General features: G+C 44.8%; 1 protein-coding gene and 1 pseudogene across 2 annotated transcripts; one reads left to right on the forward strand and one right to left on the reverse strand.

Moving 5' to 3' along the window:
* Positions 1–19,861: 19,861 nt before the first annotated feature.
* Positions 19,862–20,778, reverse strand: LOC309838188 (receptor-binding cancer antigen expressed on SiSo cells-like; annotated as a pseudogene). The gene has a single exon. The product of its transcript is annotated as a receptor-binding cancer antigen expressed on SiSo cells-like (transcript).
* A 13,450-nt stretch (positions 20,779–34,228) lies between these two features.
* Positions 34,229–91,118, forward strand: SLC47A1 (solute carrier family 47 member 1; the record flags this gene model as incomplete). The annotated part of the gene is made up of 17 exons (XM_082679443.1): positions 34,229–34,405; positions 34,638–34,739; positions 39,701–39,769; positions 42,629–42,777; positions 43,552–43,594; positions 44,602–44,646; positions 46,828–46,925; positions 48,989–49,086; positions 54,905–55,018; positions 55,879–55,946; positions 62,307–62,415; positions 63,222–63,297; positions 78,447–78,516; positions 79,259–79,391; positions 89,000–89,094; positions 90,149–90,203; positions 90,463–91,118. 17 exons carry the CDS (start codon positions 34,229–34,231, stop codon positions 90,690–90,692), a joined length of 1,731 nt encoding a protein of 576 aa, XP_082535569.1. The 3' UTR covers positions 90,693–91,118.
* Positions 91,119–128,399: the final 37,281 nt, after the last annotated feature.

Consider the following 128,399-nt stretch of genomic DNA (forward strand, 5'->3'; position numbering starts at 1 on the left):
GTGGCCTCTCCCGCTGCGGAGCACAGGCCCCGGACGCACAGGCCCAGCGACCATGGCTCACGGGCTCAGCCGCTCTGTGGCATGTGGGATCCTCCTGGACCAGGGCGTGAACCCGTGTCCCTCGCACCGGCAGGTGGACCCTCAACCACTGCACCACCAGGGAAGCCCAATCTCCCAAATTTTTGAAGGACAGTTTTGCTGGGTATAGAATTCTCAGATGACAGCTTTTCCCCCCAATACTTTAACTTTGTCATCTCACTGCCTTCTGGCCTCCAAGAATACTGCTGAGAAATGACTGATAATCACACTGAGGATCGCTAGGGCTAGCAGCTTCCTAATCTGCCATTTTGCTCACACATGTAAGCCTTTAAAACAGTGTTTTAACGTGTATCACTTAAGAGTAATGAACTACACCCTTTCCCACAATGTTTCACAGAGATAATGCTGTGCTCATTTACAAAGGCACCTAGTTCAGCTAACAAGGAATCTAGGCCTTTATCAAATGAAATATGTGAACGACACACTTCTAAACACAAATTTTCGAAGACATAACACTATATTCATTCACATGCTTCATTCTGTTAAACACAGTGATTAAATATATATTGCTGAAAAATGGAGCATGTGAGCCACACCCATGACACAGCATTCCACACATAGCATCGTACTTCTTCACTTATCCACTTGTCTCAATTCAATCATAGTTCAAATGTGTATCCCTTAAGAATGAAGCACTTGAACCACACACTTCTACTCGAGTATCGTCATACACTTACCAACCAGCTTGTTAAACACAGTGTTCAGAATAACAAGCTACCTGAACCACATACTCGGTGACACAGTCTCAGCTCACGTCACTACAGAAAAGAGTTTTTGCACCACACGGTGACTGACTCGGTGATAGAGACAGCCCTACAGGATCAGTCACGCACCCAGTTCAGTTAGACACGAGTCTCAACACACGTCACTAAGGAAAGCAGTACACACAGCACATGTTGCTAATAACAGGGCGTCACAGACACATCTTGCACTGAAGGAGTAACTGCACCACCAGCTGATAAATACAGAATTCTCAGAGATACCACCATGCAGAGTCATTCACGCTCATGTCTCTGTTAAACACAAGCTTCAACATCTGACACGACGCGAATAGTACATGTACTGTGCCCTGCTGACCACAGTGCTTCAGAGATATCCTAACGACATAGGTCAGGAAGGAAAGCAGTTTGTGCACTGTACATGGGTAAAGGGTTTCAAAAAATCACCCTACTGAGCCTTTCGTGGCCCTCACACTGTCAAAGAGTTTTCTACAAAGGTCACTAATCAAAGTACTGCCTGCGGGACTTCCCTGGTGGCGCGGTGGTTAAGAATCCACCTGCCGATGCAGGGGACACGGGCTTGATCCCTGGTCCAGGAAGACCCCACATGCCACGGAGCAACAAAGCCCGTGTGCCACAACTACTGAGCCTGCGCTCCACAACTACTGAAGCCCACACGCCTAGAGCAACAAGAGAAGCCACCACCATGAGAAGCCCACACACCTCAACACAGAGTAGCCTCTGCTTGCCGCAACTAGAGAAAGCCCATGTGCTGCAACGAAGACCCAACACAGCCAAAAATAAATAAAATAAATAAATTTATTTTTAAAAAAAGTACTACCTGCACATCCCAGCATCTCACAGCTATAGCATAACCACAGTAACAGTGCACCTAGTTCTATTTTTATTGGTGTTTCAACAATATCACTACACTAAAAACATACAACAAAGTGCACGGTACAAGATCAACACACAAATATTAGTTATATTGCTATACGATAACAGTGAGTAACCCAAAAGGGAAATTAAGAGGACACTTGTACTTAACATAGCATCCAAAAGAATGAAATGCTTGGGAGTAAATTTAACCAAGGAAGTGTAATAGTCATACTTTAAAAAGTACAAACAGGGCTTCCCTGGTGGCACAGTGGTTGGGAGTCTGCCCGCCAATGCGGGGGACATGGGTTCGGGCCCTGGTCCGGGAGGATCCCACGTGCCACGGAGCGTCTGGGCCCGTGCTCCACAACTACTGAACCTGTGCTCTAGAGCCCGCGAGCCACAACTACTGAGCCCGTGAGCCACAACTACTGAAGCCCACGTGCCTAGAGCCTGTGCTCTGCCATGGGAGAAGCCACCACAGTGAGAAACCCATGCACCGCAACAAAGTGTAGCCCCCACTCACCGCAACTAGAAAAAAGCCCACGCACAGCAACAAAGACCTAAGGCAACCAAAATTATAAATAAATAAATTTTTTTTAAAAAGTACAAACATTGCTGAGAGCAATTAAAGATCTAAATAAATGGAAAGACATCCTGTGTTCATGGACTGGAAGGCTTAATATTGTTACAATGACATTCTTCCCTGGTGACTTATTGATTCAAGACAATCTCTCTCAAAACCCCATCAGCATTGTTGTGCAAAAATGGAAAATCTGGCCCTAAAATTTATACAGATCCCTGCTTTCCAGGTTCACAGGGCTCAGATTGTCCCTACTGCCAGTGTGTGGGTAACTGTCACAGATACCCAGGAGTGATATTTGTGCAGGGTTATGAGAGCAAGAGCTATACAGTATAAAATAGGGTCCCTTCCTCTCTCCCCACCAAAAGGAGAAAATGTATGAGAAGAGTGAGGTGAAAGATATGACAGTGTGAGGGACAATGTGGACCCACTTGCCAGTGAAACTGGTGAAAATGATAAAAGCACAACCATTTAAAGTCTCTAGATGGGAACTCCCTGGTGGTCCAGTGCTTTCACTGCTGTGGCCTGGGTTCAATCCCTGGTCAGGGAACTAAGATCCTGCAAGCCACGTGGTGCAGCCAGTAGTAGTAGTCGTAGTAGTAATAATAGTAATAATAATAATAATAATAATAATAATAATAATGTCTCTAGAATAGTTTAGGGGCATAGAGAAAATGAAGAAATATTCAAGAAAATCTACTAGAGCTCAACAAGCATGCCAGGAGTCGGTAGTGGGTTTTTGGGTTTTTAAAAAATATTAATTTATTTATTTGGTTGCACTGGGTCTTAGTTGTGGCAGGCGGGCTCCTTAGTTGTGGCACGCAGGCTACTTAGTTGTGGCATGTGGGATCTAGTTCCCTGACCAGGGATCAAACCCGGGCCCCCCCACGCATTGGGAGTGCGGAGTCTTAACCACTGTGCTGCCAGGGAAGTCCCGAAGTTGGTGGTGTTTGAAGCAAAATGCACTTCCTCCCTGCTCTCAGCTCAGGGCTCCCCCCCACCCCAGCTCCCACCGGAAGGTCTATCTTCCCAGCAAGGAAAGGGCTTCAGCATTTCTCCATCCTGTCCTCAGCTACCTGCTGTGGAAGCTACATTCTGCACAGGTGTGGCCAAGAGGTGGGGGTCACTTCTTCCCCAGGTTCCACTGGTGGGACAGGAGCTCTACCTTGGGATCAGTGCCACAAAGAACCCTGAGGCCCTGATTGCCCTTGTCTGAATCGGGAAGGCGGTACTTCCACATTTGGAGAGACAAGCCAAGAAGACCTGAGTCAACTGCCCTTCCCCTCTGCTGAGTGCCCAGCTCCTCCTGGGGCCATTGTTCTCACCCTCAGCTCCAGACCCTGGCTCTGAGATTTTGCCTGGGGGGAGCGTCAGGCCATCAAGCAGATAAATGCTCATCTCTTCCCGGAGGAACTGACTTCATCTGCAGTAGAGTGTGGAGAAGTTCAATCCTAAGAGGGCTCTCAGCAGTGGAGCAGGTGGTGAAAGGCAGTTGGAAGGAGATTGGTGGGATCACTGGACACATAAGCTAACTGTAGGCTGGCTGGTTTACCCCCAAACCAGGAAGAGAGACAGCTGGGAGGAGACCACCTGGGATGAGAACAGATCTCAAACACTGACCTCTACAAATATCCATTCAAAGGAGTGGGGGCTTGATGAGTTCAGGCTATGGAGCAAGTTATGCCCCCTGGGTATTTTTGAAAACAGTAGAGGAATCCGCAGGCAATTAGTGGGGTTTAACAGCTGGGTGTACTCAGGGAAAGAGACAGTCAAAGAGAGCCCTGACAAAACCAGTGTCATTCCAAGGTGAGAGCATGCACGTCCAAGGCTGTGCCCCAGAAACCTTACAGGCTCAACACCGCAGGGATGGAAATAGACTCCACTAAAATAACCCAGCTAGTCAAGAAACCAAAAGAGCTAATAACAATAACAAGCCAGGAGGAGGGCCAGTACCCAGAGCTGCTATCATGTATCATCCAAAATGTTCAGGGTCCAATAAAAGAATTATGAGACGTGCAAATAAACTGGGAAGTATCACCCATTCACCAGGGGAAAAAAAAAAAAAAAAGGAAAGCAGGCACAGAAACTGACAGCGAATGAGACCAGATGTTGCTTTGAAAAGAGAAAGCCTTCAAAGTAGCCGTTATAAATACCATCAAGGAGTAAAGGAAGGCATGATGACAAGGATGCATTCAACAGAGAGTAAAAACAAAGAGATAGAATTGTCTTTAAAAAAGAACCAAATGGATATTCGGGAATTGAAAGGACAAGAGCTGAAATAAAAAATGAGGGGAGCTCGGCAGTGGATTTTAACTGGCAGAAGAAAGAACTTTTGAAGTTAAGGATAAGGTCCATAGAGATTGTACTACGTACAGTTACATAGCAGTAAAAATGTTGAAAGCCAAAGACAGGGAAACAGTTTTGAAAGCAGCCGCGACTAAGAGTCTGCATGCCGCAACTAAGAAGTCTGCGTGCTGCAACTAAGACCCAGTGCAGCCAAAATAAATAAATGAATGAATGAATAAATAAATATTTTTTTAAGAAGAAGGATATACATGGTAACCAAATAACTAAAAAATATATAGTGAAAAAATCATTAAATAAATTAAAATATTATATTAGAAAATATCCATGTAATGCAAAAGAAAGCAATTAAGGAGAAATAAAGGAACACAAAAGACATGAGACACAGATACAAAAAAAAGCAAATGTCAGAGGAAAATCCAAGTATATTAATAGTAATATAAAATATAAGGGGCTTCCCTGGTGGTGCAGTGGTTGAGAGTCCGCCTGCCGATGCAGGGGACACGGGTTCGTGCCCCGGTCTGGGAAGATCCCACATGCCGCGAAGCGGCTGGGCCCGTGAGCCATGGCCGCTGAGCCTGCGCGTCCGGAGCCTGTACTCCGCAATGGGAGAGGCCGCAACAGTGAAAGCCCCGCGTACCGCAAAAAACAAACAAACAAACAAAAAAACCAAAAAAACCCCATAAAATATAAATGGATTAAACAATCCGAAGATTAGGCAAAGATTTTTGCACTGGATTTAAAAAAAAAAAAAGATCCAACTCTATGCTGTCTACAGGAGATACACTTTAAAGATACAAACAGATTGAAAGTAGAAAGGTGGAAAAAGATGTATCATACAAACAGTAACCACAAATAGGCTTGAATGGCTATTACTAAAACAGACCAAATAAACTTTAAAATAAACAATGTTACTTGAGATATGAAGGGACATTTTATAATGATAAAAGGGTCAATCCATCAGAAGCCATAACAATTTTAAACATTCTTGTACTTAATAACAGCATCAGAATGTATTGCAAATTTTGACAGAAATGAAGGGAGAAGCAGACAATTCAATATTAATCACTGGAGATTAAAATGAACATCACCATAAACCAGTTAGACCCAACAGACAGCTATGGAACACTCCACCAAACAACAGCAGAATACACATTCTTCTCAAATGCCCATGGAACATTCCCCAGGGTAGACCATATGCTGGGCCATAAAACAGATCTAAGATGGCTAGAATAAAATAAAAAGTTAAATAACAAACTAAAAAAGAAGGTACCTAGCCTTACATCCTCCTTACCTTTTGACCTACTAATATCACCATAATCTTGATAATCTGTATACTTTTAAAAATCCTATACCAGCATTTAAAGTGATTTATGGGACTTCCCTCGTGGCGCAGTGGTTAAGAATCTGCCTGCCAATGCAGGGGACATGGGTTCGAGCCCTGGTCTGGGAAGATGCCACCTGCTGCCGAGCAACAAAGCCCGTGCACCACAACTACTGAGCCTACAAGCCACAACTACTGAGCCCGCGTGTCACAACTACTGAAGCCCGCACGCCTAGATCCTGTGCTCTGCAACAAGAGAAGCCACCACAATGAGAAGCTCGTGCACTGCAACATAGAGTAGCCCCCACTCGCACAGCAACGAAGACCCAACGCAGCCAAAAATAAATAGATAAATAAATTTATTTTTTAAAAAGTGATGTATGTATCACCATTACAGTATTACAGGAGTCCCTATGTGTCTATGTATTTGCCTTTACCAGAAACCTTCATATTTTCATATGCTTTCATGTTCCTCTCTAGCATCATTCATTTCAACTTGAGGGACTCCCTTTAGCAATTCTTATACAGTAGGTCTAGGGGTGATGAACAACCTCAGCTTTTGTTTACCTGGGAAGGTCCTTATTTCTCCTTCATTTTTAAAAAACTTTATTTATTATTTGGCTGTGTTGGGTCTTAGTTGCAGCATGTGGGATCTTCATTGAGGCATGTACGATATTTTTCATTGTGGTGTGGGCTCTTCATTGTGGCACACGGGCTCCTCTCTAGTTGTGGTGTGCAGGTTTTCTTTCTCTAGTTCCAGGGCACATGGGCTCTCTAGTTGTGGTGTGCAGGTTTTCTCTCTCTAGTTGAGACACACTGGCTCAGTAGTTGTGGCATGTGGGCTTAGTTGCCCCATGGCATGTGGGATCTTAGTTCCCTGACCAGGGATCGAGCCCACGTCCCTTTCATTGGAAGGCAGATTCTTTACCACTGGACCACCAGGGCAGTCCCTCTCCTTCATTTTTGAGAGATAGTTGTGTCAGTTATAGTATTCTTGGTTGGCAGGGTTTTTTTCTCTCATTACTGTGACTATGTCAATCCACTCCCTTCTGGCCTGTAATATTTCTGCTGAGAAACGTGCTGATAACCTAACGGGAGCTCCCTTGAATATGACAGGTCACTTTTCTCTTGCTGCTTTCAAGATTATCTCTTTTACTTTTGACAGTTCAATTAAAATGTGTCTCAGTGTAGGCTTCTTTGTATTTATCTTATTTGCAGTTTTTTGAACATCTTAAATTTGGATGTTCATTTCCTTCCTCAGAGTTGGACCATTGTATCCTCAAGTAAGCTTTCTGTTCCTTTCTCTCTCTCTGTCTTCTCCTTCTGGAACTCCCATAATATCTATGTTGTCACCTTGAAGGGGTCCTATAAGTTCCTTAGTCCTTCTTCACTTTTCTTCATTCTTTCCTTTTTTTTTTTTGCGGTACGTGGGCCTCTCACTGCTGCGGACTCTCCCGTTGCGGAGCACAGGCTCCGGACGCGCAGGCTCAGCGGCCATGGCTCACGGGCCCAGCCGCTCCACGGCATGTGGGAACTTCCCGGACCGGGGCACGAACCCGTGTCCCCTGCATCGGCAGGCGGACTCCCAACCACTGCGCCACCAGGGAAGCCCCAGTCTTTCTTTGTTTTGTAACTTCAGATGACTTGTCTCTGAGTTTTCTGATTCTTTCCTTCACTCGATCGAGTTGGCTATTGAACCCCTCTACTGAATTTTTTAATTCAGTTATTGTATTCTTCAGTTCAGTTCTTTTTTAATAGTTTCTTTGTTGATATTCTCATTTCGTTCATGCATCGTTTTCCTGATTTTGTTTAGTTGTCTATCTGTGTTCCCTTGTAGATCACTGAGCTTCTTTAACACAATTATTTTGACTTATTTGACAGATAATTCAGAGATCTCCTTTTTTTCTTTTTGGTTTCGTTTCTGGAGATTAATTTTGTTCCATTGATTGGGACATCTTTCCTTGTTTGTTCACGTGCCTTGCGATTATTTGCTGAGTTTTATGCTTTGAAAAAAGTCACCACTCCCAGGCTTTATACAGGGGAATACCCTCACCAGTTAGCCCAGCCAGATATTCTGAGGCCTCTGAAATCTTTTGATGGGAGGCGGGTAGGTGCACGTTCTCTGGGCTTGTGCCCGTAACTTCCCAATTAGGTTTGCCAGGTTCTTTTTTTTTTTTTTTTTTGCGGTACACGGGCCTCTCACTGTTGTGGTCTCTCCCGTTGCGGAGCACAGGCTCCGGACCGGGGCACAAACCCGTGTCCCCCGCATCAGTAGGCAGACTCTCAACCACTGCACCACCAGGGAAGCCCTGCCGGGTTCTTTTTAAGGAGCATGAAATTCCTTGATCCCTCTGGTGCCTGTCTAAGGTACTGCATGTTCCCTGGCTCTCCTCTGTTCTCAGCAGCCCCCAGGCATCTGAAGCATGCCAGCTGCCTGTCAGCTCCCCAAAGCAGGCAGGATAGATAGCAGTCCTCAGGCGCATCTCCAAAAAGCCAGAATGCTGTACTCGTGCTCTGCCCTTCTCTCTCCCTCCTGGGGGAGAAGCTACGAAGTTGGGCATCTTCTGATCACACCAAGCTGCCCTGGCCTCTGTCTGCAGTACCACAGGCCCTCTGGTGCTGCGGAAAGCTGCCCTCACTCCTCCTTGCTTTTGGCAGCCTCCAGACATCCAAACTGCATTGGTTCTGTTAGCCCTCAAGTCAGGAGAGACAGAAACCAGTGCCTCGGGCAGCCCTCTGAAAGCTGGAATGATGACGTACATTTCATGTTCTCTTCCCCACACCCCACCCCGCACCCCAGGTACAAGCTGTGCTGGCCTGGCGGGGGTGGCAATCACAGATAAAGTGAAATGGCTCTTCTTACGCTTTTCAATGTGGCTGTTCTTGGCTTTGTATTTGCCTGGGGTACTGCAACTTCTTAGCTGGTTTCTGGAGTTCTCATAATGATCTTTTGGTATTTCTAGTGTTACTTTGATGTCCCCGTTGGGGATGAGGGCTGAGACTTCCTATCCTGCTATCTTGCTGGCATCACCTTGATTACTCTGTTCTTTGCCCAAAAGATCACATGAGGTGTCAAGATGTATAGAGGCCAGTGTCTAAAAGGTGCTCAACACAAATGCATTGAATGAAAGGCTGAGTGAGTGAGGCAGACCAGACAAAGACCATACCTCCTTTAACTAGTGAGGAAACTAAAGATTAGGAAGGCTACGGAATATGCCCAAAGTCAAAGTCTTAGTCTGTAGCAGGATGGCAGAGACCCAGGCCATCTGCAAGCAAGAGATGGGTCTGTAAGGGGTTGAATAGTGTCACCCAAAAAGACATGCCCACCATGAACCTCAGTTGTCACCTTACTTGGAAATAATAGGATCTTTGCAGACGTAATCCAGTTAAAGATCTCAAATGAGATCATCCTGGATTTAAGGTAGGTCATAATTCCACTGACTGATGTCCTCATAAGAGAAAGGAGGGGGATATTCGAGAAAGAGATGCAGGACTGAGGATGTCTCATGAAGATGGAGGCAGAGATGGGAGGGATGTGGCTACAAGGCAAGGATTGCTAGCAACCCTGGAAGCCGGGAAAGAGGCACGGAACAGACGCTCCATCAGCGCCTCCAGAGAGGAGCAACCCTGCTGCCACCTTGACTTTGGACTGCCGGCCTCCAGGACTGTGAGAGAATAAATGTCTGTGTTTTGAGACACCCAGTTTGTGGCTCTTTGTTACGGCAGCCCTAGGAATCTAACATAGGATCTAGCTTCCCTGTCAGAGGTGTAACTCCTTTTTTTTTTAAAATAAATTTATTTATTTATTTTTTTGGCTGTTTTGGGTCTTCGTTGCTGCGTGCTGGCTTTCTCTAGTTGCGGCGAGCAGGGGCTACTCTTCGTTGCGGTGCGCGGGCTTCTCATTGTGGTGGCTTCTCTTGTTGTGGAGCACTGGCTCTAGGCGCGCGGGCTTCAGTAGTTGTGGCACGTGGGCTCAGTAGTTGTGTCTCGCGGGCTCTAGAGCACAGGCTCAGTAGTTGTGGCGCACGGGCTTCGTTGCTCCGCGGCATGTGGGATCTTTGCGGACCAGGGCTCGAACCCGTGTCCCCTACATTGGCAGGCAGATTCTTAACCACTGCGCCACCAAGGAAGCCCTAGCTGCACGTTTTTGTCATTCATCTTCAAGTTCCCAGATCTGTTCTCACTCGCCTGCTTCCCGCAGGACGTCCTCAGTCTGAGCCCACCACTCCCAGCAGCAGCTGCTTGAGTGAGTACATCTGCCCTGTCACCTCTAAAAAGAGGAAGATGGGCAAACGTGAACGAGTCCCGCCAATGGCACCTCTGAATGAAGACGTTGACAAGATGAATCAAGGGAGAAGGGCTGTCATTTGGCACAAAGTCGTGAACCCAGGGCTGTTTTTAATATTGCAGTAGATCATAAAAAAGCTGACAGAGCACAGGTATGTTTGGAGTGCTTTATTGGTTCTTACGCTAACCTCCCAGTAGCCCTGAGTGAGGCTCCTCTTTATATGTAGACGGTGAGAGCGAGAGGGAGTTTAAGACACATCCTCGACCCACGAGAGCCAGTGACAGGTGGGGACTTCAGTCCAGGCAGCCCAGCTCCAAAGCCCCTCGATTACGCTGTCTGGATGTGGGCAGGAAGTCCTCCAGCTCAGTGCCTTTAGATGGATCGGGGCGGGAAGGAGCAGCGGGTCAGTCAGGGGGCGTCAGGAAACGTTTCCGTGACCACTTGCACCTCTTGCCCACCTCACACAGACCCCTTCGTGGACTTCGCTTTGGGAACACGGAGAGGGTTAGGGCCTTCGGGGGCAACACTTGCGACTCTCATCCGGCCTTAATTACTCACTCGGCGGGGACAGTGTTCACTCTCCACTAGGAGCCAACATGCGCCACGTTTAAGAGCTCACAAAATCCATGCTCAGCAAGTAAGAGTGGACCTTGAGGCACAGCACCTCATTTCCTGCGCTCTCAGATTCCCCTTGCAGCTTTCCTAAGTCAGCTCATCTGCGGCCTCAGGGGCAATAGGCCTCGATAAACTCAATGATAAGTTTAACAATAACCTGGTGACGTCGCACTGGACAGAGGCGGAGAGTCCTCGGGATGCAGAAAGGAGGGTGAAGGGCAGGCTGGGAGGACTTCCGGGATGAGTCACGTGGGGCCGCATGACGTCACTGACGCTCCATTGTGACGCACGTGGAGCCGCAGCGGGATTGGTCGGCCGGGTGCAGGGCGGGGCTAAAAGCCGAGCTCGTGCACCTGAGGCTGTGCTAGTCACGCAGGTGCGTCCTGCCTGCGCCCAGCTGAGTCCAGCCCTCGCCCACCGCCTGTCCAGGCCCGGGCCGCTGCCTCCGGCAGTTGAGTCTCTCGGGCCCACCCTTGCCTTCGCACCTGCTCTTGCCTCCCTCCTGGCCTCGTTCGTGAAGGTCCGGGGAGCCAGGAGTGGGGCGCAGCCTGGAGCAGAACTGCCCTGGGAAGGACGGGCGGCGTAGGCACAAACAGAACAGCGGGACAGCTCTAGAGCCTTGGAACAAACTTATTCTGGACCTCACTGAACTTCTGGAAATATCCATAAAAGAAACTGAGTTGAGAGTGTGGGAAGTAAAAGAAGGGTCCCGCCTGTAGAGGAAACTGAAGAAGAGAACCAGGAACTAGGTCTTGGGAGTGTCTAAAAGTTTTGACAGGTGCAGACAGGATGTCCTCCTGGATAAGAAATGTCAGAAGCTCAAAATAGGGCTTAGCCCCCAGCTCTCAAAGGCGTGGAGAGCGCAGTTCTTTCCCGAGGTTCCCCAGGATTGGTTGGCTGGTTGACTCCTGAGGGAGATGGGGACCTCAGTCCTCGGCCAGACTTTCTAGAAGAGTTCGGGAGCCTATAGTAATTCCTATTTTATTCTTAGGAACACTTCCCTTCAGGAAGAGAAGATATCAACAGACTGAACAACAGATTAAACATTCGAAAATATCTCTGTAAAAATGGCAGAGTCCTTATACTATCAAAATATGAATGGAAGCCCAAAGCAGAAAAATCTCTTTGGGAAAGTTAAAAAATAACACAAGGCTCTTCCAAGGGAGTTATTTCACGTGAGCAAAAATGGAGAAAAATGAATAAAGACCGTTGTTGGGCTGCACACCTCAGTCCTGCAGTCCTTGTAATTGCCCAGCGGTGAAGATGGAAGAAAGGGCCAGGAGACAGCCACAGAGGCATCTGTTTATTGGACGGGGAATCTTACACGGCAGAGGCAAAGGTCCTGGAGTGACACCGCACTGTGTACGGCACAGGGCAGGCAGGACACGGTGGCAATCTTCACTGTGGGGAGGAGAGCTCTCAGGTTTACAGAGCATGAGGTCAGAAGCACCCCTTGGTCAATGGGGGAGCTGCTTGAAGGAACAGGTCTCGCACAGCTCTGAGTTAGCAACCATCATGAGGGTCGATGTTTCCTGGCAATGACTGAACACACTGGAGCCGCTCCAGTCCGAGGGCTAGAACGATCATTAGCTGGGGGTCAGGCTGATCACGCGGATAGTTACTGATTAAACTTTCAGATTAAGATGGGGAGGCAATCACGCGCATAAGGTAGGGGTGAGGCAGGGCCGGGGTGGGCAGGGGACGAACAGAGAGCAAGAGAGCAGCCATTTATGGGGCCTGACCATTCAACCATCAAAGAAGGCAAAGTCCAATGAAGAATTAAAGAGCGTATTGGTTGTGAAGATTAAATGAAGTAACACATAAAATACCTACCACGGTGCCAGGGGCATAGTAGGTCCTCATAAAAGTGATAAAATTGCAAAGATCTGAGTTTCCAGGCCACTTGTAGGTTTATGAGTCGTTTTGTGGTGATGCCTCCCCAATTTACACATCCATCAGATAGTCCAAGATCACACTGGCTGCTCTGGGGATGCAATTAGGGTGATTCGGTTGGACTCCGTTAAAGCCTAATCAGAGAAGAACAATATATTCGAGAGAAAGGAGAGGGGGAAACAACAGAAGAAGGTAAAGTGGAAAAGGGAGCTGTGCCGTAGCCATCTGCTGGCTTATGCGACTCTGGTGTAAGTATTGACAGCAGGCTTAGTTACTACTCGCACTTAGAGAGAGCCTAGAAGTAGGTTAAATCACATCTTGCCCCACAGTCCTGGGCAGCCCTGGCAACTCCGAAGTCCTAGATTCTGACATGTCCGCGGAAGCCTAGTAGACATGCTAAGAATTAGGAAACAAAACATTGTGCTCTCTGGAACCCATTTCCAGAGCATTCCTTGGCTTGTCCTTCCCAACAGCCCTTTGAGATCGGTTACATCACAGTTTAGAATTGAGGACTCTAGGGCAAAGAAACGTCAGGTGACCTATCCAGCGGCACACAGTTAGTAGGCAGCGAGGACAGGGCTGGTATGCTTGCCACCTGCTTGGTAGAGGGAATCTTCCACAGTAATCCTTTCTTGTCTAAGGCAGTTTAAGCCCATGTTTAAATTCTGATGAATAGGGAAACGGCTCTCCCTTTTATAGTTCTTCCATGTTGGAAGACAGCTGTTTTAGTCCCCAAAACATGGCATTGTCTTCCTCTGACTGTTGATGGAGTTACAGGGTCCTGTCTGCCATCGAGACCTCTGTGTGTAGCCCCAGTTGCCATCAGTGGCATCTGGCGGGTGACAGCAAGCAGGGCTTTTGGGTTTAGTGAAATGCCGAGTCAAGATCTCTAGGCTGCAAAACATCTCCAACATTGTCACATGGGGCAAAGTTGAGAAAGTCACATTTATTGTCACGTGGGGACTAGCTGGACAGGACCCTTGTCTCTTGCTAGGTACACCCACAGCCGATACCCTGCAGACAGAACTTTCTGCTTCTGGCTCTCCATTTATCCAAGGTAAAGGGCATCCACACTGCCCCAGTCTCTTCTGACCACGAACAAGTGTGGCAACCTTTTCATTAGATCATTGAAGACATTCGAGCCCAGCCAAACTTACTCGGGTTTATACTGAAGTATGTCCTCAGCAAAACCAAAACCTAATAGGGTCACAGAAACTTTAAAAGGGGAAGGACAGGCAGGGAGGTGCAGACTTTCCAACTGTAATCCTCTTGGATTTTCCCATCTTAAGGGAGGGTTTCTTTCCTAATCAAGGTTTTTGAGGCACATAGCAAAGGAGGAAAACCTGGCATAAAACAAAATCGTCGGGACTTCCCTGGCGGTCCAGTGGCTAAGACTCCACGCTCCCAATGCAGGCGGTCCAGATTTGATCCCTGGTCAGGGAACTAGATCCCACATGCCGCAGTTAAGACCCAGGGCGGCCAAATAAATAAAAAAAAATTTTTAAAAACCAAAAAAAACCGAAAATCTAAATGCCTGAAGTTCACGGACTCCCTGTTGACACAAATAATCAATAACCAAACTATAATGGGAATGGAAAAGAGTTTTATTTGAGCCAAACTGAGGACTGTAGCCCGGGAGACAGGCTCTCAGTAGCTCTGAGGATCTGCTACAGAGAAGCATGGTTTTCAGCGCAGTTTTATATCTTGTCAGAACGAACAACATCAAACAAGTCAGGGACACATTCCTTCAAAAAAAACGGACCAGCAAATACAAAGTGAGTCAGGGTGGCCTTGGCACCTGTGAAGGGAGTCTTACCATCAAAGGAGAAACCAGCGCCGGCGTCCCAGAAAGGGAGGCATTTCATCTTTATTTTTAATATGGACATTCTTTACTTCCGGTCAGTGCACCCTTTTCTTTACAGCAGATGTGCAGTATATGTTGGACAGCACACACAGGCTGTTTGGTTAGCATATAATTCGAGTTAGCTCGTGTATAACCAGAATGACTTCCCCACCCCACCTCAATATGTGAAAACTTCTTCCATTCTCCCCAAATCTGCAGTTTTTTCCCTCTATGCGGCGGCCAGGGGCTTCCATCTCTCGTCACGGGCTGTGACTGGCCTTTCTCGTCAATCAGGAGGCCACAGCTTGGAGGAGTCCTGTCCTCGGCCCGGGGCTCCGGGTTACGCAACGTTGGCTGCCGGTATTTGTAATGAACAATTTAAATGTTCCATGCCAGCATCCTTGCTCCACGGCAGTTATTCCTAGAGTCTGAGTACGACATCCCTTTATTCGGGTAGCTCCTAGATGCCGGCACTTGCCAAGGCCAGCTCCCCTGCTCATTCGCTTGGAAATCCAGACTGAGCTTGTAAAATGGAACAGTCCAGCTGGCTCCTGGGCTTCGCCGTTACAAGCACAACTTTGACGCGAACAATCTTTTTTTCTTTTTTTTGCGGTACGCGGGCCTCTCACTGCTGTGGCCTCTCCTGTTGCGGAGCACAGGCTCCGGACGCGCAGGCCCAGCAGCCACGGCTCACGGGCCCAGCCGCTCCGTGGCATGTGGGATCCTGCCGGACCGGGGCACGAACCCGTGTCCCCTGCATCGGCAGGCGTACTCTCAACCACTGTGCCACCAGGGAAGCCCTGTGGGTGGTTTTTTTTTTGGGGGGGGGGGAGTTGTTTTGTTTTGTTTTTGTTGTTTGGTGTAATATAGTGTTTAGACCTAAAATAAGGAAGCAGTTCTTTGCGATTTCTAGGCATCAGCAGAATTTTGGTGAGCAGCAAGGCCGGAACTAGGGTGAGGTGAGTGAGGCATTCTCCCGGGGGTAGGGACACCAAAAACCTCAGGAGTTAAGATAAATTTTTAAAATTCAGTATTTTGAAAAACAAAAATTGGGGGACTTCCCTGGCGGGCCAGTGGTTAACACTCCGTGCCCCCAATGCCCAGGGCACGGGTTCATGCTGCACGGCCCAAAAAAACTCAAAAAGCAGTAAAACCACAAAAGACGACGTGACCCTGCACAACTGCATGACCCCTGCACTGCTGCACTCTGGTCTGTTCTGGCAGGCAGGGCTCTCACTTTCCAAAGGGGTCCCTGTACACTACCTGCACCAACCTCTTTAATCCCTTTGTCCATTTGCGTCACCACACTGTCCTGTAGGGGTGCAGCCACAGCACAATTAAACATCAGGTTTTGCTTCCACATCCCAGGAGAAGAGGGGCCGGGACGTGTGTATCCAAAATTCTGAGCAGGATTTCAAGAGCGTCTCTGGTCTTTCCTTGTGGGTGAGGCGTTCCTCCCAGTGGATTCTGGGCCCTTGGCCTCCGTGGGAAGGGCACTGGCTCTTCCTCACAGTGACTTTGCTGTGTGGCCAAGGCTGGAGGGCTAGCGGGGGGAGAAGGGAAAGGAGTGTGTGATCAGCCTGAAGGTGAATCCAAACCTGGGGACTCCACCTCATTCACTGCCTCCACTCGCTTGGTCCCCCCATTCCTCCCCCCGCCCCCTGTCAGGGTCCACGTCACCCCTGGGCCACCAAAAGCAATAAGGAGGTGACTCTGGTCTCTCGCTACTTGGAATCTGGACATGGCATCAGCAATCATGCTGTGAGCTGGCTGGCTCTTCCCTCGGGAGCACAGGGATAGAGCCTCCTGGCCTCTGCTTCTCTAACAGCCCTGGGGTCAATTCCAAATGCCGCTAGTGTCACACGTGGCCACAAACACAGAAGCAGCCGCGCCTCCTTTCCTGTTAGACAGTAGATGCTCTGGCGGTCTCAGCTGCCCCCAACCCCAAGTTCACGGAGAGCATCAGACGGCAAAGGCGGGGGAGAGCATCAGACAGCAAAGGCGGGGCGGCTCCATCTCTCTAAAGAACACCAGGCCCTGCGGGTGTTGTATTTATTGAGTTAATGGATACTTCTTGTTCTTAAGCAGACCAGGATAGCGCTCTTTCTTTCTTAGTAGCTTTTTTACTTAAAAGCGTATTTACTCCCTTATTTAATAGTTTTATTTTTCTTATTTAATAAAAAGGGAAAAGTACTATCCAGAAGCAGGGTCTTAGGACTCCCATGAGGTGGACAATGGACCCTTTAACATTATGCTAGAAAACATATCAACTAAAATATGCGGACAGTACAGTGAGAAGTGAGAATATTAAAATGTTAGGTACAATATAATCTCATCTCAAAATTGGATTTGAAGCGACTGGAAGGGGCGGGTGCTAATGTCTTTCTCCATTTGGGCGCCGGATACACAAGTATTTGCCCTCTGTGAAAATTCATGGCTACTTTTCCGGATGTGTGCTGTCAGCTGAAAGTCCATAACATATTTGGGATGTGGATGTAGCCGGTAAAAATCTGCAAAAAGAAATACCGCACATGGAAGTATTAGCAGTGGTTATGTCTGGATGGTGGATGGTCAAAGATTCTAATTTTCTTCCAGGCGCTGTTCTGGCTTTCCTCAAAGACAATGTTTATTTTTATAGTTTAAATATAATCATTGTAAATCAACTATACTTCAGTTTTTAAAAATTGACAAATGCAGTGAGCTGATTTGCAAAGTGAAAAAAAATAGTCAAGTCCTTGCGTTTATCAAGCTCGTTTATTAAGTCCTTAGTTTCCCGGCGATGGGAGATGCCCACTCCCTTTCTTTTTGGGGGGTCTCTGGAAGGAGTCGGGGCCCCGGCCTCGGCCACGCCCCGCACTCGCTCGCGGCGCCCCTCCCCCGGTCGCGCAGGCGCGTGGCGGCCGGCTCCTCCTCCGAGCTGGGGCGGGCGACGCGGAGACAGCGCCTGCGTCTCCGGGGCCGCGCGACGGCGCCGCCTCAGCGAGGCCTTTAATGACACGGACGCTCACGCTCGCTGTGACCTCGTGGCGCAATGGTAGCGCGTCTGACTCCAGATCAGAAGGTTGCGTGTTCAAGTCACGTCGGGGTCAAGCCGGCTTTTTTCTTCTGAAGTGCAGGGGCTCGTGAGGAGCGGAGTGGCCGCCCCACGCGAGGGATTTGGCCTCACGGAGGTTAATTATCCTGTCAGCTGCTCGGAAAACCCACTCTTTTTCTTCCCAGCGGGAACATAGGGCTGATAAACGCGCAGCTCCTCCCAGGACCGGCAGGGGGCGGTGCGTCGAGCCTTGGCGCGCCCCTCCCCGCCCCCACCCTTTCCGCCCCGCCCGTCTCCCCGCCCCCACCCCGCAGCCCCGAGTGACCTCGTCCCCGGAGGGTGTCCCGGCGGGAAGTGGACCCCCCCCCGCCCCGGGAGGCGCCGCGCCTTCTGCACGTGACCCCGCAGGTGGCCCTCATCTGACCGCCCCGCGGGCTCGGCCGCACGTGGACGCGGCAGGACGTTCGCGTCCGCAGGTCTGGCCGCAGGTGGAGCCCGCACGGGGGCCTGGACGGCGGCGGGGTCTGCTCGTGCTCCCCCGGGCCCTGGGCGCGGCCTCGCACACGCGGGGGGGCGTCCACACCCGCCGCGGGGACGGCAGCCTACGGGGGCCTCGGAGCGACGGCCGAGCTCTGCGCAGCCCCGCGGTCCCGAGATGCCCCGGGAGGGGAGAACCGGGCTTCCCCGCAGGCGCTCCACGCCCTCGCCCCTGACGGCGGTCGCACCCGCTCGGGCGGCGAGCCCGCTCCTGCGCGGTCTTGCGCGGCTGTCCCCGGAGACCAGGACCGGCCCTGTTCCTATGTGGGCAGAAGAGCCAGACAAGAAGAAAGCGTTTGGAATCTTAAATGACAGGAAGCCCTTAAGCCTCTGGTGTTAGTATCTGTGGCTGCAAGCTAGGAGCAGATCTGCTGAGGGGGCCTGCAGAAAATCAGGGGTCTCAGGAGCTGTATGGCCAGGCCACGCAAGATGGCTGTTCTCTTGCTGTCTGCACGTTCCCCTGCCCGGCCAGGGCCTGTTTCACCTACCCCTATGCCCAGGACCCAGCTGGTGACAGCTTACCATAAGGGCGGTGAGAGGCCTGCCCCTCCACTGGTTTCCCTGGTAACTAATGAGGCCACCTGATGTAATTCCCTCTAAAAAGGGCCCGCTCCCCTTCGCCTTGGGAGCGGAGGCTACCACCTTGTCCTGCCTTCAGTTTGCAGCCCACCGTGGGGTGTCGCTCCAGGGCCTTGCTTCAGACGTGTAAGCTATCCATTGAACCATGAATGTCTCTGTTGCTGACTCCGGGCGCACACCTGTGCATTCAGAGAATTCACACGTGGAAAGGAAAAACATGTCAAGGGGTTCCTTGAAGGGGACGGTGAGGGTGCAGGGAGCATGGTAGTCCTGGGTGAGCACGTACATCAGGTTGGAAGAATTGGTGGATTTTAGGTCCAAAGGGAGCAGCCGCTACTTTTGTGAATAACGATGTAAAAAAACCCTTCTGGGTTCCTGCAAAAAGAGTAAAACCCCCAGGATCCACTCTTCCCCCACAGTTGTTCAATTCCCCTTGCCTTCAGAAGAGAAAGGAACACTGAAAGATAGACACAGAATGATCCGGTTACAGGAGCTAATCTTATGGCGGTTACTAGAAAACACGGTGAAGGTGATTCTCAAAAATGATTTGCTCTGCCACTGAATAATTTTTATTGCATATTGTCAGTGAAATTTCTGTATGTTATTACCGTCAGGTTTGAGTACATGAGCTGTGCATGAAACAAAAAATTAACATGATTTTTAAATTTTTAATAGAATATCAAATGTATGCAGCATTATTGCATTTATTTTCTTTTAAAATTCTCGTAAATTAAAAACAACAGCAGAAAACGAATTACTAAATAAAATAAATTTTTTTCTCCGAAAAAAATTTTTTGCACAAAAACTTTATTTTTTTGTGATATATTATTTTTTTGTGATATATTATTGCATTTAATGTCATTTTCTTGAAAACCAAAATTACCAAATTCCTTAATGTTGTATCAAACATGAACAGTGCCAGTTCAAGTTAGAGGAAATGTACGTCAACACCAGCTTCTGACAACAGAAATGAGAAGTTAAAGGTTTGTCTGATTTAGGTCAGGTAATCATGGAAACAAAAGAATATTTAAAATAATTCATTTTATCATTATGCACATTGAAGGAAATCATTATAGACAGGAGAGTTGTTTCCCACCGTAAAATGATTTACACCCATTTATTAAGCTAGAAACACCAGCTTGAAAAGGTACTGATATATGGCATTTGTAATAATTTCTCTACAGCAAACAATTGTCTTACAGTTGGAACATGTTGAAGGAAATATTATCGCGTAAGTCTTTTTTGTTCTTTGAGTCTCAATCACTAAGAGTTCAAGGGACTTTTGAGAGATTCCTGGTGTCCTGGGTGGCCTGATGAATGCATTAAAGTCAAACAGTGTATCTGTATTCTGAAAATACTCTTAGCTCCATGCGAACGTTGCTTGGGTTGTGGAGCTCTTATTTCTCCCACTGGCACCGTGACATCTGAAGAACATTTGTTACGAAAGTTTCACACCAGTTGTGTTTTGTTCCTTCTTCATTAGCCGCTGTGCTTCCTTTTCCATTTCCTTCCTTTGTTGTTCTGCTGCTCTCTTTTCTCTGTCTGCTGTCTTCTGCTGCCTCAGAACTTCTTCGGCTTGCCGCATCGTCTTCTTCCTATGCATTGGTATTTTCCTGCCAGGTATCCATGTCACCTAATTCAGGAGATTGGTGAATAAAAGGCATATCTTGTGTAGCTGCTAGGCTATTAGAGAAACCTGTGCTGCCATCTGGGATGCCGAAATTTAATGGTTCTCTCTTCTTAATAATGATTTTCTGAGTTTTCCTTAAAGTTGGTGTCATGTCCTTAAAATACTCAGGTTCCAGTTTTTCTAAAGCTTGTTGTTGTGTTGCCACATTCCTATTCCCTCCTTTAATCTTTACACTTGTGGGTGTATCTGCATCTCAAGAAGTCCACTCTTCAACGTCTGTCTGTTTAGCAACTGATGAATAATCAACTGTAGCTGGGAAAGTTATTTAGTCTCCACTTAATTTCCGTCCCCTGCCACATCTGCATATTAATCTCTTTAGGAATGAGAATACTGTTGCTAGGCAGGTACAAACTTTAAATAACCGAAACTGTGTGACAGCCATGGTGGGAATCGAAACCTGAAATTGACTGATGAGAAAAAAAAGAATCATACCCACTGTACAGATGCGAAAAATGACAGGAGCGTTTTTCAGTTTACACAGTCTGATGCCATATGCACGGCGTTTGGTGAAACGCTCTCAATTGCTCCAAGTGGGTGCCTAGTGGGCTGGGATTTGGATTTTGGAAAAATCTGCCTGGGAAGGAGCAAGGCCTGCCCCTCCCCCTCTGCACAAAAACTTTAAACACACAAAGAATGTAAACACATACTATACATGTTAATGGATATATGCTTAATATGTATCCGTGTTGGACTGTGCATCGGAATTATACACACCAGCTCTGGGAATGAGGAGGAAGAGGGGACAGAAGCAGGTTCTACTTTAAAAAAATTTTTTAATGAAAGTAGCCAAGACATTAATATTTATTAAATCTGGTTAGAAGTTCATGAGATCTAACTTCATGAAACGTGAGTTTCAGGTCAGCGTTCACTCTACAGGCATAGTCCAAAATCTCCAAGTCAAGAAGTTAATGGACAATTCCCCAGTCAGTAGGACCCCCAGCATGCTGGCAGAAGTAAATTCTCTCTGAAAAAAATACATCCTCAAAACAGGCCTTCTGTGGGGCGGGGGATGAATTGGGAGATGGGGATTGACATATATACACTATTTTTTTTAATTAATTTAATTTCTTTATTTTGGGCTGGGTTTTGTCTTCGTTGCTTCATGCGGGCTTTCTCCAGTTGTGGTGAGCAGGGGCTACTCTTCATTGTGGTGCACGGGCTCTAGGCATGTGGGCTCAGTAGTTGTGGCACACAGGCCCAGTTGCTTCACGGCATGTGGGATCTTCCCAGACCAGGGCTCAAACCCATGTCCCCTGCATTTGCAGACGGATTCTTAACCACTGTGCCACCAGGGAAGTCCCAACATATATACACTATTGATACTATGTATAAAATAGGTAACTAATGAGAAACTACTGTATAGTGCAGGGAACTCTACTCAGTGCTCTGCAGTGACCTAAATGGGAAGGAAATCCGAAAAAGAGGGAATATATGCATCCGTCTAGCTGGTTCACTGTGCTCTACAGTAGAAACTAACACAACATTGTACAGAAACTATACTCCAATTAAAAAAAAAAAAAACAGTCCATCTAGTTTTAGCATATAAAGTCCCAGGCAAAATGTGCTCATAATATATTTTATTTTATTTATTTATTTTTTTGCGGTATGCGGGCCTCTCACTGTCGTGGCCTCTCCCGTTGTGGAGCACAGGCTCCGGACGCACAGGCTCAGCGGCCATGGCTCACGGGCCCAGCCGCTCCGTGGCATTTGGGATCTTCCCAGGGCTCAAACCCGTGTCCCCTGCCTTGGCAGGCAGATTCTTAACGACTGCGCCACCAGGGAAGCCCTCATAGTATATTTTAAAAGAAAATAAATCAAGAGAATACCTATATTACCACATAAAGAAATGCACAGTAGAGAAAGTAAGGATTTTAGAAACGACTAGAGGGGGAAAAAAAGATTATTTAAAAAAAAAAAAAAAAAACTAACACCTAGACTGAAGCAGAGTTCTCAGCAGCAGCAATGGAAGCCAGGAAAAGTGCACTAATACTTCCAAACTACTGAAAGAAAGTAACTGCCAACCTACGATTATATACTTGGGAAATTATCTTTCAAGAACAGAGGTATTTTCAAGTAAATGAAACCACCAGCATCCCTCCCTGAAGGACTATGTGAAGGATGTACTTCAGGAAGAAGGAAAATGACCCAAGACAAAGATCTGGGAGGCAAGGACTAGGACCAAAGAAAATGAAAATGGGTAGAGCTAAAAGCCGAGACCATAAATAAACAATAGCGGGGCTGCCCTGGTGGCGCAGTGGTTGAGAGTCTGCCTGCCGATGCAGGGGACACGGGTTCGTGCCCTGGTCCGGGAAGATCCCACGTGCCGCAGAGTGGCTGGGCCCGTGAGCCATGGCCGCTGAGCCTGCGCGTCCGGAGCCTCTGCTCCGCAACGGGAGAGGCCACAACAGTGAGAGGCCCGCGTACTGCAAAAAAAAAAAAAAAAAAAGATATAAAGATTTGGGGAGATTGGTGCAAGATGGCAGAGTAGAAGGACGTGCGCTCACTCCCTCTTGTGAGAGCACCGGAATCACAACTAACTGCTGAACAATCATCAACAGGAAGACACTGGAACTCACCAAAAAAGATACCCCACATCCAAAGACAAAGGAGAAGCTGCAATGAGACGGTAGGAGGGGCTCAATCACAATAAAATCAAATCCCATAACTGCTGGGTGGGTGACTCACAAACTGGAGAACACTTATACCACAGAAGTCCACCCACTGGAGTGAAGGTTCTGAGCCCCACGTCAGGCTTCCCAACCTGGGGGTCTGGCAACGGGAGGAGGAATTCCTAGAGAATCAGACTTTGAAGGTTAGCGGGATTTGATTGCAGGACTTTGACAGGATTGGGGGAAACAGATACTCCACTCTTGGAGGGCACACACAAAGTAGTGTGTGCATCAGGACCCAGGGGAAGGAGTAGTGACTCCAGGGGAGACTGAACCAGACCTACCTGCTAGTGTTGGTGGAGGGTCTCCTGCAGAGGCGGGGGGTGGCTGCGGCTCACCGTGGGGACAAGGACACTGGCAGCAGAAGTTCTGGGAAGTACTCCCTGGCGTGAGCCCTCCCAGAGTCCACCATTAGCCCCACCAAAGGGCCGGGTAGACTCCAGTGCTGGGTCGCCTCAGGCCAAACAACCAACAGGGAGGGAACCCAGCCCCACCCATCAGCAGACAAGCAGATTAAAGTTTTACTGAGCTCTGCCCACCAGAACAACACCAAGCTCTACCTACCACCAGTCCCTCCCATCAGGAAGCTGGCACAAGCCTCTTAGATAGCCTCATCCACCAGAGGGCAGACAGCAGAAGCAAGAAGAACTACAATCCTGCAGCCTGTGGAACAAAAACCACATTGACCGAAAGATAGATAAGGTGAAAAGGCAGAGGACTTTGTACCAGATGAAGGAACAAGATAAAACCCCAGAAAAACAACTAAATGAAGTGGAGATAGGCAACCTTGCAGAAAAAGAATTCAGAATAATGATAGTGAAGATGATCCAGGACCTCAGAAAAAAATGGAGGCAAAGATCGGAGAAGATGGAAGAAATGTTTAACAAAGACCTAGAAGAATTAAAGGACAAACACCTAGAAGAATTAAAGAACGAACAAACAGAGACGAACAATACAAAAACTGAAATGAAAAGTACACTAGAAGGAATCAATAGCAGAATAACTGAGGCAGAATGGATAAGTGACCTGGAAGACAGAATGGTGGAATTCACTGCTGTGGAACAGAATAAAGAAAAAAGAATGAAAAGAAATGAAGACAGCCTAAGAGACCTCTGGGACAACATTAAACACACCAACGTTCACATTAGAGGGGTCCCAGAAGGAGAAGAGAGAGAGAAAGGACCCAAGAAAATATTTAAGGAGATTATAGTCAAAAACTTCCCTAATATGGGAAAGGAAATAGCCATCCAAGTCCAGGAAGTGCAGAGAGTCCCGGGCAGGATAAACCCAAGGAGAAACATGTTGAGACACATAGTAATCAAATTGACAAAAATTAAAGACAAAGAAAAATTATTGAAAGCAACAAGGGAAAAACGATGAATAACATACAAGGGAACTCCCATAAGGTTAACAGCTGATTTCTCAGCAGAAACTCTACAAGCCAGAAGGGAGTGGCATGATATATTGAAAGTGGTGAAAGGGAAGAACCTACAACCAAGATTACTCTAACTGACGAGGATCTCATTCAGATTTGATGCAGAAATCAAAAGCTTTACAGACAAGCAAAAGCTAAGAGAATTCAGCACCACCAAACCAGCTCTACAGTAAATGCTAAGGGAACTTCTCTAAGTGGGAAACACAAGAGGAGGAAAGGACCTACAAAAACAAACACATTACAATTAAGAAAATGGTAATAGAAACATACATATTGATACTTACCTTAAACATGAATGGATTAAATGCTCCAACCAAAAGACACAGGCTCGCTGAATGGATACAAAAATAAGACCCATATATATGCTGTCTACAAGAGACCCACTTCCGACCTAGGACACATACAGACAAAGTGAGAGGATGGAAAAAGATATTGCATGCGAATGGAAACCAAAAGAAAGCTGGAGTAGCAATACTCACATCAGATAAAATAGACTTTAAAATAGAGAATGTTACAAGAAACAAGGAAGGACACTACATAATGATCAAGGGATCAATCCAAGAAGAAGATATAACAATTATATATGCACCCAACATAGGAGCACCTCAATACTTAAGGCAACTGCTAACAGCTATAAAAGAGGAAATCGACAGTAACACAATAATAGTGGGGGACTTTAACACCTCACTTACACCAATGGACAGATCATCCAGACAGAAAATTAATAAGGAAACACAAGCCTTAAATGACACCACAGACCAGATAGATTTAATTGATGTTTATAGGACGTTCCATCCAAAACCAGCAGATTACACTTTCTTCTCAAGTGCACATGGAACATTCTCCAGGATAGATCACATCTTGAGTCACAAATCAAGCCTCGGTAAATTTACGAAAACTGAAATCATGTCAAGCATTTTTTCTGACCACAACGCTATGAGATTAGAAATCAATTACAGGGAGAAAAATGTAAAAAACACAAACACATGGAGGCTAAACAATTCATTACTAAATAGTCAAGAGATCACTGAAGAAATAAAAAAATACCTAGAGACAAATTACAATGAAAACACGATGATCCAAAACCTATGGGATGCATAGGTTTTAGAACCCTCCGTAACATCATTCACAAAAATAAACTCAAAATGGATTTGAGACCTAAATGTAAGACCGGACACTATAAAACTCTTAGAGGAAAACATAGGAAGAACACTCTTTGACATAAATCACAGCAAGATCTTTTTTGATCCACCTCCTAGAGTAATGGAAATAAAAACAAAAATAAACAAATGGAACCTAGTGAAACTTAAAAGCTTTTGCAAAGCAAACTACAATCAAGACGAAAAGGCAGCCCTCAGAATGGGAGAAAATATTTGCAAACAAATCAATGGACAAAGGATTAATCTCTAAAGTATATAAACAGCTCATGCAGCTCAATATTAAAAAACTAAACAACCCAATCAAAAAATGGGCAGAAGGGCTTCCCTGGTGGCGCAGTGGTTGAGAGTCCGCCTGCCGATGCAGGGGACACGGGTTCGTGCCCCGGTCCGGGAAGATCCCACATGCCGTGGAGCGGCTGTGCCCGTGAGCCATGGCCGCTGAGCCTGCGCGTCCGGAGCCTGTGCTCCACAACGGGAGAGGCCACAACAGTGAGAGGCCCGCGTACCACAAAAAAAAAAAAAAAGGGCAGAAGACCTAAAAGGACATTTCTCCAAAGAAGACATACAGATGGCCAAGAAGCACATGAAAAGCTGCTCAACATCACTAATGATTAGAGAAATGCAAATCAGAACTACAATGAGGTATCACCTCACACCGATTAGAATGGGCATCATCAGAAAATCTACGAACAAATGCTGGAGAGGGCGTGGAGAAAAGGGAACCCTCTTGCACTGTTGGTGGGAATGTAAATTGATACAGCCACTATGGAGAACAGTATGGAGGTTCCTTAAAAAACTAAAAATAGAACTTCCATACGACCCAGCAATCCCACTACTGGGCCTATACCCAGAGAAAACCATAATTCAAAAAGACACGTGCACCCCAATGTTCATTGCAGCTCTATTTACAATAGCCAGGTCATGGAAGCAACCTAAATGCCCATCGACGGATCAATGGATAAAGAAGATATGGTACATATATACGATGGAATATTACTCAGCCATAAAAGTGAAAGAAATTGGGTCATTTGCAGACGTGGATGGATCTAGAGACCGTCATACAGAGTGAAGAAAGTCAGAAAGAGAAAAACAAATATCGTATATTAATGCATAAATGTGGAACCTAGAAAAATGGTACAGGTGAACCTGTTTGCAGGGCAGAAATATAGACACAGGTGTAGAGAACAAAAGTATGGACATCAAGCAGGGAAAGTGGCGGGGGCGTGGTGTGGTGGTGGGATGAATTGGGAGATTGGAATTGACATGTATACACTAATATGTATAAAATAGATAACTAATAAGAACCTGCTGTATAATAAAATAAAATTCAAAAATTAAAGAAAAAGATTTGAATAATAAAATTAACAATGTTGATCAAATGGACACAGAGAGAACTCTGCATACAATAATTAGAGAGCAACATTCTTGAGTCACATGGAACATTTTATAAAAATGTGATCCCCTTCTAGAATAGAAACTAAATCTCAACAAACTTCAAAGCATATGTATTACTCAGGTCACTTTCTCTGAGCCAATTACGATGAAGCTAGAAATCAGTCAGAAAAAGCTTACCAAAATTAGGATATTTGAAAACACCTCTGGGAGTTCCCCGGTGGTCCAGTAGTTAGGACTCGGTACTGTCACTGCCAGTGGCCCCTGGTTCAGGGAACTAAGATTCCACAAGCAGCGTGGCTCAGCCAGAAAACCAAAAAAACAGTTCTAAGTTACTTCCTAGGTCAAAGACAAAAGCAAGCGTACACTTAGACAATTAAAAAAAAAAGTATAAACATGGCAAAGGAGCAGATAAAACTACTGTCATTATTTACAGAAGATGATTTCATAACTCAAGGACCTAAAATGACTGAAAAATTACTGAAAGCAAAAGACATCAGGTAGATGGTGAAATACGGAAGTAATGTACAGAAACTGATAGTTTGTATAAAAGACACCAACAACTAGTTAGAAGGAATAAGGTCAGAGAGGGCAAAGGTGGGAACCAAATGCTTCACACGCATTTTTATGATGTTTTGATTTTTTTGCCACAAAGTGAATATACTATCTCACCCAAAAAAAGTTATTCACACGGGTGGACGCTGTAGGACACAGGAAGACCTTCCCAAGGACACTTGGGTGTGGACAGTTTTTAATGACAGGTTGTTGGGCAGGTGGGAAATGCAGACAGTAAAAAGCCTCAGGGACTAAGGGACCCGGGCACCTGAGGGGCACAGGCAGAGAAGACGTTTCTAGAGCAAAACTTCTGACATCCGTGTCTAGGCTCCGGGATGGGAGGCCCCTGGCGGTGGCTTGTGTGGGGACAGGTGGAGCAGATGAGGGCTCCTCCGGAGGCCCCTGCGTGACCCCGTGGGTGACTTCCATGTGTCACAGGTGTGACCCGTTGTCCCTGACCCCGTCCTAATGTGACATCTCTCCTGGGTCTCCCATTTGTGACGTCAACGTTTACAGCTCCCTCTGTGTCTGACCCAGTGTATGACCCTCCCATGTGATGCCTCTATGCACCGGTCACTGTGACCCTTGCCCTCTGGCTTCCAACTGAGTTTGGCTGGTGTGGAGGAAGGAACTAGAAGGTGTGAACATAAATGCAGACCAAGCAAAGGGGACCAGCAGAGGCTCTTCATGCCCAGCTGTGTGTGTGTGTGTGTGTGTGTGTGTGTGTCGGGGGGTGTGTGTGTGTGTGTCAGCCACTAGCCCTGGAATCTGGCAGACTCCAAGGCGGGTCGAGGAGAAGGAAGGATTCACGGCGGGACAGAGGGGAGGCTCAGGGCCGCCCTGCTGGAGGCTGCTGGCCTGGGGGGGCTGGAGGCCGGCTGACCGGAAGTGGAGTGTCCTGTGTGCTTGGTCAGGGGCCACGTCTCCCTTTCTCTGGCTGGTCCTGAGTTGGAAACAGGGACAACAATTAGGGAAGCTGTCAGTTACTGATGGCGGCTTGGACATCTTGGGTCAGTTATTGCAGAAGTGATTATTTAGCTTCTTGGATTATCCCTAGAGATAGGGAGCTGCCTCTCACGAGGCTGACGTAGGCTGGCTTCTGGGTTGTTTATTGTAGATAAGGGGTTGGCTTTCTGGGCAGGTTGCTGTAGATTGTGGGTCCGAGTTCTATCTTTGTATATAGTCTGAGCACTGTGGCCACTGTCCACGTGTAGGTTCAGGCTCTCCCAGCTTGGAGTTTCTGATTCTGCTGTGGGTTCACTCTTGGCCAAAAGAACTCTCGTCACCTGGGGTCTCCCTCTGGGTCCTGTGTGGGTTAATGGGGTGGAGTTTTTAACGGTACTTTGAGACCGGCGAGGCTTCTCCCGTCCTCCACTCCCACTCAGCCACTCCTGTGTAGTCACCTGTCTGGGGATAATCCTGCCCTGGGATCTACTGCAGTCAGGGCAAGTCAGGTCCTGCACGAAGTTCCGTGGGAGGGAGTGTAGGTCCTTTACAGGGCTGGCGACACGTGCATTTTTGGGGGGTGGGGGGACGTGCCATGCGGCTTGTGAGACCTTAGCTCCCCGGCCAGGGATTGAACCCAGGCCCTCGGCAGTGAAAGACTGCCGAGTCCCCTGGACCGCCAGGAGACTCCCAACATCTGCAATCCCCTTTGGTGAGGAAAACGGGGCATAGTAGTTTGGAAGTACTGTTAGCGAGTATCAATAGTTTGTCTTCGAGTATTTCCTTATAATTGGCAGTTTTCTTAAAGCCAAATGTTATGGCCAAAAATAGCCTCTGAATGTTTGTTCTGAGATCCAGAAACCTGGAAGGTGGCCTCAGGGGTTTCTGGGCTTCCTGGAACCTTCTGGTAACTAACAGGGAGAGCAGGGTGGAGGTTTCTGGCTCACCTTGGGCTCCACCTCAGCCATGAAAGCAGATTCTCAGAAGTACTTAGGAGAAACATACACCCCAGGGCGGCTGGTTTTCCACTGAATCAACCTCTATTAAATATTTCCACTTCCAGGTCTGTGGTTAGGGATCATCATCTGTGCTGTCTCTCAGGCTGTGTATTTTCTAGGCTTTATTGCCCGGCTAAATTGCAAAAAGCCTGTCAGCAGGTAACTACACTTGTTGCTGTCCTCTCCTGGCAAACACACAGATCCAGCTTTACCTCTCTCTCCCTTAGTTTGGAAGGTTCTTTTCTCTTTTATTATAAACGCTACTTTTTTGTCATTGTTGTTTTATTTTATATTATTATAGTTGATTTACAATGTTGTGTTAGTTTCAGCTGTACAGCACAGTGATTTAGTTATACATATATATATACACACACACACACACCATATATATATATATATATATATATATATAGTGTGTGTGTATATTCTTTTTCAGATTCTTTCCCCTTATACAAATACTGAGTATATGTCATTTTTTTTTTTTTTTTTTTGTGGTACGGGGGCCTCTCACTGTTGTGGCCCCTCCTGTTGTGGAGCACAGGCTCCGGACGTGCAGGCTCAGCGGCCGTGGCTCATGGGCCCAGTCGCTCCGCGGCATGTGGGATCTTCCCAGACCGGGCACTAACCCGCATCCCCTGCATCGGCAGGCGGACTCTCAACCACTGCGCCACCAGGGAAGCCCTATGTCATTGTTTTAACTGGACTTAATTCAGATGTGAAGGGCCGGTGAGCCTGGCTTTATTCTCCTTTGTTTATTCATCAGATAGAAAAACAGGGGGGGCTCTTTTCTCCCCTGGGTCCTATGCTAAACTTCTGCCTCTGTTCCTGAAAAGCCAATTTCAGGACCAGCTTTAGACCTGGAGAGAAAGGTGGAATGCCATCAAATGTATCCTGATATTCATCCTGTTTTTATGATCTCCCAGTGTTTCATTAAGATACCTGTGGGCATCTTTGTCTGTAAACTTCCTAGGGTCAGCGTAGGGTGTTAGATAGGTGATGGAGAAAAGAGGTGAAGGACGAGGAAAGGAGAATTCTACAGGATCCGGTCCCTGACCTGCTCTCATCTTTTTTCCATCCAACCTTCCCCACCCACTGACCCCACGTCAATCGTTACAAAAGATGATCCTGTACTTGTTAACTAGAGAGGCTCCCATGTTACACGTCAGTTGAAGAAAATGGCTCCACTGGGGAATTAAGCAAGTGTTTGATGAGCACTGTGGTGAAACCTGTGGATTGACTTTGTCTCGTTTTCTAGGCTCAGGTACATGCCAGTTTGAAACGAAATGCGGCCCAGGACAGGATTGCTGCTTTCTCCCAGGACCCACTTCGCCCAGGTATGACACAGCTGCCCCTGGTCTTGGGACGGGCCTGTCTAGGTGTTCACAACTAGATTTGCTGTGCTGAGCTCCCACTTAAATAGGGCAATAATGTCTCAGAAACAAATGATAAGGAACACCCAATTTCAAGGTAAACAGCTGAAGTCTGTTTGCTTTTTTTTTTAGTTTTAATTTTTGGCTGCGTTGGGTCTTAGTTGCTGCGCGTGGGCTTTTTCTAGTTGCAGCAAGTGGGGGCTACTCTTCGTTGCGGTGCGTGGGCATCTCATTGCGGTGGCTTCTCTTGTTGTGGAGCACGGGCTCTAGGCGCATGGGCTTCAGTAGTGTGGCATGTGGGCTCAGTAGTTGTGGCACGCGAGCTCTAGAGCGCAGGCTCAGTAGTTGTGGCGCACAGGCTTAGTCGCTCGGCCGCCATGTGGGATCTTCCTGGGCCAGGGCTCGAACCCGTGTCCCTTGCATTGGCAGGTGGATTCCCAACCACTGCGCCACCAGGGAAGCCCCCGAAGTTTGTTTGCTTTAATTGCAGACACGGACACACTGCTACAGATCATTAAAAGCTGCAGGTGATCAATTCAGTACTGATGCAAGCATTTAGGGTATTTTCCTTATTGTTACTCTTCTGAGGCATGCTGAGACTAAATCTAGGTCTGGGTCACTATCCTGCCTGGTACTTAGCAGGCCCTCTGATGGGAAGACTCACATCTCTCCCCAGTGCTGTGAACGGCCTTGAATCATTTCTTAGATCATCTTTCTCCTCCGCTGGCCTTATTCTCCTTCTGAGATGCTAATTCAGTGAGTGCTGGCCCCTTGAACATTCCCCCGAAGCCTCTTAACCTAAAGAGCTACCTTATTTGTTGCGTTACTTGGTGGGGCAGAGCCCCTGAGGACCCCAGCTGACCGCAGCGGGATCCAGTCCGTGTCTGTGGGTAAGTGGACAGCACCTGACATAGGATTTCCTTTCATCTCCATGGTAGCAACTGCTTCTTGAATTACCGTTCTCCCAGCTAGTAGCGCATATATGCATCTCCTTTTATACAGAAGAAAAACACCCTTTTAAGGCACTGAGTTCCTTTTCATCTCCAGCAGGCCCTGGAAACCATGGAGGAATGTGGATAAGAGATGTTGGGAAAAAGAGAGGCGATTCAGTCGGATCAGCAGACACGCCAGGAAGAGTGTCTTGAGGTTCATCCAGGGGCCACGTGGAAATTGTCTGGGAGACAGCTGGTGCTGTGGTGAGGGCTTCCGTTCTTTGGGGTCATTGTCATCTTGCTGGTGGGGATTTTAGTGAGAGTCTATGTCAGAATTCAGTGATGTGGCGAGACAGAGAGAGAGAGAGAGAGAGGGAGAGAGAGAGGGAGAGAGAGAGAGGGAGAGAGAGAGAGTAGGCCAAGGGATGCTTCTGACCTTACCGACAAAAATTCATTGGCCTAAAGGTGGCAGTTCATTTTCAGTTAACGTTATTCAGCTGTGCCCATGGAGGTCAAGAACTGAGAGTTCCAAGATATATTTTCTGATGAAGAAAAGGAAGGAAGGTAAAAAGTACGTTTTAGTCCAAAACAACATCTGGAAGATTACATCCACCACCATGTCAACCGAAGACAACCACTGTGTACTGTGTACTGTATCGATGTATGGCTTTGTATATTTCTTCTGCTTACTGTTTTTTTTTTAGACAAACCCATATACCAAGGACTTAAGGATTCTTACTATGTGAATTTTTTTTTTTTTTTTTGCGGTACGCGGGCCTCTCACTGTTGTGGCCTCTCCCGTTGCGGAGCACAGGCTCCGGACGTGCAGGCTCAGCGGCCATGGCTCACGGGCCCAGCCGCTCCGCGGCATGTGGGATCTTCCCGGACCGGGGCACGAACCCGCGTCCCCTGCATCGGCAGGCGGACTCTCAACCACTGCGCCACCCGGGAAGCCCACTATGTGAATTATTTAAAATACATTTTACAATATATCTTCCCTTGGATTATTATTCAGCGGGAAACATTTGTTAATATTCATTTGGTACCAAGGGTAGTAGACATGCTTAAGGAACTTAAAAGGGGAGAAGACAGATTACCAAGAAGAAAGGAGTCAGGTGGCATCAATTAGCATGCTTCCTGTCAAGGGCCTGTCTTAACACGGGTTTGGATTGACATGCTGGCAGGCGCAGGGAGGGAGGAAGGACCAGCGCTTTGTTTTTGAGTGGTGGGCATCCCACGGAGAGAAATACAGGCTTCGAAGAGCTAACCCAGGCAAACTGGAGGGAAAAATCAGACCCTGTCTTATTTTGATAGAAGGAAGGGTTGATAAAGTTGGAAGGCAGCAAAAATGAAGAGTGTTCTATGAGAGGGGAGGATGGGGTCCTGGGCAGGCCCTATTCGTCTTGTTTGGGCCTGTCCTCATCTTAAAAAAGCTGCAGGCTTTTAGTGGCAGAGACGCGGTATATCCAGAAGGTTTTGTGCGGCCCCATCTCAAAAAGATGAGGTCTTAATGAATGCGCTCTTCTCCTTGGCCTTGGCAATTATTGGGAAAGTCTTTGGAGCTGTGAAAATGCAATCACTGCTAACTCATCTTGGCGGGTGGGAGGGCGAGTCAACAGCGGCCTTGGATTAAGGGGTCATTCTTGCATGCCGCGTTGCCGGGCTAGCTCCACGCTGTTCGCTTAGCAAGCCTTCCTACCTACTAAGTACGCTGCCTTCTGGGGTGGATACAAACTGCTAGGCGTGCCGAACAGATAATGGAAAAAATGAGAAAAGGCAGCTCCTCTGGGTGAAAAACACCCCAGGGCAGATTTCGGCGGGGGTGGGTGGGTGGAGGTACTCCCTTAAGGCATCTCCACCCTCAGCGCTTCGTTCCTCTTGGGTCAGTTAAATGGAGGGTCACCTTCCAGGGACCAAGACGAAGGCTGGACCCAAGGTGGCCCTCGCGGTGGGGCCCCAGCAAAGCCCCAGTCCCGGCTTTTCTTTCCCTCTCCACCGGGCACGGGGGCTCGTCCTACCCGCTGCAAATTGCGGGCGGCAGGGAGCGCAACCCCCCGGGGAGTAAATTCTTTGACCCAGCCTGGGGGGAGACATCACCCGGAAACCAGCGAAGGCTAACTCGGCGCCCCCTGCACTGTTCCCACCTGCCCCTTCCGCGCCCCCCAACCAAGGCCGCCCCTCCCCCGAGTCCCGTGGGCCACGGAAGGCGGGGGCCGGGTCGGCGGCGGTAGGGGGCGGGGCGGGCGGGGCGGGGCCTCCCCACCCCCAATCCCGCTACCGCCCGCCGCCCCGCCCACCCAGCCCACACCATATCAGGCCCACCGCCCCCGCCGCCTCCCGCGCACTCTCGGAGCTGGCGCGTCCGCCGCCGACCCGTCACGCGACCGCATGGAGAACCCCCTCGCCCCTGCGCCGCTCGCCGCCGAGAGCCCCTCGTCCGCCCGCGACGGCGCCCAGCGGCCCGGGACCCCCGGCTGGCGCGAATGCCTGCGGCCTCTGCGGGGCGCGCTGCCGCCCGACGTGGGGCGCGAGACGGCGGAGCTGGCGGCGCTCGCGGGCCCAGTGGTGAGTGCGCGGCCCCGCGCCGCCCTCCCCGCGGTCCCCCCGGTCCCCCGTGGTCCCTCTCCCCGCGGTTCCCCCCCCCCCACCCCCCCGTCCACCGCGGTCCCTCATCCCGTGGTTCCTCTCCCCGCGGTCACCCCGTCCCCCTCGGTCCGGCCGGTGGACCAGCGCCGTCCCGCGCCGTCTCGGGCGGGAGGGTCGGTGTAACGCGCTGGCCTCCGCTTTCCTCCCCCAGTTCCTCGCGCAGCTGCTGATCTTTCTCATCAGCCTCGTCAGCTCCGTATTCTGCGGACACCTGGGCAAGGTCGAGTTGGACGCGGTTACGCTTGCTGTCTCGGTAGGTTTTTACATTCTTTTGCGGGGGAGGGGGGCTGACGACTTGGAAAAGCCTGGAATGTGAATTGTGTGATGTCTGACACCTGCACCTTCACGCGGTCCGAGCTTGACCCGGGGGTTCCATTACCCTATCGTTAGATTTGGAAGGAGATTGTGTCAACTACTTAGAAAAGGTGTTCTCCGTACTCTCAAACCATCCCACTGACTCTAAGTGGTCTGGGGACCAGGTATTGCAAAGAATTCGTAGCAATGAGGCGAAGTCTGCTGGTAGAACTAAAAGAACTGCATTTTTTTTTTTCTATTATGAAGTTAAACCAGATAACATATCTAGAACTAGGTTGACTGCTGTTAGTTTGAATTACACAGCTCGTTAAGGTGGTGTTATTTCAGCCTTGTAATAAAGTGTCTCCCTGCCACCATGGATTGAAATTACACCCCCTTTGAAGTCCCTGTATTTTTGTTGGTGATGTAGTGGAAAGCCGCCTCTCTCCTGCATTTACATCCATGCTTTCAAAGAAGGTGAAAAGCTGCTGCTGGTAATGGCAGACGGTCTTTCCCAGTCTCAGAAAATGCCCCTCCTGTTCCCACCCAGGTGGGTAGAGCGCTAAGATCATGGCGGGGCCACAGAAGTTTTCCTTATGGTTGACACCACCTTGGTATGTGGAATCATACATTTTAGTTACAGGTCTATTATTGGGTGAACCCGTTTGGTAGGTTGCCTTTTCATTTTGTTGATGGTTTCCTTTGCTGTGCAGCAGCTTTTCAGTTTCATGTAGTCCCGTTTACTTTTGCTTTTCTTGCCTCTGATTTTGGTGTCAGATCCAAAAAATCATGCCCAAGACTTGTTAAAGGAGCTTACCGCCTAAGTCTTCTTCCAGGAGTTTTATGGTTTCAGGTCTTATGCTCAAGTCTTTCACCCATTTTGAGTTGATTTTGTGTATGGTGTGAGATAGGGGTCCAGCTTCATTCTTTTGCATGCAGACTCTCCTTTCCCAGCACCCAGTTTTGGACAACCTACCTGGTACACCATCCTGTACTTTTCCTTGTTGATGATCTGTACGTGGCCTCTTCTGTGTTCACTGACAACCTCAGGACCTGAGGGCTTGTCTCCGCCTCCCTCCATCTCGCTGGCTTCCAGGACCACCGAATGCACATCGGGCTCCACACCCTGCACATTTCCAGCCCGCCGTGTGCACCCACAGTAGAAGCTTTAAACTTTACACTTCCGCTCACCACCCTTTATCCCTGGAGCCCTGTCAAGTCCGCACACCCTTGCTGCCTGTCCTTTGCCCTCATGGGGGTTTCCCATGCTGGGATCCCTCCGTCCTCGCTCGCTCTGCAGCCCCCGCTTGGTCCCCTCTCAGAATCCAGGGCCAGTCAGTGCCTGATTCCCCCTGCTCTTCCTTCAGCCCTTCCACCTGGGTCCTCATCACTCTTCTCCCTCTCTTTTTTAAAAATTTATTTATTTAATTTTTGGCTGCACTGATTGGGTCTTTGTTGCTGCGCGCGGGCTTTTCTCTAGTTGCGGTGGGCGGGGGCTACTCTTTGTTGAGGTGCGTGGGCTTCTCATTATGGTGGCTTGTTGCACCGGCTCTAGGCACGTGGGCTCAGTAGTTGTGGCTCATGGGCTTAGCTGCTCTGCGGCATGTGGGATCTTCCCAGACCAGGGCTCGATTCAGTGCCCCCTGCATTGGCAGGCGGATTCTTAACCACTGCGCCACCAGGGAAGTCTCTCATCACTTTTTTCTTTGAGACCAGCCTTCTACCTGGGCTCAGAACCATCCTTTCTTCTCCAGCCCCTTCCCTTTCACTAGTGCTACTGAATTATGATAAAGTACCCAAGTCTCTCCTTGTGCAGCCCCCTCTCTGGCCTCTATCCACTTAACACTCTGCCAGAAAGTCTACACTGCGTCTTCATTTTCCTTTTCTCCCCATTGCAAACTGGCCTGTTTCCCCACTGTTCCACTTAACCTACTCTTCTGAAAGTTGCCAGGGACCCCCCCCCCCGCCCCCAATCTCCAGAGAACTTGCCCTCACCTGGCCGCCTTCCCCCACCTCTCTCCTGGGAACTCTTCGCACCTGCCAGTCCTCCCTGGTTCCCCTTCTGGTAGTTGTGCTGCTTCTTCTCTTCCCCCTCCTCCTCTGTTTGTGGGTGACCATCCTGCCCTGGGAGCACCCTACACATGGCCCCCTGTCTGCATCAGTCAGCAAGCCCTGCTGCCTTAATTTCCCACATTTCTTAAACTCACTTTTTTTCTGTTTCCTGCTACTACACTCTCCCAGCGCGGCTTTCATCCCTCCTGCCAGCCGCAGGGCCTCCCCTCCTCCCGCCCTGACTGCATCCTGCCCCCGCCCCCCCATTCTACAGCCAGAGTCGCGCCCCTCCCGGCTTCTGACCTCCGGGACTTTCTGTTACCTGCTTGCGAGGTCCGGGTGTGTCTGCCTAGACAGGGCAGGGTCACCTGCACAAAACTGTCCCTGAGGACTCGCAGGCAGCCCAGAGCCCCCCCCCTCCGGGCTGTGCTGGTCTGTCTCTGCCTGCTTTCTTGTGATCGGCGGCTCCTGTTAATTTCTGCTGAGCCTGGTACCAGCAGAGATGCGGCCCCAGCAGACGTCTCAGAAATGCGTAACTTCGGAGACCCGAGCAGCCGACTCTCACCCAGGCATCCCCTGAATGTATGTTTTTCTTCTCAGCTCTGCGCCTTTATGTTTTCCCATCTGTAACGTGGCGAGGGTTTAAAGCATGATGATTGCGTACGCCTGTAGAATCCCACGGTGCCTGGTTTTTCATTTATTTCACCAAAACTATTTTGAAACCTATCTTGGGAAGGGGATTCAGATTTTATGTGTTTTTTGGTGATTCCTTCCCCCTTTTTGTTTTTCCCCTAAAGCACTCAATGATAAGAGGGTAACGGAAGAGTTCCTAGTTTTTGAAGTAAAAATAAAATAGGAATACACCCAGCGAGGTCCTACTGTACAGCACAGCAGACTATACTCAATACCCTGTGATAAACCATAATGGAAAAGAATCTGAAAGAGAATAGATACACATACACATATATAAAACGGAATCACTTTGCTGTACGCCTGAAACCAACACAACATTGTAAATCAAAATTGTATATTTCAATAAAAACAAAGATTTGGTGGGTGACTAACCAAAAAAAATAATACAGTAGATACAAACCTAAAATTATACAGACAGGCTTGAAAAGGGCATGTGGGAAGGTGGGTATGTTCCAAAGTCGGGCATTTCTGTGGATAAGGTCTTAGATAAGGGGGTCTGTGCCTGTCTTATCGGGCAGTGGGTGGCCAGACTTTTGCTTTTAATCGGCTGTTAAATTGTAACAAATTGCTAGGGAGACAGTAGACTCATTTCAAGAAAACTCTATTTATTTATTTTTTTGCGGTACGTGGGCCTCTCACTGTTGTGGCCTCTCCCGTTGCGGAGCACAGGCTCTGGACGCGCAGGCTCAGCGGCCATGGCTCACGGGCCCAGCCGCTCCGCAGCATGTGGGATCTTCCCAGACCGGGGCACGAACCCGTGTCCCCTACATCGGCAGGCAGACTCTCAACCACTGTGCCACCAGGGAAGCCCAAAGTGTTTGGTTTTAAAAGCAAAGAACATTTCTATATACCCACCTTGTTCCACAAAGCATTTGAGTTGGTTTATAAAAATACTTTCAAGGCAGATAGAGTTGGGTCCAAGACACACGGGTGGAAGACGACGCAAGGTGGGGTGGTGGAGACTGGCATCTGAGGGGCTGCACATCTGCTCGAACTCCCCACTCATGTGGCTCCCCCAAGGGTCCCTGAGCCATCTCTCAGGGAAGAGCAGCTTTTCTCGATGCTGAGTCGTAGGGAGTTTCTCTTGCAGAGTTTCATAAAGTGGAAACCCGGGTCCCAGATGACGTGCTCTGAGAGATACAGTAGCAGCTCCTGTGCATCTTTTATCACTGGCTGCTGGGAGGGGAAAGTGTGACATCAGGGCTGGGCTGGTAAAAAGCTCGTTGGCTTTAACCAAAGCCGTCTCTGAATAGTAACTTGACCCAGATGGACTTGAAGTAGTAGAGGAAGAATGACACCAAAGTGCATTCATTTACCCAAAAAAGGCTCACGTGTGACATTGTTTTTCAATACAAAACTCTTGAGAAATTGGCATGCTTCCTCTTTCTCTCTTCCTGGAAAGCCCAGGTGTTCTGGGGCTTTTGCCCTGACGCTGTCCTGGGTGGACTCAGCAGAGAGCATCTTGGGGTGGATGTCCCCTCCTGCTCTGAGGGTGGCCTGTCACCCACTCCTGGGGGCTCGGCCGAGAAGGTCATCCCGGGGCTGCCGTCACTGCTAAATGTGAGCCCAGGATGGAAATGAGGGTCTTAGCTCCCCCCACCCAGCTCTGCTGGGCTCTGACCCTTACCTGCAGGTTACCGCTTGTGCCCCTGGTTGTCGGGGGCACTGGGTGGGGTCTGGGCGAGAGGCTGACACAAAAGTTGTGCCGTTCCTCACTGGAGGACCAGAGCCTGGGGCCAGGCTGCCCAGCTTCAGGTCACCATCTGAGTGATGTAACTTGCTGTGACTCAGATGACCCATAAAACGGGAGTGGTGATCGCAGCACTGTGTGTGTGACGGGCTGGGGACGGCCCTGCACGAAGCACGTGCTCAGTCCAGGTTTGCTGTCATTGTCGTTCAATGCACACCGCAGATCAGGGGTATCACCTTCAGGTGTTAACCGCAACGGTACTTTTATTAAATACAGAAGTGGTAATGCGCCGTGGGTTTAGGAAAAACTAGGTTGTTGGCTCCCCTGGTCGACGCAGATGACTGTGATCCTTTAGTTAGACTGTACGTTCTGTGTGACAGTCGACAAGGACAGATGTGGACACCATGTGATCTGAGACACAGATCACCAGCTGCTCCCGCCTGGTCCCCGGACGCTTGCCACACCTGGTCTGCTGTCCCTTGCAGGTTGTGAATGTCGCCGGGATTTCCGTTGGAACTGGCTTGGCCTCCGCTTGTGACACGCTCATGTCTCAGGTGAGGACCACCCTGCCCCACAGACCTTTCTTTGTCAGTGATCTTTCGTCGTAGACCCAATCTAGGGGACTGAGGTCAGGCTGTGGTTTTGCGGCCTTTTGTTTGTCGGCCACCCCGCTGCTGATGGCTGTAAATGGCGCGGAGCTGGCTTTACTAACCCTGTCCTCTGGTCCATCTACTCAGGGCTGTTTTCCTTTTTCCGTCCTGTCTGATCCCTCCCACCCTAAAACCGTCCTCCTTCATCCACTGCCCCTCCGTCTCTCCTCTCCTTCAAACCAAGCTGCTTGAAGGTGTCCCTTGTGGTCCCTGTCTGGACACCGCCCTGGACTCGGCACCCATCACTGATTCCGTTCCTGCGTGTCCCCCCCGCCCCCCCCCCACCCCCCGCCCGATCCTGGTCCTTAACCTGCGCAGCCACCGCCACTCTCCACCACTCCCTGGTTGCCACGGTTGCGGATCCTGCCAGTGGTCCAGCCACCTCTCCGGTGGCTCCTTCTCAGTCTGTGCTGTCTGTTCTTCTTCTTCCTGCCCCTTGGAGCCCCCTGCCCGCACGTCCCTCCCACTGTGGTACATCCTCCCCCGGCTGCTGTCTCCCCCGCCGCCAGCGGTGGTGAAGACTCACGTCGCCATCTCCTGCCCCCATCCCTTCCCAGAGGGCCAGGCTCCATTCTGTCCTCAGACCCAGCTCATCCAGGATTAAGCTCACCAGTGTTCCCCTGTAGAGTTCCCTCTCTCAGGAATACACCACCCGCCACTCAAGCCAGAAGCCGTCTGCTTCCTCCCCCATCTCCACACGTTAGCAGAACTGCTGACGGCTCTTGACTTGAACTCGTAGTGTTTCTTGACTCTGCTCGTTTCTCTCCATCCTTATGCCTGTCCTGGGATTGGGAGCTCTGGGCTGGTGTACGGGCATCACCAGCGCAGGAACGGATGCCAGTCAAGGCCTTTTCCTCCCGGCTCTGGCTCTTATCTCACCCACCTGATCTATAACCAGAGTGGTTTTCCCTCTAGACTCTGAGCTCCTTAGGGAGAAAGGCTGTGTCCCTTTCAGTCTCTGAAGCCCTGTGGTTCAGCATTGTGCTTGCTGTAGAGCAAGTACCTTGGAAATTTGTTGAATGGGTGAGGAGGTGGCAGAGATGGGGGGGTGGATGAATGGGTGAGTGGATGAGTGGCTGTATGATGAATGAGTGTGTGGATGAATGAATGGGTTGGGTGTATGATGGATGGATGGATGGATGGATGATGGATGGATGAATGGGTGGGTGGGGATATGATGCATGAGTGGATGAATGAGTGGGTGGGTGGGTGGATGGTCGGATGGATGAATGAATGGCTGGGGCGGGGTGGTATATGATGGATGAGTCCTACCTTTAAACCCAAAGCCTGGGAGAATGAGGACAGGGTTACATGCCAAGGAAGGAGCAGTGCTAAGCGAATGTAGTATCTCCTGAGCTGCTGCCCTCGGCTCCCATCAGGTAATGCGTGAGGGTTTCCCGAGATCGTTTTTCCAGGCTAAGCTGAACACGGCTCTGAAGGACTTAATGTAATTTAGGCCAAAGCTAACTCTGGTTTGGCATGATACAGGATATGAAATTTTATTTCAAAAGAGTTTTTTGGGTTCCTTTTTTTTTTTTTTGCACCATTTCAACATTTCAGTCATTTTCATTTATACACATATATACTTTAACAAAAAGGCTGTATCTTGTTTCCCCACTTATCGTATAATGGACATCTTTCTGTATTATTAAATGTACTTCCATAGTGGCACATTGTTGCCCAAATTTTAAATAGCTTTTTAAAAAGATTATAAAGGCCAAACACATATAGAAATTTTAGGTTATCTAGAAAAGTATTTTAAAAAGTGGAAAAAATCACTAAAATTTACCCCCGCCCATCCCCCAGTTACCTCTATCAACTTTTTGGTGAATATCCTACAGATATTTCAATCTGTGTACATTTATGCACCCACACAACTCTAGAATTTACATATGGGTTTTTTTTCCCTCCCCTTCAACAGTGTTTGGAGAATGTTCTGTTTCAATGAAGTCAGTGTATACTTTCCCATTTAATATTTGCGTGATATTCTGTAATATGTCACTGGTATTTCCATTCTTCCGTTACCGGGTGTTTAATTTAGTCCCATTGTCTCTTTTAATGTGTGTTGAGGTCGGTCGCTTTTGGTTGAAGAAAGAGTCATTCCGTTACTTGCAGAGAGAGGAGGCCTGGGCCGGGGCACTGGGGAGCGGCCTGTCCACCTCCCTGCTCTCTGTGCTCTGGCCTCCCACCTGCCCCTCCGTCGCGCCGCTCGTGGGGTTCCTCTGCTTGGAGCTGTCCAGTGACCCCTCCCCCTCCCCTCCCTCCCCCACTCTGTTCCAGCCCTGCAGCGCCCCCAGGCTGCTCCCGCTCACTCTCTTGCCATCAGCCCCTGGGTGAGGCCCCCCCCATCACCAGGTCAAGAGCTGTGCTCACCACCACCCCAACACTCCTTCCTCTTCCCCTTCCCGGATTGACTTTTTCCTATGAGAGCAGGGACTTTGCTCCCTGCTGAGTTAGCTCCCAGGCCTCACGGCTGTCTGGCACGTAGTAGGTGTTGTAGAAGTATCTGCTGAATGAATCCGGAAGGCTCCAACATGCGCCCAGTTCTTCTGACACCTTTTAAGCTCAGCTCTTTCCTGCCCGGTTCCCTGGAGCAGGGGACCAGTCGTCCCGGGCAACCAGCTCAGTGGCTGGGGTGGGAGCAGATAGCAGGAAGCACCGGCAGGGCTGCTGGAGGCGGGCAGGGCACTTCCGGTGGAGGTCTGTTGGTGGGGCAGGTGGCCCAGGCGCTGCATTCTCCATCACTGTATTTGTGTTCCCAAGTCCTTTGGAGCCAAGAACCTAAAGCGTGTGGGGATCGTCCTTCAGAGAAGCATCCTCGTCCTGATGCTGTGCTGCTTCCCGTGCTGGGCCCTCCTCCTCAACACCGAGAGCCTCCTCCTGTTCCTGAAGCAAGACCCCGAGGTCTCCAGGTCAGCCGGATCTCTAGCGTCACAAGCGCAGGGTCACGGTCAGTGGCTGCTTGGTTATCTTGCCTGTGTTGACATTTTCGGTCAGTCACCTGGACTTGAACCCTGTGGAAGGTGGAAGCTGTGACTCTGGCCTGCGGGACCCTGGGCTGGTGGGGACCCCCCGATGCAGATGCACGGGGACCCTGCCCTCCGGGAGGCATGGCCCCACCTGCCCTTCACGGAGTTTCTCCGTTTGGAGTTTTGCACACGCACAGAGTGTCTTTCCCTGACGCGCAGAAGAGGGCAACGTGGTCGCCTCACGCTTGTTTTTAGAGTTGGGATTGTTAACCCTCAGTTCTAGCAGGCTCCCCAGTGATGTCAGGGATGCCGGATGCAGGGGGAGCTGTCCTTTCTGGAGATGCAGGCTGTCCTTTTTGGAGACTGTTGGTCGTGCCTCCTTGTGAGGTACAGCTGCAGTCCTGGCTCTTGCAAGAGGCTTCCGAATTTTGCCCAACTTTCAGTTCATTTGGCTGTGTTCCTTCCAGCTTTTCTGCCTAGGATGACCTGAAAAACATCAAGTCCAGCTCCCCTGAGTAAGCAGACATTTAGCAGGCCTGATGTGATGTCGACTTACTTTGCAAAGAAACAGTCACTTACAAGTGTTACTAACTTTCTCCCACATAAATTATTTTTAGTTTTAATTTTTTAGAACATACTCTGTGGATTCAGCTTGAAGACAGCATGACCAGCAATTGTTTTAATATTAACTGGAGGCCCTTTTGTTGTCTGTTTTAGGATAGCCCAGATCTATGTGATGATTTTAATCCCTTCTCTTCCGGTAAGTGTCAAGAACATCCTTGTGTTTCGTGAACGGGGGCCTCCCCTCCTTTTGTTTGTTTATTTTATCAATGTGCTATTCATGCAAAAGTTGAAAATTTCTTGGACCTGTCGTCCCCACCCCACTGATCCTCAGAGCTTGTGCCACTTTGATGTCCAAGAGCTTAAATTAAATATAAACACTGATAAGGGGAAGACATTTCCTTCCTTATTCTAGGGTTACTTTTTTTTAAAATTAATTTTTATTGGGGTATAGTTGCTTTACAATGTTGTGTTAGTTTCTACTGTATAGCAAAGCGAATCAGCCATATGTATACATATGTCCCCTCTTGTCTGGATTTCCTTCCCGTTTAGGTCACCAAAAAGCATTGAGTTGAGTAGAGTTCCCTGAGCTATACAGTAGGTTCTCATTAGTTATCTATTTCATACACTATTTTATATCAACAGTGTATAGATGACAATCCCAACTTCCCAATTCATCCCACCCCGTCCTCCACTTTCCCCTCTTGGTGTCCATATGTTTGTCCTCTACGTCTGTGTCTCTATTTCTGTTTTGCAAATAAGATCATCTGTACCATTTTTCTAGATTCCACATATATGCATTAATATACGGTATTTGTTTTTCTCCTTCTGACTGACTTCACTCTGCATGAGGGTCTCTAGGTTAGGGTTACCTTTGATTCCAAATTAATCAGGATGCTTCCTGGGCTCCGCCTGGATTTGGGGAAGGACCGCCAGCTGTCACCCTCGGAGCCATTCAGACGTCAAGGCAGCGAGCGGCTTCTCTCGAGCTGGTTAGAATTCGCTTTTGTCCTCACGGAGTCCGCTGGGAAAATCCAAATAGGTAGCATTTGATTATCCTAGCATTTGGTTAGCGTGGGTCTGAGTCTCTGAATTTGAGGTCACATAACAAGATAAATATCTTACTAAAAACCAGAACCGACGTAAACTGTGGGAATGAGACTTTTTTTTAATCAACAAGAGCTGTTTTTCTATTTTATCTTACAGGCCACATTCCTGTTCCAGCTGCAGGCAAAGTATTTACAAAGTCAGGTACAGATTCTTTAATAGTTTTACTCCATAATACTGGAAATGTGTACTCAGTGTTTTTTTCCCTAACTCGACGTGGTATTTCTGTTTTATTTATTTATTAACAATAATTTTACTCTGTGCCAGATACTGTTCTAACTGCCTCATAAATACATTAACTTAATTCTAATAACAATGTGAGTAGGCTCTAGCCTTTCCATTTTTAGATAAGAAAACTAAGGTATGTAGATGAGGTGACTTGCCCAAGGTCATACAGATTGTAAGCCAGGGAGCTGGGGTTTGAACTCAGCCTGGCTCCAAAGTCTGATCTAAAGTTTTCAATATTTAAAAGTCTGTATTTCAGGGGCGGGCTTTTCCCTAGCTTTCCCCAGTTTGGGTTTTAGGCAGACACGCCCAACAGCGCGCTGAGAGTCATTTCTCGCAATCTTGCAAGAAAGTAATTATCTTACCCAGCTTCACAGAGGAGGAGAGTTAGGGCTGAAGAGGGTAGGTTCTGAGTTGGCATTTGCTAGATCTTTTTCTACAAACTATCCTGCCTTAAGGATCTGCTTCGAGTATTTCTCTTTCCAACACGACAGCCCAGTGCTGGGCTAGGCCTGAGGGTTACGGTGGAAGGCGGGCTTCAAGGTGGAATGGGCTGAGGGTCCGAGGCTCTGGACCCTGGGCTGTCCCAGCTCACACCGCCCCTTCCCCCAGGCTCAGTGAGACTCGGGAGCCAGACCGAACCAAACGTGTGGCTCCTCGAAGTGGGGGCCACCTGGGACCTGTCCCCCACCGGGCTGCACCTGTAGCCCCACCGTCGCGCGTCCATCTCGCCCATCCTTAACGCCCCCTTCCTCGCTCTGTGCCCCGACCCTGACTGTGCTTAGACAGAGATGCACTCGAGTGAGAACACTGAGGCTCCAGCAGAGGCCTTGTTGCGCTGAGGTCCCCAGGGTAGTGGGCTCTGGTCCAAGCTCCAGGCTGAGCGCTGTCACCACCTGCGTGTCCACAGCCTGCTTCCTGGCCCCGCGGGACTGGCCAGAGTGCCACGCTGCCAGCCGGGCCACCGCCCACCCACCCCAACCCCCCAGTAAATATCTTAGGGAATTTTCCATAAAAGTAATGGACAATTTTTTCCGAGGTTCTACCCGAGCTCTGTCTGGGTGGAGTCTTGTGGATGGATGTGCCCTGCCCTAGAGAGATGCCCGGCCCCGTCACATCCTCTAGGCCACCTGGTTTCTGGCTTTGCACCGGCCTCAGACTGACTGGCACCTGTTTTAGAGGAGGAGGACCCAGTGTCCCACGGCCACCACCGCAGCCATGTGCAGGGCCCCCCGGGGCCTCGTGTAGCACAGGGCAGGGTGGGTGCGGGCAGAGTTGAGAGGCGCTCCAGCCCACCGAACTGAGCCTCCAATGCCTGCATGTCACCGTTTGTCCACGAAGCCATTGCACTTTGACAGTGGTCAGCCGTTTAAATGCAGGGGGAAAATGCAGAAGTCTTACTTAAAGAAAGTACCAGTGTCGCGTGGGCAGCAGATACAAACGAAGTGAGTAAAGTAAGAATAAAGGGATGGGCGTTCACGGTACCCCTGCTCCGCCACGGGCATCGCTGGGTACTCTGGGTGAGGTGACCTCGTGTGCCCCCAGCCTTGGTCCTGGCGCTCGCAGGTGGTCTTTCCTTATAGACCTCACGCTGGGACCTGGCTGGCGTGGTTGTCCTCTCTCTTTTCTCGCTGGGATTCTGTGCCTGTGTGCACCCGCCTGGAAGCTCCCTGAAGCCCACGCTGTTGGGACTTTATGGAGGTGTCCTCACAAGGGCGTCCTCGTTCATTAGCTCCATTTCCAGCCCGTCCCCCCTCTCGAGAGTGGGGGTGGGGAGCCTGAAAACCGTGGTGACCGGAGCCCATCCCGGAGCCCATCCTGGGTCGCCTCATTAGAACAAAAGATACTCTTGGTACTCTTTATAACTAAGGAATTCATAAGGCTTTCAGGAGCTCTGTGTCAGAGCTGGGGTCAAAGACCAGATATTAGAATAAGAGATGCCCCTGGTGCTCTTAGCACTGAGGGAATGGCAAGGGTTTTAGGAGCCCTGTGCTGGGAGCCGGGCGGCGGAGGCCGATGTATGTTCCTTGCTCGCTCGCACCACCCAGCTGACAGGCTGTTGAAAGTGCTCATGTTTCCCTGTGTGCCTGGGGCTCTTAGGGCATCATCCTGCCTCAAGTGGTTACCGGCATTGCAGCGAACGTCCTCAACGTGGGCATGAATGCCCTCCTGCTGTACGCCCTGGACTTCGGAGTGGCGTGAGTAGTGACCCCTCCGTTCCCCACGTACTGAGTGCCTTCTGTGTGCCGGCTGGGATGCAGGGGAGGGGGCAGCCCAGTGGGGAATGCCAAGCTGTGTTCATGGGCAGCGGGTGCCCTGGAACCCAGGAGGGGGGAACGTTGGGGCTTAGTCCGGGGAGAGCGGGGAGCTGACACCCACCCGGAGGAGGGCGATCCCGAGCCTGGGCACACAGGGAGGGGTGACCCCAGCAAAGGCAGGAGGTGGGCAGAGGCCTGTAGGGATTTTCCCGTTGTCCCTGGATTGTAAAGGAATGGAGCCAGATTCCGTCTCGAAGGAGCTCGAGCAGGCGGGGGTCACACAGAGTAAGACCTCCCCGGGCGGGTGCCACGTGCTGGTCCCCCCTCACTTGAGGCCCCCAGAGCCTGCTTCCTCCGTGTGGCTGGCGTGATCTCACCAGCACTCGTGGACCGGGCCCCGGCAGTTTTGAGGTGCTTTAGGGCAGTGTGTTCTTTCTTTTTTTCCGCTGTGCTGCACAGCTTGTGGGATCTTAGTTCCCCCACCAGGGACTGAACCTGGGCCACTGCAGTGAAAGCGCAGAGTCCTAACCACTGGACCGCCAGGGAGTTCCCTAGGGCAGTGTGTTTCTTTATAAATGAAAACTGGTTTCGTGGGTCATGACCAGCACTTTGAAAGATTAAATATATTATGAATGAAATAAGATGAAATAGAATAGGAAATAGAACATGGCCTGGGGGTGTTTTTCATGAGATGTTTGCTTCTATGGCATGTGAGTACTGGATAATGACGGAAATTTAATTCTGTCGGTTGCAGTAAAAAATATATACAGTGGGCATCCCTGGTGGCGCAGTGGTTGAGAGTCTGCCTGCCGATGCTGGGGACATGGGTTCGTGCCCCGTCCGGGAAGATCCCACATGCCGTGGAGCAGCTGGGCCCGTGAGCCATGGCCACTGAGCCTGTGCGTCCGGAGCCTCTACTCCTCAGCGGGAGAGACCACAACAGTGAGAGGCCCGCGTACCGCAAAAAAAAAAAAAATAAAAAGAATATATGTACACACACACACACACACACACACACACACACACACACACACACACGCCATTAATTGAAGGATTATGCAGAGTTGGAACACAGACCAATCAATGAAAAAACATTTGTAACACCTTCCAGAAAACCGAAAGAGGCTTTGGCCGTGGGGGAGTGAAGAGTCAGGGGCCAAGTTTGCGAAGCGGTGACACTGACCCACGTAAGCATCTCAGCAGGCTTCTCTGAAGGTGAAGCTCAGAGACTGTCTTTTAGAAGGTTTTTTTAAACATATACAGAGGGCAGTTTGGGAACAGGTGGGTAAGAGGAGAAAAACACAGGGATGGATTAAGAAATGAAAAACTGTGAGAACTGGTCAGGAGAGTGAAATGAAGAAACAGAAGAGAATCAGAGTTCCTGGTCTCTGCGCCAGGACAGGGTACATTCTATTTGTGGGGCTAAAATGTCATCCATTGACGATGCTCTCAGGTTATTTCCCAAGACAAAACAAATTTGTTATAATCCTGGGAAATAAAACTACTATGACCCTAGACCAGTTGTTGAACACAGTTGCTGTCTGCCATAGCTTGCTTTATTTATTTATTTATCATCTATCTATCTATCTTTTGCTGTGCTGGGTCTCAGTTGCGGCATGCATGTGGGATCTAGTTCCCCGACCAGGGATCGAACCCTGGCCCCCTGCATTGGGAGTGCGGAGTCTTACCCACTGGACCACCAGGGAAATCCCTGCCATAGCCTTTGAACTAAGTATGTTTAAGAATTTATTTGATGGTTTATTTAAGGCTATCAGAACAAGGAAGGGTGATAAGTCTTTATGTCCTTTTGCTTTTCTAGTAGCATTGGGTTTTTCCACAAAAATTCAATCTTGATGAAAAGAAAACAAGTCTATTATAAGTGGATCTGGTGTTGAAAAAGAAGATAGTCCAGGAGCTATGGGCTCATCTAATCACTGTGAGAGCGAAAGCTTATTATTTGGGAGGAATGTACTCACGGGTGACGATAGCTTTTTCTCCTTCAGAGGATCTGCCTGGGCGAACACCACTTCCCAGTTCTCCCTGTCTGCTCTTCTCTTCCTGTACGTGTGGTGGAAAAAAATCCACGTCCACACCTGGGGAGGTAATGAGGACATTACTTTCTTATGTTATTTATTGTTCAGAAAGATGTGATTCTGGTCTCTGAATTTTTTTTTCCCTCAGACTTTTTTTGTTTTTATCTTTTGGGAAATTTAAAAATTCTATAAAATATTTAAGTTACTGAAAATATAAAAGTTACAGGTTCAACGTGAGTTTTTTTTTTTTTTTTTACATCTACGAAGGCAGCTTTTGTTCATAGAAACCTACTGGTTTGTAAGAATTAATATTAAGTGAGTTAAAATTGCAAATACAAAATCCTAGCTGTTTCTTGCAAATCACTCTGCTCTGTTCAAGTGAAGTTTGATTAATGTCTTATCAAATCACATGAACAGATGGAACTCTTAAACAGTCAGCACCACTTTCAACTTAGCTAAAGTCCCTTAAGTATCCTAACATCCATTTATAAATTTAGTAAAATAGATCTGTTTTTTTTTTTTCTTCCCTGGTACGCGGGCCTCTCACTGTTGTGGCCTCTCCCGTTGCGGAGCACAGGCTCTGGACGCGCAGGCTCAGCAGCCATGGCTCACGGGCCCAGCCGCTCCGCGGCACGTGGGATCTTCCCAGACCGGGGCACGAACCCGTGTCCCCTGCATCGGCAGGCGGACTCTCAACCACTGCACCACCAAGGGATGCCCAATAGATCTGTTTTTGTTTTCTTTTTTTTTTTTTTTTGGTTTTTGATTGTGGTACGCGGGCCTCTCACTGTTGTGGCCTCTCCCGCTGCGGAGCACAGGCTCCGGACGCACAGGCTCAGCGGCCACGGCTCACGGGCCCAGCCACTCCGCGGCATGTGGGATCCTCCCAGACCGGGGCACGAACCCGTGTCCCCTGCATCGGCAGGCAGACTCTCAACCACTGCGCCACCAGGGAAGCCCTGTTTTCTATTTTTTGAATTGTAGTAAAATATATGTAATATAAAATTTGACATTTTAACCGTTTTTAAATGTACAATTTAGTGCCCTTAAGTACATTCACAGTGTTATGCAATTATCACCACCATCCATTTCTAAAACATTTTTCTCTCTCCAAATAGAAACTCTACCCATTAAGCAGTAAGTTCCCATTTTCCCTCTGCCCAGCCCTGGGTAACCTCTACTTTCTGTCCCTTTCTGTTGATCTTGTACCTGACACTTTGCTGAACTGATCTGTTCTTTCTAGGAGCTTTCTTGTGGATTCTTTGGGTAGGTATAGGATGGTGTCATGTGTGAAGAGAGAATTTTACTTTTTCCTTTCCAGTCTTTTTTTTTTTTTTAAGAATTCTTTTTTCTGTGTGGTTTTTTAAAAAAAAATTATTTATTTTATTTTTGGCTGCGTTGGGTTTTTGTTGCTGTGCGTGGGCTTTCTCTAGTTGCGGTGAACGGGGTCTACTCTTCATCGCAGTGCGCAGGCTTCTCATTGCAGTGGCTTCTCTTGTTGCAGAGCATGGGCTCTAGGCATGCAGGCTTCAGTAGTTGCAGCACGCAGGCTCGGCAGTTGTGGCTCACGGGCTCTAGAGTGCAGGCTCAGTAGTTGTGGTGCATGGGCTTAGTTGCTCCGCGGCATGTGGGATCTTCCCGGACCAGGGATTAAACCCGTGTCCCCCTGCATTGGCAGGTGGATTCTTAACCACTGCGCCACCAGGGAAGCCCCTCCTTTCCAGTCTTGATGGGAAGGAACAAGTAAAATTCTTTTCATTACTCTTTACAATTTAGGTATAGTGAATTTTTGATTTTAGTTTCAGGTGTACAGTATAGTGATAGAAAAATTTTATAGATTATACTCCATTTATAGTTATTATAAAATATTGGCTATATTCCCTGTGCTGTACAATATATCTTGGTAGCTTATTTATTTTATACACAATAGTTTGTACCCTTTATCCCCTACCTTTATTTTGCCCCTTCCCCTTCTCTCTCCCTACTGATAACCCCTAGTTTGTTCTCTGTATCTGTGAGTCTGTTTCATTATATTCACTAGTTTTATTTTTTAGACATATAAGTGGTACCATACAGTATTTGTCTTCCTCTGTTTCACTTATTTCATCAAGCATAATACCCTCCAGGTCCATCCATGTTGCTGCAAATGGCATTATTTCATTTTTTTATGGCCAAGTAATATTCCATTGTACATACGTACCACATCTTCTTTATCCATTCTTCTGCTGATGGACATTTAGGTTGTTTCCATGTCTTCGCTATTGTGAATAGTGCTGCTTTGAACATTGGGGTGCATATATCTTTTGAATTAGTCTTTTCCTTATTTTTTGGATATATACCCAGGAGTGGGATTGCTGGATCATATATAGTAGTTCTATTTTCAGAATTTTGAGGAAACTCCATACTGTTCTCCGTAGTGGCTGCACCAATTTACATTTTCACCAACAGTGCAAGAGGGTTCCCTTTTCTCCACATCCTTGCCAACATTTGTTATCTGTGGTCTTCTTTGATGATGGCCATTCTGACCTGTGTGAGGTGATATCTCATTGCAGTTTTAATCTGCATTTCTCTTGATGATTAGTGATGTTGAGCATCTTTTCATGTGCCTGTTGGCCATCTGTATGTCTTTGGAAAAATGTCTATTCAAGTCTTCTGCCTATTAATCAAAAAATTTTTTATTATTTATTTTTGGCTGCTTTGGGTCTTCATTGCTGTGCACGGGCTTTCTCTATTTGCGGTGAGCGGGGGCTACTCTTCATTGCTATGCGCGGGCTTCTCATTGCAGTGGCTTCTCTTGTTGCAGAGCACGGGCTCTAGGCACTCGGGCTTCAGTAGTTGTGGCACACAGGCTCAGTAGTTGTGGCTCGCGGGCTCCAGAGCGCAGGTTCAGTAGTTGTGGCGCACGGGCTTAGTTGCTCCGCGGCATGTGGGATATTCCTGGACCAGGGCTCGAACCCATGTCCCCTGCGTTGGCAGGCGGATTCTTAACCACTGCGCCACCAGGGAAGTCCCAGGATTGTTTATTTATTTATTTATTTATTTTGCGGTACGTGGGCCTCTCACTGTTGTGGCCTCTCCCGTTGTGGAGCACAGGCTCTGGGCGCGCAGGCTCAGCGGCCATGGCTCACAGGCCCAGCCGCTCCGCGGCATGTGGGATCTTCCCGGACCAGGGTACGAACCTGTGTCCCCTGCATTGGCAGGTGGACTCTCAACCACTGCACCACCAGAGAAGCCCAGGATTGTTTGTTTTTTGATGTTCAGTTGTATGAGTTCTTTGTATATTTTGGATATTAATCCCTTATCATATATATGGTTTGCAAATATCTTCTTATTTTATTTGGGTCCTCTCTCTTTTCTTCTTGGTGAGCCTGGCTAAAGGTTTATCAGTTTTGTTTATCTTTTCAAAAAACCAGCTCTGGGTTTCATTGATCTTTTCTATTGTGGTTTTTTTTTTTTTAAATCTCTCTTTCATTTATTTCCCCTCTGATCTTTACTTCCTTTCTTCTGCTGACTTTGGGCTTTGTTTTTCTTTTTCTAATTCTTTTAGGTGGGAGGTTAGGTAGTTTATTTGAGATTTTTCTTGTTTCTTGAGGAAGGCCTGTGTGGCTATAAACTTCCGTCTGCTTGTGCTGTATACCATAGATTTTTGCAGTGTTGTGTTTCCATTTTCATTTGTATCAAGTTATTTTCTGATTTCCTCTTTGATTTCTTAATTGACCCATTGGTTTTTTAGTAGCATGTTTTTCAGTCTCCATGTGTTTCTTCTTTTCCCATTTTTCTTTCTAAGTTGTTTTCTAGTTTCATACTGTTGTGGTTGGAAAAAAATGCTTGATATATAATTTCTGTCCTCTTACATTTGTTGTTACAAATTGTTGTTACATTTGTTGAGGCTTGTTTTGTGGCTCAGCATGTGATCGATCCTGCAGAATGTCCATTGTGCACTTGAAAAGAATGTATAATTCTGCTGTTTTTGGTTGTAATGTCCTGTAGATATCTGTTAAGTCCAACTGGTGTATTGTGTCATTTAAGACCACATTGATTTTCTGTCCACTGATGTAAGTGGGGTGTTACTACTACTATTGTATTATTGTCAATTTCTCCCCATATGTCAGTATCCATTTAACAATTCTCCATGCTCCCTTCCCCCAGCTCCTGGCAACCACTGTCTTCCTTTCTGATTCTGTGAGTTTGACTACTCTTGATATCTCACATAAGTAAAATTATACAGTATGTGTCTTCTGTGCCTTTGTCTTATGTGTTAGCGTAATGACCTCGAGGTTCATCCATTCTGTAGCATATGTCAGAATTTCCTTCCTTTATTAAGTTTGGATAATATTCCATTGTATGTATAGACCACATTTGGCTTATTCATTCATCTGTGAGTGGACGTTTGGGTTGCTTCTACCTTTTGGCTGTTGTGAATAATACTGCTATGAACGTGGGTATACAAATATCTCTTTGAGATCCTGCTTTCAATTCTTTTATACATATACATATCCAGAAATGATTTTGCTGGACCGTGTGGTAGTTCTGTTTTTAATTTTTTGAGGAACCACCATACTGTTTTCCCATAGCGGCTGCATCATTTTACATTCCCACCAACAGTGCACAAGGCTTCCAGTTTATCCACATCCTCACCAACACTTGTTATTTTCTATTTGTGTGTTGTTTTAAAGCAGCCGCCTGATGGGTGTGAGATGATATCTTATTGTGTTTTTTTGATTTGCATTTTCCTAGTGATCAGCGATGTTGAGCGTTTTTAAAAAATGTGCCAGTTGGCTATTTGTGTATCCTCTTTGGAGAAATGTCTGCTCAAGTCCTTTGCCCATTTTTTTTTTTTGTTTTGTTTTTTTGTTTGTTTTTTAATTTATTTATTTTATGGCTGTGTTGGGTCTTCGTTGCTGTGCGTGGGCTGTCTCTAGTTGCGGAGAGCGGGGGCTACTCTTTGTTGTGGTGCGTGGGCTTCTCATTGTGGTGGTTTCTCTTGTTGCGGAGCGTGGGCTCTAAGTGCACAGGCTCAGTAGTTGTGGCTCGTGGGCTCTAGAGCACAGGCTCAGTAGTTGTGGTACACGGGCTCAGTAGTTGTGGCTCGTGGGCTCTAGAGCGCAGGCTCAGTAGTTATGGCACATGGGCTTAGTTGCTCTGCGGCATGTGCGAACTTCCCAGACCAGGGCTCGAACCCATGTCCCCTGCATTGGCAGGCAGATTCTTAACCACTGCACCACCAGCCTTTGCCCACTTTTTAATTGTTGCTGCTGAACTGTAGGAATTCTTTCTATACTCTGGATATTATGATATCCAGGTATCCTTTTCAGATGGAATATTTACTAGTATCTTCTCCCGTGTGTTGCCCTTTCACTCTGTTGATTGTGTCCTTTAACGCCCAGACATTTTCAATTTTGATGTAGTTCAGTTTATCCAGTTTTACTTCAGTTGCTTGTGAGCACAGTGGAGTTCATCTAATCGTTCTGCCACGTGTACGCCCAGCGTTCCGCTTTCCCCTATAGTGCCCATCCATCATATTTTACTCTTCTAGCTCCCCAGTGATTGTATCCTTGATGCCCCCATCATCCCACAAGCACACTGGCCACAGGGATACCTATGTGGTTTCTTAAGGGACTCTGCACACGTTTCTCTGCTGTGTGTAACGGGAGTGAAACGTGTGGGTCACAGGGCGTATACAGACTTCAGTTTCACTACATTTTGTCAGCCTTGTTCCCACCATCTCAAACTCTGGGCTTGTTGACCTCTTTAAAGTACATTGTTTTTCCGGTGAACACCGGCTCCTCCCAGTCTCTGAGCTTCTGGTGCGGGCACGCGTGTGAGAGAGAACTGTTGGTGTCAGACTGTGGAAGAGTAAATGCTGTGTTCTTTCCTGTCCTCCAGGTTGGACCAGGGACTGTTTCCAGGAGTGGGGCTCCTTCATCCAGCTGGCCATCCCCAGCATGTTCATGGTGTGCATTGAGTGGTGGACCTTTGAAGTCGGAACCTTCCTTGCAGGTTGGTCAGCACTTCGGTAGAAACCTGTCACCAGCCTGGTTAATCACGTCTACAGAGCTTTTCAGGAGACCCAAGTTTGCTTCTCCTTCCTCTTGGTCTTATCAGGCCCTCGTGGAAGATCTCCGTACAGGTCTCACTGCCCATGCGACCATAAGCACACTATTCAGGCTGGGTGGGGCTTCGTGCTACCCCACTGCCTTTCATTTTGTAGCTTTGAAAGGGACGATTGCTAAGGTCATGGAGCAACCTGCCAAGGCCACGGAGCAGAACAAAGCCCGAGTCTAGGTCTCAGGACGCTGGCCACTGTGTGGCTCGGCCGACTGTTGCTGGGCGTTCACAGAGTGACGGATTTTGCTGTGTTGTAGCCTCGCTCTGTTTCTTTCCGACCCAGAACAGTTTTGGTCACGGGCATTCACCTTAGCCATCCACTGCTAGTGGAGGAACAGAGGAAACAGCAGAGACAGAGAGTAATATACTTGATCTGAAAGTTTCTGTGGACACTGGAATGTGTTCATAGTGCCATCACTTCTCATGGAGTTCCACTGCCCTCTGTCCTTCCCTCCATACTGTGGTCCCCCGTCTCCCTGAAGGATGACCTGCACCCCCGGACACCGCCTGGTTTTCTACTTAAGCCCCGTGTTTTGTTCCCTGGTGAAGTGGGGGTTTCTGGAATGAGCCTGTGTCCCATCTTAGCTGCTGCAGTTCCTGGATGCTTCCTGAATGGGCTTCTCCTTGGCACAGACAGTGAATTCTGCCATTGGATTACGCTTCTGGGGGCAACCTTGGCTTCTCTGAAATTACATTAGGTTCTAGTTTCATAAGGAAAATGTTCACTTTACTCCACTGTTTGAACATTTCAGGATTGATGAGCGTGACAGAGCTTGGAGCCCAGGCCGTCATTTACGTACTGGCTTCTGTGGCCTACATGGTAAGGCGATGCCGTGCTGTCCACTCAGAGAGTTAGACGGTACGAGGGGGGAGCGCAGCTGGAGAAGCAAGTGTGGATTTTGGAGCCAGACACACTGCTGGGTGTGGGTCCTGGCCGTGCTGCTTCCCAGCTGTGTGATGCTGGGCTCCTTACGTAACCTTTCTGAGCTTAACTTTCCCCATATACACAGTGGGAAAAAATACCTACCTGGCAGGTGAAAATTAAGACAAAGCTTATATAAAATACTTAGCAGAATGCCTGGCATGTTTATTGGAAATAACGGAGTTTACTGCAAATAACTTGGTGCTGGGATATGGTGGGGCATAAGGTGCAGACAGTCCCTGTCTCTTGTGGCTGGTGGGCTGGCGTGGAGATAAGCAAGCAAAGAGATGAATAAGAGCATGATACAGACATATAACATGCACCATAGAAGAAGCAAACAACAAAATAAGTCTAAGCTGTATGAAGACAGAGACAGACACCTTTTTAGATAGGCGTTGAGGAACGGTCCTCCTGAGTTGCTGTGTAAGCGGAGACTTGAAGGGTGAGAAGGTGCCAGCCCGGGAAGCCCACAGTCAGGGCTGACCACAGGCCCTGAGATGCAGGGATGCACGAGAGCCCTTGCATGTTCAGGGACCTGATACGAGCCCGGCTGAGGGGTTAGCGAGGAGAGAAGCTTCTTGCCGCTGTGTAGAAGCTGGCTTGGAGGACAGGTGTGGGATGGGAGGCGGGAAGGAGGCTGTTGGAATCGTCGAGGGGAGCAAGTGGAAGGCGGCTGGTGGTGGAGAAGGGGCAGAGAGGCTGAGTTAGTGATGCCCTTGGGCAGAGCGTAAGTGACAGGACCAGGGTTTGGATGTGGGAGGCTTGGCAACGCACGGGAAGAACCACAAATGCCTCCAGGGTTTCGGGCTTGAACAGCTGCGTGGCGTCAGGCCTTTTACCTTCTGAGGCTTTCTGAATATTCCAGTTCTGCACATATAGGCCCTTTGTTCCTTGGTTTTGAAAAACAGATGCCACCTGGGCAGTAGGATGAGGGGCCATTTTTGTTTCTGTTTACATATGTTTTTTTAGTCTTAAAAGTGAAAGAAGGACTTAGTGGGGGATTGATGTGGTCGTGTAGGAGTGAGCCGGGAGGGTGTCTAAGGGCAAACCCCAAGACACAGGAGTCAGCAGCAGAAGGAGACCCCCACCAAGAGCCAGGCCCAGGCAGGTGTGGAAGGGGGGCGACCCCGAGAACAGGTCGTGGAAGAGCCAGGGAGAGGGTGGGAAGGGTCCCTTGGATTTAGGGTCATCGGAGACGTTCTGGAGTGATGAAAAGCAGGAGGCAGATGTGGGCACCGACCTTCTCAGGGTGAGGAAGCAGAGGCTGCTGGGAGTCAGTTCTGTCTAGAGGATTGGCTGTTGATGGGGGAAGGATTCCATCAAGCCACGATTTGGTTTTGCTTCTGTTTTTTAAAAAAAGTAATTTATCTTTGGCTGCATTGGGTCTTCATTTTGGTGTGTGGGCTTCTCATTGCAGTGGCTTCTCTTGTTGCGGAGCATGGGCTCTAGGTGCGCCGGCTTCAGTAGTTGTGGCGCACGGGCTTAGTTGTTCCGTGGCATGTGGGATCTTCCCGGACCAGGGCTCGGGATTCTTAACCACTGTGCCACCAGGGAAGTCCTTGCTTCTATTTTTAAATGGTGGCCCTGGAGTTTGTTTGGGTTTTTTGTTTGTTTTTTGTTTGTTTGTTTGTTCTTTTGCAGTACGCGGGCCTCTCACTGTTGTGGCCTCTCCCGTCGCGGAGCACAGGCTCCGGACACGCAGGCTCAGTGGCCATGGCTCACGGGCCCAGCTGCTCCGCGGCATATGGGATCTTCCCGGACCGGGGCACGAACCCGTGTCCCCTGCATCGGCAGGCGGACTCTCAACCATTGCGCCACCAGGGAAGCCCTGTTTGTTTGTTTTTAATATTTTTATTTATTTATTTATTTGGCTGTTAGGTCTTAATTGCAGCATGTGGGCTCTGCATTGCAGCACATGGGCTTCTCGTTGTGGTGTGCAGGCTCTAGAGCGTGCAGGCTCAGTAGTTGCAGCACGTGGGCTCTCTAGTTGTGGCATGCAGGCTCCAGAGCATGTGGGCTCTGTAGTTGCGGCAAGCAGGCTTAGTTGCCCTGCACCATTTGGGATCTTAGTTCCCAACCAGGGATCAAACCCAAGTCCCCTGCGTCGGAAGGTGGATTCTTAACCACTGGGCCACCAGGGAAGTCCCGTGGAGCTTGTTTATAGGTTTGCAGTAAACCGAAGCCAGCTACCAATTCTACGTTATGTTCATATCTTCTGTTTTTCTACCTGTTCTATCACAGGCTTCAATTTTAATTTTTATTTTTAATTGTGGTAAAATACACATAACGTGAAGTCTACCATCCTAACTACCATTTTAACTGCCTAATTCAGTAGTGTTAAGCATATTTTGATTGTTGTACAACCAATCTCCAGAACTTATTCCTCTTGCAAAACTGAAACTCTGCCCATTGAATAATTCCCATTCCTCCTGCCCTCAGCCTCTGGCAACCACCATTCTAGTTTCTGTTTCTTGTCCCAGGCTTCCCTTTGTTAGAGACTGTGAAGCAATAAGTGCTCATTATTTTTATGGAAAAAAAACAAGTCCCCTTAGTGGTGAACTTAAAATAAAAATGATAAAATACAGAGAAATAATCCACCGAGAGCAAGAGTTAACAGATACAGGAAAGTTAGAGTTTGGAGTTTGAGATGATGGTATAATCATCAGAGAATAGAAAAGTCGTATGTTCAGAATCATTCAACATAAAAGAAGAAATTGATACCCAAAGAATATTTGGAAAACAACCAAGTAGGATTTAAAAAAAATGAAAATATAGCCACAGAAATTTAATACTTCATAGATTAGTTAAAACTGAAAAATCAAATAATGAACTTGAAGATAGATCTGTGGAAATTCCCATAATAAAACAAAGGCATATAAATAGACGGAATTAGATATGCAGACCAATGAAATAGAAGAGAGAGCCCAGAAGTAAACCCTCACATATACTGTGAAGTGATTTTTGACAAAAACAACTGTTCCTGGGAAAACTGGATATCCACATGCAAAAGAATGAAGTTGGACCTTACCTAACACCATGTGCAAAGATCAACTCAAAGTGGATCTAAGACTTAAAACAATAAAACTCTTAGAAGTATATACATAAGTCAGAAGCTTCACAACATTGGATTTGGCAATGACTTCTTGGATATGACAGCAAAGGCACAGGCAACAAAAGAAAAATAGACAATTGGACTTTATAAAAATTTTATAATTTTGTGCATCAAAAGACAGTATCAACAGAGTAAAAAGGCAACCCACAGAATGGGAGAAAATATTTGCAGATCACCTATGTGATAAAGATTACTAATCAGAATATATAGACAACTCTTAAAACTCAATAACAAAAAACAAAACATCCTGTTGTTAAAATGAGCAAAGGACTTGAACGGGTGTTATCTCCAAGGAAGATATACAAATGGCCAATAAGCACATGAAAAGATGCTCAGTATCACCGATCATTAGGAAATGCAAATGAAAACTACAGTGAGATACCTCCTCACACCCATTAGAATGGCTACTCTTGAGAAAAAAAGAAAAAAAAAAGAAACAGAAAATAAGTGTTGGCGAGGGTGTAGAAATATTGGAACCCTTATGCAGTGTCAGTTGGAATGTAAAATGATGCAGCTGCCATGGGAAAATAGAAAAATGGTAGTTCCTAAAAAATTAAAAATAGAATCACCATATGACCCAGCAATTCCACTTTTGGATGTATACCCAAAAGAGTTGAAAGGAGGATCTCAAAGAGATGTTTTCACACTCATGTTCACAGCAGCCTTATTCACAAGAGCCAAAAGGTGGAAGCAGCCTCAGTGTCCTTCCACAGATGAATGGTTAAACAAAATGTGATATATACATACAATGGGGTTATCATTATTTTAAAAAAAGGAAGGAGATTCTGACACATGGAACAGTGTGGATGAACCTTGAGGACCTTATGCTAAATGAAATAAGCCATACGTAAAAAGACAAATACTGGACAAGTCCACTCATATGTGGTGCTTAGACTAGTCAATAGAGACAGAGTAGAAGGGTGGTTGCCAGCGTCTGGGGGAGGGGGGAGTGAGGATTTATTGTTTAATGGGCACAGGGTTTCAGCTTTAAGAGATGAAAAGAGTTCTGGAGATGATGGTGGTGATGGTTGCACAGCATTACGGAAGTATTTTAATACCACTGAAGTGCGTACTTTAAAATGGTTATTAACGGTTAAAAAAAATACACCACATAGTAATTACCGAAATAAGAAGGGAAGAAATGGCTAACATGGTAAATTTCACGTTGCGTGTATTTTGGCACAGTAAATACAAGTGAGAAAAAGTAGAACTGGAACATGTGAAAGATGTAGACCCATTATATATCTTCTATCTAGTAGGAATTCCCCAGGGAGAGGATAGAGACTGGCGGGGATGCCATATTCAGACGTTTGATGAGAGACAGAGACCATTAGATAACTGAAGTAAGACACGAATCTTAATATTCAACAATTATAATGAACATTTTATTGGAGATTCGAGCCTGTGCAATTAGGCAAGAAAAGGAAAATGCATTGATTTATTAACTAAATGGCTGACGTGGCTTTCCTGACCTGTTGTTTGTGGATTTTTCTCCAGCAGACCTCTCCCCTGCATGGGAAGGATCAGTACAGAGGTGGGATCTGTCACATGACATCTTCACCTAAGGGGTTTATGCATGGGGAGCAGGGAGCAGCAGTCCTGACCTCCCCCACTGCCCCACCCCACCTCCCATCCCCCAAGACGAGAAGGGCTTGGCTCTGAGGCACTCACACCACCAGTCGCTGTGCAGTGAGTCTGAGAGGGAGGACCGGTCAGCAGTGGGGTCTGGCCGTGCTGTGCTGTCTGTGACCCTGTCATGAGTCCACAGGACTGCTCATCATTGCCTCCTGGGGCCCTTGTGGGAAGAACGAGTGGGATGTAGCCTTTTCCTCTTTCTCATCTGGACTTTGGCTTCCTGTTGTCCTTTCCCTCTTCCAGAAGCTCATCAGCTCACTTAGTCTCAGAGCTGTTAATGAGTTTCTTCTCTGTTAAGCATCTTTACTGACATTTTAGTGGCATTTGGGGAAGGAAGGGGGTTAAGCATGTGAGCTGGCCATTCATCTGGAGCTGAAGCCAATATGTATATTTTGAGCCCACAAGTCTTGTAAATTTTTATATAGTCAGGTCCATTGTTTTTCAAGTTCTTAAACTTAACAATTTTTTTTTTTTTTTTTTTTTTTTTGCGGTACGTGGGCCTCTCACTGCTGTGGCCTCTCCCATTGCGGAGCACAGGCTCCGGACGCCGCAGGCTCAGCGCCCATAGCTCACGGGCCCAGCCGCTCCGCGGCATGTGGGATCTTCCCAGACCGGGGCACGAACCCGTGTCCCCTGCATCGGCAGGCGGGCTCTCAACCACTGCGCCACCAGGGAAGCCCAACTTAACAATTTTTAATACATATTTTTTTTCAACTTCACTTAGGCTGGTTCTCAAACAGCAACAAATTAGACGGCTCTCAGGAGGAGGCTGCTTCTAGTAGGAATAGAAGTTAAAGCTGACGTACAAATTATTAAAAGCAGATCTGAGAACTAAAATCGGGTTACTACACAACCCGTGTTTCACAAACAGCCCCCGAGGGCAGCACTGTCGTCACAGGAGAACAACCGCCATGCCCCTGCAAGTTGAATAATGGTCTGTTGAAGGAGCAGGCAAGCACATAGCTTCAGATAAAGTTTGGGCATCTACTGTGAAGGGCCATAGTTGGATTTAATGGGTAATTAGACGTAGGAATGTTGGACACATAACGGATGGTGGAGGCAGATTTCATCAGCTTTTGTGGAATTCCCACAGTGTGCCAGGCTTCGTTCTAAGTGCTTTTCTCACGTGATTCATTTCATTTTTACGAATGATTTATATATTTATAGTTCATTAAGTCTTGTAGAATGTAGCAAAGTTGAATTGACTCTTGATAGTATATGTTTAGTTAATAAGGGAGGTGCTTTGCCCTCAAATCCAGCATCTTTAAGAGGTTCTACTCTGATGCCTCTGATGGGGGCAGCGGTCAGGGCGGCTGTTACACATCTGTAACAGTGGGCGAGGCCAAGCCACTTGTTTCCAGTCACACGGCAAGGACGTACTGGAACTGGGTCTAGAACCTGGGGCTCTGACTCTGTCCTTGGTTTCCGCGCAGGTAGACTCCAGTGCACTGATACTCTGATTTTCAGACCCTCTGACCCCTCCTCGTGATTTTGCGATCATTCATTTCTAGGTGCCTCTAGGCCTTGGCGTGGCAGCCAGCGTCCGGGTGGGCAGTGCCCTGGGGGCAGGGGATGCCCAGCAGGCACGACACTCCTGTGCCACCGCCCTCCTGTGTGCAGGTGAGTGTGGCACTGCTGCTCGCTGGCCGCAGCTGTATCGAAGTTGAGAAATATATATCATAGTTTCTCTGGGAATTGACTTACGTGTGCAAACGCAGCTGCAATCTTTCTTCTTCATGCTGACTCCTGTTTACTCCGTTAAATGAAGCTCCTAAATATGACTTTCTGTTATTAGGCACCAGCTAAATACTCCTCCACGTGGTACTAACAGGAATCATTTCAAAGGCAGTTGTTGTCATGTGCAGGCTTCTTTCTTTCTTTTTTTCTTTCTTTTTTTTGCGGTACGCGGGCCTCTCACCGTTGTGGCCTCTCCCGCTGCGGAGCACAGGCTCCGGATGCGCAGGCTCAGCGGCCATGGCCCACGGGCCCAGCCGCTCCGTGGCATGTGGGATCTTCCAGGACCAGGGCACAAACCCGTGTCCCCTGCATCGGCAGGCGGACTCTCAACCACTGCGCCACCAGGGAAGCCCATGCAGACTTATTTCTGACCAGAATCTGTGTGCCCAGCTCTCCAGGTTCCTGGATCACTGACCCTTAGGCAGTTTGAATGTTCTGGAATCTGAGCAGTTAGAGAAGATTCTGATGATGCTGTCATCTTATTGAACATCTTTTCTGTGAGTCTCCCTTAGAAAAAGAAGTTAGAATCATCTGACCTTAGGTGCTCTTTTCCTAGACAGTAAGAAGAAACACTTTAAATTATTGCATTTCTTAAGTCATTGAGACAAATATCTCCTGAGAAGTCGGTACGAGGATTTATCACACTCGGGAGCACTTTCATTTCCTGCTGTTTCTTCTGTATTTTCCAGGTGTTTGCGCACTTGTAACCGGTATCTTACTTGCTGCTTTAAAGGATGTGGTAGCCTATGCATTCACCAGTGACAAGTATGTACCATCTTCTAGGAGAACATTTTTAGTTTTATGCTTTCTTTCTTCACTATACTTTTCTGACTCTGAGTAGCATTTTACTCCATAGGAAAATCTGTAGTGCAGCTGGGAGTGAATCTGAAGAGGTTTGAATGAAGGAAGCCCATGGAAACCCCCTCCACCCCTCCAATACCCAGTTCATTTATCAAATGCAAGTGGGCTTTCTCTTGTGCTCGGTGTGTTTTTGCTCAGAGATACACAGAAAAAGCACATGGAAAAAAACCTCATCCCCAGAAAGGCACCTCCCCGTCCAGGGCACGCTGGCAGCCAGCACACCTGAATCATCTGGGCAGTGTTTGCATAAACCACTGACCCAACCTTAGGTAGAATTTTACTGCATTTTCTGTAATGATGTGTTTGTGTAATTATTTAGATGCAATAAAGTGTCTTGAATAAACCAAATCCTTATGAAGAAGCTTCAGTAATTTGCACCAGTTGCCTCAGATTATGCTTATGGAGAAATTCGGTTTTATTACTTTTAAGTGTGCTCTTCTAGTTTGACCCAACCCCACTGGTTTTAGACCAGTGCTTAAATATATTGTAAAATCTTAGGGCTAGGGAGGTGGTCAGATGGAGGTACAGGAACTAGATTTACGATCCTGCGTTAAACCAACTAAAAAACTGGACAAAATCTGTGTTTTTAAAAATGGCATTCAGACATTGGACCACAGGCAGCCCAGATAAATCCCTGAGGAGAACCCCGTGATTGCCCCAGCTTACCGTGAGGGAGTTTCCAGGACAAAGTGCAGACAGGGGCCCTGGGAAAGCCCCCCCCCATCTCCTTGGGTTGGGGAAATGGAGTTGGGAGTGGGGAGGCTCTGTGGCGAGTTCCCAGGCAGAGTCCCAGAGCAGGAAGAGCACCTGGAGGGCGCCCAGAGAGCGCTTTGGAGATCTATGGAAGCTCTCCCTCAAGTCTTCAGCCGACCGCTGAGCCAATTGTGCGTGTAAGGGTCCCACCTGAGGCCAGGGAAGGTGGGGTGAGGGACGGGAAGGAACACCTGAAAGGAGCAGGCAGAACAATCCTTGAAGCTCATAAAGGGTCGGGAAGAGTTTGTGTTCCCACCACGTGGAATGAACAAAACCTTGTAATGCATGGGATGGCTGGTGGAGTTCTCAGAAGGTCCTTGCCTCAGGAGAAGGAAAATTAGCCCTAGAATGAAGCCTGCTCTGGTCCCACCTAACAAAGCTTAAAAGTAGACTTGGAAAGGATCAAATTGTTTCCAAGAAATTTAACTGTATTAGAGCTCAAGAGTACTTCAATTATTACAAGAACATGCAGTATTCGACAAACTAAAATTCACGATGTCTGCATCTAATTAAAAATTACCAGGTAGACAAAGGAGCAAGAAATTAAAATCCATAGAAACATCAATCAGTTGAAACCAACCCAGAAATGAAACATATGATAGAATTAGTACACAGGGATATTAAAAGTTTTAATAACTATGTTTTGTATTTTCAAGAAGATAGAGGAAAACGTGAGCATGCTAAAGTAAGACATCAAAGATTTTTTAAAAAACAAATTGAACTTATAGAGCTGAAAGAAAATGTCTGAAATGAAAATATATTGGATGAGAGTAACAGCAGATTAGAATAGTGAAGAAGAAAAGATTAGTGAACTTGAAGATAGAGCAATAATACATATCCTAAATGAAATGTGGTGAGAAAAAAGACTGGAAAAAGATGAATATCAGTGAGCTGTGATTGGCCTAAAAAGGCTGTAACTAGGGTTCTCAAAACAGAGAGGAGAGGGGACAGGAAAAAAACCTGAATAATGGCAAATCTTTCTAAATTTGGTAAGATCTTAGAATTAAAGAGATCTAAAAGGCTATTTGATGTAATCACTCATCTTACATCAGGATTCCTCCAAAACATCCTTGCCAGGTTGTCCAACTTACACTTTCATAACCTCAGTGGGTGAGGATCTTGCTACCTCTGAAGGCAGCTTTGATTCTCAGGACACCTTCCTTTTTTTTTTAAAATTAATTATTTATTTATTTTTGGCTGTGTTGGGTCTTTGTTACTGTGCGCGGGCGTTTTCTAGTTGTGGTGAGCTGGGGCTACTCTTTGTTGCAGTGCATGGGCTTCTCATTGCAGTGGCTTCTCTTGTTGTGGAGCATGGGCTCTAGGTGCGCAGGCTTCAGTAGTTGTGGCTCGCGGGCTCAGTAGTTGCAACTTATGGGCTCTAGAGTGTGGGCTCAGTAGTTGTGGCGCACGGGCTTAGTTGCTCCACAGCATGTGGGATCTTCCCAGACCAGGGCTTGAACCCGTGTCTCCTGCATTGGCAGGTGGTTTCTTAACCACTGGGCCACCAGGTAAGTCCCAGGACACCTTCCTTATTTTGAGGTGAAATGTACCTGTAATTTTCACCCACTTATTCTGGTTCTTGTGCTTGGAGGAATCTAAATCCATTTCTGAGTTAACAGCCTGCAGATATTTGAAGGCATCTCTCATGCTCTCTTCTCCATGGTAACCATCTGAAATTCCTTCAGACATTTCCCATGGAATGTGATTTTGAGTCTCCACTTTGGAATTCATACAAACCTGAAGGCAGTGCTCTTAGCTCCATTTAGAGCAGAACTGTGTCCCCTGTACCTCATTCTACCTGATGGACTTCTGGTGAAGCATTAGGTTTTTGGTGGCTGTACGACACTGTGTCTGTGGAGCTGGTTGCCAGTGCGCCCCTGAGCTGCCCTAGCGTCCACATTCTGCACTCCTGTGGTTATCTTCTTGGACCCAAATGCAGATCCTACTTTTGTACCCATCAATCTTTATTTTCTTATTTTTTATTTATTTATTTTTTTGATTTTCATCTCTTTAATGAAATTGTATATCTCTCATATTAAAGACATCTTTTTACATATACAGATACTACAAATACTGATATCAATCCACACATATGATTTTAATTGTGCATATTCATTACTTTGAAGACATTTATAGAATTATAATAGATCCTTCTTTTGATATGTAACTTTTAGTGTACCATTACTTTGATATAATTACTTCTAACTGAAGATTTGGTTAGAAGTTATCTCAATTTCCATGTTAAACAGATTTCTTTTTTTTTTTAACATCTTTATTGGAGTATAATTGCTTTACAATGGTATGTTAGTTTCAGCTTCACAACAAAATGAATCAGTTATATATATACATATGTTCCCATATCTCTTCCCGCTTGCGTCTCCCTCCCTCCCACCCTCCCTATCCCACCCCTCCAGGCGGTCACAAAGCACCGAGCTGATCTCCCTGTGCTATGCGGCTGCTTCCCACTAGCTATCTACCTTACGTTTGGTAGTGTATATATGTCCATGCCTCTTTATCGCTTTGTCACCGTTTACCCTTCCCCCTCCCCATAGCCTCAAGTCCATTCTCTAGTAAGTCTGTGTCTTTATTCCTGTTTCACCCCTAGGTTTTTCATGACATTTTTTTTTCTTAGATTCCATATATATGTGTTAGCATACGGTATTTGTCTCTCTCGTTCTGACTTACTTCACTCTGTATGACAGACTCTAGGTCTATCCACCTCATTACAAATAGCTCAATTTCGTCTCTTTTTATGGCTGAGTAATATTCCATTGTATATATGTGCCACATCTTCTTTATCCATTCATCCGATGATGGACACTTAGGTTGTTTCCACCTCTGGGCTATTGTAAATAGAGCTGCAATGAACATTTTGGTACATGACTCTTTTTGAATTATGGTTTTCTCAGGGTATATGCCCAGTAGTGGGATTGCTGGGTCATATGGTAGTTCTATTTGTAGCTTTTTAAGGAACCTCCATACTGTTCTCCACAGTGGCTGTATCAATTTACATTCCCACCAACAGTGTAAGAGGGTTCCCTTTTCTCCACACCCTCTCCAGCATTTATTGTTTCTAGATTTTTTGATGATGGCCATTCTGACTGGTGTGAGATGATATCTCATTGTAGTTTTGATTTGCATTTCTCTCATGATTAGTGATGTTGAGCATTCTTTCATGTGTTTGTTGGCACTCTGTATATCTTCTTTGGAGAAATGTCTATGTAGGTCTTCTGCCCATTTTTGGATTGGGTTGTTTGTTTTTTTGTTATTAAGCTGCATGAGCTGCTTATAAATTTTGGAGATCAATCCTTTGTCAGTTGCTTCATTTGCAAATATTTTCTCCCATTCTGAGGGTTGTCTTTTGGTCTTCTTTATGGTTTCCTTTGCTGCGCAAAAGCTTTTAAGTTTCATTAGGTCCCATTTGTTTACTCTTGTTTTTATTTCCATTTCTCTAGGAGGTGGGTCAAAAAGGACCTTGCTGTGATTTATGTCATAGAGTGTTCTGCCTATGTTTTCCTCTAAGAGTTTGATAGTTTCTGGCCTCACATTTAGGTCTTTAATCCATTTTGAGCTTATTTTTGTGTATGGTGTTAGGGAGTGATCTAATTTCATACTTTTACATGTAGCTGTCCAGTTTTCCCAGCACCACTTATTGAATAGGCTGTCCTTTCTCCACTGTACATTTCTGCCTCCTTTGTCAAAGATAAGGTGACCATATGTGCGTGGGTTTATCTCTGGGCTTTCTATCCTGTTCCATTGATCTATCTTTCTGTTTTTGTGCCAGTACCATACCGTCTTGATAACTGTAGCTTTGTAGTATAGTCTGAAGTCTGGGAGCCTGATTCCTCCAGTTCCTTCTTTCGTTCTCAAGATTGCTTTGGCTATTCGGGGTCTTTTGTGTTTCCATACAAATTGCAAAATTTTTTGTTCTAGTTCTGTGAAAAATGCCAGTGGTAGTTTGATAGGGATTGCATTGAATCTATAGATTGCTTTCGGTAGTAGAGTCATTTTCACAATGTTGATTCTTCCAATCCAAGAACATGGTATATCTCTCCATCTATTTGTATCATCTTTAATTTCTTTCATCAGTGTCTTATAATTTTCTGCATACAGATCTTTTGTCTCCTTAGGTAGGTTTATTCCTAGATATTTTATTCTTTTTGTTGCAATGGTAAATGGGAGTGTTTTCTTGATTTCACTTTCAGATTTTTCATCATTAGTATATAGGAATGCCAGAGATTTCTGTGCATTAATTTTGTATCCTGCCACTTTACCAAATTCATTGATTAGCTCTAGTAGTTTTCTGGTAGCATGTTTAGGGTTCTCTATGTATAGGATCATGTCATCTGCAAACAGTGACAGCTTTACTTCTTCTTTTCCGATTTGGATTCCTTTTATTTCCTTTTCTTCTCTGATTGCTGTGGCTAAAACTTCCAAAACTATGTTGAATAAGAGTGGTGAGAGTGGGCAACCTTGTCTTGTTCCTGATCTTAGTGGAAATGCTTTCAGTTTTTCACCATTGAGGATGATGTTTGCTGTGGGCTTGTCATATATGGCCTTCATTATGTTGAGGAAAGTTCCCTCTATGCCTACTTTCTGCAGGGTTTTTATCATAAATGGGTGTTGAATTTTGTCAAAAGCTTTCTCTGCATCTATTGAGATGATCATATGGTTTTTCTCCTTCAGTTTGTTAATATGGTTTATCACATTGATAGATTTGCGTATATTGAAGAATCCTTGCATTCCTGGAATAAACCCCACTTGATCATGGTGTATGATCCGTTTAATGTGCTGTTGGATTCTGTTTGCTAGTATTTTGTTGAGGATTTTTGCATCTATGTTCATCAGTGATATTGGCCTGTAGTTTTCTTTCTTTGTGACATCCTTGTCTGGTTTTGGTATCAAGGTGATGGTGGCCTCGTAGAAGGAGTTTGGGAGTGTTCCTCCCTCTGCTATATTTTGGAAGAGTTTGAGAAGGATAGGTGTTAGCTCTTCTCTAAATGTTTGATAGAATTCGCCTGTGAAGCCATCTGGTCCTGGGCTTTTCTTTGTTGGAAGATTTTTAATCACAGTTTCAATTTCAGTGCTTGTGATTGGTCTGTTCATATTTTCTATTTCTTCCTGATTCAGTCTTGGCAGGTTGTGCATTTCTAAGAATTTGTCCATTTCTTCCAGATTGTCCATTTTATTGGCATAGAGTTGCTTGTAGTAATCTCTCATGATCTCTTTTATTTCTGCAGTGTCAGTTGTTACCTCTCCTTTTTCATTTCTAATTCTATTGATTTGAGTCTTCTCCCTTTTTTTCTTGATGAGTCTGGCTAGTGGTTTATCTATTTTGTTTATCTTCTCAAAGAACCAGCTTTTAGTTTTATTGATCTTTGCTATTGTTTCCTTCATTTCTTTTTCATTTATTTCTGATCTGATTTTTATGATTTCTTTCCTTCTGCTAGCTTTGGGGTTTTTTTGTTCTTCTTTCTCTAATTGCTTGAGGTGCAAGGTTAGGTTGTTTATTCGAGATGTTTCCTGCTTCTTAAGGTGGGCTTGTATTGCTATAAACTTCCCCCTTAGAACTGCTTTTGCTGCATCCCACGGGTTTTGGGTCATTGTGTCTCCATTGTCATTTGTCTCTAGGTATTTTTTGATTTCCTCTTTGATTTCTTCAGTGATCACTTCATTATTAAGTAGTGTATTGTTTAGCCTCCATGTGTTTGTATTTTTTACAGATCTTTTACTGTAATTGATATCTAGTCTCATGGCGTTGTGGTCAGAAAAGATACTTGATACAATTTCAATTTTCTTAAATTTACCAAGGCTTGATTTGTGACCCAAGATATGATCTATCCTGGAGAATGTTCCATGAGCACTTGAGAAAAATGTGTATTCTGTTGTTTTTGGATGGAATGTCCTATAAATATCAATTAACTCCATCTCATTTAATGTATCATTTAAAGCTTGTGTTTCCTTATTTATTTTCATTTTGGATGATCTGTCCATTGGTGAAAGTGGGGTGTTAAAGTCCCCTACTATGAATGTGTTACTGTCGATTTCCCCTTTTATGGTTGTCAGTATTTGCCTTATGTATTGAGGTGCACCTATGTTGGGTGCATAAATATTTACAATTGTTATATCTTCCTCTTGGATCGATCCCTTGATCATTATGTAGTGTCCTTCTTTGTCTCTTCTAATAGTCTTTGTTTTAAAGTCTATTTTGTCTGATATGAGAATTGCTACTCCAGCTTTCTTTTGGTTTCCATTTGCATGAAATACCTTTTTCCATCCCCTTACTTTCAGTCTGTATGTGTCTCTAGGTCTGAAGTGGGTCTCTTGTAGACAGCATATGTAAGGGTCTTGTTTTTGTATCCATTCAGCCAATCTGTGTCTTTTGGTGGGAGCATTTAGTCCATTTACATTTAAGGTAATTATCGATATGTGTGTTCCTATTCCCATTTTCTTAATTGTTTTGGGTTCGTTATTGTAGGTCCTTTCCTTCTTTTGTGTTTCTTGCCTAGAGAAGTTCCTTTAGCATTTGTTGTAGAGCTGGTTTGGTGGTGCTGAACTCTCTCAACTTTTGCTTGTCTGTAAAGGTTTTAATTTCTCCATCAAATCTGAATGAGATCCTTGCTGGGTAGAGTAATCTTGGTTGCAGGTTTTTCTCCTTCAACACTTTCAATATGTCCTGCCACTCCCTTCTGGCTTGCAGAGTTTCTGCTGAAAGATCAGCTGTTAACCTTATGGGGATTCCCTTGTGTGTTATTTGTTGTTTTTCCCTTGCTGCTTTTAATATGTTTTCTTTGTATTTAATTTTTGACAGTTTGATTAATATGTGTCTTGGTGTATTTCTCCTTGGATTTATCCTGTATGGGACTCTCTGTGCTTCCTGGACTTGATTAACTATTTCCTTTCCCATATTAGGGAAGTTTTCAACTATAATCTCTTCAAATATTTTCTCAGTCCCTTTCTTTTTCTCTTCTTCTTCTGGAACCCCTATAATTCGAATGTTGGTGCGTTTAATGTTGTCCCAGAGGTCTCTGAGACTGTCCTCAGTTCTCTTCATTCTTTTTTCTTTATTCTGCTCTGCAGTAGTTATTTCCACTATTTTATCTTCCAGGTCACTTATCCGTTCTTCTGCCTCAGTTATTCTGCTATTGATCCCATCTAGAGTACTTTTAATTTCATTTATTGTGTTGTTCATCGTTGCTTGTTTCATCTTTAGTTCTTCTAGGTCCTTGTTAACTGATTCTTGCAATTTGTCCATTCTATTGTCCATTCTATCTCCAAGATTTCGGATCAACCTTACTATCATTATTCTGAATTCTTTTTCAGGTAGACTGCCTATTTCCTCTTCATTTGTTAGGTCTGGTGGGTTTTTATCTTGCTCCTTCATCTGCTGTGTGTTTTTCTGTCTTTTCATTTTGCTTATCTTACTGTGTTTGGGGTCTCCTTTTTTTTTTTTGCAGGCTGAAGGTTCGTAGTTCCTGTTGTTTTTTGTGTCTGTCCCCAGTGGCTAAGGTTGGTTCAGTGGGTTGTGTAGGCTTCCTGGTGGAGGGTACTAGTGCCTGTGTTCTGGTGTATGAGGCTGGATCTTGTCTTTCTGGTGGGCAGGTCCACGTCTGGTGGTGTGTTTTGGGGTGTCTGTAGACTTATTATGATTTTGGGCAGCCTCTCTGCTAATGGGTGGGGTTGTGTTCCTGTCTTGCTAGTTGTTTGGCATAGGATGTCCAGCACTGTAGCTTGCTGGTCGTTGAGTGAAGCTGGGTGCTGGCGTTGAGATGGAGATCTCTCGGAGATTTTTGCTGTTTGATATTATGTGCAGCTGGGAGGCCTCTTGTGGACCAGTGTCCTGAAGTTGGCTCTCCCACCTCAGAGGCACAGCACTGAGTCCTGGCTGCAGCACCAAGAGCCTTTCATCCACAGGGCTCCTTCATTTGGGATGATTCCTTGTCTATTCAGGTATTCCACAGATGCAGGGTATATCAAGTTGATTGTAGAGCTTTAATCCGCTGCTTCTGAGGCTGCTGGGAGAGATTTCCCTTTCTCTTCTTTGTTCTCACAGTTCCCAGGGGCTCAGCTTTGGATTTGGCCCCGCCTGTGCGTGTAGGTCGCCGGAGGGCGTCTGTTCTTTGCTCAGACAGGACGGGGTTAAAGGAGCCGCTGATTCGGAGGCTCTGGCTCACCCAGGCCGGGGGTAGGGAGGGTCACGGAGTGCGGGGCGGGCCTGCAGCGGCAGAGGCCGGCGTGACGCTGCAGCCTGAGGCGCGCCGTGCGCTCTCCCGGGGGAGCCGTCCCTGGATCCCGGGACCTTGGCAGTGGCGGGCTGCACAGGCTCCCCGGAAGGGCGTGTGGCTAGTGACCTGTGTTCGCACACAGGCCTCCTGGCGGCGGCAGCAGCGGCCTCAGCGTCCCATGTCCGTCTCTGGGCTCCGCACTCTTAGCCGTGGCTCGCGCCCGTCCCTGGAGCTCTCTCAAGCAGCGTTCTTAATCCCCTCTCCTCGTGCACCAGGAAACAAAGAGGGACGTAAAAGTCTCTTGCCTCTTCGGCAGGTCCAGACCCCTCCCCGGACTCTCTCCCGGCCAGCCGCGGCGCACCAACGCCCTGCAGGCTGTGTTCACGCCGCCAACCCCAGTCCTCTCCAGGCGCTCCGACAAAAGCCGGAGCCTCAGCTCCCAGACCCGCCCGCCCCGGCGGGCAAGCAGACAAGCCTCTCGGCTGGTGAGTGCCGGTCGGCCCGATCCTCTGCGCTGGAATCTGTCCGCTTTGCCCTCCGCACCCCTGTTGCTGTGCTCTCCTCCGTGGCTCCCAAGCTCCCCCACTCCGCCTCCCGAAGTCTCCACCCGCGAAGGGGCTTCCTAGTGTGTGGACACTTTTCCTCCTTCACAGCTCTCTTCCGCTGGTGCAGGACCCGTCCCTATCCTTTTGTCTCTGTTTAGTTTTTTCTTTTGCCCTAACCAGGTACGTGGGGGGTTCCTTGCCTTTTGGGAGGTCTGAGGTCTTCTGCCAGCGTTCAGTAGGTGCTCCGTAGGAGTTGTTCCACGCGTAGATGTATTTCTGGTGTATCTGTGGAGAGGAAGGTGATCTCCGCGTCTTACTCTTCCGCCATCTTCCCGGAAGTCTCTATTTTCTTATTTTTTGACTCATCTTGACATTTTGGGTTCCTAATTCTGTCAGTGACAGTATTTCCTATCCTTTTCACCTTCTGGCATCTGTACACGTGATACATGCTTGTATATCTCCATTTCCTCCTCCTTTGCCTAAAGCTCTGGCATCTTCACTATAGTGTTCTCACCCCCCAGACCCTAGCAGCATCCCGGCTGAACTCAGTATCCACATGGATGAGCCGTCCAGTGCCCCAGTGCTCAGCCCAGTAACCTCTGCTCTCTGCAGGCACTCTCTCCCGTGGTCATGCTTGGGGCTCTGTCATTACGTTAACTGTTCCAGCTCCAGTCCACACCTCCAACGCTTCCAACAGCCATGTCTACTAAGAGGATTCCTCAGCTGCTTGGGCTCTCCAGTCTGTGGGCTCCTCTGGTCCTGCACTCTTTCTCAGTCCATCATGACATTCCTGCCTTTACACCTTCCCTTATGTAGCGTAGGTGCCATGGCTCATTGTCTGCGGAATTCCTGAATCCCTCCTGTGTGGCAGAACCCCAGCCTGGAGGAACCCAGGTGCACACTGTGTGTGTCAGTAGCGCATCACTTTTGGAAAAGTCACGGAAGAGGGCGTGTTGGTTCCACTACAAACTTATGGCCACAGTTAGACCCTCAGCATCAAAAGTAAGTCCATCTTGCTTTTCTTTGGCCATCTCACTGTCCATCACTGCAGTCCATATTAAACCTTCTCCACGCTCCTCAAACCACTGACCCCACTGTACCACCTTCAGCCATCACTCCCAGCAAATGACTTGTCTCTCCCTTGAGTTTATCCTGTTTGGAGTTTGTTGAGTCTCTTGGATTCATGTCTTTTATCAAATTTGGGAAGTTTTCAGCCATTCTTCCTTCAAGTATTTTTCCTGTCTTCTCTCTCACCTCTGGCACTCCCATTATGTGTGCTGTTATAATTGATGGTGTTCCAACAGGTCTTCATTCCTTCTTCTTTCTGTTCCTTAGTCTAAATAATCTCAATTTGCTTACCTTAAGGTTCACTGATTCTTCCTTCTGCCAGCTCAAGTCTACTGCTGAGGCCCTCTAGTGAATTTCTCATTTTATTTTTTGGGTTTTTCAACTCCACGGTCTTTATTTTTTATAATTTCTGTCTCTTTATTGATAGTATCTATTTGGTGAGGCACCATTCTCATACTTGCCTTTAGTTCTTTAAACATGGTTTTCCTTAACTCTGAATATATTTGAAATAGATGACTTAAAAGTCTATTTTAGCGAGTCCAAAGTCTGTGCTTCCTCAGAGACAATTTTTATTTATTCCCTTTTTCACCCTGTATATGGACCACACTTTGTTGTTTCTTTACATGACTCATAATTTTTTTTGAAAACTAGATTTGGGTTTTTTTAGTGGAAGTCTAATTGATTTACAATGTTGTGTTAATTGCTGCTGTACAGCAAAATGATTCAGTTATACATATATAAATATATTCTTTTTCAGATTCTTTTCCCTTATAGGTTATTACAAAATTTGACTATAGGTCCCTGTGCTCTACAGCAGGACCTTGTTTTTTATCCGTCCTATATAGTTTGCCTCTGCGAACCCCACACTCCCACTCCACCCCTCCCCCACGGCCACCACATGTCTGCTCTCTATGTGAAACCTAGACATTTTAAAATATTATAATGTGGCAATTCTGGAAGTCATATTCACCCCGTCCCCTGGGTTCTTGTTGTCAATGCTCTTGTTTGCTTAGTGACTTCTAAGAACTATTTCGGTAAAGGTCTGTATTCTTCGTTGAGCGTGGCCACTGAAGTCTCTGCTGCATTAGCTTAGAGGTCAGCTAATGACCAGACAGTCTGCATCCCAAACATCTCCCAGTCTTGGCTGATGGGCTCTCTACGTGCGTCAGGTTCACCTTCAACACCCAGCCAGGCAGTTTACAGCTTGGCCTTAACTTTCACTTCCTGTCCATGCAGAGTCTCAAGTTCAGCCCCAGGTGAGAGCTTAGGCCCTTCCTGGTGTTTCTTGAGCCTCTGTGCAGCCCTAGGCGTGCGTGTGGCCTTCTAGATCCCCAGTAACATGTCAGTGCTTCCAGAGCGAGCCCTGATACAACCCCTCATCCCCAGCCTTTCCTACCAAGCTGCTTGGTTAGTGTGTTGTTTGCCCTGTCTCCACTGCCTCAGGAAGCAGCAACTAGAACATTTGCCTGTAAATTTTTTTTAAAAAAAATAGATAAATTTATTTATTTTTGGCTACATTGGGTCTTTGTTGTGGTGTGTGGGCTTCTCATTGCAGTGGCTTCTCTTGTTGCGGAGCACGGGCTCTAGGCATGCAGGCTTCGTAGTTGTGGCTCGCAGGCTCTAGAGCGCAGGCTCAGTAGTTGTGGCACACGGGCTTGGCTGCACCGCGGCACGTGGGATCTTCCCAGACCAGGGCTCGAACCCGTGTCCCCTGCATTGGCAGGAGGATTCTTAACTGCTGCGCCACCAGGGAAGTCCCGCCTATAAATATTTTTGACAGACAATCTCCTGAAGGTCAACTTTAGCACTGGGCAGTTGGAACCTGATGAAATAAAGACAGCCTTTTGGGGGGTCTTCTAAGGCGCCACCAGACAGGTGGCCTTTTGTGAATTAGTAACTATAATTTGGGAATGAAACTTAAAGAGTTCGACCCACTCTTCCTCCTCCAGCCTTGGCAGTATGTGTGGGCTGTTACTTTAAGGTTACTGCTGAGCTGGGAGCAGGGGATGACACCACAGAGCTATCATTACCAAGATTCAGCCACTTTTCTTGAATATGGGCTCCCCAAGTGACTGCAAGCCTTTGGTTAATTTCCACGGTTCTGAAAAAGTCAGCTCTGACAGTATTTGCCAGCGGTGATGATCTCCTTTTCCCTGCTTCCCCGTTTCTCCATATGCTTTGTCAATTTTTGTTAAGAACTGGACGTTTTTAATATCGTACTGTGATAACTCTGGAAACCAGGCTCTCCTGAGGGAGGCAGTGCTGTTCTTGCTTTCTGTCATTGTTGGTCTGCAGTTCTCCCATTCGTCTGGTGACTTTTCTAAAACCAGTTTTTACAGAGACTGTGTTCCTTGTCATGTGTGGTGCCTGCTATCTCCGTAGTCAGCCAGTGGCCCAACAGAGGTTTTTTTTTTTCCTTTCTTCTTCTTTTTTTTTTTTTTTGGCCACACAGCTTGCAGATCTTAGTTCCCCAACCAGCGATTGAACCTGGGCCACAGCAGTGAAAAGCACCAGGTCCTAACTACTGGACCCCCAGGGAATTCCCAAAGAAGAGTTTCTTACAAGTTTATGTCTCCTTCAATTACTCAGCGGGCGCTGCCTGGGAAGGCACTTCAGCCCGGAGGGGTTAAGACAACGGGCCTGCCTCTCTCCGTCAGTCCCAGAAATTTTATTTTTCTGGAAATCTTTCAGATATTCTTTTTTTCTTCTATAAATTTATTTTTGGCTGCGTTGGGTCTTCGTTGCTGCACGCAGGCTTCTTCTAGCTGTGGCAAGTGGGGGCTACTCTTCATTGCGGTGCATGGGCTTTGCATTGTGGTGGCTTCTCTTGTTGCGGAGCATGGGCTCTAGGCACACGGGCTTCAGTAGTTGTGGCACGTGGGCTCAGTAGTTGTGGTGCACGGGCCCAGTTGCTCCGCAGCATGTGCGGGCTTCCTGGACCAGGGCTCGAACCCGTGTCCCCTGCAGTGGCAGGTGGACTCTCAACCACTGTGCCACCAGGAAAGCCCCTTTCAGATATTCTTTTTGTCCTTGGCCGTGCTTAGGTGCAGGTGAATCTTTTATTCTGCCTGGCACTTTGTAGGCTTTCAGTCTCAAGCAGTGGATTTTTCTTTAGCTCTAGGAAATTGAGATAAATGATAGTATTTATGGATTAATTTGGCATGTGTCTTTTCTGTGGTTACCTGTGTTTGGGGATATTTCCTCAGATTTACCATTAAAATTTAGTCTCTAGCCATGTCCCTTTCATTGTCCAGACTTTAAGTGGAATGTGGTATTTTAGTGTTCCTATTTTTCATTTCCAGTTACTTTTCCCAACTGCTCTTTTTCCTTAAATGCCTACTGTTTATGAATATTTCTAAGAACAGGAATTATAATTTTTAAAAGTTTCTCTCTTTGCGTTCTTTCTGTTTCCTTTTGCGTCAGCTCTTCTGCCTACTCATTTTGATCTTTTTTTTTGCGCTGTTGATTTTCTTCCGTGTTTGGTGCATGTTGGTTTAATGTTTATACTTGTGAAGGAAGGACCACACCGTCACTTTGACTAGTAGAGACAGTGCAGGGTTAGCCGACGCTGCCATCCTGGGTCTGCTCTGTGGAGGAGGTCGCTGCTCTGGTGAGAGGGTTGCCTGTGGGCTCTGCCTGAGTTGGTGGCACCTGCTGGCTAACAGTCTTCCCCGCAGGCTGAGGGGAGGGAGGCCAGAGCTCTGGGGGGAGCATCGCCGTCTGTTGTGTTTTGCATGCACACTGGCCCCATGGTGTAGGCCTGCGGTCACCGCCACTCTGCTGAGTCGTTCTCCAGGGCCCCCAAGCCCCACGCGAGGCCCTCGCCAGACAGACCTTCCAGCACAGCCACCAGAGCTCACGGCATCCCTGAGGAGGGCAGATGTTTTCTCTGCCTTGAACACTGGCCTCCAGCTGCATTTCTGAGGAAGACTCCCAGCCACAGGGGAAGATTACCCTTCACAGGCTGAAACCTGCTTTTTCTTCCCAACCCTCACTTTTTTTTTGAATTTTACTTATTGTTTATACAGCAGGTTCTTATTAGTTATCTACTTTATACGTATTAGTGTATATATGTCAATCCCAGTCTCGCAATTCATCACAGCAACCCCCCTCCCGCCACTTTGCCCCCTTGGTGTCCATACGTTTGTCCTCTACATCTGTGTCTATTTCTGCCCTGCAAACCAATTCATCTGTAACCAACCCTCACATTTTTTACTCATCAACAAAACTTTAAGAATTACGCTCTGTTGTGGCAGCCTAGCCCACGTCCCTTTCGACCTAAATTCTAACTGGTGACGTTGAAGTTAGTGAGGTTTCATCGTGTCCTCATTTTATCAAGTAGGAAAGTAGTATGTGGACTGAGTTGACTGGCTGGTCACTCTGGCAGGTTTGTCCAGCCAGCAGGTGATTAGTGCCACACTTAACTGTGAGTTTTGGGTCACTGACTCTTTTTCTCCAACAGAGATATCGTGTCCCTTGTGAGCCAAGTGATGCCCATTTTTGCTCCCTTTCATCTGTTTGATGCACTTGCGGTGAGTGTTTGCAGTGATTTTACCTCTGTGTACTATGTGCAGCACGATTTTGTGTGTCTAGTTTTTTTTTTTTTTGAGGTACGCGGGCCTCTCACAGTTGTGGCCTCTCCCGCTGCGGAGCACAGGCTCCGGACACGCAGGCTCAGCGGCCATGGCTCACGGGCCCAGCCGCTCCACGGCATGTGGGATCTTCCCGGACCGGGGCACGAACCCGTGTCCCCTGCATCGGCAGGTGGACTCTCAACCACTGCGCCACCAGGGAAGCCCATGAACTATTTTTAAATAGAGATTTAAATGCTGTTACTTGGTGGGTTTCTGGACGAAAGCTGCTGTAGTTGTTAACGTAACTTTAAAAAATATATATATATTTATTTATTTGGTTGTGTGGGGTCTTAGTTGCAGCTTGCAGCCTCCTTAGTTGTGGCCTGTGGGCTCCTTAGTTGCGGCATAAGAACTCTTAGTTGCGGCATGCATATGGGATCTAGTTCCATGACCAGGGGTCGAACCCAGGCCCCCTGCACTGGGAGCGCAGAGTCATATCCACTGTGCCACCAGGGAAGTCCCTTAACATAACTTTAGAAGGCAAATGTTCTCCTTTATCTCTTATGTAAGGTGCAGTCCCTGTCTTGATAGAGGGTATGTGACTGTATTCAGAGCTGTGAAATACCAGGTTGTGTTCCGACCTGATGTGATGATGACACCTGAATGACTGCAACACTGGTTTTGGTTTTCCTCTCTTCAGGGCACCTCTGGTGGAGTCCTGAGAGGTGCAGGAAAACAGAAGATGGGTGCTCTCCTGAATGCCATCGGTTATTATGTGTTTGGTTTTCCCCTTGGAGCATCTCTGATGTTTGCTGCTAATCACGGGATAGTAGGTATGTGTCTGATTGCTCGGTGACTTAGCTTACATCTCACCTGTCCTGTTAGGATAAACTGCTTGAGATACAAAGCAGTTGTCTGGGAAGTGACCCCTGTGGAATAGGAAAAATGATTTTCTCCCTTTGGTATATGAAAACAGTTTGTGTATTCAGTATACAAAAACACTGGAAATGTCGACTTGAAGAAAATAAACGTGACCCTGCCCTCAGGATGAGACCAAGATTAAGTAATTACACAATTATTCTATTTGGGTTAAGTACTGTGAAAGCTGTGATCCCCTAGGATGGCTTGGAACAGCTCCCTGAGGTCGTAATGCATTAGCTTAGTCCTGAGACGTGACTAGAATCACCTAGACGAGGTGACCACAGTTTGTTGAAAAACGATTCTTTCTCTGTTGAATGGTCTTGACACCCTTGCTGAAAATCAGTGGACCAGAGACGTGTGGGTTTATTTCTGGACTCTGTTGTGCTTCATTGGTCTCTATGTCCAGCTCACGCCAGTACCGCACTGTTTGGATTACTGTAGCTGTGCGGTAAGTTTTTGTTTTTTAAATTTAATTTTATTTATTTTTTTATACAGTAGGTTCTTGTTAGTTATCTATTTTATACAAGTTTTTTAAAATTTTTATTGAAGTACAGTTGATTTACAATGTTGTGTTAATTTCTGCTGTACATATAGACATTCTTTTTCATATTCTTTTCCATTATGGTTTATCACAGGATACTGAATACAGTTCCCTGTGCTCTACAGTAGAGCCTTTTTTATCCATCCTATATATAATAGTTTGCATCTGCTAATCCTGGACTCCCAGTCCATCCCTGCCCTGCATGCCGGGAACCATGAGTCTGTTTCTGTTTCTTGATATGTTCATTTTGTTCCTTTGTGTATTTTAGATTCCTGTGCAGTAAGTTTTGAAATTAGAAAGTGAAGTATTCCAAGTTTGTTCTTTTCCAGTTTTTTTGTTTTGCCCATTTAGGGCCCCTTCCAGTTCTGTATGACTATGAGGGTTAGCTTTTCCATTTTTGTAAAAAAGGCCGTTGGAATTTTTTAGTGGGACTGCACTAAACCAGTTAGACTGCTTTGGAGAGAATACTGCCATCTTAAAAATATCAAGTCTTCCAATCCACGAATACAGAACGTCTTTCCATTTATTTGGGTCTTTAATTTCTTGCATCAGTGTTTTGTAGTTTTCATTGTACAAGTCTTTGACCTCCTTGGTTAAATTTATTCCTAGATATTTGATTCTCTTGGATGCTACTGTAAATGGAATTATTTTCTTAATTTCCTTTTCAGATTGTTCTTTGCTGGTGTATTGAAACAGCTGATTTTTGTGTGTTGATCTTATAAGTTTATAAGTTGATCTTATAAGAATTCATTGATTAGCACTAGTATTTTTGTGTGTTATGAATTCTTTAGAATTTTCTATATACAGGGTCATGTCATATATAAATATAAATAGTTTTACTCCTTTTCCAATTGTAATGCCTTTTAGTTCTTTTTCTTGCCTTATTCTACAATAGGGTTTTAACATTTTTCTATATTCTCCTGCAGTACTTTTATTATTTATTTTTTTAAATTTTTACTGGAGTATATTTGATTTACAATGTTGTGTTGGTTTCAGGTGTACAGCAAAGTGAATCAGTTATACATATACATATATCCACTACTCCCATATACGTCATTACAGAGCAGTTTTATTTTTAATTAAAAAATAATGTAAAGCTATAGTTTACAGGATGTAAGATAATTTTCATGAAGGGCTTTTGCAGAAATACGCTGTTTATGTAAATTATGCTGCTCAAATTTATGACATCAGATGCGATCTCCTGTTAGCTCCGTTTCACACTTGGAGAAACTAAAGTCTGAACAGGTGAAGTAATGTGTCCCACAGACAGTAGGTGACGAGACAGGATTTGAACCCAGATGCCCCCAGAGCCTTTCTTTTGCTGCGATGCATGTCTCTCTGAGGGTTATGATTCCCTCATTCATCCTGAAGAGTCACTGAGCACCTGTATGTGTTGGCCCTGGGTGGTGCTTGGATCTGGGGAATGTAAAGATAAACAGGCTGGATCCCCGTTTGTTGTGAGCTCAGCTCAGGCTCTTGGGTTTTATTCCTCTCTGTCCTTTGGCACCCTTTCCATATTACACTCTTGGGATGTAGGCCTTGCCCGAGGTTCCTCTTGCTGACCTGTCCCCACTCTCCTCCCTGGAAGGCCCAGGGCTCTCAGCTGTCATCTCGGGGCCTGACTTGGAGCCTGAGCTCCTGGCTGCCCAGGTGTTCCTTGTCGGTCACACCATTGCCTCTGGTTTCTGGCCCCTTCCTGGTTCAGTCCCCTGGTCAAGAGCCTGGCCCCAGTCACGCTACCAAGTCTCACCAGCTCCGACTCTGTAATCTCTCTTCTTGTAGAAAGTGGGGTTTGTCACACTTGCAGGGGAGCGGAGTTGAGAGCGTGTGCTGGCTGTGCATTTATCTGAGCGTTCGTCATCCAGCAAACTCTGAACCCACTCAGGTGCTCTTTGTTACGCTAATTAAGGGGTCCCACTCAGCATCCGGTTTCCTGTTGTTGGGGGTCAGTGAGGGGACGTATTTGAGGCAGATTCTGTTGTCCAGACACCTTGTTTTTCCCTCGGCAATTCTTCCCTCCTGGGTTTCATCTCAGGATAGGACCAGTAGACCTCTGTCTGCAGAGCACAAATGCACTGTTGCCAGAAGACTCGGGAGCAACTCTGAAATCCACCTGCCTGGTGGTCTACGGCCTGGAGGCCATCTGTGTTCTTATAAAATGGTGCTCCTCTGACACCCTCAGCTTTTTAAAAATATATATATATATTTATTTGCTTGCACCGTGTCTTCTTGGCGGCATGCGGGCTCTTTAGTTGTGGCATGTGGGATCTAGTTCCCCGACCAGGGATTGAACCTGGGCCCCCTACATTGAGAGCGTGGAGTCTTAATCCCTGGACCACCAGGGAAGTCCCACCCTCAGCTTTTATGTTCAAATACTGGACGAACATTTTGGAAACGTTAGCCTCTGCTCAGTATAGTTTTTATCATTTTCCTTGTAAAGCTTTTGCTCATTTCTTGTTAAGGTTATCCCCATTTTATCCTTTTGTGGCCATGGTAGACAAGGCCTTCCCTTCCATCCTGTAATCTAAGTGGTGGTTGTTGGTATATTTGAGGGCTGTTAATTACTGTCTGAATTTTGTAGCTTGTTAAAATTCTGAATTCCTCTTATTTGAATAGTATTCAGTTGATTCTCACGGGTTTTCCAGGTATACAATCATATCGTGTACAAATAGCTTTATATTCTCCTTATCAGATGTTACACCACTGATGTCTTTTTCCTGCCTAAAGCCTCTAGTAGAATAATAAATTGTTGTGGTAATAGTGGAAATGCTTGTCTTGTTCAGGACTTCAGAGATTGTGCTTCTGATGTTTCTCTACTAAATAGCATGCTGGATTGGGGGCTGACATACATAAATACACACAATGTAAACACACATACGTTAACAAACGTGTGCATGTCTTCTTAAATCACGTTCAGGAAGTATCCATGGAGTCTGCTTTACTGAAAGTTCCCAACAGAAATGGTTGATAGTTTTGTCAAATGTAATTGCATGTCATGTAAACAGAAGTAGTTCTACTCCTTCCTTTCTAGTGTTTTTGCCTTTTTCTTGTTCTGGCAAGAACTGCTACAATAGGATTTTAACGTTTTTTCTATATTCTCCTCTAGTATTTTTTATTTTTTAACATCTTTATTAGAGTATAATTGCTTTACAATGGTGTGTTAGTTTCTGCTTTATAACAAAGTGAATCAGTTATACATATACAAATGTCCCCATATGTCTTCCCTCTTGGTCTCCCTCCCTCCCACCCTCTCTATCCCACTCCTCTAGGTGGTCACAAAGCACTGAGCTGATCTTCCTGTGCTATGCAGCTGCTTCCCACTAGCTACCTATTTTACATTTGGTACTGTATATATGTCCATGCCATTCTCTCACTTTGTCCCAGCTTACCCTTCCCCCTCCCCGTATCCTCAAGTCCATTCTCTAGTAGGTCTGCATTTTTATTCCCGTCTTGACCCTAGGTTGTTCTGACCATTTTCTTTTTTTTAGATTACATGTATATGTGTTAGCATACGGTATTTGTTTTTCTCTTTCTGACTTACTTCACTCTGTATGACAGTCTCTAGTTCCATCCACCTCACTACAAACAACTCAGTTTCGTTCCTTTTTATGGCTGAGTAATATTCCATTGTATATATGTGCCACATCTTCTTTATCCATTCATCTGTTGATGGACACTTAGGTTGCTTCCATGTCCTGGCTATTGTAAATAGAACTGCAATGAACATTTTGGTACATGACTCTTGTTTGAATTATGGTCTTCTCAGGGTATATGCCCAGTAGTGGGATTGGTGGGTCGTAGTTGCTCCGTGGCATGTGGGATCTTCCTGGACCAGGGCTTGAACTCGTGTCCCCTGCATTGGCAGGTGGATTCTTTAACCATTGTGCCACCAGGGAAGTCCTAAATTTTTATTTCTTAATTTAAAATTTTTTACCTGAGGTATATAGTTGACGTATAATATTATACGTTACAGGTGTACAATACAGTGATTCACAATTTTTAAAGGTTATACTCCATTTATAGTTGTTATAAAATATTTGCTATATTGCCTGTGTTGTACAATATATCCTTGTGGCTTATTTTATACGTAATAGTTTGTACCTTTTAATCGTCTACCTCTATCTTGCCCCTCCCTGCTTCTCTCTCCCACTGGTACACTAGTTTGTTCTCTGTATCTGTGAATCTGCTTCTTTTTTGTTATATTCACTAGTTCATTGTATTTTTTTAGATTCCACATATAAGTGAGATCATACAGTATTTGTCTTTCTCTGACTTATTTCACTTAGCATAATGCCCTTCAAGTCTATCCATGTTGCTGCAGATGGAAAAAATTTCATTTTTTATGGCTGATCTCCAGTGGAATACTTATCTACCATAATCTTCTTTATCCATTCATCTGTTGATAAACAGGTGCTTCCATATCTTGGCAATTGTAAATAATGCTGCTATGAACGTTGGGGTGCATGTATCTTATCGAAATAATGTTTTTGTTTTTTTTGAATATATACCCAGGAGTGGAATTGCTGGATCATACGATAGCTCTATTTTTAGTTTTCTGAGGAACCTCCATACTGTTCTCCATAGTGGCTGCACCGATTTACATGCCCACCAACAGTGCACAAGGGTCCCTTTTCTCCACATCCTTGCCAACACTTGTTATTTGTCTTCTTTTTGATGATGGCCATTCTGACAGGTGTGAGATGATATCTCGTTGTGGTTTTGATTTCTATTTCACTGATGATTAGTGATACTGAGAATATTTTCCTGTGCCTGTTGGCCACCTGCATGTCCTCTTTGGAGTAATTTCTATTCAGTTCCGCCCATCTTTTAATTGGTTTTTTTGATGTTGAGTTGTATGAGCTATTCATATACATTGGATGCTAACCCTGTATTGATCATATATCATTTACAAACACTTTCTCCCATTCAGTAGGTTTTCTTCACTTTTTGTTGATGTGCAAAAGATTTTCCTTTGCTGTGCAGAAGATTTTACGTTTTATCAGGCATCATTTGTTTATTTTTGCTTTTATTTCCTTTGTTTTAGGAGATGGATCAAAAAAAATTGCTAGGATTTATGTCAAACAGTGTTCTGCCTGTGTTTTCCTCTAGGAGTTTCATGATATCTGGTCTTACATTTAGGTCTTTAATCCATTTTGAGTTTATTTTTGTATATGATGTTAGAGAATGTTCTAATTTCATCATTTTACATGTAGCTGTCCAGTTCTCCCAGCACCATTTATTGAAGAGACTGTCTCTTCTCTGTTGTATATTCTTGCCTCTTTGTCGTAGATTGACAGTGTGTGGGTTTACTTCTGGGCTCTGTGTTCTCTTCCATTGATCTATGTGTCTGTTTTTGTGCTAGTACGGTACTGTTTTGATTACTGTAGCTTTCTAGTATAGTTTGAAGTCAGGGAATGTGATTCCTCCAGCTCTGTTCTTCTTTCTCAAGATTGTTTTGGCTATTCTTTTGTGTTTTTCCATGCATATTTTAAAGTTATTGGTTCTAGTTCTGGGAAAAATACTATTGGTATTTTGACAGGGATTGCATTGAATCTATAGATTGTGTTGGGTAAGATGGTCATTTAACAATATTAATTATTCCAATCCAAGAACACAGTATATCTTTCCATCTGTTTGTGTTGTCTTCAGTTTCTTTCATCAGTGTCTTATAGTTTTCCGAGTACAGGTCTTTTACCTGTAGGTTTATTTCTAGGTATTTTATTCTTTTTGGTGCAATGGTAAATGGGATTGTTGCCTTAATTTCTCTTGCTGATAGTTCGTTGTTAGTATACAGAAGTGCAATACAATTGTTAGTATAAAGAAACAATCCCATTAATACTTTTAATTAAAAATTAAGTTTTTAGTGCCTGTTGAGATGATCCTATAAATTTTCTCCTTAGATCTCTTACGGTGATAAGTGATATTATTTGATTTCTTCATGTTGAACAATCCTGATTATTATGTGCTACTCTTTTAGTGAGCTGCTGGATTCTACTAATATTGTATTTAAGAATTTTGCAATGGTAGTTATAAGACTGGTCAGTAGTTTCATTTCTTTGTGTAATCTTTGTAAAGTTATGACATTAACAGTATTAATATACACTTACTACATAAGGAAAATTAAAAATGTTCCCTTTTTGTATTCCCTGGAACAATTGACATAGTGTAGGAATATTATTATTATAAAGGTTTGGTTAAATTATATGAAACTGTCATGTCAGGCATTTTGGAGGAGTTTGTTACAGCTTTCACAATTTCTGCTCTGAAATCAGTTTGCTTAGACTTTATCTTTTTGGAGGGGGGTCAGCTTTGGCAAATTACGAAATCTATCCATTTTACCAAGATTCTAACTGTATAGAATTGTGCAAAATAATCTGTCATGTGCTTTCGGGGTAAGTTGTGTGTTCTGCATCTATATGCACATCTGCAATTTCTATGGATCTCCTTAGCAACGTTGAGCTGTGTTTCCTGCAGAATATAGTCTGATTCGAGGACTGACCCAACGCTGCAGTATGTATTCAAGTAGATCCTTCTGTTCTGTGCCAACCAGTACATTTTTACCGTGTAAACAAGTTTGAATCTGTCCCCATTGCTCTGTGAAATTTTAATCCCGCAGCTGTCGTGAGAGCCTTCTGTGTCCACACAAACAGAGGTGCTTAGTTTCTTATCCTGACTCTTTGGAAATGTTGTCATGTGATGGCTTAATGAGTAACTGTCCTCAATGTCATGTCTCTTGATGACCGGTTCAGGCTGGGAGCCTGTGGGGTATTTGATCAGTGTCAAGCAGGACTTCGCCCTTCTCTGTTTGGGACACAGAACTGCCAAGTATTTATTCGGTCTCATCCCTACCAAGCACCGTCGTCGACACCAGGGAAACACCGTTTAACCAAAGAGCCAGAGCCTCTGCCTGATGAGCTGCTGGGGTTTCACAATCCAGCTTTGCTTTAAAAAAGCAAAAAACCTAAAAACCTCTCCTCTACTAGACACTGAGCTCTTTAGAATAAGAACACGGCAGATCTCGCTTTTTGTCCATAAAAGTGCTTCTCGCTATTGGACTTACTTAGCAGGTGCTCAGATTTGTTAAATAACACTTTTAAACTATTAATTATACATTAACAACATGGAAATCTTGTGAAAATACATAAAAAATATAATGATGAAAATTAAAATTACCTCTAGTTCACTCCTCAAATATAAGCCCTGACGTATTTCAATGTATTTTATTCCAGCCTTTTAAAATTATTTTTCTCCCAGTATTTTCTGTTATTCACAGAAGTGGGGTTATACTGAATATGTAATTTCCCCCGGTCCCATGTTAAAGACATGGCTTTTAGTAATTCTCTAGTATTTCCTTGTATCGTTTATTTAATGCTTCTCTAATAGTGGACATTTAAATTGCCCCCCTTTTATCTTTTAATTGAAGTATTGCTGATTTACAATGCTGTGTTAATTTCTGCTGTAGAGCAAAGTGACTAAGTTATATACATAAATATACATTCTTTTTTATGTTCTTTTCCATTATGGTTTATTCTAGGATATTGAATATAGTTCCCTGTGCTATACAGTAGGACCTTGCTGTTTATCCATTCTGTGTGTAATACTTTGCATCTACTAACCCCAAACTCCCAATCCATCCCTCCCCCACCCGCCCCCCCACCTTGGCAACCACAAGTCTGTTCTCTGTGTCTATGAGTCTGTTTCTATTTTGTAGATGAGTTCATTTGTGTCATATTTTAGATTCCACATATAAGTGATGTCATATAGTATTTGTCTTTCTCTTTCTGAATAACTTCACTTAGTATGATAATCTCTAGGTCCATCCATGTAGCTGCAAATGGCATTATTTCATTCTTTCTTATGGCTGAGTAGTATTCCATTGTGTATATGTACCACATGTTTATCCGTTCCTCTGTTGATGGACATTTAGGTGGTTTCCATGTCTTGGCTGTTGTGAATAGTGCTGCTATGAACATTGGGGTGCATGTATCTTTTTGAATTATAGTTTTGTCTGGGTATATGCCCAGGAGTGGGATTGCTGGATCATGTAGCAACTCTGTTTTTAGTTTTTTGACGAATCTCCTTACTGTTTTCCATAGTAGCTGCACCAACTTACATTCCCACAAACAGCGTAGGAGGGTTCCCTTTTCTCCACACCCTCGCCAGCATTTATTTGTAGATGTTTTAATGATGGCCGTTCTGACCAGTGTGAGGTGGTACCTCATTGTAGTTTTGATTAGCAATTCTCTAATAAGTAGCGATGCTGTAAGTTGCTCCTCTTTTAAATAACATTGTGACGAGCATCCCGGGTATATGAACCATTAACGACATTCCTGAGTCTCTCCTTAGGATGGGTTCCTAGGAATGGAATCAGTCCATCAAAGGGTATAAACTGTCCATCCATCTGCTTCTCAACTCGAGAGGTTATTCCAGTGAAATGGCCGGGAGTCCACGGGAGGCCCAGCCTCAGTGACCTCTTGCCAACGTGGGGCCCCAGACATGTGAACAGGTTAGCAGACTAATTCCCAGTTTGTACTGGGTTCCAACTCAAGCCTAGACAGCTGGCTTTGTAGTGCAGTTATTCATATGTGAATGGGTATTTTATATCCACTTTGTTACGCAATGATATTTAAGTGATTTAAATAGTTTCTTCTCATAAGGAGATAGGCATTGTTTATAATGTTTCTCAGTCATCTCTTGTACACAGCAATTGGAGAGATGGTTCTCAAAGTGGGCTTCTAGAAACATCAGTCTCACAGGTACATGCACACACCCATCTAAAGCCTTCCAGAGGGTTCCCACTAGAGTTGGAATCAAACCTGGTCAGTGGTAAGCTTGAGTCTGATCCTGGTCCATAATTATCTAAAATTGTAGCGGAAGCTGCAGGTTGCGCTATGGATACAGTAGTTACGGGAGAATGTTAATGATGCCAGGAGGGGGACTGCAGAAAATCTGAACGGGATACTTGTTTCCCACCCACAGGTCTCTGGTCCGGATTGATGGCCTGTGTCTTCTTTCAAACCCTCTTCTATTTGGTGTACATCTGGAGGATAAACTGGAACAGAGCGGCAGAGCAGGTAATAGAGGGCGGGTCCTCTTAGAGATGGGGCCCTGTTGATCCCAGGGCAGGTAAGGAATCTTTCATGGTGAAAATGGTAAGAAATCCATTGGCAGCATGATGCACTTTGTTTAGTGAAATGCATCCAACGTGAGAGTTGGGGGCAAAAGGAAAGCCTGTGTCAGCACGTTTTCCTCTTAATGTGGAGTTAATTTAGTATCTACCAAGCAGGGCTCAGCCAGAAAGAAAGAGAATTAGCTTAGAAACTATTTTGCTGTTTTGGTGTGGTAGTCTTAGAAAAGCAGTAGTGTTTCCTGATCTGTTGTCTAGTTTTAGGCGTCTTCAAAAGGATCTTTTGGTCCATGGTTTCCTAAGAAATGCAAATTGCTAAGTGCCTGTGATCAGGGAAGTTCTTGGGGCAGAACCTGTCCTGCGGGTTCAGGAGCAGATCCTGATCCTCTGGGCGTCTCTGTGTTGAAGTGTGAGCCCCGCTGACTGTGTCCGGGTGTGAGAGGAGATGGGTGGGAGGTCGGCGAGGGGAGGTGTCCTGGACAACCCGCGAGGAGGGGCTGAGGCGTGCAAACCGCCACAGTCTGCGTCTTGACCACCCTGGAGGACTCGCAGCCCTTCTGCCTTTCCTTATGCTGACGTATCGTGTCCTTCCTCCCTTCAGTGTGATCGCTGGAGGGAATGAAGTGTACAGGACGTTAAGTTGGACCCTAAGCTACCCCTTAGGTGATTGTACCATTTATCTTTAGACTTTGTTCCTTTTATCGGGATTTAGGAGCAGTAAAGGGCACAGTGCGAAAAACATGTTAAGTTTGCAATTATGGCAACAAGTGGCTTTTTATGCCATGTTTGTGAGCTGATACTGGGGTGAAGAATATGGTTTCCGGTGTGGCGTTCTACTGTCGCTGGCTTTTTCGGGACCAAGCAAGACCGCGCACGATGCTGTCACCTGTAGCGATGCTGTCACCTGTAGCGTAGTTTCCGAGGGAGCTTAACCGCAGTTTAACAGCAGTGACTGGCCTCACCTGACTGCACCTGCTTTACCTCTGTGATGCTTTGTTTAGGCACAGGTTCGGGCCGGGCTGAGAGGGACGAAGGAGGCCGTGCCCACCGCGACAGGTAATTTATGGGGCCCGTTCTCCAGGGTCCTGATTCCCGGTTCTCACGCCCGGAACTCGGTGCATGAGCTTCTGCTCCCTCGCGCAGTGCAGCTCGTCTCTGCCTCTAACTGGGAGGCCAACTCTGTGTTCCCCTCTGGAACATGCTTAATAACCCCACACGTAACAAACCATTTACAACGTAGGCTCATGTCACCTTCAGGAATGCCCTTTACTCAGACTAGCACGTAAGGAAATATCTCACTGTTCTCTGCAAACAGATCTGTCCATCCTAGACAAAGACGTAGCCGATGGGGTGATCCTACCTGACGTCATCCGACCTGAGAGCCAGACCACGCAGCTGGTGGAGAACAGCTCGTGTGGGGTGGCCACCATCGGGGAGGTCTTGACGGGAGCCCAGCTGATTTTGTATCGCGGGGCGGCTGTAGTTTTAGCTTTTGCTGTCCTGGTAGCAGGAATTTTAATAAGAGTTTTCACTGACCGTGGCTGAAACGGAATCACCCCAGCCCACAAACTAGCAGCGACAACGACATGCCACACAGGAAGCATGGGAAGTGACCCTGGTCACTGGGACAGTGGTTTCGCTCTCAACTACGTGTGGAGAGGATACCAGTGATGTGTGCTTAGTTATTCTGAAAGTCTGCACGATCTTACTGCTTACTGAAGATTAAGAAAAGAGTTATAATTTTAAGTGAACTTTTCTCCCAACCGTTAACTCTATCATGGTTTTTAAATCTGTAAATTTGGTTTTCCCGGCTTGAAGTGTTCTTTATGCTGTCAATATCTTTTGTCTTCCAGGAAAGCAGGTCCTCTAACATTAACCGCTGGTCACGTTGTCTTTTTGTTTCTCTGTTACGTGTTCAGTCTTGTTGGTGAGTTTGTACAAAGTGCCGTCTAGTCCGGTCCCATGTAGTGCCGTGTAAGCTTTTTCTTTTTTGCGGTACGCGGGCCTCTCACTGTTGCGGCCTCTCCCGTTGCGGAGCACAGGATGCGCAGGCTCAGCGGCCATGGCTCACGGGCCCAGCCGCTCCGCGGCACGTGGGATCCTCCCGGACCGGGGCATGAACCCACATCCCCTGCATCGGCAGGTGGACTCTCAACCACTGCACCACCAGGGAAGCCCCCGTGTAAGCTTTTATAAAATAAACACTTTAAAATGCGAGCTCGTACTATTTATGATAACTTGTAGCTTACTGCCTTTTAAATTTTCGTTAAACTTTTGTATTCTCTCCTGCAGCTCAGCCCCCAGATGCCAGCAGGTGTGGCTGTACCTCTCGATGGAGAGTTTTAGAGCCTTTTATAGGGAATTGGACCAACCCAAATAGGAAATCCTAAAAGGAATGACTGACATTGGGCTTCCCCAACACAAAGCCCACTCGATGACCTGGAGAGCAGTGTTCCCCTGGGCCATCTCCCCGCCCTGCCCTGGGGAGGCAAGTGGGCAGAGCTGGTACAGACCAGTCAGAGGAGACAGCGGCTGCAAGGTTCAGGGAGAGCACCAAATACTGTCACCATGCTACAGAATAGGATGCTGTGGGATAAAACACCCAGGAAAGTTTTGAGGTGAAATTCATATAAAATTAACCTTTTAAAGTGTATAATTCAGTAGCATTTAGTACATTTAGTGATTTTTGTTTTTTTTTAAATTATTATACCATCTTGGTGTGAAGTGTCTCACTGTCATTTTAGTTTGCAGTTCTAATGCACATTACTAATGACATCATCATTGCATAGGTTTACTGGCCATGTGTGTATCTTTTTTGGAGAAATGTGCCCACGTTTACATTGAGTTGTTTGTTGCAAGAGTTTGTAATACACTCTGGATGCTGGGTCCTTATCAGATGGGTGGTTTGCAGTATTTTCCACCCCCAATTCTGTAGCCCATCTTTTCACTTTCTCAATAGTGTCTGCTCTATGAACAAAGAGTTTTTAATTTTGATGAAGCCCAATTTATCTATCTTTTCTGTTGCTTTCATTTTTGTTGTCATATCTAAAAATCCACTGCCACACTGTCAGAAAAAAAATTAAGACTCTTTCCAGTGTGACTTGTTAAGGAGCTTGGAAGTCATCACCCTGTCCTCAAAAAAAAAAGAGCAGCATGAGTCATTTCTCTTCTGCCACCAAACGGGGGGGCTTTTCACGCCAACAACCAATGCTCCAAATCTTCCAACACCAGCAGGATGTGCAGTGATTCCGTTCAACTGTGACACTAACCATGTGTCAGACCCCATGGGTTAAGGGCTCAGTCCCATGAGACTGCCACCCATACTTCTGACTGACAGTCTATAAACTGGGGTTCTTGTGACCCTCTCCTTGTTCAGTAGTTTGCTAGAACAGCTTACCAGGGACTCAGGAAAACACTTCCCATAGGATTACTTGTTTGTTATAAAGGATACAACTAGGAAGAGCCACATGGAAGAGATGCACAGGGTCAAGTACAGGGGTGATGGTGCTCAGGTGGTCTTTCTGATGACCAGCCGCCCTCCTGAAGCTACGTAGGTGCCCCCCACCATGAGTCTCGTTATTAGCATTAAACCCTAAACCTGAAACTTCTCTACAAAATAGTCTGTTTTTAAAATGGGCACACGATCTGCATTGACATTTCTCCAAAGATGATGTACAAATTGCCAATACACACATGGAAAGATGCTTACCATCTTAGCCATTAGACAAATGCAAAGGAAAACTCCAAGGAGATACCACTGCACATGCGCTGAGTGGCTGTAGTAAACACAGATGCAAGCGCTGGCGCAGATGCGGAGAACCTGCAGCCCTCAGGCGTTACCGGGAGGAATGCCAGATGGCGCTGCCACACAATTTCACAGTTCCAGAAAGAGTGAAACAGGGTTACCACCTGACTCAGCAGCTGTACTCCTGGGTACATACCCAAAGAGCTGAAAACATGTCCACACAGAAACTTCTACATGAATGTTCCTAGCAGCATTATTCAAGACAGCCAAAAACTGTTTAATGAAATTATAACATTCAAAATGCCCAGTTTTCAATACAAAATTACTGTGCACACAAAGAATCAAGAATGTATGGCCACTTACCAGGAAGAAAAGGTTAATAGACACTATCCCCGAATGAATACGCCCAGACGGAGACAAAGAAGTAAAGGAACTAGGAGCACGATCTCAACACCGAGAGAAAGTACAGGAACCAAACAGAAATCCTGGAGCTGAATAACACGAAACCCGAAGTGAAAATGTCACTGCAGGGGTTCTGCGGCAGATTGGGGCAGGCAGAAGAAAGCCGGGGAAGTTGAAGGAAGGACTGATCTGACACCAACTGGGTGTTTACAACTCAGGTCAAGTCTGCCACTAACTAACTGGAGTCGACATCAGGTCCCACAAGTTAAAGGACCGCATCTCCAAAAAGACTGCCCTTCAGATGCCAGCCGCGAGTGGGGTCCCCAGGCCAGCCACAAATAGCCAATAAGCACAAGAATAGATGCTGCACATCATTAGCCATTTAGGAAATGCACATTAAAACCACAATGATAGCACCTCACACCTATTATGGTGCCTGTAATCACACAGTAAAAAGATTTAAGTGTTGGTAAGGGTGTGGCGAAACCTGGAGCCCTTGTGCATTGCTGGTGAGAATGTAAAGTGGTGCAAGCTACTGTGAAAAATAGTTTGGCGCTTCCTCAAAAACTTAGACATAGAAATACTGTACTATCCAGCAATTCCACTACTAGGTTACACCCAAAGGAATTAAAAGCAGGGACTCAAACAGATGCTTGTACACCAGTGTTCGTCACAGCATTACTCATGATAGGTGATGGAAACAACCCAAGTGTCCATCACAAATGTATGGATTTATATGTATACAAAGGAATATTATTGAGCTATAAAAAGAATGAAATTCTGACACATGCTACCACAGGGATGAATCTTGAGAACATTATGCTAAGTGAAATAAGCCAGATACAAGAGGACAAAAATTGTAGGATTCCACTTACATGAGGTACCTGGAGTAGGGAAATTCATAGAGACAGAAAGAATAAAAGTTACCAGGGATTGGGGGGGGGCGGAAATGGGGAGTTATTATTTAATGGGTACAGAGTTTCTGTTTGGGATGATGAAAAGGATCTGGAAATGGACAGTGGCGACAACTGAACAACAGTGTGAATGTACTTGATGCCAATGAAATCTACATGAAAATGACAACTTTTATGCTATATAGTAGTACAATAGAAAGGATGAAAGGCAGAAAAATTAATGCTAATATATCAATATGTACTGCTGTTCTTGGAAAAAGGAACAGAAGAAGTATTCAAACAAGTAATAGCATGAAGTCTGACACTTTACTGGGTACTCTGTACCTAAAAAACGAACAAAAATCAATACTAAGATAGAGCCTGATGACAATTCTGTTCTCGGATGACAAGTAATGTCCAGATCTTTAGGAAGAAGGAGCAAATCACCTACAAAGCAGGAAAAAAAATCAGGTGGCTTCGCAATTTCTTCTGCATAGCTGCATTAATTTCTGGCGGACACTACAGCAATGTCTATAAAGTTCTGAAGCAAGAAAAATGTGACCCAGGACCAACTGTCCCTCAGATGCTCAATAAAGCCAACAAAGACATAAACATCCTCAAGCATGTAACACCTCAGCAGATACAGCACCCCTGGCTATTAAAAAAAAAAACTGCTTGCAATCAAAGTAATTCAGGAATTGGACTCTGGTAGAAGGACCGGCAATATGGAAATAAGGAAGTAAGGCTCAAGAACAATGTGAGCTGTGATCACAGAACAGAAGGTAAATGTAAAGATAATGTTTTTTAAAAAATCAGGAGGCAGGGAATGCAGAGGTGGGAGAAAGCATAAATTATGTTTTCATATCAGTAAATCCTATGGAAGGTTGAAAGGTGGGGTCTAAACAAGCTTTAACTTCTTCCCCCCCCCACGCCCCCCCACCCCGGTACGCTGGGCTCTCACTGCTGCGGCCTCTCCCGCTGCGGAGCACAGGCCCAGCCGCTCCGCGGCATGTGGGATCCTCCCAGACCGGGGCACGAACCCGTGTCCCCTGCATCGGCAGGCGGACTCTCAACCACTGCGCCACCAGGGAAGCCCCTTCAACTTCTTTTTTTAAATAACTTTTTTACACTAAGATATTTAAATTAAATACTGTCTCATTATGAAACCTCACTTGAAATTCAGCAGTTCAGCTTCACTTTAGTCTTTCATTGAATTTAAGAGTAAATTTAATTGCATTTAAAAACAGTACTACAGATAATCCCATTGCTATCAGCTTATTTACTTTCTATCCTCACGTGTATGTACGTATGAGAGAGATCTGGAGTGACATCCACCAAATGTCACAAGTAGTGTTATCTCTGAGAGGAGGAATCTGAAATTATTTTTTTCCTCTTTGCTTTGTATAATTCCGTATTACTTAAATTTTTAAAACTAATGACTAATGTCATTTTTACAAAACAACAGTAAGTTATTTCTTTACAAAGAAGTGGGCCCTTCACGCACTAAGGCCATGAAATATTCAAGAACTTTTCAGGGCAGTGGAGACAAGGACCCCACCAGACACCTCCACCTCCGCTGACCCCCAGCAGGGGCCCACGGCCTGGAGAAGGTCCCTGGACACTCTGAAAGCCAGACTGTCACAGTGTGATCTCAGATTCATTTTTTTGAAAGTGTGTGTGACAGAGAGGTTCCCAAACTTCCCTGGTCAGTGGCACCGTTAGTGCCTTAGCAGTATGTTTTTCACGGCACCCTGTGGCCAAAAGACATACCTATTCATTAATTAGTTAAGTTGACAGTTACTCATAGCCTAACAACTTAGTAGCTATTTTAAAAATAATACACATAAATGGAAAAAAATAATAGTCTTTTTTGTCTCATTCTTAAGTGGACGCCTGCACCTGCTGGGCACTGAACAACTGCTCAGGCCCTGAGGTCAGGTTGGACGCTGCTACCCTCACTGCGTTTTTCACACTGACTTTCACACAACTTTTTATCACAGCAACTGTTGAGATAAGTTTTGCAAAGATATGACGACATCATTAAAAAAATACATGCGTTCTAATGTTAGAGCTGTGAAATGCCTTCAGGTGATACCTTGCGTGGTGTATAACAGGCATTAAGCCTCATTCTGTTTCCCTTGAAATTTTAAAATACTCTAAAATGTGCCTGTGGATTCACTGCTATCCCCATAGCACCTTGGCCCAGAGTTTGGGAACCAAACCGTGAGTACATATAAGAAAAAAGTCTGAAAGTATACAGCACATTACAGAGGATACTTCTGAGTGATGGTATTACAGATAGTTTTTACTTCTCTATACTTCTCTGTATTTACTGGAAAAAAAATTATGCATTACTTTTACAATCAGGACAAGCAAACAATTAGGCAGCCACCAGATTCCCTAACATTAAAAATTAAAGCAATATCAAGAATTCCATATGCTCCAGCAATCCCACTCCTGGGCATATATCCGGAAAAAACAAAAACTCTAATTTGAAAAGACACATGCACCCCAATGTTCATAATGGCACTATTCACAATAGCCAAGACATGGACGCAACCTAAATGTCCATCGACAGATGAATGGATAAAAGAGGATGTGGTACATATATACAATGGAGTATTAGCCATAAAAAAGAATGGAATAATGCCATTTGCAGCAACATGGATGGACCTAGAGATTATCATACTAAGTGAAGTTAGAGAAAAACAAATACCATGTGACATCACTCATGCGGAATCGAAAAAAAATGATACAAATGAACTTATTTACAAAACAAATAGACTCACAGACAGAAAACAAACGGTTACCAAAGGGGAAAAGGGGGCAGGGATAAATTACAAATTTGGGATTAACAGATACACACTATATATAAAGTAGATAAATCAACAAGGACCTACTGTATAGCACAGGAAACTGTACTCAATATATTGTAATGACCTATAATGAAAATTATCAGTTATAATGTACATATATATATATATAAAACTGAAACACTTTGCTGTACGTCTGAAACTAACACGACATTGTAAACTACTCAAAACAAAGGCCGTATCAAGTGTCATCAAGGATGTGAAATACTTGTAGAACCACCCTGGTTTTTAAAAAATTAAAAAAAATTTTTTTAGGGCTTCCCTGGTGGCACAGTGGTTAAGAATCCGCCTGCCAATGCAGGGGACACAGGTATGAGCCCTGGTCCGGGAAGATCCCACGTGCCTCGGAGCAACTAAGCCCGTGCACCACAGCTACTGAGCCTGCGCTCTAGAGCCCATGAGACACAACTACTGAGCCCGCACACCTAGAGCCCATGCTCCACAAGAGGAGCCACCGCCGTGAGAAGAAAACTGCTCACGTGTGTGTGGGCACCTGTAGGGGAACACTCACTGCAGCACTGTTTGTAATAGCCCCAAACAGAAACCACGCAAAAGCCTGTCTACGGTGGAACAGGTACGTGTGGTGTCTGCATTCAGTGGGGTCCTACACAAAAGGGGACATGAAGGAATTACAGATCCATGCACTGATGTGGGTGAATTTCACAAGCGTAAACCTAAGTTAAAGAAACAAGGAACGAAGGCATATGTAAGAACGGCTCCGTTCAGAAAAGAGGAATGAACATGAAAAACCAAAATACAAAATAGGTTGTTTATGGAAACATTTATAGGTGACAAAACCAAGAAGGTAAAAGAAAGTGTGAGGTGGGTTGGTCCAGGAAAGGGAAGGAAGTAATGGGTCATAGGACTCATTCATAAACATTCTACATATTTTCCATATCCTTTGCCCATTTTTTTCTATTAGGCTGTTGGTCATTTTTTTCTTGATTTTTAGAAGCTCTTAATGTGAGGGAAATGTCCGTATACAGGGGCTTATCCACTAATAAATATGGCTTCACCAGGGTCCTGGAATCCAACCCGCTTCAGATGAATGACTGTTCCTTTGGGTGAGGAGACAGAAGTGGAAAAGGGCGGGAGATTTCGCCTCCTCTTATGTCTCAGATATGGTTCAAGAAGCAGTAATTATATGCTGTTTTCAAAAAACAGCTAGGGGCTCCCCTGGCGGTCCAATGGCTAAGACTCTCTGCTCCCAATGCCGGGGGCCTGGGTTCGATCCCTGATCAGGGAACTAGATCCCACATGCATGCCGCCACTAAAGATCCCGCACGACACAACTAAGAGCCGGCACAGCCTAAATAAATAAATATTTAAAACAAACACAACTAAAATGAAGAAGGAAGTTAACAATTTAAAGGTAGGTTTAAAACTTAGATCAAAGTGCAGACTAAACACCTATATCACTCTTCCTTCAAATACCATTAGTGAACTAGACATTTTGAGGAATTCCTAGCTGATGAAAAGCTGATGGAGTCAGATTGACAGCAAACTAAAGTAGAAGCCAGAGCCCAGATTATAAGTAGAAGGTTACTATAAACAGCAGTTTCCAACCAAACGCCAGAGGATCACCAAGCCAGGTGAAATGCAAACAACAGCAGAGGTCTCTGGGCCACCCTCAGGATAAGGGATGTAAGTTCCATCCGGAGGAGCTGGCGCGACCAGGCCCCTCTCCTTCCTCAGGATACGGAGTTGCTGGCAGCTGCCACGACTTTCTCAACAGAGCACACACTCCACCCGAGGAGCTGGCGGGCTAAGTGCCGGCACCTGGGAATGGAGCGGGGCAGAGCTCAGGGGACTGGAAATTGGCAGGAGCTGCCAGCACTCGGGCTCTGCAGCCTGCCCGGTGCAGTCACACAGGTAGGACGTGTGAGGTGCACACGCTGAAGGAGACAGACAAGAGCCCCATGATTTACGCCTGACAAGATCACCTACCCAGAAAATACAGAGAAGCTGAGAAATTACTGGAGCAAATCAGAGGCTTCAGAAAACCTGTAAGAGACAAGATCAACTTTCAAACCAATAGCTTTCCTATATGTCATCAATTACCAATGAGAACTTGGTTAAAGATCACATTCAAAATAGCAAAAACAAACACACCTACAGAAAATCTAAATACCTATTAATAAGGCCTAGAGGGAAGCAGGCAAAACGCCCGGGAAGACACGTGTATTGATGCTGGTCTCCCCTCGGCAGGAGAAGCAGCTGCCCTACCTTTCCTCGGTTCCTCCCCCGGGGCCCCTGACTCTGGAGCCAGGCCTGTGTGCTCAGTTCCCTGTCCCCAAGGTCAAAGGCAGCAGAAGCCAGCAGGCGCTCCCATCCCTCCCAGCCCACCTTCCACCTCCTCCCTGACAGCTGCCCCGTAGGCGTGCGGCTCCAGCGGCCCCTGGGGTAAATGGATCTGACGAGGTCCGCACACACCTGCTACCGCTTCTGCTCCCTGGCTGAACCCTGACTGACACAGTACATTTCTAAGGTCAAGCCGCAAGGAAAACACTGAATTCTGCCGCTCGGGCAGAAGCGTGCTCTCAGCAAACAGGTGGCTGCTGACTGGTAGAGCCAGAAATGGATTTTCGAAAAATTACTGAAAGTTTTGCTGTCTCGATGAGTCTTAGCAAGTGTTCCAGAATTATAAATGTCAATATTCTAAACTTCATAGCCTATGTAGAATTACCTGAAATGTTAGCTTCTTTTCACCCAATTTTCTTTATCTCAGTACAGTCAGTAAGTAAACAGTAAGATTTATCCAGAATTAGGTACTTGCACTCAGAATAACATTCAAAATACTGACCCCATCTTAACTCTGTGTCTTTAAACGAGTTCCTTACTTTTCTCCATTTGCTCGACTGTAAAATGTGGACAATATATTCCCTACCGCATAGAATTACAGGGACTATACATGAGATGATCATGAAAAGCTGTTTAGCAAAATGCTTACTACAAAGCAAAAATAAATGTTAGCAATTATTATTTTGGTCATTCGTTACTAAAAACGTATTTTTAAAATGGACAAATGTTTGAGGTCTGGTGTCCCTGGGGCAGAACAGGCAAAATGCACATCCACACCCCCCAGAGCTTACGTGGGTGTCTGTGAACACTAGTTTTATAGAAGAGCAAAGAGGAGATTCCCCGAGGGTGTGAGACATATTACAAGTTCCCTTCTACTCCTAGTTTTTTGAGTGTTTTATCATAAAAAGGTGTTGAATTTTGTCAAGTGCATTTTCTGCATCAGTGAAGATGATTGTATGGTTTTTTTCCTCTTCGTTCTATTAATGCAGGTGTGTGTGTGTGTGTGTGTATTTTTTTCTTTATCCCAGAGACCCTGAGAGCCCCTCCCTTTACTTAGTGATTCTTAATCTGCAAGCCAACAACCTTGGAAAGGTCATTTCAAGGTTGGGTTTCCAGGCACTTCCTGAGCCTTCCAAGTTGTTTTTTTGTTGTTTTTTTTTTTGCGTTACGCGGGCCTCTCACTGTTGTGGCCTCTCCCGCTGCGGAGCACAGGCTCCGGACGTGCAGGCTCAGCGGCCTTGGCTCACGGGCCCAGCCGCTCCGCAGCATGTGGGATCTTCCCAGACCGGGGCACGAACCCGTGTCCCCTGCATCGGCAGGCGGACTCTCAACCACTGCACCACCAGGGAAGCCCCCTCTTTTTTGATTTTTTAAAAAAAATTTTAATTTAATTTTTTTTGGCCGCACTGTATAGCCTGTGGGATCTTAGTTCCCCGACCAGAGATCGAACCCACGCCCCCTGCAATGGAAGCGTGGAGTCTTAGCCTCTGGACCACCAGGGAAGTCCCTAATGTGATATATTATATCAATTAATTTTTGTATGTTGCATTTCTGAGATAAATCTCACTTGGTAAATGGTGTATATGCTTTCAACATGCTACTGGATTTAGTTGGCTAGTATTCTGTTGAGGACTTTTGCATCAATATTCGTAAGGAATATTGGTCTCTAGTTTTCTTGTGATGTCTTTGTCTGGTTTTGATATCACGGTAATATGCTGACTTCATAGAATTAGTTAGGAAGGATGCCATCCTCTTCCATTCTTTTCAAAGACTTTGAGAACGACTGCTGTTAATTCTTCTTTAAATGTTCGGCAGAATTCACCAGCGAAACAATCTGGTCCTTTTTTTTTTTCTTTTTTTTAATGGGAGGTTTGTTTTATTACTGATTCAACCTCTTTAATTGTTACAAGTCCTTTCAGATTTTCTATTTCTTCTTGAGTTAGTTTTGGTAGTTGATCTGTTCTAGGAATTCTTCCATTTTACCTAGGCTATCTAATTTGTTGGTGTATAATTATTCATAGTATTCTTTTACAATCCTTTTTATTTCTATAAGGTCAATAGCAATGTCCCTACTTTCATATCTGATTTTATTAATTTGTGTATTTTCTCTTTTTTCATATTCAGTCTAGATAAAGGTTTGCCAATTTTCTTATCTTTTCAAAGAAACAACTTTTGGTTTTCTTGATTCTAGTTTTTCTGTTCTCTATTTGTCTGTCTTGGCTCTAGCCTTTATTATTTCCTTCCTTCTGTTGGCTTTGAATTTAGTTTGCTTTTCCTTTTTAGTTCCTTGAGGTGTAAAGTTAAGCTGTTGATTTAAGATATTTTGTCTTTTTAATAAAGATATTTACAGCTATAAAGATCTCTCTGAGAACTGCTTTCATGGCTTTCATGCCGTAAGTCCTGGTGTGTTGTTTAATTTGTCTCAAACTATTTTCTAATTTCCCTTGTGTCTACTTCTTTGGACCATTGGTTGTTTAAGGCTGTGTTGTTTAATTTCCACATATTTTTGAATTTTCAAGTTTTCCTTCTGTTACTGATTTCTAGGTTCATTTCATTGTTGTCAGGGAAGATACTTTGTACGATTTCAATCTATTTAACTAAGAATTGTTTGGGGCTTCCCTGGTGACACAGTGGTTAAGAATCTGCCTGCCACGGGTTCGAGCCCTGGTCCAGGAAGATCCCACAGGCCGCGGAGCAACTAAGCCTGTGCACCACAACTACTGAAGCCTGAGCACCTAGAGCCTGTGCTCCACAACAAGAGAAGCCACCGCGATGGGAAGCCTGTGCACCGCAACAAAGAGTAGCCTCCACTCGCCACAACTAGAGAAAGCCCACGCACAGCACCGAAGACCCAACATAACCAAAGATAAATAAATAAAATAAAAATTAAAAAATAATTGTTTTAAGGCCTAACTTATGGTCTATCCAGGAGAATATTCTATGTGAACTTGAGAAGAGTGTATACTGTGCCATTGTTGGGTGAAGGACTGCTGTGTCTGTCAGCTTTAGAGTGTTGTTCAAATCTTCTATTTCCTCACTGACCTTCTGTTTAGCTGTCCCATCCATTATAGAAAGTGGGGTACTGCAGTCCCCAAGTATTATTGTAGAACTGTTTCTTTCTTTCTCCAGTAATGCTAATTTTGATCAGGCTCTATTGCTGGGTGAGTATCTGTTTACAGTTGTTTTACCCCCTGATGGATTGACCTTTATCAACATATAGTGTCCTCAGTGACTCCTGTACCAGTGTGACCTAAAGTCTATTTTGTCTGATGCTAGTGTAGCCACTCCAGTTCTCTTTTGGTTGCAATTTGCACAGAATATCTTTTTCCATCCTTTCACTTTCAACCTATTTGTCTTTGTACCTAGAGTCTCCTATAGGCTGCATAGAGTTGGATCATGTTTCTTTATCCATTCTGCCAGTCGCTGCCTTTTAATTGGAGAGTTTAATCCATTTACATGTAAACTAATTACTGATAATAAAGGACTTCTGTTATTTTACTATTCGTTTCCCATATGCCGTGTGTCTTTCTTGTCCCTCAGTTCATCCATTACTGCCTTCTTTTGTGTTGAATGAATTTTTTCTTCATATACTGTTTGATTCCCTCTTCATTTTCTTTTTCTGTAGATTTTTTAGTTTTTTCTTAGTGGCTACACTGGGGCTTACAATTAGCACATTAAATTTATAACAATCTAGTTTGAATTAATACCAACTTAGTTTTTTAAAATTAATTAATTTTACTTTTGGCTGCATTGGGTCATTGCTGCGCGTGGGCTTTCTCTAGTTGCGGTGAGCGGGGGCTACTCTTCCTTGTAGTGTGCGGACTTCTCTTTGTGGTGGCTTCTTTTGTTGTGGAGCATGGGCTCTAGGCACATGAGCTTCAGTAGTTGTGGCACACGGGCTCTAGAGCACAGGCTCAGTAGTTGTGGCGCAAGGGCTTAGTTGCTCTGCAGCATGTGGGATCTTCCCGGACCAGGGCTCGAACCCGTGTGCCCTGCATTGGCAGGCGGATTCTTAACCACTGTGACACCAGGGAAGCCCCCAATTTAGTTCTTATCTCATTTTACTGTGCTTTGCAGATACTGTGTTTTTTTACAAATTGAAGGTTTGTGTCAGCCCTGCATCAAGCAAGCCTGCTGGCGCCATTGTTCCAACAGCATTTGCTCGCTTGGCGTCTCTGCGTCACATTTTAGTAATTCTTGCAATATTTCAAACTTTTTTATAATTATTATATTTGTTATGGTGATCTCTGACCAGTGATCTTTGATAGTACTATTGTAATTGTTTTGGCATTTTTTAGCAATAAAGTATTTTTAAATTAAGGTGTACATAGTTTATTTAGACATAATGCTGTAGCATACTTAATTAGACTACAGTAGTGTAAACATAACTTTTATATGCACTGGGAAACCAAAAAATTCATGTGAGACTCACTTGTTAAGAAACCTACTTTATCGTGGTGGTCAGGAACTGAACCTGCAGTGTGTCCAACATATGGCTATATACAAAAACTCTGCTCCTAAATAGATGAGTCCCTCCTTTATGTTATTGTCACAAATTAAATCTTTATATATAGTGTGCCTATTATGTTTATAATTATAACCTTTTCTTGGGGCTCCACCGTGTGGCTTGTGAGATTTTAGTTCCCTGACCAGGGATCAAACCAGGGCCCCTGGGAGAGGAAGCACAGAGTCCTAACCACTGGACTGACAGGGAATTCCCTATAATTATAATTTTATATTTATAGGGAGAGACAAATGTAATAATAATACTGGCTTTTATATTTGACTATGTACTTTTATCAGTGATTCTCATTTCTTCACGTTGCTTTGTATTATTGCCTAAGGCCCCTTCATTTCAACCTAAAAGACCCCTTTGCGTTTCTTATAGTGCAGGCCCACTAGTGACACATTTTCCCAGCTCTTGTTCATCTGGGAGTGTTTTAATATTCCTGTCCTCTGCACAGTTCTGCCAAATAAAGGATTTCTGGTTGACAGTTTTTGCTTTCAGAACTTTAAATCTGTCATCCCCCCATCTTCTGGCCTCCATGGTATTTGATGGGAAAGTGGCTGTCAGTCTTACTGAGGACTCCCTTCTGCACGATGAGTCACTTCTTTCCTGCTTTCAAAATTCTCCCGTTGTCTTTGTCTTTGTACAACTTGATTGTAACACGTCTCAGTGTGGATCTCTTCGAATTTATCTTGCTTTGAGCTAACTGAGGTTACTGGATTTGTAGATCCAAGTATTTCATCGACTTGGGCAAGTTTCTGACCTTTCTTCAAATATTCCTCCTGCTCCTTTTATCCTCTTCTGGCACTCCCATTATGAATATGTTGCTACACTGGATGGTGTCTTATAGGTCTTTAGGCTCTGCTTATTTTTGTTCAATCCTTTTTTTCCTTTCTGCTCCTCATACTGGATAATCTCAAGTGACCTATTCTGATATAATAAAGAGTATATCTGGATTCTGACCCTCAGTTCCTGGCACAGAGCTTTAAAAACGCTTGGACTTTCCTCAGTGATAAGAGTGTTTGTAGCATGAGGTGACACATGCAGGTGCCCTTAGATAGCTGCAGGATGGGGGCTGGTCACTAAAAAACCAACCACACGTGTAGAGGGTTGGAAATTTCAGCCTCACCTCCCTGATCTCCCCGAGAGAGGCTAGAGAGTGAGTTCAATCACATGGCCAATGGTGTAATTAATCATATCTATGTATCAATAATAAAACTCCATATAAAAATTCTGGACTGTAAAACCCAGGGGAGCTTCCTGCTTGATGAACACTTGATATGCTGGGAGGGTGATGGGCCCAGACCCCGAGAGGAGAGGGCCTGGAAGCTCTGCATCATCTCTGGCCCCCAGACCTTGCCTTACTTACTATATCCGGTGTTCCTCAGTTGTTTCTTTTATAAAGTTCATAATCGTAAGTATAGCATTTTCAGTGTGTTCTGTGACACACTCTAGCCAAGTACAGAATGGAGGAGGCTATGGGAAATGCCGAATTTATAGTCTAGTCAGCTGGGCAGAAGTGTGGGTATCCTGGCATCCCACTTGTGGCGGGTACCTGAAGGGAGGGCAGTCTGCTGAGGAACTGCCCTTCAGCTTGTGGCATCTGATGCTCCTAACCTGAGTTCAGAACTGAATTGAATTGAGTTGTAGATACACAGCTGGTGTTAGCAGAGTCCTATCTTGAAGTTCATTGATTCTTTCTTCTACCTATTCCAATTTGCTCCTAAAACCACCAAGTAATATTTTCATTTCAGATACAGTATTATTTAGGATTTCTATTTGGTTCCTATATTTCCTGTTTCTTTGTTGGAATTCTCTATTTGTTGAGACATCATGCTCTTGGTTTCCTTTAGCTCTTTGAGCATTTTAAGACTGTTAATTTAGGGACTTCCCTGGTGGCGCAGTGGTTTAAGACTCCACGCTCCCAATGCTAGGGGCCCGGGTTCAATCCCTGGCCAGGGAACTAGATCCCACATGCATGCTGCAACTTAGAGGTCGCATGCCACAACTAAGGAGGCTGTGTGCTGCAACTAAGGAGCCTGTGAGGCACAACTAAAGGAGGCACAACTAAGACCCAGTGCAACCAACCAAATAAATAAATAAATAGATAAATATTAAAAAAAAAAAAGACAAAGTATTTCTCAGGAAAGTTCACTGTCTGGCTTCTTCAGGTACAGTGTCTGTTAATCTTTTCTTACTGTGAAGTGGCCATACATGTCTGATTTTTTGCATTCCTAGTAATTTTATATTAAAAATTGGGAATTTTGACTATTACAATCTGGCAATTCTGGAGTCAGATACTTTCCACTCCCACTGCTTGATAAAGATTCCTTTTTTTTTTTTTTACTTTTTAAAACATTTTTGTTGGAACAGTACTCTTTATAGTGTATGGCCACTGGGTCTCTGCTCCATTACCGTGGTCACCTAGTGATTTCACAGAGATTTCCTTGAAGAGTTTTTGGCTATTCTGAATAGTGCTTCTGGGAACATTCGTGTAGAAGTTTCTGTGTGGACATGCGTTTTCGATTCTCTTGGGTATATACCCAGGAGTACAACTGCCGGGTCATGCAGTAACTCTATGCTTCACTTTTTGAGGAACTGTGAAATTGTTTTCCACAGTGGCTGCACTATTTCTCCAAATCTAGGCCAACACTTGTCATTACCGCCACCAAGTGTATGTGGTATCTGCTGTGTTTTCATTTGTATGAGTCAATGGCTAATATATTGAGTATCCTCATGTGCTTACTGTCCATTTTTATATTATCCACTTTGTATTGTCCATTTTTATATTATCCTTGGAGGAATGCCAATGCAGACCCTTTGCCCATTTTAAAAAGACTTAATTTTTAAAGCAGTTTTGGGTTTACAGAAAAATTTCACCGAAGCACATAGTTCCCATAAATGCTGCCCCTCACAGACCCATGCACAGATTCTATTATTAACATTGTGCATTAGAGGAATAAATTTGTTACAATTGATGAATGAACATTGCTACATTATTATTAACTAAAGTCCACAGTTTACATTGGGGTTGACTCTTGGTATCATCTAGTTCGATGGGTTCTTTTGACAAATGTATTTCATGTACCCACCATGACAGTATCATACAGAGTTAGCGTCACTGCCCTAAACGTGCCTTTTGCTCATGGCCTACTCTCTCCCCACACCCGAACCCCTGGCAGCCACCGATCTTTATTATGGTTTTGCCAACTTCAGCATGTCACATAGCTGGAATCACAGCGTATGGAGCCTTTTCAGACTGGCCGCTCTCACTTAGGGATCCTCCAGGTCTTCTCACGGCTTGAGAGCTCTTTTCTTTTTACCACTGAGTAAAATTCCTTTGTATGGATGTAGTACAGTTTGATTATCTAGTCGCTGATTGAAGCACATCTGGTTGCTTCCAAGTTTGGGCAATGAAGGATAAAGTTGCTGCTGGACTTCCCTGGTGGTGCAGTGGTTAAGAATCCGCCTGCCAATGCAGGGGACACAGGTTTGAGCCCTCGTCCGGGAAGATCCCACATGCCGTGGAGCAACTAAGCCCGTGTGCCACAGTTACTGAGCCTGCGCTCTAGAGCCCGCGAGCCACAACTACTGAGCCCGTGTGCCTAGAGCCCATGCTCTGCATAAGAGAAGACACTGTCATGAGAAGCCTGTGCACCGCAATGAAGAGTAGCCCCCACTCGCTGCAGCTAGAGAAAGCCCATGTGCAGCAACGAGAACCCAATGCAGCCAAAAATAAATAAATAAAATAAATAAATTTTTTAAAAAAAGAATAAAGTTGCTAGAGACTTCCCTGGGGGTCCAGTGGGTAAGACTCTGCACTCCCAATGCAGGGGGCCAGGTTCAATCCCTGGTTAGGGAACTAGATCTTGCATGCACGCCACAACTAAGAGTTCGTGTGCTGCAACTAGAAGTCTGCATGCCACAACCAAGAAGTCCACATGCTGCAACTAAGATCCTGCGTGCTGCAGCTGGGACTGAGCACAGCCAAAAAGAAAAAAGAGAAAAAGAAATGATGAAGCTGCTATTAACATTTGTGTCCAAGGTTTATATGTAAATGTAAGTTTTCAACTCATGTGGGTTAATGAGTGCACCGTGAACACTGGGCAATACTGTAAGCCTATGCTTACCTTTGTGAGAAACTGTCAAACTCTCCCGAAGTGGCTGTACCATTCTGGGCTCCTACCAACAATGTATGAGCGTTCCTGTTGTTCCACATCTCTGCAGGCATTGGGTGTTGTCAGCGTTCCAGATTTTGGCCATAGGTAAAATCTAACAGGTAGATTAGATTCTAATAGGTATACAGTGGTATCTCATTGTTGATTTAATCTGCAATTCCCTGATGACTTACGGTGTTGAGCATCTTTTCATATGCTTATTTGCCATCTATACTCTTTGATAAGGTAACTATTCAGATCTTTTGACCATTTTTTAATTGGGTTGTTTTCATATTATTGAATTTAAAGTGTTCTTTCTGGGCGGAGTCAAGATGGTGGTGTGGGAAGACGCAGAGTTAGCGTCTCCCCGCAACTAGGGTGCCTGCCAGCTGCTGGTGGGGGACTCTGACCCACAAGGAGACAGGAGGAACCCCAAGGTGAACTGGTAGCCAAGGCCTTCCCCCCCTCTTCTTTTCCCTTCTCTTTTTTTTACTATTGTGGTACTTTGTACCTCCTGGTTGTGGACTCATCTATATTTTTACTTTTATATTCTCCCTAACATATCTGTTAGTTTCCTAATTTTATGTGTTACTTTGTCATTGTGTGTCTTTTTTTTGCTGCCCCAGGCGGCTTGCAGGATCTTGTTTCACGAGCCTGGGGTCAGGCCGAAAGAAGCTCTTGTGGTAGGAGCTCCGAGTCTGAACCACTGGACTAACAGAGAACCTCAGACCCCAGGGAAAATTCTTTGGAGTGAAGTCTCCCGGAGTTCCTCATCTCAGCACCAAGACCCACCTCTACCCGCTAGCCTACAAACCCCAGAGTTGGAAACCTCAGGCCAAACAATCAGTAAGACAGGAAAACAATTCCACTCATAAAAAAAAAAAATAATAAGATGGCAAAAAAGTATGTCACAGATGAAGGAGCAAGGTTAAAACCTACAAAACCAAATAAATGAAGAGGAAATAGGCAATCTCCCTGAAAAAGAATTCAGAGTAATGGTAGGAAAGATGATCCAGAATCTCGGAAATAGAATGGAGGCACAGATTGAGAAAATACAAGAAATGTTTAACAAAGATCTAGAAGAACTAAAGAACAAACAGAGATGAACAACATAATAACTGAAATGAAAAATACACTAGAAGGAATCAATAACAGAATGAAGCAGAAGAACGAATAAGTGAGCTGGAAGACAGAATGGTGGAAATACCTGCCGAGGAAGAGAATAAAGAAAAAAGAATGAAAAGAATTGAAGACAATCTCAGAGGCCTCTGGGACAACACTAAACGCACGAACATTCGAATTATAGGGGTCTCAGAAGAAGAAGAGAAAAAGAAAGAAAGCACAGAGAGTCCCATACAGGATAAACCCTAGGAAAAACACACCAAGACACATATTATTAATCAAACTAACAAAAATGAAATTCAAAGAAAAAATATTAAAAGCAGCAAGAGAAAAACAAAAAATAACACACAAAGGAATCCCCATAAGGTTATCAGCTGATTTTTCAGCGGAAACTCTGCAGGCCAGAAGGGAATGGCAGGACATACTTAAAGTGATGAAAGCGAAAAACCTACAACCAAAATTACTGTACCCAGCAAGGATCTCATTCAGATTCGATGGAGAAGTCAAAAGCTTTTCAGACAAGCAAAGGCTGAGAGAATTCAGCACCACCAAACCAGCTTTACAACAAATGCTAAAGGAACTTCTCTAAGCGGGAAACACAAGAGAAGAAAAAGACCCACAAAAACAAACCCAAAACAATTAAGAAAATGGTAATAGGAACATACATATCATTAATAACTTTGAATGTAAATGGATTAAATGCCCCAACTAAAAGACACAAGACTGGCTGAATGATACAAAAACAAGACCCATATATATGCTGTCTACAAGAGACTCACTTCAGACCTAGGGACACATACAGAATGAAAGTGAAGGGATGGAAAAAGATATTCCATGGAAATGGAAATCTAAAGAAAGCTGAAGTAGCAAAACTCATATCAGAAAAAATAGACTTTAAAATAAAGACTGTTACAAAAGATAAAGAGGGACACTACATAATGATCAAAGGATCAATCCAAGAAGAAGATATAACAATTACAAATGTTTATGCACCCAACATAGGAGCACCCCAATACATAAGGCAAGTGCTAACAGCCATGAAAGGAGAAATTGACAGTAACACAATAAAAGTAGGGGACTTTTAACACCCCACTTACACCAACGGACAGATCATCCAAACAAAAAATAAATAAGGAAACACAAGCTTTAAATGACACAACAGACCAGATGGACCTAATTGATATTTATAGAACATTCCACCCGAAAGTGGAAGAATACACTTTCCTCTCAAGTGCACATGGAACATTCTCCAGGATAGATCACATCTTGGGTCACAAATCAAGCCTCAGAAAATTTAAGAAAATTGAAATTGTATCATGTATCTTTTCTGAGCATGACGCTATGAAATTGGAAATCAATTACAGGAAAAAAAACTGTAAAATAACACAAATACATGGAGGCTAAACAGTGTGCTACTAAATAACCAAGAGATCACTGAAAAAATCAAAGAAATTTAAAAAATACATAGAAACAAATGACAATGAAAACACGACGCCCCAAAACCTATGGGACGCAACAAAAACAGTTCTAAGCAGGAAGTTTATAGCAATACAATCTCACATCAAGAAACAAGAAAAATCTCAAATAAACAATCTAACCCTACACTTAAAACAACTAGAGAAACAAGAACAAAGAAAACCCAAAGTCAGTAGAAGGAAAGAAATCATAAAGATCAGAGCAGAAATAAATGAAGTAATAACTAAGAAAACAATAGCAAAGATCAATAAAACTAAAAGCTGGCTCTTTGAGAAGATGAACAAAATTGATAAACCCTTAGCCAGACTCATCAAGAAAAAAAGGGAGAGGATGCAAATCAATAAAATTAGAAATGCAAAAGGAGAAATCACAACTGACACTACAGAAATACAGAGGATTATAAGAGACTACTACAAATAACTATACGCCAATAAAATGGACAACCATGAAGAAATGGACACATTCATGGAAAGGTACAATTTTCCAAGACAGAACCAGTCAGAAATAGAAAATATAAACAGACCTATCACAAATAATGAAATTGAAACCATAATTAAAAATCTTCCAACACACAGAAGTCCAGAACCACTGGCTTCACAGGCGAATTCTAGCAAACACTTAGAGAAGAGCTAACATCTATCCTTCTCAAACTCTTCCAAAAATTGCAGAGGGAGAAACACTCCCAAACTCATTCTATGAAGCCACCACCACTCTGATACCAAAACCAGAAAAAGATATCACAAAAAAAGAAAATTATAGGCCAATATTACTGATGAACATAGATGCAAAAATCCTGAACAAAATACTAGCAAACAGAATCCAACAGCACATTAAAAGGACCATACACCATGATCAAGTGGGACTTATCCCAGGGATGCAAGGATTCTTCAATATATGCAAATCAATCAATGTGATACACCATATTAACAAATTAAGGAATTAAAACCATATGATCATCTCAATAGATGCATAAAAAGCTTTCGACAAAATTCAACACCCATTTATGATAAAAACTCTCTAGAAAATGGGCATGGAGGGAACCTACCTCAACATAATAAAGGCCATATATGACAAACCCACAGCAAGGATCACACTCGATGGTGAAAAACTGAAAGCATTTCCACTAAGATCAGGAACAAGACAAGGATGTCCACTCTCGCCACTCTTATTCAACATAGTTTTGGGAGTCCTAGCCACGGCAATCAGAGAAGAAAAAGGAATACAAATTGGAAAAGAAGAAGTAAAACTGTCACTGTTTGCTGATGACACGATACTATATATAGAAAATCCTAAAGATGCCACCAGAAAACTACTAGAACTAATCAATGAATTTGTTAAGGCTGCAGGATACAAAATTAATGCAGAGAAATCTCTGGCATTCCTATACACCAACAATGAAAAATCAGAAGGAGAAAGTAAGGAAACACTCCCATTTACCACTGCAACAAAAAGAATAAAATACCTAGGAATAAACCTGCCTAAGGAGATGAAAGATTTGCACTCAGAAAACTATAAAACACTGATGACAGAAATAAAAGATGACATAAACAGATGGAGAAATATACCATGTTCTTGGATTGGAAGAATCAATATTGTGAAAATGACTGTACTACCCAAAGCAATCTACAGATTCAATGCAATCCCTATCAAACTACCAATGGCATTCTTCACAGATTTAGAACAAAAAATCTTACAATTCGTATGGAAACACAAAACATCCCAAATAGCCAAGGCAATCTTGAGAAAGAAAAATGGAGTTGGAGGAATCAGGCGCCCCGACTTCAAACTATACCACAAAGCTACAGTAATCAAGGCAGTATGGTACTGGCACAAAAACAGAAATATAGATCAGTGGTACAAGATACAATGCCCAGAGATAAACCCACACACATATGGGCACCTAATTTACGACAAAGGAGGCAAGAACATACAATGGAGAAAAGACAGCCTCTTCAATAAGTGGTGCTGGGAAAACTGGACAGCTACATGTAAAAGAATGAAATTAGAACACTCCCTAACACCATACACAAAAATAAACTCCAAATGGATTCAAGACTTAAATGTAAGACCAAACACTATAAAACTCTTAGAGGAAAACATAGGAAAAACATTCTTTGACATAAACCACAGCAAGATCTTTTTTGACCCACCTCCTAGAGTAACGGAAATAAAAACAAAAATAAACAAATGGGACTTAATTAAACTTCAAAGCTTTTGCACAGCAAAGGAAACCATAAGCAATACAAAAAGACAACCCTCAGAATGGGTGAAAATATTTGCAAATGAAATAACAAAGGATTAATCTCTAAAATATACAAACAGCTCATGGAGCTCAATATCAAAAAAAAAAAACAATCCAGTTAAAAAATGGGCGGAAGACCTACAGGAAGACATACAGATGGCCAAGAGGCACATGAAAAGATGCTCAACATCACTAATTATTAGAGAAATGCAAATCAAAACTACAATGAGGTACCACCTCACGCCAGTCAGAATGGCCATTATCAAAAAATATAGGGCTTCCCTGGTGGCGCAGTGGTTGAGAATCTGCCTGCCAATGTAGGGGACACAGGTTCGAGCCGTGGTCTGGGAAGATCCCACATGCTGCGGAGCAACAAGGCCCGTGAGCCACAACTACTGAGCCTGCACGTCTGGAGCCTGTGCTCCGCAACAAGAGAGGCCGCGACAGTGAGAGGCCCACGCACCGTGATGAAAAGTGGCCCCGGCTCGCCGCAACTAGAGAAAGCCCTCGCACAGAAACGAAGACCCAACACAGCCAAAAATAATAAATAAATTAATTTAAAAAATATATATATATAAACAATAAGTGATGGAATTCTATGGTGTGGTGAACTGGAATCCTCCTGCACTGTTGGTGGGAATGTAAATTGATACAACCACTATGGAAAACAGTATGGAGGTTCCTTAAAAAACTAAAAATAGAACTACCGTACGACACAGCAATCCCACTACTGGGCATATACCCTGAGAAAACCATAATTCAAAAAGAGTCATGTACCAAAATGTTCATTGCAGCTCTATTTACAATAGCCAGGACATGGAACCAACCTAAATGTCCATCGACAGATGAATGGATAAAGAAGACATGGCACATACATAGAATGGAATATTACTCAGCCATAAAAATAAACGAAATTGAGTTATTTGTAGTGAGGTGGATGGACCTAGAGTATGTCATACAGAGTGAAGTAAGTCAGAAAGAGAAAAACAAATGCTAACACATATATATGGAATCTAAAAAAAAAAAAAAAAAGGTACTGATGGACCTAGTAGCAGGGCAGGAATAAAGAGGTAGACACAGAGAATGGACTTGATGACATGGGGTGGGAGGGCGAAGCTAGGGCGAAATGAAAGTAGCATTGACACATATACACACTACCGAATGCAAAATAGTTGGCTGGTGGGAAGCAGCAGCATAGCACAGGGAGATCGGTTTGGTGCTTTGCGGTGACCTAGACGGGTGGGATAAGGAAGATGGGAGGGAGGCTCAAGAGGGAGGGGATATGGGGACATGTATATGCATATGGCTGATTCGCTCTGTTGTGCAACAGAAACTAACACAGTACTGTGAAGTAATGATACTCCAATGAAGATCTATTAAAAAAAAAGAAGATTTAATACAGGAAAAAAAATAAAGTGTTTGTTCCATTGTACAGTTTGGATACCAGTCCTTTTTCAGATACGTTTTTTAGAGATTTTTTCCTAGTCCCTATCTTATCTTTTCATTCTATTAACAGTGTTTTTTGCAAAGCAGAAATTTAAAACTTTAATGAAGTTCAACTATCAATTTGAAAATGTCCTTACTGTCTATATAATCAGTCATAATTCCAATTATTATTTTAAAGTTCTCTATGTCACAGTAATCAAATTTCCTTGTCAACTGCATCTTTTTTTTTAATCATCAAATCTCTCACCAAATCTTTCACCATGGCTATTTTTATGTCTTCTGTCTTGCACAGTTATTATTATTATTATTTTTTTGACAGTTATTATTTTACCTTTGATTCTTCTCTGAAAGCATTTGCAATCAATTACAGGGAAAAAACTGCTTAATCTTCAAGGAGATTGATGGAAAGGACCCTGACAAGTACTCCAGAATACAGGTTTTTGACAACTTTAAGATCATCCTACTGAACTGGGTAAGAATGTTTAGAACTCTAATGAAGAAATTGATTCATAAAACTGCTAACCCCAGATAGAGCAAAACAAGACTTATTAACACGTGACTGAAATGAACTGATGTAGATGATTATAATTTTTGCACTTTTTGTTTGAAGCATTCTTGGTTCTTCAATGTTTTGTTTTCCAGATTTAAGGAAATCTTTTCTCTTTCTCTTAAGCTATCTATAACTTACCACCATTTAACAGATTATACTTTTAAAAATAAAAATTAAAACATGATCTTTTCTCTCTACCTGATCCTTGCAGAACTCAGATACTCTTAGTTTCTCGTTTTCACGGCAAAATACTTATTTGCACAGGTTCGATAAGAACCTGTTCTCCCTGTAACAGCACAAAATTGGAAACACTGGTTTATTACTGAGGCTTTGTCTGGATCACGCTACTTGACCTACATGTACATAGAATCAGATGTGACCAGACAGATTTAAGGAACTGCTGTTGACTTTATGGAGCCAATGCTTATGAAGTCCCTTGAAACACTGGCCTGGTACCTTACTTACACTTGAGTAAGGATGGTCATTTTCCAGCTGGCCCAGGAACCTTAAGATACATTGGGGACCTCAAGAAGAGAGGAATTCACCCAAATCTATAGGTACTGAAGGGGAAGTCTGATGGCAAATTCATGGCTTGGCTTCCTAGACTTGAAAGACTTTTAAAGGTCCACTCTAGAATTCCTTATTAAGAGTTCCAACAAAGGTGACTTGAAAAGGACCTATATGATAAACCACTATTCTTGCTGTGTTTATACGAATAATCAGGCCAGGATAAGACTAAACTTATTTTACAAACAAATTAGTCTTACTATAATGGCATTTGAGAAAAACAGGGTAACTATAGAGAGGAAATTATGTTTCAATGGAAAACTATCACACACCCCTGTGGTTATTAGATATGCCCCTATTCGTTTTCTTTGAGGTTTTGTTATCTACCTGTAAACTGGACTGGATCCTGAATTATTCTAGTTTCCTCCAATATCTAGTTACAACTGCTCAAACGAACAATAGCAAGTTTTGTCCCACCATTCTAACTTGGAGTCACTAAGAATTAAAACTATCCTCTTCCTGAAACACTATAAGCTAAAGCTGGATGACACGATATAAACTTCAGAGAAACCACCACAACAGATCACGTATGGACAACCTTCATGCCTGCCGTTCTGCAGGACGCTAAGAAAATTCACGGGAACACTCAATTCCATAACCAGAGACCTTCAAACGGCAAACCAGGAAATTCACCGAATTACAACCGCCATCCTCCTTCCACCGTCTGAAGATACTCTGAGCTCAAATCCAGAAAGCTACTTGACTGGATGCCCTCTGGACTCAGAAACTAGGTTTCCAACTATGAATCTTTGTTTTTGTTTCCTCAGAAACTCCTCTCATAAATGCCTGACTGCTCACACCACATAGAGACCTAACTTAGATGGACACGGACACCCTCCTGCACCACTGCCTCTCGAAACACACAGAAGAGTTTAACTGCACTGACTTATTCTCAAGACTAAGACACTAGTTCGCTGAGCTATGAAACAAGGTACCTTAGCTTCTGGGCCGTGAGACTTCTTGTGCAAGTTTCAAAGTGGGAGTGGAGAGGAATGAAGGGCGGCAGAACATGCCACTTTAGCATAAGAATTATTTTGAACTAAAGGCACTTAAAAAACAACGGCAGAGTTTTGTTGCTGTTGTTAGAAAGGCGGTTAGAAGAGCATTTTAATCTCTGCTTCTCTTTTTGGAAAGAGGACATTAAAACTCCCATGTGAAAGGTGCCATCGCCCCTGTACCGGGAGAAGAGAAACTTTCTTTGCTGGGGAGTCAGAGCCGAGAGAATTCTACACAAACAGACCTTGTTAAAATAATTCTTACCCTCCTTTAGCCTCTGCCCATGGCTCAGTTACTCTCCTACAGCTGCCACTCTTTACATGCTACAGGCCAGTATAAAAGCATGTAGATTCTGCCAAGTTTTGCGTCTTCACTTCCTTACGAGGGCTCCTGTGTCACATAAAGCTTACATAAATGCGTATGCTTTTCTCCCGGGAATGTGTCTTAATGGCAGTTTAATTCTCAGGTCCAGCTGAAAAACCCTAAGAGGGGAAAGGTAAAGGTTTGCCTCCCCTACATGTATGATGACTTCTGGGCTACTTACATGTCAGACTGAAAACTCAAAGTCTGTTACTTAGTTTTTTATTTCTTCCATAATACTTCTATGTTCCAACACCACTTAATTTTTTTGACAGTTTGGAAATGGACCAAAAGCACAACAACAACAACAACAACAAAAATAGATAAAGTTTGTAATCAAAATTAAAAACTTTTGTGCAGCAACTCAATAGCAAAGAAATAAACAAGTCACGGGGATGTCATGCACAGCATGGAAACTAGAGTTAATAACACTGTGCCGTCTATTGGAAACGTGCTAAGAGAGAAAATCTTAAAAGTTTTTATCACAAGAAAAAAATTCTTGTAACTATGTATGGTGATGTATGCTACTAGACATTGCGGTGATCATTTCACAACATACACAAACGTCGAATCATCATGCTGTACACCTGAAACTAATATAATTTTATATGTCAGTTTTATCCAAATTTTTTTAGAAGTCTGTGCAACAGAGGGTACTATCAAAAAGTGAAAAGACAATCTACAGGATGGAAGAAAATATTTGCAAACCATACATCTAATAAGAGTCCAGAATATTTTAAAACTTTCACAACTCAACAGCAAAAAGAGAAACAACTCAATTACAAAATGGATAAAGGACTTGAACAGACAAAAAAAGGTATATAGGTAGCCAACAAACTTACGAAAATACACTCAAGATTAATTTGCATGAAGTAAAGGTACAAATTAAAACCACATTTCACACCCACTAGAATGGCTATAGTAAAATATAGTAAAATAATGAATTAAATAAACCAAAAGAATTAAATAAGTAAAAATATAATCAAATAAAATAGGGAAAATTAACAAAATCAAAATTGGTTCTTTGCAAAGAGCCACAAAGTTGACAAATTTTTAGTCAGATGGACTAAGAAAAAACAGACTCGCATAACTGCAAGCAGAAATGAAAATGGGGGCATTACTACCAATTTTACAGAAATAAAACAGATTATAAGAGAATACTATGAACAACTATATGGTAATAAAGTCTATAACCTATTAGAAATGGACAAATTCCTAGAAACACAAAACCTATCAAGACTAAATCATGAAGAAACAGAAATTCTGAATAGATCTATAACTAGTAAGAAGACGGAATCTGTAATAAAAAATCTCCTGACAAAGGACAGTCCTGCACTTAATGGCTTCACTGGTGAATTCTACCAAACATTTAAAGAGGAACCAATATTTACAGACTTTTCCCAAAAAGTGAGGAAGGAAGACTTCCTAATTCATTCTATGAAACCAGCATTACCCTGATACCAAAGCCAGACAAACACACTATAGAGAAGAAAACTACAGACCAATATCCCCTGTGAACACTGATGACAAAATCTCCAACAATATACTAGCAAATCAAACTCAGCAGCATATAAAAGGCTTATACACCATGACCAAATGGGATTTATTGCTGGATGATTCAACATGGGAAAATGGATTAATATAAAACACATTACAAAATGAAGGGAGAAAACCTCATGATCATCTCAATTGATGCAAAAAAAGCATTTGACAAAAACGCAACACCCTTTCATGATAAAAACCCTTAACAAAAATAGGAATAGAAGGAAAGTACCTCAATGTAATGAAAGCCATGTATGAAAAACCCACAGCAAACATAATACTCAATGGTGAAAGACTGAAAGCTTTTCCTCTAAGTTCAGGAACAAGGCAAGGATGCCCACTTTTGCCACTTCTATTCAACATAAGTACTGGAAATTCTAGCCAGAGCAATTAGGGAAGAAAAAGGAATGAAAGGCATACAAATTGGAAAGGAAGAATTATCTCTGTTCAAAGATAATATGGGGCTTCCCAGGTGGCGCAGTGGTTGGGAGTCCGCCTGCCAATGCAGGGGATGTGGGTTCGTGCCCCGGTCTGGGAGGATCCCACATGCCGTGGAGCGGCTGGGCCCGTGGGCCATGGCCGCTGAGCCTGCGTGTCCGGAGCCTGTGCTCCGCAATGGGAGAGGCCACAGCAGTGAGAGACCCGCATACTGCAAAAAAAAAAAAAGATAATATGATCTTATGTATAGAAAACCCTAACAATTCCACAAAGAAACTGTTAGAGCTAATAAATGAATTCAGTACTGTCACAGAATACAATGTCAACACAGACAAGACACAGTTGTATTTCTGTTCTATACACTAACAATGAACAATCTGAAAAGGAAACTATGAAACAATCCCATTACAATAGCATCAAAAGAAATAAAATAACTTAAAACTTAACTTAACCAAGGAGGTAAAAAACTAGTGCAATGGAAATTTCAAAATACTGCAGAAAGAAATTAAAGAAGACATAAGTAAATGGAATTACACCTCATGTTCAAGGATTGGATGCCTTTTCATTGTTAAGATGGCAATACTACCTAAAACAGTCCACAGATTCAATGCCAGTCCCTATAAAAATCTTAATGACATTATTTGCAGAAATAGAAAAATCCATCTTACAATTCACATGGAATCTCAAATGATTTTTGATAAGGATGCTAAGATCGTTCAGTGGGGAAAGGACAGTCTTTTTTTTTTTTTTTTTTTGCGGTACGCAGGCCTCTCACTGCTGTGGCCTCTCCCGTTGCGGAGCACAGGCTCCGGACACTCAGGCTCAGCGGCCATGGCTCACGGGCCCAGCCGCTCTGCGGCACGCAGGATCCTCCCGGACCGGGGCATGAACCCGCGTCCCCCGCATCAGCAGGCGGACTCTCAACCACTGCGCCACCAGGGAAGCCCAGGACAGTCTTTTTAACAAATGTTTCTGGGAAAACTGGATATCCACAGGCAAAAGCATGAAGTCGGATCCTTACCTAACACCACATATAAAAATTAACTCAGGGACTCCCCTGGTGGCGCAGTGGCTAAGACTCTGCACTCCCAATGCTGGGGGACTGGGTTCGATCCCTGGTCAGGAAACTAGATCCCACATGCATGCTGCAACTAAGAGTTTGCATGCCACAACTAAGGAGCCCTGGAGCTGCAACTAAGAAGCCCACCTGCTGCAACTAAGGAGCCTGTGAGCTGCAACTAAGGAGCCCGCCTGCCGCAACTAAGACCCGGTGCAACCAAATAAATAAATAAATGTTAAAAACAAAAACAAGAACAATAAAACTAACTCAAGTGGATTAAGCTTAAATGTAAGACCTAAAACTATAAAACTCTCAGAAGAAAACATAAGGCAAAATCGCCACAGCACTGGATTTGGGAATGATTGCTTGGATATGACACCAAGGGTACACGCAATAAAAGAAGAACTGACAAATTAGACCATGAAAATTAAAAACTTGTTAATCAAAAGACAATATCAGGGCTTCCCTGGTGGCACAGTGGTTAAGAATCCGCCTGCCAGTGCAGGGGACACAGGTTCAGATCCTGGTCAGGGAAGATCCCACATGCCGCCGAGCAACTAAGCCTGTGCGCCACAACTACTGAGCCCGTGTGCCACAACCACTGAAGCCCACGTGCCTAGAGCCTGTGCTCCACAACAAGAGAGAAGCCACCACAATGAGAAGCCTGCACGCTGCAATGAAGAGTAGCCCCTGCTCGCCACAACTAGAGAAAGCCTGTGTGCAGCAACGAAGACCCAACGCAGCCAAAAATAAATTAATTAAATAAATATATATCTATTAAAACAATTAAAAGATAATATCAAAGAGTAAAAAGGCAACCCACAGAATGGGAGAAAATATTTATAAATCATTTATCTGATAAGGTACTAATGTCCAGAATATATAAAGAACTCCAAAAACTCAACAACAAAACCAACCTGATTAAAAAATGTGCAAAAAAACTTGAATAGAGGGCTTCCGTGGTGGCACAGTGGTTAAGAATCCTCCTGCCAATGCAGGGGACATGGGTTCAAGCCCTGGCCTGGGAAGATCCCACAAGCCGCAGAGCAACTAAGCCCATGCACCACAACTACTGAGCCTGCGCTCTAGAGCCCGCGAGCCACAACTACTGAGCCCGCATGCCACAATTACTGAAGCCCATGCGCTTCGAGCCTGTGCTCTGCAACAAGAGAAGCCACGACAATGAGAAGTCCGTGCACTGCAACAAAGAGTAGCCCCCGTGCACCACAACTAGAGAAAGCCCGCGCACAGCAATGAAGACCCAACACAGCCAAAAATAAAAACAAATAAATTAATTAATTAAAAAAAAACTTGATATGTCTCCAAGGAATACATTTAAATGGCCAAGAAGTACATGAAAATATGCTAAACATAACAGATCATTAAGGAAATGCAGATCAAAACTACACTGAGATACTACCTCACGCCCATTAATTAGCATGGCTATTATTAAACAAAACAGGACAAAACCCAGAAAATAACAAGTGCTGGCGAGGATGTGGAAAATCGGTCTCCTGTGCAATGTTGGTTGGAATGTAAAATGGTGCACCCACTATGGGAACCAGTACAGCGGTTCCTCAAAAATTTAAAAATAGATTACCAGATGACCCACCAATTCCACTTCCGGGCGTATGGTGACAAGAACTGGAAGCACAGACTCAGATCTCTGTAGTACACTCATGTTCACAGCAGCATTATTCACAACAGCTAAAATGTGAAAGCAACCCAAGTTTCTATCAACAGATGAACAGATAAGCAAGATGTGGTACATACATATGGTGGAATATTATTCAGCCTTAAAAAGGAAAGAAGTTCTGGCATATGCTACAACATGGATGAACCTTGAGGATATTATGCTAAGTAAAATAATGTCCCAAAAACACAAATACTACATGACTCCACTTATATGAGGTACTTGGAGCAGTAAAACTCAAAGGGAGAGAAAGTGGAATTGGGATCTCCAGGGCCTGGGAGGAGGGGAAATGGACAGCTATCGTTTGGTGGGCACAGAGTTTCAGATTTATAACATGAAAACATTATGGGGATGGATGGTGGGATGATGGTACAACATTATAAACATATTTAGTACACTGAACTGTACACTAAAAATGGTCAAGACAGTCCATTTTATGTTGGATTTTACCACAATAAAAATTGAGAAAAAGAAAAAGCTGATACGACATTACCAGTGGTAGAGCTTGAAAAGGCCCTTACTATAAACTCATTGACAGGATTAAATCCAATGAGAGGGGGCTTCCCTGGTGGCGCAGTGGTTGAGAATCTGCCGGCTAATGCAGGGAGACACGGGTTCGAGCCCTGGTCTGGGAAGATCCCACATGCTGCGGAACAACTAGGCCCGTGAGCCACAACTACTGAGCCTACGCGTCTGGAGCCTGTGCTCCGCAACAAGAGAGGCCGCGACAGTGAGAGGCCCGCGCACCGCGATGAAGAGTGGCCCCCGCTTGCCACAACTAGAGAAAGCCCTCGCACAGAAACGAAGACCCAACACAGCAAAAATAAATTAATTAATTAATAAACTCCTACCCCAACATCTTCTTAAAAAAAAAAAATCCATTGAGAGGGAAATACAAACAAAACTACATCAGCAATTAATATTTTATAGCAAAGTGACCTGCTTCCACGGAAGAAGAAATATTCCATATGAGAAAGAGTAAGAAACCAACAAAAGGGATAATCAGATTCATACACTGAAAACCCATGACGGAGTTAACATCCGGGAGAAATGTTTACATAAAAGTGTAGCTCCTTTTTTGATCTCCAATAAGATACTGCAGATCTTCCAAATAACTTAGAAAACATCACTAATATCTATCCACACACAACTGACAGAAAACCATGACAAGGTTAGTTAACACGCTTCATTAACGGTATAAAATTATCATTTCCAGTTTGTAGCCTGGTGACAACTCTTCTGTTTTAGTTATGGTATTTGAAAACTCTTCTTAAAATTTATGTTAAAAGTACAGCAACAGCTAATGCTATTCCATAATGGAAAATTAGTTGTTGCCATAGTTGCAAACTTAACATGTTTTTCGCACTGTGCCCTTTACTGCTCCTAAATCCCGATAAAAGGAACAAAGTCTAAAGATAAACGGTACAATCACCTAAGGGGTAGCTTAGGGTCCAACTTAACGTCCTGTACACTTCATTCCCTCCAGCGATCACACTGAAGGGAGGAAGGACACGATACGTCAGCATAAGGAAAGGCAGAAGGGCTGCGAATCCTCCAGGGTGGTCAAGACGCAGACTGTGGCGGTTTGCACGCCTCAGCCCCTCCTCGCGGGTTGTCCAGGACACCTCCCCTCGCCGACCTCCCACCCATCTCCTCTCACACCCGGACACAGTCAGCGGGGCTCACACTTCAACACAGAGACGCCCAGAGGATCAGGATCTGCTCCTGAACCCGCAGGACAGGTTCTGCCCCAAGAACTTCCCTGATCACAGGCACTTAGCAATTTGCATTTCTTAGGAAACCATGGACCAAAAGATCCTTTTGAAGACGCCTAAAACTAGACAACAGATCAGGAAACACTACTGCTTTTCTAAGACTACCACACCAAAACAGCAAAATAGTTTCTAAGCTAATTCTCTTTCTTTCTGGCTGAGCCCTGCTTGGTAGATACTAAATTAACTCCACATTAAGAGGAAAACGTGCTGACACAGGCTTTCCTTTTGCCCCCAACTCTCACGTTGGATGCATTTCACTAAACAAAGTGCATCATGCTGCCAATGGATTTCTTACCATTTTCACCATGAAAGATTCCTTACCTGCCCTGGGATCAACAGGGCCCCATCTCTAAGAGGACCCGCCCTCTATTACCTGCTCTGCCGCTCTGTTCCAGTTTATCCTCCAGATGTACACCAAGTAGAAGAGGGTTTGAAAGAAGACACAGGCCGTCAATCCGGACCAGAGACCTGTGGGTGGGAAACAAGTATCCCGTTCAGATTTTCTGCAGTCCCCCTCCTGGCATCATTAACATTCTCCCGTAACTACTGTATCCATAGCGCAACCTGCAGCTTCCGCTACAATTTTAGATAATTATGGACCAGGATCAGACTCAAGCTTACCACTGACCAGGTTTGATTCCAACTCTAGTGGGAACCCTCTGGAAGGCTTTAGATGGGTGTGTGCATGTACCTGTGAGACTGATGTTTCTAGAAGCCCACTTTGAGAACCATCTCTCCAATTGCTGTGTACAAGAGATGACTGAGAAACATTATAAACAATGCCTATCTCCTTATGAGAAGAAACTATTTAAATCACTTAAATATCATTGCGTAACAAAGTGGATATACAATACCCATTCACATATGAATAACTGCACTACAAAGCCAGCTGTCTAGGCTTGAGTTGGAACCCAGTACAAACTGGGAATTAGTCTGCTAACCTGTTCACATGTCTGGGGCCCCACGTTGGCAAGAGGTCACTGAGGCTGGGCCTCCCGTGGACTCCCGGCCATTTCACTGGAATAACCTCTCGAGTTGAGAAGCAGATGGATGGACAGTTTATACCCTTTGATGGACTGATTCCATTCCTAGGAACCCATCCTAAGGAGAGACTCAGGAATGTCGTTAATGGTTCATATACCCGGGATGCTCGTCACAATGTTATTTAAAAGAGGAGCAACTTACAGCATCGCTACTTATTAGAGAATTGCTAATCAAAACTACAATGAGGTACCACCTCACACTGGTCAAAACGGCCATCATTAAAACATCTACAAATAAATGCTGGCGAGGGTGTGGAGAAAAGGGAACCCTCCTACGCTGTTTGTGGGAATGTAAGTTGGTGCAGCTACTATGGAAAACAGTAAGGAGATTCGTCAAAAAACTAAAAACAGAGTTGCTACATGATCCAGCAATCCCACTCCTGGGCATATACCCAGACAAAACTATAATTCAAAAAGATACATGCACCCCAATGTTCATAGCAGCACTATTCACAACAGCCAAGACATGGAAACCACCTAAATGTCCATCAACAGAGGAACGGACAAACATGTGGTACATATACACAATGGAATACTACTCAGCCATAAGAAAGAATGAAATAATGCCATTTGCAGCTACATGGATGGACCTAGAGATTATCACACTAAGTGAAGTTATTCAGAAAGAGAAAGACAAATACTATATGACATCACTTATATGTGGAATCTAAAATATGACACAAATGAACTCATCTACAAAATAGAAACAGACTCATAGACACAGAGAACAGACTTGTGGTTGCCAAGGTGGGGGGGCGGGTGGGGGAGGGATGGATTGGGAGTTTGGGGTTAGTAGATGCAAAGTATTACACACAGAATGGATAAACAGCAAGGTCCTACTGTATAGCACAGGGAACTATATTCAATATCCTAGAATAAACCATAATGGAAAAGAACATAAAAAAGAATGTATATTTATGTATATAACTTAGTCACTTTGCTCTACAGCAGAAATTAACACAGCATTGTAAATCAGCAATACTTCAATTAAAAGATAAAAGGGGGGCAATTTAAATGTCCACTATTAGAGAAGCATTAAATAAACGATACAAGGAAATACTAGAGAATTACTAAAAGCCATGTCTTTAACATGGGACCGGGGGAAATTACATATTCAGTATAACCCCACTTCTGTGAATAACAGAAAATACTGGGAGAAAAATAATTTTAAAAGGCTGGAATAAAATACATTGAAATACGTCAGGGCTTATATTTGAGGAGTGAACTAGAGGTAATTTTAATTTTCATCATTATATTTTTTATGTATTTTCACAAGATTTCCATGTTGTTAATGTATAATTAATAGTTTAAAAGTGTTATTTAACAAACCTGAGCACCTGCTAAGTAAGTCCAATAGCGAGAAGCACTTTTATGGACAAAAAGCGAGATCTGCCGTGTTCTTATTCTAAAGAGCTCAGTGTCTAGTAGAGGAGAGGTTTTTAGGTTTTTTGCTTTTTTAAAGCAAAGCTGAATTGTGAAACCCCAGCAGCTCATCAGGCAGAGGCTCTGGCTCTTTGGTTAAACGGTGTTTCCCTGGTGTCGACGACGGTGCTTGGTAGGGATGAGACCGAATAAATACTTGGCAGTTCTGTGTCCCAAACAGAGAAGGGCGAAATCCTGCTTGACACTGATCAAATACCCCACAGGCTCCCAGCCTGAACCGGTCATCAAGAGACATGACATTGAGGACAGTTACTCATTAAGCCATCACATGACAACATTTCCAAAAAGTCAGGATAAGAAACTAAGCACCTCTGTTTGTGTGGACACAGAAGGCTCTCACGACAGCTGCGGGATTAAAATTTCACAGAGCAATGGGGACAGATTCAAACTTGTTTACATGGTAAAAATGTACTGGTTGGCACAGAACAGAAGGATCTACTTGAATACATACTGCAGCGTTGGGTCAGTCCTTGAATCAGACTATATTCTGCAGGAAACACAGCTCATCGTTGCTAAGGAGATCCATAGAAATTGCAGATGTGCATATAGATGCAGAACACACAACTTACCCCGAAAGCACATGACAGATTGTTTTGCACAATTCTATACATTTAGAATCTTGGTAAAATGGATAGATTTCTGAAAATATGTATAATTTGCCAAAGCTGACCCCCCCCCCGCAAAAGATATAAAGTCTAAACAAACTGATTTCAGAGAAGGAGTTGTAAAAGCTGTAACAGAGTCCTCCAAAACACCCAGCATGAACGTTTCATAGAATTTAGCCAAACCTCCATAATACAGATCATTCAGGGCATCCAAACGGGAAATAATTTCAATTCTCTTTATGTTATGAATGTAACATTAATGCTACTAATATCAACCCTTAGAAAGATTACATAAAAGATAAAGCTACAGACCAATCTTCCTCATAACTATCATTGCAAAATTCTTGAATAAAGTATTAGCAGAGTCCAGCAGCTCGCTGGAAGAGTAGCACACAGCAATCAGGACTGTTCCATATGAGGAAACCAAGTGGTATCACTTATCATCATAATCGGTCTAAGGAGAACAATGATAGAATCATCTCTGTAGGCACTAAAAGGCCATTTGACAAAATCCTCAACCGTCCTTGTTGGAAACATTCAATAAAGCAGACTCCATGGATACCTCCTGAACATTGTTTTAAAAAAGATGCACACATAAACTTATTTATGTGTGTCTTTGTGTATGCTTTGATGACATATTTAAGACCATTTAAAAATCGAGACGGAGTAACTGTGGTTCAGGCATGGAGCTGGGTGGCCTTTGTGGATGTGGTTTCAGACACGTTCCTGCATCATCGAGAACTTGAATTTTCTGCACTGTATCAGACTCAAGGACACCAACAGCCTTTCTCAAAAGAATCTCTGCCAGCAGCTGCAACCTTATGATATCAAGGTCTCCCCTTGTAACTATGCAACCATTTCAACCCCAGCCAATCCTTGCTTAACAAGCACCCTTACTTCTCGCCAGCTCCAATACTAACTCTTGACAAACAGCTTAGGCAGCTTTGTGGTTTTTGCCTTTATAAGCCTGCCCCGTTCTGCAGTCTGGCAGAAAACAAGAACAGCTTCTTGAATCTGTGTCTCCCAGTCTATAGTGCTCATCTTGCCTCAAATAAAACTCTCTTCTGTTCCTTAATACAGATTATTGATTATTGGCGTCAACAGTGTGTATGTCAGCCCCAAATCCAACATGCTATTTGGTAGAGAAACAACAGAAGCACTATTTCTGAGGTCCTAAACAAGACAAGCATTTCCACTAATACCATGACAATTTATTGTTCTACTACAGGTGTTTAGGCAGGAAAAAGAAATCAGTGGAATAACATCTGGAATGGAGACTATAAAATTATCACATTATTTGTAGACGATATGATTGTATCCTTGGAAAATCCAAGAGAATCATCTGAAAACTACTGCGAACAGCAAGAGGCATTCAGAATTGTAACAAGACAGAAAATTCACAATCATTAACAGCTCTCTACATACAACCAACTTTTAGACGACGCAACGAAAGAGAAGGCATCCAACAGCAACAAAAGCACACAGTGCCGAGGGATACCCTTTACAAGGAAAATGACAAAAGCATGCCTGAGCAGACGCTAGCATTTCTCAAATGTTCATAAGATATTTGAACACAGAAGCTGAGACCGCCAGGAAAGCACCTATTTTATGAAAACACAGATGGCCTCCAGGTCTTGGACCGAGATAATAATAAAGAAAATTTTATTTCTTCCTTTCCGATTTGGACCCTTTTTAATTCTCTTTCTTGCCTAACTACTCTGTCTCCAGCTTCCAATACCATATGGGATAAAAAGAGCAAACGCAGACATCCTTGTCTTATTCTTGGTCCGGGGGAAACTTTCTGTCTCAGCACCGAGTGTTCTGTTAGCCATGAGTTCTTCACGTATGGCCTTCATCATGCTGGACAATCTTTCATCTTTTGTGAATCACTTTTACATATTTTTCTCTCCCATTTCATTTTTTTTAATGTGGTAAAATGTACATAACATAAACTTACCCTTTTAAGCATTTTAAAATGTATAATTCAGTGGCATTACACGCATTCACCACTATCCA

This window comes from Grampus griseus (genome assembly GCF_964374135.1).
Source record: "Grampus griseus genome assembly, chromosome: 20".
NCBI classification, from domain to species: domain Eukaryota; kingdom Metazoa; phylum Chordata; class Mammalia; order Artiodactyla; family Delphinidae; genus Grampus; species Grampus griseus.